The sequence below is a fragment of the Moschus berezovskii genome, chromosome 14 (assembly GCF_049115385.1).
Source record: "Moschus berezovskii isolate FMDL1 chromosome 14, NW_MosBer_1.0, whole genome shotgun sequence".
NCBI classification, from domain to species: Eukaryota; Metazoa; Chordata; class Mammalia; order Artiodactyla; family Moschidae; genus Moschus; species Moschus berezovskii.
The window spans coordinates 69,255,517-69,399,695 of NC_142473.1; the positions used below are offsets into that span (position 1 = coordinate 69,255,517).

At 43.7% G+C, this 144,179-nt stretch overlaps 2 protein-coding genes and 1 long non-coding RNA gene across 6 annotated transcripts; 2 read left to right on the top strand and 1 right to left on the bottom strand.

Moving 5' to 3' along the window:
* The first annotated feature begins 23,566 nt into the window (after positions 1-23,566).
* CAT (catalase) lies at positions 23,567-60,569 on the top strand. The gene is made up of 13 exons (XM_055423821.2): positions 23,567-23,737; positions 36,840-37,011; positions 38,262-38,372; positions 39,372-39,502; positions 40,043-40,147; positions 40,737-40,862; positions 45,467-45,658; positions 46,122-46,274; positions 50,395-50,533; positions 53,100-53,230; positions 56,647-56,754; positions 58,479-58,562; positions 59,856-60,569. Exons 1-13 carry the CDS (start codon positions 23,672-23,674, stop codon positions 59,919-59,921), a joined length of 1,584 nt encoding a protein of 527 aa, XP_055279796.2. The 5' UTR covers positions 23,567-23,671; the 3' UTR covers positions 59,922-60,569.
* A 1,458-nt stretch (positions 60,570-62,027) lies between these two features.
* On the top strand, positions 62,028-67,373 carry LOC148775656 (uncharacterized). Its single transcript, XR_016039006.1, has 2 exons — positions 62,028-65,322; positions 66,967-67,373. It is a non-coding gene; the product is annotated as an uncharacterized LOC148775656 (long non-coding RNA).
* ELF5 (E74 like ETS transcription factor 5) lies at positions 66,083-113,839 on the bottom strand. 4 transcript variants are annotated; one of them, XM_055423822.2, is made up of 7 exons: positions 113,521-113,839; positions 91,922-92,046; positions 80,131-80,364; positions 76,303-76,353; positions 69,248-69,310; positions 68,110-68,305; positions 66,083-67,467 (listed from the first exon to the last, which is right to left on the bottom strand). In XM_055423822.2, the coding sequence occupies exons 1-7, from the start codon at positions 113,574-113,576 to the stop codon at positions 67,371-67,373; spliced, it is 822 nt and encodes a 273-aa protein (XP_055279797.1). In that variant the 5' UTR covers positions 113,577-113,839; the 3' UTR covers positions 66,083-67,370. The 4 variants fall into 4 exon arrangements, with proteins under 4 accessions (XP_055279797.1, XP_055279799.1, XP_055279798.1 ...); XM_055423824.2 differs by lacking the exon at positions 113,521-113,839 and adding an exon at positions 99,217-99,335; XM_055423823.2 differs by lacking the exon at positions 113,521-113,839 and adding an exon at positions 96,777-96,927.
* Positions 113,840-144,179: the final 30,340 nt, after the last annotated feature.

A 144,179-nucleotide genomic window follows, 5' to 3' on the forward strand; every position in this document is an offset into this window, starting at 1 on the left:
GTTTCAAATTTCATTTCTAATTTTTGGGGGAGTATTAAAATGCTGTTGATTTTTCTGTATGGACTTTGTATCCTAGGAACCTTGCTAAGATCTCCTACTGCCCTAATAATGTACAAATAGGTTCTTTTGGATTTTTTCCGTTATTGTATAATCTGAAAATGACATTTTTCCCCTTCTTTTTTCAATTGCTGTATCTTGTATTTCCTTTCTTCCTTTATTGCACAATCTAGGGCCTCCAGCACACCCAACAAAGTTAAGCAGAGGCTGTGATAGGAAATGTCTTTGTCTTTGCAACCTCCAGGGGAAAGATTTAACTGATTCACCCAGTTTGCCTTCTTTGCCGTCTTTTCCCCAATACCTTTTATCTAAATATGGAAGATTTCTTCCATTCCTATTTTAAAGCATTCCTTATTATTATTTTTAAAAAAATCATCAATGGATATTCAATTTATCAAGTCCCCCCTTTAGTTGCATCCATGAAAATGATCTTATGCCTTTCCCTCCTCTCTAATTCATTTATATGGTGTGTGTATGCTAAGTTGCTTCCGTTGTCCTGACTCTCTGAGACACTGTGGACTGTAGCCCACCAGGCTCCTCTGTCCTTGGGGTTTTCCGGGCAAGAACACTGGAGTGAGTTGCTGTGCCCTTCTCCAGGGGATCTTCCTGACCCAGGGATTGAACCTGTGTCTCTTATGTCTCCTGCATTGGCAGGCAGGTTCTTTACGACTAGTGCCATCTGGGTGAGTTTCCAGTCTATTTCCTAATACAAATATCTTAAAATATGTATCTCTGGGTGTATCAGTTTAGGCTCTTTTGATTGCAAAAGTAACGTAAGCCAACAATGAGCCGAACTCATTGTTTAATTCAATGATAATTTTAGCACAGGTGAATTTAGGCATCCACTTCTGTCATTAGGCCTTTGTTTCTTGCTGTCACTGTGTCTGCTTTCCCCTGTATTGGCTCCCTTACTTCCCATGCCCCACCCTCTTATCTGAGGCAAGACAATTGCCAAAAGCTACAAGGTGTCTTCTTCAAGCTTAAGACCTAGCAGAATAAGGTTAGGCTTCTTTCTTTCAACTTTCCCAGCAAAACTGTCATTATACGTGACTGAATCATGTTCCCATCCCTAAAGCCATTACTAAGCCAGTGGAATGCCTGGCTTGCTTAGGTTTTAGTCATGAGTCCAATCCTGCAGCTGGGATGATATTAAGTTATCCTGAAGCATGTGGATGGCGGCTAGGGCAGGATATAGGGGATTCCTCAGAGGAAAACCGGATGGCTACCAGAATTAGCATAAAAGGATGTCTCCTTCAATAACCTAGATCTTTACTGCTACCGGTACCCTGCTACATCTTAATTTGATGATCTTATTTGGCTTATGTAATTTATTAAGTGCTAGGCATCATGTAAGTGCTACAGATAAATTGCTCCTATAATTCTCACAGCAAACCTAGAAGACAGTACAAATATTACATTTGTAAAGTGTAGCCCAAGTGACACAGGTGAAGGGACAGAGCTGAGATTGGAACTCAAATATATTTATCTCCAGGTCTGGGTTTGTTATATTCCTCAACACTGTTTCTCTGATCATCTAACTCTAAATTATAACGATATTGAAGTGGCGAATCTAGTTTTCTAGATGTAAGACACTTTACCTCGTTTCTACAGAACTTTGAAACATTATGCATGAATAATGTCTTGTAATTTAACATACCCCAGAGGAATATACAAGTGGAATGTTACACAATTCATCACATAGGATGTACATCAACAAGAAAGCTAAATGAAACATGGACTAGTACTAGCTTGACTCGTTGCGTGGCATGGGGCCATTTCTGAATTTAGGTTGCTTGTGCATCAGCTGCCTAATCCCAGAGTTTCACGTTAAGGAAGTTGAAACGTTAAGGAAGTTGAAACGTTAAGGAAGTTGTCTGGCTGGTAATCATGGCATAATGAGGATACAAGGTCCCCGAGGTCACATAAAATGTTCTTGTGCTTTCCATGCTGCTGCATAAAACGCTAAACGTTGGAGCGTCTAGTGCCTTGTGGACACCCATGGGTGGGATCCCTGTGTGTCCCAACGTGACCCACCTTCTCTAGTCCCTGGAGTCACCTTCTGCAGAGATGCTTTGACAGCCATTATAATTGGAGAATGAAGTTCTGCTGCTGTCCAGTTATCAGCACACTGCTTCTCTCATCAAAATAGTCTTACATTAAAAGAAGCTGGGCTCCAATTAAAATAGACTACACGTCGTTCTGCTATATTTCCTATCTCCAACTCATTGCTTCTGTTATTCTCTATACCTAGAATGATGGGAAACTGGGTTAGTTTAGGTTTGCTAGAGCAAACTTTGCAAGTGCATAGTTTTTCGTTTTGTGGTGTTGGTCTTTTTACTTTTTTTTGACCACTGAGCTGTGGAATCAAACCAGCCCTGAAATAGGCCCTGCTTATTTATGGGCCTTCCTGTTATTATGTGACTGTTTCCTTTTATTATTTAGACTAGTTAACATGTATTTTCTGTCACATATTTGCAGCTGAATATATCCTAACAGATATATTAAGATGTTCTAAGAAACTCCAATACTTTGGCCACCTCATGTGAAGAGTTGACTCACCAGAAAAGATTCTGATGCTGGGAGGATTGGGGGCGGGAGGAGAAGGGGACGACAGAGAATGAGGTGGCTGGATGGCATCACCGACTCGATGGACATGAGTTTGAGTGAACTCCGGGAGTTGGTGATGGACAGGGAGGCCTGGCGTGCTGTGGTTCATGGGGTCGCAGAGAGTTGGACAAGACTGAGTGACTGAACTGAACTGAACTGAAGGTGAGAATTTAAGAATTTCATCTCTCTGTGCTTCAGCTCTATCATCAGTAAAATTAATGGACTGGAATATGTCAGAGGTCATTTAATCTATTTTTAGCAGTGAAATCCATTTTTCAAGCAAAGTCTTGCATGGAACATATAAATATACAAAATACATTTTAAGAAATCAAGAAATGAGCTCCTCATTCAGTAATTCTCATTACTGGTGGCAAATATTTCATTGTGCAACCTTTTATTTCCTTGGAGCACAATTTAAAACCCACTAGTGTAGATAACAGAATATCTGTAATCTCTTATGTATTAAAATATGAAATATGTAAGCATATATTAAATAGCTGACATCTCTTGCTCTTACTCCATGCCAGGGATTGGGCTGAGGGTATTTTTTTTTCTCCTGAGGGCTTTTTTAATGCATGGTTTTCTTTTAAAGTCATAAATTCATGAAGTCGATATTTGTATTTACTAAACAGAATAATAATACCTACCTCAAGGGATTCTTGGGAAATTAAAAGAAGATCCTAGAAAGCTGAGTGGGTGATTGAGACATCCTGCAATTTCCTTTCATTGAATTTGAACCTGGGAAGAGGTACCCCTGAAAACGTTACCTAGCCTTGGACTTTCTGATTCCAAGTCAGGAAATTCCCCCTTTCTGTTTAAGTGACCTTAACTGATATACTTTCTTTTTGAAGTTTAGTTTCAGTATTCTCACCAGTAAAAATGAGATTTGATGTATAGTTTCCTCTTTCATGCTTTGTGATATGTTGCTTCTTCCAGTGACAGAAAATAATATCAAGAGCAGTACTGTAAGAGGAAAAATAAAGAATGCATTCAGAGGTGCCCCAGAATGTGTGCTGAAGCCTAGAGTCAAATTAAAGAGGAGTCACAGAGAGGCTTAATGGTTTCCCCGGGTCACAGAAGCTGTTAGTCTAGAGTTAAGACTAAAATCTAAATCTAGAGCTGAGACCCGGAGAGCTCCAATTCCTGGGTCAAAGCACTTTATACTTCATGCTGCCCCTAACCAAACTGGCTGATCTTGGTCTCTAATAACACAGAATTTAGCCAGCAGGAAAGAAAATCTGAGGGCTATTAAAAGCAAGTGTGTTCTGTATATGAACTTTGCTGCACACCTGAAACTAAGCAACACTGTGACTCAACTATTTTCCAATATAAACTAATCTTTTTAAGTCAGAAAAAGCAAGTATGTTCTGAATTTGACTGGTCAGGACTTCCTATGGCCTTGTGAAGAAAAGAATATTAGCACCGTGATTTTCTGTGTTTATAGAAGTGTGACTGTAATTTTGTACTCTGACTGTAACCCTTCACGTTGAAAGTTATTTGGTAATATAAAATATATACTGAAATATATTTGGTAATTCTCTCTAGCTTTTGCCATTTCTCTGTTAGCTGGAAAACTAAAAATGATGCAATACTCTCAATGTTTTAGATATTATTTAATTCGCTGAGTGGTCACTGGCTTCTCTTATACTTCAGCAGGTGAAATAAGCTGGCTAAGGTCTTGCCTTTTTCACACGTTCTCTAAGGTTCTTGTAAGTTTTCTGGGAATGAGGTCCCCATCTTTTTAATGAGGACAGCCTTATCATATTGTGATAACTTGCAAGCATTTAAATGTAACCCAGATGTTACCTCAAGCCTCCCAAGGCCCCTCCTTGCCAAGATGGGCACTTTTCTTTCTGATGAAATTTCCATCGCGCTGGATCCAGCTCCTGCACCACTCTTGTTTTGGTTTGAGGCCTGTGCCTTTGCAGGAACCTGCCCCTAACATTTGCAAAGCCCAGGGCAGGGCAGAAATAATAAGAAAAGCTCACACGGCAGTTGTCTAAATATTTAACGAACTATTAAATACTAAACTATGAAGTCAGATACAATCCTCCTACTTTGACAAATATGTCTTCATAACCACATAGAAGGCCAGATTGCACTTTCTTCATTTATTTTGGCTGTGCCGGGTCTTTGTGGCTGCACGCAGGCTTTCTCTAGTTGCAGCGAGCAGGGGCTGCTTTTCGTTGCAGAGCAGGGGCTTCTCAGTGTGGTGGCATCTCTTGTTGCGAGCACAGGCTCTAGGCGCACGAGCTTCAGCAGTTGTAGCACTCTGGCTCAGTAGTCGCGGCTGGGGGACCTCCAGAGTGTGGGCTCAGGAGTTGTGGGACACAGGCTTAACTGCTCTGCGGCATGTGGAATCTTCCTAGACCAGGTATCGAACTCATGTCCCTTGCATTGGCAGGCAGATTCTTATCCACTTATTCTTCCCCATCAGGGAAGTCTCAGGTTGCCATTTAGAATTGCAACTTAGAATTCTTGGACTTCTGATTCACCCCTGGAATTTTGCAGTGTGGGGAGAGATGAACCCTGCCAACTGAATCCCTCTGCTCCCTGTCCATTCTCCAATTTTCTTTTTCCTGTGCCTCCTCCTCCACTATCTCCTACCATGAAAATGTTTCATGTGTAGCCATGGACATTCCAGCATGTCTAAGTTCTGTGTGCTGGCCCTCAAATAACAACTCTGTGGGGCAAACCATAGTCCTATTGGCATGCATAGCAGCAAGATGGGCTATCATTAGGAGGATGGACCCAGTGATAAAGCTTGTGCAGGTCCTAAGCGTGGGCTGGGGTCCTTTGGGTAGGGTACCAGAGCATGGTCTGGGAAGGCGGAGGGTGTGGTCCTCAGATCACCTGCATCAATATTACCTAGAAGCTTGTTGGAACTGTAGAATCTCAGCCTTACTTGAAAACCTAACAAACCCCGTTTGGGGTTGCATTCACATGGCAGTGGGATTAGCTCTGCTTTAGAAGGGGGCTTGGAGTCTGAAGTTGGATCCCTCTGGCCCAAGTTTAAGGAGAATACTGCCTTTTGCTGTTACTTCTCTCTTGGTTATGACCCTGGCATGTGACTCAGTCATGTTTTTCTTGATTCCTATTATCCCCCATGAGAAAAAAAATGTTATTTGTGGAATCAAATGTATGATGAGATTTTGGAGAAAGGGGCAAGGAGGATTATGCACCAGTGCTATCCAAGCCTATAACAAAACGGAATCAGATTACCTTGTTCTTCCAAATTTCCTTGGTGATTTCTAGGTCTCTTCCCTTCTGACCTCCACATCACTGGATCTCAACAGCTTAAAATCCCTTTTGCTTTACCATGCAGCTCACTCTCCTGCCCCCAAACTCAGATTCAGGATCCCTTTACTTGGTTAAGGACTCGATGATATTTTTGCTAAACCCTGGACTTAATTTCCCTGTCACTGTCTGCAAGGGGGGGGATGGTATAAAGATAGAACCATTTGTATTTTATAATTCATGGATATACGTTATGCCTCCCCCAAAACAATCTTACAGATGAAAGAGGACAGTTAAGTTCTTAAATACTAATTGTATTACTAGGTAAGGCTAAGTAATTGTTGTTGTCTAGTCACTGAGTTGTGTCTGATTCTTTTGAGACCCAATGGGCTTGTGTAGCCCACCAGGCTCCTCTGTCTGTGGGATTTCCCAGGCAAGAATACTGGAGTGGGTTGCCATTTCCTTCTCCAGGGGATCTTCCCAACCCGGGGATCAAACCCATTACTCCTGCATTGACAAGTGGATTCTTTCCCAGTGAGACACCTGGGGAGCCCAAGGCTGAGTAGACTTCTTCATATTGACCGTATCTTCATATCTTGCAATTGTTTTTTCATGCAATCATTCATCACTAAAGGTTCACCTAATTGCTAAAATCTCCTCTTTTTATTGGTGAAATAGTCACCTTTTAAATCTCAATATGTATACGGTTTCCTGCTATCATCCTTAATTTTCATTGCATTTCTAGATATACTATTTTTAAATGCCATTGGTATAAATGGTTTCTTCTCTTACTTCAGAACCAAATGACTCTTAGTTTTCAAGACAAGTTAAAGAGGAACAGAAAGAACCTGTGGAGGAAATGGTGATCTCTGTTTTCTCATGGAATGAATAGCATCGATCAGTATTGTTTCTTGGTTCCATGGGTGAGATGTCTAAGGACAGAGAACTTCGGGGGACATGTTTTATTCTATATAAAATTATCCTTTGCTCTCCAAATGAACTCAGTTTCTGGGTTCAGAGAGTCTGGTGAATGAATTTGGATAACAAGGGGAACCTTGTATGTTATAGCTCTGAAACCAAAAGGTCTACATAGCCAACTGTGACTTTAGCTATTAAAATCTATACTATTTCTAAGTCATTTGGCAGTCCAGACTCAACGCTGATTTAACTCCTGAGAGCAAAGCTCTGATTAGCGCCATATCCATGGCATCTGGTTAAGAATTTTCAGAGTTTCTTACATTTAAATTAAGCAATCAGAAAAGACACAAAGTTACTAGAGCAAAGGAATTACATCAGGTTAAGGGGAAAATGAACTTTATTTTAAACAAATGCAGCAGTGAAAGACATTACATAGTAATCGAAAAATGACTATTTTATGAAAATGTTAAAAGAGTTTCCTGGAGAGAGCTATGCTCTGTAGAGGACTCAATTTTACTTTTAGAAAACCATTCCCTTGTCAATAAAGCTTCAGGACAACTCTTGTTGCTCCTAATGCTGATCCACTAGAGCCATTAAAGGGCTTCCCAGGTGGTGTTGGTGGTACAGAGCCCTCCTGCCAATGCAGGAGGTGTAAGAGATGCAGTTTCGACCTCTGGGTTGGGAAGATCCCTTGGGGGAAGGCGTGACAAGCCCTCCATTATTCTTACTTGGAGAATTCCATGGACAGAGGAGCCTGGCAGACTATAGTCCATGGGGTTGCAAAGACTCAGATATGACTGAAGCAACTTAGCACTCAGCAGAGCCATTAAACTTTCTCCTACATAGAAACTCTAGAGCTGCAACTGTCTTGATATATCAAATAATGTTCTAATAGTTTTTCAGTTGGAATTATCATAGCAGAATAGAAGTATGGTCTTATAATTGGTAATAAACTCTCGGTACAAGTGAAGGAGAGTTGTCATTTGACATGAGGACACACCAATCCAGGGGCAAATCCATGTATGCCAAGACTTTGAAGGTTATGATGATTATAAATGTGAACACAAATGCTTGCACTGAAATATCACTGCATGATTTGATGATGGGGCTTCTGGCAGGCTACCCCGAATTGTCACTTTGGCAGGAGGATGATTTCCAGTCAAAAACAATCAAGGCTCAATAGACTGAGGAAGAGCTTTTTATCCCTTCCTCTACTGCGTTAGAGAATTTAGATAGGTGGCTTGTACCAGAGAGAGAGAGAGACATTAGCAACACTAACTTATTTCATTGGGAGGCTTATCTGCATGATTCAACTAACATTTGTCTACCAAACATTTGCTCTTCTTATCTTTCTGTGAATTGCCTTCCTTCCCTTTCAAGTGCCAGACCCCCACACTCCTCTCCTTAGCTCAAGGATGGCCTATAAGCCTCTATTCCCGGACTGCTGGGGAAGAGTCTCATATTTGGGGTGTTCTTCTATGTATGAAATTAAATCTGTTCTGTTCATCTGTTTTAAGTCAGTAGAATAGCCAAAGAACCTAAGAAGGATCTAAATCTATCTAAACCCAGAAGCTATCTAAAATATGCTTCTATTACATCTTAAATATTATCTTGAAAATAAAAAAATTTTTTTCAAAGTTCTCGAAGAAGATGTTCAGCCCTCTAAAAACAGGTTCACAGACTCTCAGGGTCTGTTCGAGAAACACTGAAATACTAGGGCAGAGCTCTGCACTCACATGCTTCCTCAGTGCTCTCTCTTTTACTGTGGGGCCTTGGGAAAAATGGCCCAACCTGTCTGACGCACTTCCTTAATTTTGAAATTGAGAACAACACATGTCTCATGGGGCTGTTGGGAGAATTAAACATAGCTATGGTGGGCTGCAGTCCATGGGGTCGCTAAGAGTCGGACACGACTGAGCGACTTCACTTTAACGCATTGGAGAAGGAAATGGCAACCCACTCCTGTGTTCTTGCCTGGAGAATCCCAGGGACGGGGGAGCCTGTTGGGGTAACATCTATGGGGTCGCACAGAGTCGGACACGACTGAAGCAACTTAGCAGCAGCAGCAGCATGCCACACCTGGAACAGTGATACAGCAGTAATGCCGGGGTAATTTTTTTTTTTTTGCCATACCATGTGGCATGTAGAATCTTTTTTTTCCCTCAGCTGTCAAGATTTTTTTAAAATTTTAATTGGAGGCTAATTACTTTACAATATTGTATTGGTTTTGCCATACATTGACATGAATCTGCCCCGGGTGTACATGTGTTCCCCTTCTTGAACCCCCCTCCCACCTCCCTCCTCCCCATATCCTCCCTCCAGGTCATCCCCATGCACCAGCCCTGAGCATCCTGTATCATGCGTTGAACCTGAACTGGTGATTCATTTCACATATGATAATACACATGTTTCAATGCCATTCTCCCAAATCATCCCACCCTCACCCTCTCCCACAGAGTCCAAAAGACTGTTCTATACATCTGAGTCTCTTTTGCTGTCTTGCATACAGGGTTGTCATTACCATCTTTTTAAATTTCATATATATGCGTTAGTATACTGTATTGGTGTTTTTCTTTCTGGCTTACTTCACTCTGTATAATAGGCTCCAGTTTCATCCACCTCATTAGAACTGATTCAAATGTATTCTTTTTAATGGCTGAGTAATACTCCATTGTGTATATGTACCACAGCTTTCTTATCCATTCATCAGCAGATGGACATCTAGGTTGCTTCCATGTCCTGGCTATTATAAACAGTGCTGCGAAGAACATTGGGGTACACGTGTCTCTTTCAATTCTGGTTTCCTCAGTGTGTATGCCCAGAAGTGGGACTGCTGGGTCGTATGGCAGTTCTATTTCCGGTTTTTTAAGGAATCTCCACACTGTTCTCCATAGTGGCTCTACTAGTTTGCATTCCCACCAACAGTGTAAGAGGGTTCCCTTTTCTCCACACCCTCTCCAGCATTTATTGCTTGTAGACTTTTGGATAGCAGCCATTCTGACTGCTGTGAAATGGTACCTCATTGTGGTTTTGATTTGCATTTCTCTGATAATGAGTGATGTTGAGCATCTTTTCATGTGTTTGTTAGCCATCTGTATGTCCTCTTTGGAGAAATGTCTGTTTAGTTCTTTGGCCCATTTTTTGATTGGGTCATTTATTTTTTTGGAATTGAGCTTCAGGAGTTGCTTGTACATTTTTGAGATTAATTCTTTGTCAGTTGTTTCATTTGCTATTATTTTCTCCCATTCTGAAGGCTGTCTTTTCACCTTGCTTATAGTTTCCTTTGTTGTGCAGAAGCTTTTAATTTTAATTAGGTTCCATTTGTTTATTTTTGCTTTTATTTCCAATATTCTGGGAGGTGGGTCACGGAGGATCCTGCTGTGATTTATGTTGGAGAGTGTTTTGCCTATGTTCTCCTGCGCTGGGAAAGGTTGGGGGCGGGAGGAGAAGGGGACGACCGAGAATGAGATGGCTGGATGGCATCACCGACTCTGTGGACATGAGTTTGAGTGAACTCCGGGAGTTGGTGATGGACAGGGAGGCCTGGAGTGCTGTGATTCATGGGGTCGCGGAGAGTCGGACACGACTGAGCAACTGAACTGAACTGAAGGAGTTTTATAGTTTCTGGTCTTAAATTTAGATCTTTAATCCATTTTGAGTTAATTTTTGTGTATGGTGTTAGAAAGTGTTCTAGTTTCATTCTTTTGCAAGTGGTTGACCAGTTTTTCCAGCACCACTTATTAAAGAGATTGTCTTTTCTCCATCGTGTATTCTTGCTTCCTTTGTCAAAGATAAGGAAGGTGTCCATAGGTGTGTGGATTTATCTCTGGGCTTTCTATTTTGTTCCATTGATCTATGTGTCTGTCTTTGTGCCAGTACCATACTATCTTGATGACTGTGGCTTTGTAGTAGAGCCTGAAGTCCAGCAGGTTGATTCCTCCAGTTCCATTCTTCTTTCTCAAGATTGCTTTGGCTATTCGAGGTATTTTGTATTTCCATACAAATTGTGAAATTATTTGCTCTAGCTCTGTGAAAAATAGTGTTGGTAGCTTAATAGGGATTGCATTGAATCTATAGATTACTTTGGGCAGTGTACTCATTTTCACTATATTGATTCTTCTGATCCATGAACACGGTATATTTTTCCATCTATTAGTGTCCTCTTTGATTTCTTTCACCATTGTTTTATAGTTTTCTATATATAGGTCTTTTGTTTCTTTAGGTAGACATATTCCTAAGTATTTTATTCTTTTCGTTGCAATGGTGAATAGAATTGTTTCCTTAATTTCTCTATTTTCTCATTATTAGTGTATAGGAATGCAAGGGATTTCTGTGTGTTGATTTTATATCCTGCAACTTTACTATATTCATTGATTAGCTCTAGTAATTTTCTGGTGGAGTCTTTAGGGTTTTCTGTGTAGAGGATCACGTCATCTGCAAACAGTGAGAGTTTTACTTCTTCTTTTCCAATTTGGGTTCCTTTTATTTCTTTTTCTGCTCTGATTGGCCAAAACATCCAAAACTATGTTGAACAATAGTGGTGAGAGTGGGCACCCTTGTCTTGTTCCTGACTTTAGGGGAAATGCTTTCAATTTTTCACCATTGAGGATAATGTTTGCTGTGGGTTTGTCATATATAGCTTTTATTATGTTGAGGTATGTTCTTTCTATTCCTGCTTTCTGGAGGGTTTTTATCAAAAATGGATGTTGACTTTTGTCAAAGGCTTTCTCTACATCTATTGAGATAATCATATGGCTTTTATTTTTCAATTTGTTAATGTGGTGTATTACATGGATTGATTTGCAGATATTGAAGAATCCTTGCATTCCTGGGATAAAGCCCATTTGGTCATGATGTATGATCTTTTTAATGTGTTGTTGGACTCTAACTGCTAGAATTTTGTTAAGGATTTTTGCATCTATGTTCATCAGTGATATTAGCCTGTAGTTTTCTTTTTTTGTGGCATCTTTGTCAGGTTTTGGTATTAGGGTGATGGTGGCCTCATAGAATGAGTTTGGAAGTTTACCTTCCTCGCAATTTTCTGGAAGAGTTTTAGTAGGATAGGTGTTAGCTCTTCTCTACATTTTTGGTAGAATTCAGCTGTGAAACCGTCTGGACCTAGGCTTTTGTTTGCTGGAAGATTTCTAATTACAGTTTCAATTTCCGTGCTTGTGATGGGTCTGTTAAGGTTTTCTATTTCTTCCTGGTTCAGTTTTGGAAAGTTGTACTTTTCTAAGAATTTGTCCATTTCTTCCAAGTTGTCCATTTTATTGGCATGTAATTGCTGATAGTAGTCTCTTATGATCCTTTGTATTTCTGTGTTGTCTGTTGTGATCTCTCCATTTTCATTTCTAATTTTATTTATTTGATTTTTCTCCCTTTGTTTCTTGATGTGTCTGGTTAGTGGTTTGTCAATTTTATTTATCCTCTCAAAGAACCAACCTTTGGCTTTGTCGATTTTTGCTATGGTCTCTTTTGTTTCTTTTGCATTTATTTCTGCCCTAGTTTTTAAGACTTCTTTCCTTCTACTAACCCTGGGGTTCTTCATTTTTTCCTTTTCTAGTTGCTTTAGGCGTCTGTTCTGTTCCATCGCTCAGTCGTGTCCAACTCTATGCGACCCCGTGGACTGTAGCCTACCAGGCTTCTCCATCCATGGGATTCTCCTGGCAAGAATACTGGAGTGGGTTACCGTTTCCTTCTCCAGGGGATCTTCCCGACCCAGGGATCAAACCTGGGTCTCCCACATTGGAGGCAGACGCTTTAACCTCTGAGCCACCAGGGAAGCTTTAGGTGTACAGTTAGGTTATTTAGTTGACTTTTTTCTTGTTTCTTGAGGTATGCCTGTATTGCTATGAACCTTCCCCTTAGCACTGCTTTTACAGTGTCCCAGAGGTTTTGGGTTGTTGTGTTTTCATTTTCATTCATTTCTATGCATATTTTGATTTCTTTTTTGATTTCTCCTATGATTTGTTCGTTATTCAGCAGCGTGTTGTTCAGCCTCCATATGTTGTAATTTTTAATAGTTTTTCTCCTGTAACCGAGATCTAATCTTACTGCATTGTGGTCAGAAAAGATGCTTGGAATGATTTCAATTTTTTTGAATTTACCAAGGCTAGATTTATGACCCAGGATGTGATCTATCCTGGAGAAGGTTCCGTGTGTGCTTGAGAAGAAGGTGAAATTCATTGTTTTGGGGTGAGATGTCTTATAGATATCAATTAGGTCTAACTGGTCTATTGTATCATTTAAAGTCTGTGGCATGTAGAATCTTCCCCAATCAGGGATAGAACCTACACCTCCTGCAGTGGAAGCGAGGAGCCAAAACCACCAGACCACCAGGGAAGTCCAACACATGGGATTTATCATAAAGAGAATACAGTCAGATCAGGCTTTGTACTTCTGGTTCATGTGACTTTGGGCAAGTGACAGAAGTAGACTTCGTTCTCCTTATCCCTGACTGAGGAGGGTTACCGGTCTCCTCCCTAACTGGCTTGACAGCCTGCAGAAGTAACGCAGGCGCTGTGATCCTGCTGGATCCCTTCACTCTTCACTTGTTTCCTGTCTCCCCACTTCTCTCTCTTTGCTCCCTCCAACCCCTTTACCCCTGCAAAATATACTTTCTGAGTGTTGCCTGAATTCCATATGAGCATTCAGTACTTTGTATTGATTGTGTTTCCCCTTCTTTTTTAAAGGTATTTTTTTGAGTGATAACTAGAACATTAACTACTTGACAGTTTTCTCATGAACAGCTGTCAACCACTCTAACTGGTACACTAAGCTGAAGGACACTGAACCCACTGGGTGCCCGAAAGAAGAAGAAAGAAACAGGAAACTTTATTCTGCCTTTACACTTCTAAATATATTGACATTTCACAACTTTTCCTTAGTCTCAATTCAGTTCAGTTCAGTCGCTCAGTCATGTCCGACTCTTTGTGACCCCATGAATCACAGCACGCCTAGCATATTTTAAAAAATCACTATTACATACTTTCTTGTAAGTCACTTTGTAAACCAGTTATCTCTGTAAGTTTGAATGTTTTAACACAATAAAGTATTCATGAATTACTTGTTTAATTGAAAATACATCTTAAAAAAAATCACTATTACAAAAGTTATGCTATATCTTTTTGGAAATCTGAAATGCCAACTTGAACAGTACCTGTTTATGAAAGGTAAATGTTGATGGGACTTTTCTGAAACACATAAAATAATAGAAATCAATGCCATTATTTAATATTTATCATTTTAAATCTATCATCTATCAAGGTTATATGTGAAATTCTTCTCATGTGATCAGTTTTCTGTTGAACTTTGGTTTTAAAAACAGAGACTGTTTCATGAAAGACAAATTTATGCGACAACTGTACTCTAGCATTTGGCAAATACACAGAACAAACAACATACTGCTTTTGCAATAAGGCCAGGAATCGATGGCCTTTGATTGCCTGTGTGTGATTCTAAAATATGGAACTAGACTTTTTTTGTGTGTGGGGAAGTGGGAAGAAAAGTAAACATCACCAAAAAGGAAAACTCTGGAGTGCATAGAGCTGGGTTCCAGTCATTTCTAGCTAGTTTTGAACACCGGATACACAGATATAATAATCCATGAGGACCTCAGTTATTTATTTTTTCCAGCCTGTTGAGGTATAATTGGCAAATAACGATTGCATATATGTAGGGTGTACACTGCTGCTGCTGCTGCTAAGTCACTTCAGTCGTGTCTGACTCTGTGTGACCCCATAGACGGAAGCCCACCAGGCTCCCCCATCCCTGGGATTCTCCAGGCAAGAACACTGGAGTGGGTTGCCATTTCCTTCTCGAATGTGTGAAAGTGAAAGTGAAGTCGCTCAGTCGTGTCCGACCCTTAGCGACCCCACAGACTGCAGCCTACCAGGCTCTTCCATCCATGGGATTCTCCAGGCAAGAGCACTGGAGTGGCTTGCCATTGCCTTCTCCTAGGGTGTACACAGTGCTGATTTAATATAATTTAATCACTGCAGATGCTGATTGCAGCCATGAAATTAAAAGACGCTTACTCCTTGGAAGGAAAGTTATGACCAACCTTGATAGTATATTAAAAAGCAGAGACATTACTTTGCCAACAAAGGTCCATCTAGTCAAGGCTATGGTTTATCCCGTGGTCATGTATGGATATGAGAGTTGGACTGTGAAGAAAGCTGAGCGCCGAAGAATTGATGCTTTTGAACTGTGGTGTTGGAGAAGACTCTTGAGAGTCCCTTGTACTGCAAGGAGATACAACCAAGTCCATTCTAAAGGAGATCAGTCCTGGGTGTTCATTGGAAGGACTGATGCTAAAGCTGAAACTGCAATACTTTGGCCACCTCATGCAACGGGTTGACTCACTAGAAAAGACTCTGATGCTGGGAAAGGTTGGGGGCGGGAGGAGAAGGGGACGACAGAGAATGAGATGGCTGGATGGCATCACCGACTCTGTGGACATGAGTTTGAGTGAACTCTGGGAGTTGGTGATGGACAGGGAGGCCTGACGTGCTGTGATTCATGGGGTCGTGGAGAGTCGGACACGACTGAGCGACTGAACTGAACTGAACTGAATGTACGTGTATGTTGTGAAATGAGCACCACACTCAAGCTAATCACATCACCTCACATAGTTGCCATTTCTCAAGCGTGATGAGAATACTGAAGATCTACTCTTTTAGCAAATTTCAAGTGTATTAACAGTATCTATGGGGTCACACAGAGTCGGACACGACTGAAGTGACTTAGCAGCAGCAGCAACAGTATTATTAACTGTCATCACAATGCATATTAGCTCTCCAGAATTTAATCATCTTATAACGAAGTTTGTACCCTTTGACCAATATTTCCTCATCTCCTCCACCCCCAGCCCCTGGCAACCCCATGCTATGTTCTGGTTCTACGAGTTTGACTTTTTCAGATGGCACATGTCAGTGAGATCGTACAGTTTTTGTCTTTCTATGTCTGACTCATTTCATTTAGCGTAGTGTCCCCTAGGTTCATCCTTGTTGTTGGAAACAGCAGGATTTCCCTTTGTGTGTGTGTATGCATGTGTGTTTATAAAGAGCTGATAATATTCCATTGCGTGTGTGTGTGCACCACATTTTATCTACTCATCTGTCGACAGATATTTAGGTAATTTCAATATCTCAACTGTAGTAAGTAATGCTATAATAAATGTGAGACTGCAGATATCTCTTGGCGATACTAATTTCAGTTCCTTTGGATGTATACCTAGAAGTGGGATTGCTGAATAATATGAGAGTTCTAGTTTTAATATTTTGAGGAACCTCCATATTGTTTTCCATAATGGCTATGCCGACTTACATTCCCACTAATAGTGTACAGGGGTTCCCTTTTCTCTACATCCTCTCCAACGTGTACAATCTCCTCTCTTTTTGATAGCCATTTTTAAAGGTATTAAGTGATATCTCTTTGTGGTTTTGATGTTCACTTCCCTGATGATTAGGGATGTGGAGTACCTCTTTATATTGTTGTTGTTTAGTCACTAAGTCCTGTCTGACTCTTTCATCCACATGGAGCCTGCAAGGCTCCTCTGTCCATGGAATTTCTCAGGCAAGAATACTGGAGTGGGTTGTCGTTTCCTTCTCCAGGGGATCTTCCTGACCCAGGGATTGATCCCCAGTCTCCTGCATTGGCAGGTGGATTCTTTACCACTGAGCCACCAGGGAAGCCATCTCTTTGTATACCTGTTTGTATTTGTAGGTTTTCTCTGGGGAAAAAAAAATGTCTATTCAGGTCCTTTGCCCATTTTTAAATTGGCTTATTTGGTTTTTGTTTGTTTTTTTGCTATTGAGTCGTAGTATTCCTTATGCATTTTGGATTTTAACCCCTTATTTTTAAATTGCTAATTTGTAGAGGTTGGATAATTCCTTCCTTTCAGAACAGTTGATTAACTAATTCCTGAAACTGTGATCTTGCTAACTTGAGAAAGATTAGAAGATAGGTCCATAGGACAGGGACCATGATAATTTATAGACTATTGAACCCCAGAGCCTGTGTAGGTTTTATTGATACCCAATAAAAACCTGTTGAGTGTTAAACAGCTGAGGGCTTAGCAGCAGGCAGATTTCGATTTTCAATTCAGAGCTAGCTCTACTGACCGTTCTTAAGCTATAAATCTAAAAGTTAATAATTGGTGCACATTTGGGGGAACCACAAAGGGAACTAAATTCTGCAGTGACAGCTTTCACTGATGTAAGGGATGAGGATTTTAATATTCCAGCCTACCATCTACAGGTTAGATCATTTTATGACTTATACCGAAAGCTCCATACCTTAAACAAAAGTCTTTTCTCAATGGAACAGATGCCTATTGTATTAAAGTTTCTCCTCCTAACTGACTTCCTCAGTGCATTCTGATACTCTTTCTTCCTCCTTCCTCCTGGCTCCTACTACCATCACCACCTGCATGTCAGTGGCAGTTTCGGGGGGGTGTCCAGATATAAGACCAAGGCCCAGGAAGAATTAAGGAAAGGCAGGGATGTGTCCTTGGTGCACACTACTCTCAGGCTGACAAAGTGCAGCCTCAGCCCCACCCCCCAGGGAGCCAGTTTAACTGGATGTTCTATCATAAAGCCGCCCAATGGGCAGGTCATGCTCCAGAAAGGGTGGGGAGAGTTACAAAAGCCAACTCTGCCCTTAGTTCAGCTCAGCCAGTAAGCAGTGGAGGGATTGTTTTTCCTAAACTCAGTTCTCAAAAATATGAGAACTTCTGCCATCAGTGTTTAATAATACTGTTTTGTCCACAGTTTTCTGTTTCCGAGCTTGAAGCACTTGTGTCAAGTATCTTTGAGGTTGGTCACATGCTTGCAGTTCTTTCAGTTCCCAGCCAATGGAGGTTGGAAACCATTGCTGTAATTTTCCCAGGAAGTTACCTCATAATCACGCCCTATCTTAAATGATGTTTGGCAGCATTGAGAGTTCCAATGTGCATACTGTTTTATCAAAAAGTAAGTCATAATTAGACATATTATAATTTTTTTTCCTTCTTTATTTTTCTGGTATGTGCCTTCAGAAGTGAGGTTCAACACCATGGAACTTGGCTTCCATGAGTATTACCATGGAGCTTACTGACATCTCATTAGCTATCTTCTGAAGTGACTCGAAGACAGCTATTATTTCTTTTCATAAACAAGCCACAAATTGATGAATCTTGATATTAGTAATAGTCTTGGTTTTTCTATTTGGATGTTTCACTTTGTAGACATGGAAACCATATTCTAAAAAAGTTAAATACTGATTTACTGCAGACCACATTGCTAGGAGATGTCAGAAATAAAACCCAAGGATTTTGATTTCTAAATAAGAGTCCATTTTTCTTTACCAGTGATTCTCAATATGTGGTCCAGAAATTTCTCTCCTGGGTGTAGAGGGGAGTATTCCAAAAGTTGCATTATCTGATATTGCATCAGACGGCATGTGAAAGCAGATATGAGAATCTACTTGTCTTCTATGCCAGACATTAAAGGATCTGCAAAAATGTAAAACATATTCTAATTTTTTGAAAATATGGTTATTTTTTTACAATACGTCATTTATGTTAACATATATTGGGCTTATTGTTTTTATTTTAAAATAATATTTAAAGATTTAAAATTTATCAGTTACAATTTCTAATCATATACACATATATATTTCCAATATTAACAAAAGAAAGCTCTTTGGAGTCCTCAATAATTTTTAAATGGGTGCTAAGGTCAAAAGCTGGACACCATACTGGTTGATAAATATTGAGCAATACAGGACTATAATATCTCCAGAAAGTGTCCTTTTCTTTTTTTTCAGAAAGTGTCCTTTAAAATGAATCACACTGAAGTTAGCCAGACAAAGATATATATCATATGATATTGTTTATATGTGGAATTTAAAACAAAATGATTCCAATGAATTTATTTACAAAACAGAAGTAGACTCACATGGAAAACAAACAGATGGCTACCAAAGGGGAAAAGGGAAAGGAATGGGGAGGGATAAATTAGAAGTTTGGGATTAATATTCATACACTAATATATATAAAACAGACAACCAATAAAGACCTACTATATAGCACAGGGAACTATACTCAATATTTTGTAATAACCTATAAGGGAAAAGAACCTGAAAAAGAATATATATATATATATATATATATATATATATATATGTAAAGGACTTCCCTGGTGGCTCAGATGGTAAGGAGTCTGCCTGCAACTCGGAAGACCCGGGTCCGATCCCTGGGTGGGGACGATCTCTTGGAGAAGGAAATGACAACTCACTCCAGTATTCTTGCCTGGAAAATGCCATGGATGGAGGAACCTGGCAGGCTACAGTCCATGGGGTCACAAAGAGTCAGACACGACTGAGCAACATCACTCACATATATATAAATTATGTACATTACTTTTCTGGACACCTGAAAGTAGCACAGCATTGTAAATCAACTGTACTTGAGTAAAAAATAAATTTAAAAATGAAATAAGATACAATGCATCACACTGTTTTGTTTTTTATGAGTTGTATCAGTCAGAATCCCTGCAAAAAAACAGCGCAATCTGAAGGGACAATTGTGGGAATTTTCATGAAAGGACTATATAAAAAGGGGGAAGCATCTGTGACTGCAGGTAGGCTGTGTGTCCTTCTTGCGTCTGAAGAGGCAAAGAAAAAGAGTGGTTTCTGGAACCAATTATACCTATAGCTGTAAGACACGGCTGTTTCCAGCGAATCAAGGAATCATGGCAGGGTAGGCAGGCAGTGAGCTTACTAAGAGTGGATTCCAATTTTGTGGGATTCGAAGCTTATATGTATAATTTGCACTGTCTCTTTAAAGAAAAGAACGCATACTTAGGTACAAAAATCAGCCTTTATCGACAATGGTTAAAAAAAAATCACAACTTACAAACTTGAATAATCAAAAAACTACCATAAAAACATTACAAAATTCCCCCAAAACAGCATAATACTTTATTAGCAGCCTGAGATATCTCTAAAATACTTTTTTTTTTTCCATTTTGACTGCATACTTTTTGATCACCAAAAGAGGTAAAAATTTTCAATAGAGAGAATAGAAAGGCAATTCAATCTTCCTTCTATCATAGTTTATCAAAATTTGTGTTTGTTATAGTTTAGAAAACTTCTATTTTGACTTTATACCTTATCACTGGTAATGTTATTTAAAATTGAAGAATTATAGGGTATTCCCTGGTGATCCAGTAGTTAGGACTTCACATTTTCACTGCCGCAGCCTGGGTTCAATCCCTGGTCAGGGAACTAAGATCCTGAAAGCCATGCAGCAAGGCCAAAAAAAAAAAAATCTTAGCTTAGTGGAGAGAGGAGAACAGGTAAGGCAGTGGTGGGAGATAAAACCGAGTGACAAGACAACAAAATGCTGGAGTTTGATAGGGGAGGTGAGAAAAGAGGGTCAGATGTTGGTAAGAGGCTGAGCATGGGTTTTTGTGCATTAGAAAGAAGAATTAAAGGCTCAGTGATGCTCACCAGACAGAGGAAAGGCTACAGAGATACTCGGTATCAGAGTCAGACATAACTCTGCCACTCTCTAGCTTGCGAAACTTTATGAACAATAACTAACTACACACGGAAGAGACTGCAAGTCAATTGTATTCCACTAAACTCAATTAAATAATCCCCAACTCAATGTCTCCTTAGCAGGATGTCAAAAATAACCACAGTCACTCCAATGGCACTTGATAAGAAAGGTAATGTGGTGAAGGGGAATTTGGAATCGAAAAGATGATGGTTATATTCAATTGTGGTTAAATAGTTCACTCATTTTATGAAGACTCATAAAAATGCACATAAGCATTTTATGAGGACTCCTCCCAAAAGTTTGGAAGGAACACATGTAGGTAAGGAACTCTAAATTTAAGCTTCACTAACTTTGTGGTAAATCCAGCTTTGGAGCTAATGTAACAAATAACTTAGTCCCTCTTTTCTCCTGGTGGCTCAGAGGTTAAAGCGTCTGCCTGCAATGCGGGAGACCTGGGTTCAATCCCTGGGTCAGGAAGATCTCCTGGAGAAGGAAATGCAACCCACTCCAGTATTCTTGCCTGGAAAATCCCATTGATGGAGGAGCCTGGTGGGCTACAGTCCACGGGGTCGCAAAGAGTCGGACAAGACTGAGCGACTTCACTCACTCACTCACTCCGCCTAAGCTCTGATCACATGCCAGCCCACCATTGGCTGAACTCAATAAGAAGGCAGGGGCCAAGCAGATGATAAAAGTCAAGATTCCTGGAGTACAGATTAGAATCAAAAAGGATGGAGAGTAAATCTGGAGTAGCAAACAAACAAACAAACAAACAAAACGCCTGTTTTTCAAGAGAAGCAGATAAACAAAATGATGACCTGGAGAGAGATTGCATTTGATCCAATTCCCAGTGAAAACGAGAAAGAATCAAAAGTCCTACCACTTTAAGACATTGTGTAGGTTTGATCCCTGGTTGGGGAACTAAGGCCATGTGGTGCAGCCAAAAGAAAAAAAGGAAGAAAGGTCCTACCACTAAGCAGCTGAGGCCCAGGAAACAAAGTGTCTTTAAAATAAAATAAGGAGACACATAAATCAGCAGGTACAGGAGATGATATTTACATAGACCCACTGGAGGAATCACATACATCATTCTATAAATCATGTACATAAATACTTGAAAGTTCTCTATGGGCACTATGTTTTCTTTTCTTCCTTCAGTTCACTTCAGTTCAGTCGCTCGGTCGTGTCTGACTCTTTGTGACCCCATGAATCACAGCACACCAGGCCTCCCTGTCCATCACCAGCTCCCGGAGTTCACTCAAACTCATGTCCACAGAGTCAGTGATCCAGTCATCTCATTCTCTGTCGTCCCCTTCTCCTCCTGTCCCCAATCTCTCCCAGCATCAGGGTCTTTTAATAGATCCAATGATCATAATGTGACTTGGCAAAAAATTTCTGGTATCCCTCCCTAGTTCCTTCTACTTAATTTAAGCTTGAAAGACTTATTCTCATGCAAATAATGGTATAGATAGTGGTTAGATTTCCAGTTCTAACCACAAAAATCCTTTTTTTTTCATACAAATGTGACTGAACTAGACTCCCAAGAGTATGCGAATATTTCTAAGACCAAGCTCAAGCATAAAAAGTGATATGAACCAGAAGTAAAAGAAAAGAATGGCAGCCTATCTGGAATAAGGCACTCCTGACCACAAGAGGATGGAAATGACTAGGGGAGGGAAGATCCGAAGAACAAATGTGATGCCCTATGAGTGGGAGGTTCACACAGCAGAAGAATGATCTGTAATGTGGCCTTAGGATGAGAAGTTGTAGGAGTACACATCTCTGTTGAGGTCTAGGAGGACCATTTTCCCCCAGCTTTACTATGCCAAGTCTCAGACTTTGTAGACAATCTCTCTGGCTGGGTATAACCAAGTCTCTTTTCACACTTTATCTAATTAAAATGTCTTGACAAGAGTAAAACACCAATTGAAGATATTTTCATAGAATAAGCCATTTTTGCACTGTTGAACTCTTGAGCAATTTTCTTCTGGAATATCACCAAATATATTGTTATTTCACTTATTCAAATGCATTGCTCAAACACCTCAAAAATTAGTCACACTGACTTATGGAAGACATTTTCTAAACTCTAAGGCAGCATTTCTGTTAATAAATAGTGGGTTTGGACATCTTATTTAACTTAGTTAGTTATTCTACATCAGGAGTAAGCCAACCTTTTCATGCTTGTTTATACTCTGTCATGGTGGGGAGACTTCATTGACCTTTATATTCTTTTTATTGTGAAGATTCAGTGGTAGAGTTTGGCAACCATCAGCAATGTCCAACACATACCAGACACTCAAAAAAGGGGATCTTTTAAACCAAAAAGGGAATCTAAAGGACTGAGTTTTTGTCCTATGTATTTTAGACTATTAAGATTTAGAACTTGCAAATATTTCGCTTTTCTGTGCTTTTTATTTTTTAAAATCTTTTTATGTTATATAGGAGTAAAGCCAACCAAAAATGTGATAGTTTAAGGTGGACAGCAAAGAGTTTCAGCCACACATACACACCTATCCATTCTCCCCCAGATTACCGGCTCATCCAGACTGCCACATAACATTGACCAGAGTTCCCTGGGCTATACAGCAGATCCTTGTTGGTTAACCATTTTAAATGTATATGTGTCATGGTATAGCAGCGTATACATGTCATCTCTAATCTTTGACAAAGAAAAAATTATGCGACATTTGAGAGTGTGATCACTGGTCACACTTAAATGTAGAATCAGTGTTTGCATTTATTCCAAATTCCACCAATCCTTTCAGTTGTAAACAAAATTATTAACATCAGAGCATGACAAAACTTCATTTTGCACAGAGGAACTCAACCCTGGATTTCTTTCTCTCTCTTTTTTAAGAGCTGAGAGCATGTTAACAGAGTTCAAAGCCCCACCCAGCAGGGCCTAAGCGTTCCCTCAAAAAAACTGACAGTCCACCAACCGCCACCTCCCAGGGCACCCTGAAGGATATTGATAAGCCGAGGAGACAGTCACATCCGGGTATGCGAGGTCCAACCCTAAATTGTTAATCTGGGGTTTGGGGGTCGAAGGTGAGGAGGTGCCGTTCCTTTTCCTATCTCTCCCCAGCCTCTCCTCCCCCGGAGTCCCTGCTCCTCAGCCCCGCCCCCATTTGGCTTCCAATCCCATTCCGCCTGGAGCTCAGGCGGCCAATCAGGTGGCGGTCCTGCAGAGGGGGCGGGACGAGGGGAGCTGAGTGGCGGAGTCTGAGGTCGCCTATTTCAGCTGCGGCGCTGGGGACGCGTGAGCCGAGCCCACCTGCAGATCTGCGGCGCCACTCGGACACCATGGCGGACAACCGGGATCCAGCCAGCGACCAGATGAAACACTGGAAGGAGCAGAGGGCCGCGCAGGTACACCCTGCGCTCCCCCGAGCCGGCCCTGCGGTCCGCGTAGGAAGCTGGGTGTCCTCGAGTAACGGCCCCTGCTGCCCCAGCGCGGAGGTTCCGGGGAGGGAGGGCTGTACCACCGATCACGGCGGGGCTAGGGGTGTGCGTGTGCTTCCTTTCGGTCTGGTTGGACTGTTACATTCGCGGGCGGGAGGGGAGAGGGTTCTGGGCCCGGGGGGAGCGGTCCTGCAGGATTTGTGGTAGGCTGCAGGTCGTGGGTGGTTGGCTTACAGTTTTGCGCCTTTGCCAGCTGGGACAGAGGTCGCAGTGAGGCAGCAGTGAAGGCTTATGGGGAAAGAGGCAGAGAGCTGCAGCTGCAAGAAACGAAGTAATGGGGGAAGTGGGAGCAGGCTCTAGCTTTGTCCTCGCTCAAACAATAGCTGCCAGCTTTCGTGTTTGGGGTGGGGGGTGTCTTGTGGGCAGGGAACGTGTTTTATCATCTCCATGTCCCCAGCACTGAACATAAAGCATTGTTTGTGTGTTAGTTGCTCAGTCGTGTCCGACTCTGTAACCACACTGCTCTGTCCATGGAATTATCCAGGCAAGAACGCTGGAGTGGGTTGCCGTTCCCTTCTCCAGGGGATATTCTCGACCCAGGGGTGGAACCCAGGTCTCCCATATTGCAGGCAGATTCTTTACCATCTGGGCCACCAGGGAAGCACACATACAGCATTAAACAGCTAAATAAAAAGATTTGCACACCCATGATTTCTTTTGCACTTAAAAACATCGTCTAGCATTTTAGAGCTAGAAGTGACCTTAGTGATTAATTAATGCATTTATTTACACCTACGCTTTGAGTGCCAGCACGTGCTAGGCACAGCGCTGGGGCAAGTGGAACAAATTCCAGTGAGGCCGAAAGCTCGAAGTCAAGTTTGGGAGACAAGACAGGTAAATAGATGGTTACCTTCCAACGTGGCCAGGGCACTAATATAGGTTATCTGCTGAGTGTAAAGGGAGTGACTGACCCTGTTGGCAGGCTTCTCAAAGCAGGTGACATCTGATCAAGAACTTTACAGCTGAGTAGGAATTCAGCCCTGTAGTGGTTGACCAGTCATTCCTGGCCTGTACCCCAAGGATGCAGAGCATTAAAGGGCATCTCTGAGCAGGTTGGGTGGGATGGGAGCACTTCTGTTTTGAGTCTTCTTTTGTCAAATTGGCCTAGAGAGTCTTTGGAACTTGCCCAGTTCCCATGGCGGCTGGTTAATGGCAGAGAGAGGACTAGAGTCATGCTTTCCTGATCTTGTCTAGTGTTCTTTCTTCTTTTTAAAATTTATTTATTTTTAATTGGAGGCTAATTGCTTTACGATATTGTGTTGGTTTCTACCATACATCAACATGAATCAGCCATAGGCAAACATATGTCCCTTCCCTCTTGAACCTCCCTCCCACCTCATGCCACCCGTCTAGGTAGTGACAGAGTACCCGGTGAGTGCTCTTCCTTAAAACCGGGTTAGTGTTCGTGAACTAGTATTAAAGCTGAGTGCTCATGGATTGCCTTGTAGTTCCCTGTTTGTGAGAAGGCTGCCATTTTCTTTAGAGGGCCTGGAAAATCTCTTTTCTCATTTTGTTCCTTATTATGTGCTACTAGGGTATTTGGCTTTTCGTGAGTTCTTAGTCAAAGTGAACCAGAGAGACTTAGGACAAGTGGCTAGTCAGTGGCAGAGTCAAGGTTAGAACTCTGCTTCCTAGAGCCAGTACTCTACTCTGTATACCCCGTGGTTGCTGCATCTTGGTTCACATGGAGGCTTTCATGAATACTCGGTGAATTGGAAAAATATGGGCAAATGAGTTTCTTATAAAACAAAATTCATTCTTTTGAAAGGACTCCCTTGAGACTAGCTTGCCTTGTCACTGTTTGGGAGAATTGTTAACTGTTGTTAAATCATTAAGATCTTGTTGGTGACTTGCCCTACATGGTCACCTATGTGAGAAACAGCTGGTCTGCAAAGCGCATCTATAATCTGGGGACTCCTAGTTGAAATACTTGTGTCTCCTCTGCCCATGCATCTCAGTACACTGTTTACACTGTCCTGATTGGCAGTCACATTGGTGTCTTGTTTTTCCTTACTTGAGCTGCTCTGAGTGAAAACTGCTTATTTTTATGAGGAGACTGCCCACTTCCCAAAGGAATTTTGCATCTGTCACATACTCTTTGTAATTTTCCAATGCTTTCTTTGGAAAATTTTCAAACATTCAGAAAAGTGAGAAAAATTGTGTAGTGTATGCCTATATACCCACCACATTGTAAAAAATTTCTTTTAACATGTTATTCCATATCTGTCTGTCCCTTCATATATCCCTTAACCTATGTTTTGGAGGGGCACTTCAGAGTATGTTGTAGACATCAGTAGACTTGATGCAAATTACCAGAATTCATTATTTATGTTTTTAAAGCAAAACTTGTATACAAAAATATACAAATATGAAGTGCACCAATCTGTGCCTTTTGATAAATACAAACACCTGCAAATCCGGTTCTTTTATCAAGATGTGGAAGATTCTCATCACCCTGGAATGTTCCCTCATGCTGTTTTCTGTCTTTCCCTGCTACTCCTGCAGTCCTGCTCCAGACAACCACTGATGATTTTGCTTTTTAACCGTTGATTTAGGTACTTTTTGTGTAACACTGCTTTCATTCAGCAAATATGTTTTAAGATTAAAAAAAGAGTTTTCGGATTCATTCCTGTCATTGCATGTATTGCTGAGTAGCAGTAGTCCATTGTCTGATTTCAGCACTGTGTGCTTATCCTGTTGTTGGGCACCTAGACTATTCCCAGTGTGTGGCTGTTATGAATTAAGTCTCTATAAAGAGTCTTATACAAGTCTTTCTGTGCACATATCCTTTTATTTCTCTTAAAAAACGCCTGTGAATAGAATTGCTGAGTAAGTGAATAAGGTAAGGGAATGTCTTATGAGAAACTCCTAAGCCTGATGTGGTTTACCATTTTATACTTCTGTCAACAGTGTTTGAGAGTTACATTGGTCCACATCCTGCCATCCTTTGGGATTGTCATTCTTTTAAGTTTAGCCTTTCTGGTGAATAAGAAGTGATATTTGCATTGCCCTGATGACCAGTGATGCATCTTTTCATGTGCATATTTGACCATTGGTATACGGTATTTCTTCCCTGGTGGCTCAGATGCTAAAGAATCTGCCTGGAATGCAGGAGATCTGGGTTCGATACTTGAGTCAGGAAGATCCCCTGGAGGAAGAAAGGGCAACCCACTCCAGTATTCTTGCCTGGAGAATTCATGGGCAGAGGAGTCTAGCGGGTTACAGTCCATGGGATCAGAAAGAGTCAGACATGACTAACACACACATATGTATTTCTTTAATGGATTTGTTCAGATCTTTTCTCTTTTAAAACATTGGATTGTTTGTTTTACTATCCTTGATTCATAGCCCATGTCTTAAGTACAGTCACGCATGGGCTCCATGCTGTAATAATACATCCCAACGTGTATAATGGCATAAACATATTAGAAGTTTATTTCTGTCTTACATGATTAGCCAAAATGGTTTGAGGTTGAAGAAGGAGGTAGTGAGTCCTCGGCAGCCCACAGGTACCCAAGGCTGCAGGCTGCAGGAGGCTGCTCCTGGGTCAACACATGGATTCTTAATGTCGCCCTCTACATCACTGTCTAGTCACAGACGATTAAGAGTGTGGAGGAGAGTATGTGGGAGGTTTAGATGCCAGGCTGGAAGTGGTGTATGTCACTTCTGCCTGCATTCCTTTGTCTAGAATCCTGTCACATGGCTGTACCCGCTGTCAGCGAGGCTGGGTGACAGTCTCCCTCTGCACCCAGGTCGCCAACCCTTCTACATTGTGTCCAAACATACTTTCCATGTGGTGACAATCTCTCTAGCCATTTTCTTCTGATGTGGTGATGGGCAGACAGGCATAATCTCTTTCACAAGGGTATGTTGGACTTTTCAAATATTCTTTCTGTTAGAAATTTATGACAGTAAAGTGTAGTATTTATTATTTTTTTTTCCAAATCTTCATTTGCTTGGCAAGTGCTTTTTAAAAAAATAAGTGGGCAGTTCTGCATCAGTATCTTGCCTTCCACCGCCCACTTTGTTTATATTTGTTCTGGACTGTGAGTGCTTTAAGTTGCAGAACTGCTGATGGAGGGCACCCTGCCATCTCCTCCCTCAAAAACCAGATGCTGAATGTCGTGCTGGGTGTCTCCTCCTTTGGAACAGAGGTCAGCCAGCATGAAAACAATTTATGGGGCGTCTCTCCTTGTGGGCATGTTTCATTGCTGACAAGTGAATTGGGACCTTTGTGAAATTTAATAGGCGAGTGACAAATCAAATACGTTCATAGGTATGACTTGGATCTTCCTAAAAATCTTTATTTTTCTTTGTCTCAAAGTAGGTTTAGGGAAGGGAGGTGTTTCTCCAGGTATTTCCAGTCCCTCTGAATGGAACTTGATGGAAACTTTGTTTATTGCTTAGAATGCCATTGTCTCTTCCTGTGGGAAACTTAAGGTAATTAGTAGCCTCTGATCCCTTAAAAACTGGAGAATTTGAGCATTTCTAGCCTTTCCTTTTTAAACAGTTCCTTATTACTTGGAAGAGAAGTTGGGTTTTAGACCATCCATTCCTGTCAGTGAGTCATAAGACAGAACCTTTGAGGGTTTATGTATTTTTTTTTAGGGTAAACTTGGTAATAGCTGCACTGACGTAACATTGCCAACATTCAGGGGGCTGGAGAACAGGTGACTGAATAACTTCTTTTGCACATGTGTTTTCATTTCTTGTGGAAACCACCTTTTTTGTTCATTTTCTTTCTAGTACTGTGACTGCTGTAGTTTCTTCTGCTAAGAGTAAAGGAATCTTTTACTTAGTGGATCAGTCATCCTTCATTTTTTGAGCCTTTCTCTCCTCTTACTCCCTACTTTTTTTTTTGAAAAATTAAAGGACTAGAGCAATACTCAGTGCAGTCTCAGTAGCTATTCCGTGTATTTTCAAGGCTTTATTCTCAGTAGGATTATTCTGATTGTTTGCTGATTATTGAAAACCAGTAGCAGTGTATTTTGACCATATCTGGAAACATAGACAACTCACCAAGGAGAAAAGAAAACAATGTGAGCAGCTACTGGGACATGTTTCCTCTTGTACAAAATAATACAAAAGAACCTTGCTTGAAAAGTAAACATTTCCCATTAGGGTGAGGGAAGAGGTGTGTTCAATCAGTCTGTGCTTAGCGGTCCAACCATGTGACCTTGAAGTCTGACATTTATCTTCCTTGTAAAAGGCAACCCCCCCCCCCGAATAAATACTGTCCACTAGAATCTAAAAAATAAATGATACAAATGAACTTATTTACAAAACAGTAATAGACTCAGAGACATAGAAAACAAATTATGGTTAACAAAGGGGAAAGTGGTGGGGGAGGGATAAATAGGGAGTTTGGGATTACATATCACACTACTATAAATAAAACAGATAACCAACAAGAACCTACTGTACAGCATAAGGGAACTATACACAATATCTTGTAATAATGATTAATGGAAAGGAATCTAAAATATCTATCAGGATTACTTTGCTATATACCTGAAACTAACACAACACTGTAAATCAGCTGTGTTTTAATAAATTTTGTTTAAAAAAAAAAACAGCTGATAGAGCTCATCCAGACCTACTTAAAAAAAAAAAGTGATTACTGATAAAGGTGGATTAATATCTACAAAAAGAACAAAAAAACTACCCACTAGTTGTCTTCCCTGGGATCCTTGGAATCATTTTTTAATTTTCTTCAGGCATTTGCTCCCTCTGCCCTCACAGGGTTCACTTTGACACCAATGGCCTTGTTTGTGAAAGTTGCTCAGTCTTGTCTGACTCTTTGTGACTCCATGGTCTGTCTATGGAATTCTCCTGGCAAGAATACTAGAGTAGGCTGCCATTCCCCTCTCCAGGGGATCTTCCTAACCCAAGGATCGAACCCAGGTCTCCTGAATTGCAGGTAGATTCTTTACCATCTGAGCTACCAGGGAAGGGCAGTTCTTTGCTTGCCTGTGAGATCTTATTGTTCCTTGCCCAGTGCATTGTTGTCAGCCTAAGGCCATATTCCATAGCAGTTAGCACAGTGTTGAGAAGCCTATTGTCACTCTCACTACGTATACTTTAGTATACTTTGTTTGGTACCAACAGGGCCCATTTGGTTCTTAATGAAGAACACATTTTGATTTTTTCTTACATTTATTGGATTTAATTTTTTTCCATTATATATTATTCAATTTTTTATTGAATGGCACTTCTAGAGGTGGATGGTATAGAATAACTTAGACAATGAGTAAAATAGGACAAGAACTCATTCTTCCCTCTTGCACTTAGAATGACCAACAGTTCTTGACTTATACTGAGGCACCTGGTGGCTTAATCATGGTGAAGTCAGCTTACAAGATGAAGTATATCCTGGTGATGAAGTCACCACTTGGAGCCCAGAAAGCATAGTTTTTAGTCTTTAAGGCAGTCAGAAACGTTTCCCAGTGTTGTCAGTTCACCGATTTTTGTGTTAGAGAACCCCCTCAGTGTGATGTGGTATTGAGGTGAGTCACTCTCTAATCCTTCCGATGTTTTAAGACAGAAAAAGCACATCCTATTGAATTCAGAATTTAAGAGTAAATGACCTGCATGGAAGTTAGGATTCTCCATGTTTTCTAGTGACAATAAGCCCTCTCTGGGCAGGAACCTGTGGCTCAGTAAAAAATCTGCCTGCAATGCAGGAGACATGGGTTCGATCCGTGGGTTGGGAAGATCCCCTGGAGAAGGGAATGGCAGCCCACTCCAGTGTTCTTGGAAAATTCCATGAACAGCCTGATGGGCTGCAGTCTGCAGGGTTGCAAGAATCGGAGATGACTTAGTGACTAAATCACCACCAGGAAGAAGCCAGCGTTAATCACCTGGTCTGCTGTATATTTTGAGTACGGTGCTGAACTTGCCTGTTCTTTGTCTTGACCGAATGTGTTGATGTAGGAAGAGTGTTTAACACAAAGCCTGCCCAGGGTAACCACTAGTGCATGATGCAGCCCTCTACTTCTGTCCCTTGTTTCAGCTTCTCCCATGCTTCTTTTCTACAACATTGGTCTTTGATTCTTCATGGAAAAACAAAAAAACGAAAAACAACCCACACTTTATATTGTGGAAAATTTCAAACCAGAGCTGAACAGAAAAGATGGTATAATGAAGCTCCAAGCTTTTGTCTGTCAGCTTCAATAATGAATTTTTGTCCCACCGACTCTCCCCCCTAACAAGCTCCCTTACGGAACAGCAGAACAGTCATGTGGGTTGCCATGACTTGCTGGAGGAATTAGGCTTGTGTGGCTCCACTGGGAGAGGACTCTTGGAAGCTTCTGCTGGTTTCCTCTGACTTAAGGAGCCTTTTCTCCTTGCTTATTTTGTTTCGTGTCTAAATGCCGTAGTAAATTATGACCTGAGGATGGCTAGATGCTGAGTTCTGTGAGTTCTAGAGAATCACCCAGGGGAGGTCTTGAGGATCCCTGACATTGTCTATCTCTCTCTCTTTTTTTTTTTTTAACACTTTGTTCAAATCTAGATGCAAATAAGATTCACACACGGCATTGATTGATATGTCTCTTAAGTCCATCTATCTTTTCCTTAGGGTACTTTTAAACGAAGTTTACAGTGGTTTAGTGAATCAGTGAGGGGTCAAGCTTTACAATCAAACAGGGTTCAACTTGAGGCTTGACCGCTGGGCAGGTTACTTCACCTCCCTCCCCGTTCATTTCCCATATTGAAAATGGGATAATAATTCTCCTTACCTTGCAGTATTGCTGTGAGAATTAATTTATGTAAAACATGTGTGTAAACTAACATGTCAGTTACCCAGCCTGTAGAATATGTGCAGGAGACGTAACCTGTGCTGTTCTGAGAGGCGCTGTGGTGTGTGCTTTAGATTTGGGTGCTTGAGCCAGTCTGCTTGGGTTCAAACTCTGCTTCTGCCCCGTTTTAGGTGGGTAGCCTTGAGCCGCTTGTATAACTTGTCCACGCCTCAGTTTCCTCTTCTGTATAGTGGAGATTTTCACAGTCCTTACCTTGGAGAGGTGGACTAGATGTGATAACCTGAGTAGAGTAAGGAACAGTGCCTGCAGAGCAAGCTGATATTTGTTGTTCTGAAGCTTGAGTGTGTCCAGTAAGGCCTTTCACCCCTAAACAGAGAGAGGCAAAGAAAGAAACAGGGGGATGACAGGAGATGCAGGCATCATCTTCATTATAAGCTGAGGCCTAACTGGAGAATGTGGCTTAGGAGTTTTGGCAAAGAGGGCCTGCTGAGACTGTTCCCCTGATTTGAATTCATTTACGCCTTGTGTTTAGGCAACTCTGGAGACTACCAGAGGAGTGGATGCTGCCTGTGGCCACTGGCTTCCAAAGGGAAGAGCGTGGGGCCCTGTGTAGGCCTGGGTCCCTTTCCCAAACTGCCCCACAAGGGGAAGTCTCCCCACTTCCTTGCATCAGGGTAGGAGGCCTGGAACACCACCGCACTGTCATTCCAACTCCCCCCACCAAGAAACTTGAGGACCAAGGCAGTCTTTGGTTTTCTGAACGGGGTGCATTGTAGGCAGTGATTTGCTAGAAAATGCTAGGTATATTCTTTACTGATCTCTGAGAATATAAAGCTGACATTATGACTCTATTGGGATTGAAAGCTGGGGACAGTTTGTATGACCCCTCTTTTTCAATTAAAAAAAAGAAGCCTACAATAGTTAGTGAGTTCTTGGAAATTCTGTGAGCAGAGGGCACTTACCAGGGACAACGATGTTGACAAAGTATTTCACCAGAGAAAGCCATCTTGACCCCTCCCAGGAAAATTTCTTCATCCCTGTCTTAGTTTGAGCCAAAAAATACAAACAGAAAAGCCAAAGTGGAATTTCACTTTAACCTTGAGCCTCTCTAATCATGGTGCTAGCCTTTAAACCAAGCCAAAGTACTTCTTGCTGATTGCTGCAGCAGTTTTTATGACAAGGTTGTTTAACAGTTTTTCATCAGAATTTGAAGTTACAGGACTTCCATGGTGGTCCAGTGGTTAGGAATCCACCTGCCAAGACAGGGGATGTGGCTTCCATCCTTCATCTGGGAAGATTCTACATGCGACAAGGCAAATAAGCCTGTGTGCCACAACTCCTGAAGTCTGAATACCTAGAGAAAGGTCTAGGCACCTCAAGAACCTAAATCAATGAGAATCTTACGTACCACCACTAGAGAGTAGCCCCCACTTGACACAACTTAAGAAAGGCCCTGCACAGCAGTGAAAACCCAGCATCACCTAAAATAAAAATAAATAAAAAAAGAATTTGGAGCTATAAGTTCAGAAATTTTCCTTTTGTTTTTTTGGAGGGAAGGTGCAGGGAGAGGCATAGACTATTGTTACCTCCTCCTCCTTTTTAGAAATAATCTTCCTTGGCCATTTCATAGCGGTCCATAGTTTAATTCTTTCCTGTTGAATCCTCAGCCTTGGTTGTGCACTTGTGGCAGGGCTCTAGATGCAGAAAGAGTATACTCTCGAGAGAAAAAAACCATAAAGTGCGAAGACAATGAGATTATCTGTTCTGTGGGGCACAGGAAGATGCCCTTGGCCCAGCTTGTGGGGGGCCGTGGGTGGGGCAGGAAGAGTGGTCCAGGAGAAGCATGTACAATTGTCATGAGGAATTGGCAGCCAGAAAGATGTTAAACACATCAACAGGTCCTGATGCTGCTTTCCCAGAGCGGGAGCTCCTAGAATTATCTAGCAACAGAAGAGCTCTTCTGTCCTTAAAAAAATTCTAGTTCTAAAGTGATCTTGCAATTAGTTAAACAAAACAGGCCCTTCCCCGGCAGTCCAGGGGTTAAGACTTCTCACTTCTGATGCAGGGGGCACAGGTTCGGTCCCTGTTGGGGAACTGAGATGTCACGGGGAGCGGCCAAAAAATTAAAATAACAAAACCCCTATAACCAGCAAGTTGGCAGACACATCTTTGCCCTTCCACACTTTTGTGTGTGCTGCCACACAGAAATCTGCATAGAGTTAAATGCTCTGAGCATGTGGCATCGACCACTAAACAAGTAATGACATTCATCTCACTGGTTGTTGGGAGGCTTGAATGAAGACAGCTAGAACAAAAAAGCCTTTTATGTGGCAAGTGCTCGAGAAGTGGTAGTTACAAAGGGAAATGAGGAACTCGGTACAGTTCCATCAGCTGTACTGATTCTGTGTGTTTGTCCTTTCTGCTTAGCTTTGGACCAGTGGTAACCACCCTCCATCATATCCCTAGAGAAAGCCCAGAACTTGCATCACGGGACGTTGTTTCTTTTGTTTGATGCTTGTGAAAAACGGGCACGGGCTACAGGGTGTGGTTATTATGGTTTTACTGGCACTCACTGTCCTCAGGAGCCCTCTGTTTACCCTCCTCCGAGTGGGCAGACCTCTACCCTTGTGTGTGCAGGTCACAGGGATACATCCTGCCAGGCTCTGTGGTCTGTGGGGACCGGGAGGGCAGGGACCATGGCTGGTGCGTGAGTGACTTGAAATGAGTCACCTGAGGGGCCCTTGTGCTAAATCCACTGCCCCACCGCCCCGCCCCTACCATCCAGCCTGCAGAGGGGTCCGCTGTGGGGCTGTTGAACTTCTAATGGGACCCAGGTGCAGTGTGGCTGCTTTTTACGTCCTTGACCAACAGACAAGCTCCCAGTCATTCTTCCCTCCTGCCCTGTCTTTCCCGGCCTCTGGCTGCAGTCCGCTGACCCGCTGCTCTCATCACCACTGCCAGACGGTTGCTGCCTCTGCTATTGGTAGGCTTTTCATTTTGTCTCTCTTCTTCCTTTACCACTCCCCTCCCCTGTCATCACCTCTGCCTTTCTCAGCACGTGCAGGGAGTGGCTTCATCTGACTGTACTCATCTGAACAAGTACCATCTTCCAGGTCTTGGGGTTCTGGGACATTTTTGTCATTGCTTGTATCCCAGGAGGGCTGGTTTTCACTGCTTTCTACTTCACGTTCAGTTCAGTTCAGTCGCTCAGCCATGTTTGCGGCCCCACAGACTGCAGCACGCCAGGCCTCCCTGTCCATCACCAACTCCCGGAGTTTACCCCAACTCATGTCCATTGAGTCCGTGATGCCATCCAACCACCTCATCCTTTGTCCTCCCCTTCTCCTCCTGCCTTCAATTGAGTCCGTGATGCCATCCAACCACCTCATCCTTTGTCCTCCCCTTCTCCTCCTGCCTTCAATCTTTCCCAGCGTCAGGTTCAAAATTATTCTAAATGTTTTAGAATGCTGGAAGTTTGATTTAAACAAAAATCAAAACAAATTGTATCTATTTTGGGGTTAATTGCAGTGCTCACTGCATGGAACTGGCTTTTTTTCAGAAATGACTCTTAAAGTTTTGCTTTTGATGTCCGTTTCCCAGCTCCACCTTCACTTACTTTATTAGTAAAGCTTCGTTGCGTTAACTCTGTTCATTCTCACCATCTCAGTGAGTATACTCTGTCCTTCTTTTCATCTAGTGAATACTCTTTGTCTTTGTTTAAATTCAGTATCTCCCTAAACACCGCCTGAAGTCAGGGGTCTTTTCCTCCCCGATCTTTGACCATGACCTCCATTCTATCTTGCTGACTGTTGAACCTTTTCCTGCCACACTTATTTTAAAGACAAATTGCATATCCATTGGCTTTGAAAGGTGTTCAAAGAGGATAGTTGATCTATTAGACCAGGGAATTAGAAGAGATGCTGAATGTTACTGACCTACAAACCCAGGTTTCATTTCTCGGGGGGATGGATGTCATGGAGGAGATTCCTACATTGGGTGGGCAGGAGGCCCAGTGATGGCAGCATTCCAGCATTGCCACACTAAGATTCCATGACTCATTGTCACGAGGCGAGACCATCTCGTTCTTTAGTCCTTCAGCTCGCTCATCCCCTCATCCAGCTGGCCCTGTATCTGCCTCTTCTGGGCGTAGTTTTTATTCTTGACTTTATCACCCTGACCTGGTCTTGAGGAGGAGGCTTGTGATGTGGTCTATTAGTTTCTCAGCAGCAGCGCCTTCCTGTATTAGGGATGCAAATGACCCCCCTGACCTGTTTCCCGTTCCTTTCACCGAGCTTGGCGTTCTGTCACATACTCTTCTCCTTTATGGGAAGTCCCCCCCACCACTGGCCCACCTCCCCTGCCATTTTAATTTTTTTGCAGATGAAAAGTTGACTGACTTGCTAGTAGCCAGGGGAGGACTGGGGAAGGTTGTGGGAGAGGCAGTTGGCTGCTGTCATAGGTAGAATGTGACCACGGAGCAAGATGAAGCTGCCCAGGATCACGTGAGGCTTAAAAATGCTGCTCCCATCCTAGAGAAGGGACAGCTGAAGGGCTCCTGATATAATAGAAATGGGAAAATTGGGTGGATCTGATTTTTAGTTACAGTAAAACAACCTATCTCATCTCATAGACATTTGGCATCTTTAGAGAATTAATAGTGTAATCCATCTTACCAGTAACTGTTTATTTTCGGTGATGACAAAAGCTGGTGACGTTTTTGGAATTGAGAAGAGATGCTGCAAATGGCTGGTACATATTGCTTGAGAGAAACGTACTGCACTGTACAGGGTAACTTGCCTTGACATGTCTGGTGGTCAGGAAGTATTTGGAAAATCTGTGTAAAGCAGGTGGAGGCATAGCTTCCCTGGGGACCATCTCTCATTATGAGTTTGGACATTCAGTGTTAAACGCATATGATATATAATCCCTTTTAGGGGGATTTCTACCTGGGGTTTCCTGTGTGGAGCCTGGTGGCTATACCTAGAACAGAGGGGGAGCAAGTTGGTGAGTTATCTAGATATCGTCCTGCTCCTGAGAGCAGATTTCTTAGCATTTCTTAGGATTTCTGAGACCCAATTATAAATTTCAGGAAACTGCATATTTTGTAACATTTCAGTACTTTTCCAACAGGAAATTTAAAAAGTTTGAGTAGAAGATGTAAAAATGCAAAATGATGCGCCCTGTGACAGTGGAAACGGAGGGTGTGATGGCATTGACTCTCTTGCACTCTTCCCCTCACATATATTTAGAAACCTGATGTCCTGACCACTGGAGCTGGTAATCCAGTAGGAGACAAACTCAATCTTCTTACGGTAGGGCCCAGAGGGCCGCTGCTTGTCCAGGATGTGGTTTTCACTGATGAAATGGCTCACTTTGACCGGGAGAGAATTCCTGAGAGAGTCGTGCACGCCAAAGGAGCAGGTGAGAGCTGTGTTCATTTGCTGTGAAAGGACTGTTTCATAACACCTGGGTTAAAAATTACTTCTCAAAGGATCAGAGTTCCTTTAAGAGAAATGCCAAATTTCCATTCCTTGGAGAAAGGCAAAAATGTCCATCAATAAAGGAGTCAGTAATTAAATGATGGTTATTTCCTTGGATTGAACCTTCCATGTGAAATACTTAATTTTGCTAAAAATAAAGGTAATCTTCCTTTTATTCCGTTATGCAGTTTAGTAAAAATGAAAAATATGGAAATACAGACATACTGTAATTATAACTGGGTTAAGACGGTGCACTTAACGGGATAAATGCTGGAATTAACTGTGCAAAGTCAATGACAGTTGTGTGAATGTGCTGTAGTGATTTTTGTAGTGATTTTTCCTTTTTGTCCAAAACTTCTGTAAAACATTTATCTTGCTTTTATTACAGAAACAAAAGATATAGATGGTATTTAAAAGAAAGCTAAAAACTCAAAAGGAGGGACTTCCCTGGCAGTCCAGTAGTTAGGACTCCAGGCTTCCAATGTAGGAGGTCTGGGTTCCGTCCCTGGCTGGGGAGCCAAGATCTCACAGTCTGCATGGCACAGCCGATAAATAAATAAATTACTTAAATATTGTGAATCTAAAAAAAAAAAACCTCAATAGAAAAAGAAAGCTAAATAGAAAGGAAGAAGTTTTGTTGGACTCCCGTTTAAGGCTTCCCAATTTCTTTATTTCCTGTTGTATCTTCCCCACCTTTTTTTGTGGGGCTTTTCCGTCATGCCTTTGATATCTGTTCAGGTTGTTGTTTGGCTGTGTGGCGAGCTTCCTAAGTGCTCAGCCTTTCCGTGTGTTTTCTCCTCCTCTCTTCCCTGTTCTTTCTCTCCTAGATCCTGCTTGTACCTGAAGGGCCTCTCAGACCCTGTGTTCTTCTGGCAACCCTGACTGGTTCCTCTGGCTCCTCTCCTCTTTGGCTCTGGCTCTGTAGCTCTCAGCTTAGCCCTGAGTGATGCTGCTGCTGCTGCTAAGTCGCTTCAGTCGTGTCCGACTCTGTGTGACCCCATAGATGGCAGCAGGGCTTTGCATTTTGCTCTCATCGTTTTATGTTTGGTTATCTCCCCTTCTCCCATCATTGGAAGCTCCCAGAAGGCTGGTGCTAAATCACTGGTTTTTCTTGTCACCCAGATACCTATTGCGGGCCTGGTGACCTGAGTGACAGTCTTGTGATGCCGATTTCTGATTCTTTCTCCTTAGGGGCTTTTGGCTACTTTGAGGTCACACATGACATTACCAGATACTCCAAGGCGAAGGTGTTTGAGCATATTGGAAAGAGGACGCCCATTGCAGTTCGCTTCTCCACTGTTGGTAAGTTGGTCTGTTTCCATTACTGGTGTTGCTTGACTCAACCCTATATTTTATCTGAGGCATTTGTAGCTTAGTTTCCAGAAAAAACTTACTAGACAATAGGAAACAAGCACTTCTCCAAAGTATAGCAACATTTTACAGTAGAAAAAATATTTTAAGACATGTAGAAAGTTACTTAATATTCTGTTTGTTGAGAGGTCTTAGGAAATCATACTTATACAGAGCTCACACCTGCAACTCTGTGACATTTGGAAAGAGTTTTTCCTATGAGTGATTGCCTCAAACAGAATATGAAGTGGTAGTCTTACACAATAGCCATGAGACCGACTGCCCTTTATTGAGGGTTAACTCTGTGCCATCCATGGATAGTGTTATACTGATCCTGCTTATGATCTGTAGATGTATTAATGCTTTTCATGGTGGGGTTATTTCTGTTTTTGAGAGAGTGATTTTTCTCATGTTACAGAGCTAGTCAGAGTTAGAGCTATCAAATTGCATCTCAGCACACCACAGTGCCTGATTAGTTCTGCCTCTGCATTAGTCTCTGTGTGTGCATTTTTATAATCCTGTGAAATGCAAAAGGAAATGAAATTAAGGATAAAAATTTTTGTCTTGACTCATTTTCTTAATATTAACCTCATCATTTTGACAACTCACTTATTCTCTTTGTTCACTGCCTTAATCTTCATAATTATTCTCTTCCCTTATTTTACTTCAATTTTTAATTACCTGTTTGAACAAAGCTATCTTATTACATTAAATGGATAATATTTTCAGCTCTCATTATATATACTTTCTTATTTCTCTCAGCTAATTTCTTTGTCTACTTTTTCAGTCTAAGTTAGCTGGTGGGTAGTAGAAATAATAACCCAGGCACTTAAATACCTAATGTACTTCTAGAAGTTGGGAAGGGTAGATCCCAGTGTTTTTATGACTTGAGGCTTCCTGGATGCAGAGTACTATAGTGGAGGCTTCATTTTCCCCATTTGAATCTTTTAGCTGGAGAATCGGGCTCAGCTGACACAGTGCGTGACCCTCGTGGCTTTGCAGTGAAATTTTACACAGAAGATGGTAATTGGGATCTTGTTGGAAATAACACCCCCATTTTCTTCATCAGGGATGCTCTATTGGTAAGTGATGAATTATTTCTCACTCTGCAGACATTTGTTGATTTAAATTGATTTCAAATACTCTGTGTAAATTGGCATTTGAGGAAAAGCCCTGGGAAAAGCAGAAAGAAGAGAACATGGATTGGGATTGGCTGGATTGCCTTTTACATTTTTTTCTGTATTTAGTATCTTTTTATAAGGTCAGATTACAACAATTATCATAAGTCTTAGTTTGGCATTTTGGGGTTCACTGACTTGATGGGAATGATCCAGTTTTCCTTATAGCACTTGGAAAATGAATAAAAAGAGGCAGTCTGCTCAAAAACGTGTAGAGGGTAAATTTCATTTTAGGGTTTTGCAGCTTAAAATTTTAAAATTGTATTGTTCAAAATGATCATCTGTAAACCTAACGATAGGCCATATATGAGACGCCATAGGCCTGGCGTGCTGCGGTTCATGGGGTCGCAAAGAGTCGGACACGACTGAGTGACTGAACTGAACTGAAGACACCGTAATTCCTGTAAACTTAATTTTTGGATTTTTTCCTCTTTTTCCGTTTAGTTTCCGTCCTTTATCCACAGTCAGAAGAGAAACCCTCAAACACACCTGAAGGATCCGGACATGGTCTGGGACTTCTGGAGCCTGCGTCCTGAGTCTCTGCATCAGGTGGGAATGCCTCTTTTTTTCACTATGTTACCTGATAAGGAACTGTTAATTATGCCTCATATAGTTTTCTCCAGTTTTGGATATTTTATTGGAGTTGATTTTTGACTTTCTTTCGGGGAGCCTTCCTCAGATTTCTTGGTCCTTGAAGAGTTTTATAATGACGATTTTATTCATCTTTCCCCATTCATGGACCTTACATGATACTAAAACCATTATTAATTGATATTTAACAGTATTAAGGATTAAAGTTTCTTGTAGGAAGTCAAATTCTTTGTATTAGGGAAATGGAGGGAAAGTAGTACCAAACAATTTTCTGTTAAATTAGAATGTGAACAAGTTAGGCTAGTTTTCAGATTTGTTTTAGCTTTTCTTTATAGAATTTTGAGTCAGGACATTAGTGATTTATGTGTAATCTTTCTGCTTTAAAATTCTTCTGTTTGATATTTTTTTCAAATGGCAATCTTTCCTGTGAGCACTTGGCTAGTATGTTCCATGTCATTAAGAAATTTTTCTGGAAACTTAGGACTGTCTTAAAAATATGTTTTGATTTAAGTTGAACAATTTGACCCTTGATTTTTCTGTTCCTTAGGTTTCCTTCCTGTTCAGTGACCGAGGGATTCCAGATGGACACAGGCACATGAATGGATATGGATCGCATACTTTCAAACTGGTTAATGCAAATGGAGAGGCAGTTTATTGCAAATTCCATTATAAGGTACAGGTCACCTTTGGCGAAGGGGGTGGAAGGCTCCTATCACCCACGTCTCCTTACTTCTCCTGAGGATTGGGCAAGGATCAAGGCCTGGCCTTCTCCACCTTTCCCTTACCTCCACCCCCAGGAATGACAAGTATCGATGTGGTTGATTAGGACTGTGATTATCTTATTGGCCACTGCCTGAGTAAGCACTCAGGCTGCCCAGTTAGAACAAAGTAGTCTCTCTTTGGTCTCTTCATGTGGCTGAGGGTCAGAGCTCACAGCTGCTATCAATAGTCAAGCTTTTTCTTTCTGGACCCTGGGAGCTCTGCCATAAATATTTGGGCAAGTGCTCATTTTGTGCTGGCTCTCTAGTTTAACATTTCTGGTGCTGGCAGGTGCATATTGATATATATTTTTTTCCCCTGGAGAAGGAAGATCTAAGGTTTTAGATCAAAGATAAAGAGATAATAGAGGCCTCCCAGCTAGGTAAAAGGAAATTCCTACCTGGTTTAGCCTAGAGTTCTTTGTTGGAGTTTAGAGTCAGGTATTAACAAATAGTCAAGTGTTACGTTTTTGATTTGCCTTTCCTAGCCCTGAGTACACTGTTCTGAGTACAGATACTTTTGGGGTCCAGGAGGGCTTTAAGACAGAATTGGGACATTCTTGTTTGTAATAGCAATCTCCTTCTCATTTTCAACATCTGATGCTATCTTTCCAAAAAATATTTCTCCTCACTTTTAAATTCATCCATCTATTTTTTTAAGGATTTATTATGAACACCACACATTAAAAAATCAGTTATAAATTTCAGGAAACAAAAATTGTTTTTTTCTTTCATAATTGAGATTCTTATTGGTTGTTTTGAGGATCAGTATACAGACATTTCAATTTGTACACAATTGTAACATATGTACCAAAGATCTAAAAAAATCATGTAGTTGTGATTCTTTTCTAAATATTTCAGTGATTTTCTAGCTTAAAATTTGGAGGCAAATTTTCCTTAACGGGATATCAAGTACCAATATCTTCAAATGTTAATATGCTATTATATCATAAATCCCACTAATTCACAGTTAAATATCATATATACTACATACTTGAATTTTCAGTCATTCATAGCGTGTTAACAAAGTTACTAGGAAAACTGGACTTCCACAACCAAAGATGTTACAGGGTGCATAAGATTACAGGGTGCATAGCATGTTAACAAAGTTACTAGGAAAACTGGACTTCCACAACCAAAGATGTTACAGGGTACATAAGATTCTGACAAGGAGAGCCAACGTCAAGGAGTGGTTTGCTTTATTTAGGGAATAACTCTACAAAAAACAACATAGGAGAAGTGATTTAAAGTGTTCAAGACATTTAAGTGCGCAGCTAACTCCAAAGTGCTATATAATAGGCTTTGTATTATAGGATGAAAAGCTGTCTCCATTTACGGAGTTGTTAAACTGACACCCAAGACAATCAAAGCCTCCCATGTTCAGTACCCCCCTATTTTCTGGTCATACCAAAAAATACCCAACCAGCAAATGATCTTTTTTTTTTAAAGCATTTACACTTAAAAAATTGGATGAGGTGGGATACTTTCCTTATTTTTTTTTTTTAAATATTTATTTCTTTGGCCGTGCTGGGACTTTGTTGTGGTACGTGGGCCCATGAGCTGTGGCAGATGGACTTGGTTGCCCCACAGCACGTGGGATCTTAGTTCCCCGATCAGGGACTGAACCCACGTCCCCTGCATTGCGAGGTGGATTTTTAATTACTGGACCACCAGGGAAGTCCTAAGGTTCCCTCCTTCTTAAAACTGTTTCTTAAGCTACTGAGAAACTTGGACTTACCAAATAGTTGATTGAAAAAACACCCCTCTAGATTGTACAAGAAGGGAGACAGGGACCACTGATAGTGCCAGGTGTGTGGTATTGATCAGACTTGACTTCTCTCTCTCCTGCTTCATCAGAGGCTGGGCTCGCCTCGTCTTTCAGTGTCTCCGTTTTCTGTAGGTAAGTCATCTTTAGTCTCTTGGTTAGCCACTTTGTCCTGTTTTCCTTTTGCTCCTCCCCGTTAGCCTTTTGTTGGCACGTTTTTGTCTGAAGATTTATCCTTTTCTGCTGCCTTTTGGGACTTTATTTCCACTTTTGCAGGAGCAGGTTTAGCTGACAGCCTTGCAGATTTCTTCTTGGGCTCCTCATTCTCCCCACCCCTCCCCAACTTCTGAGCTGATCTTCCTCATGGCAGCAGTGGGAGCTGGGGAGGTATGCTGGGCCACCTGCCTGCTGCTGCTCCTCCAGCCCAAAATTTGTTTTTTTTTTTTTTTTAATTTCCTTTCAATCAGATCAGATCACTTACTTTTGGGGAGTATTTTGAGAATCTTTTAATTGAGGTGTTTTCATGGGTTCTCTTATGACTTTGGCATTGGTTAGAATAAGTAATATTGCCAGAGAACTTAGAAGGTTATTTAAAAAACCTCTGGTTGCTTAAGAATTTGTTTCCAGATACTGCTGCTAAAATAAGCAGAGACAGAAATGGACTCATGACATATTCAGGCTCCCACTTAATGATATCCCAAGGACCTATTTTCTACTGTCCTATTTTAACCATTATCTGAACAACTTAGGTGGGTATATCAAACAGGAAAATTGTTACCCCTGTTTATATTTATGACTTGGATCTATAATCTTTGGCAAGGAACGGTTACAGGAAACAGTTGACCCACTGGCTTGTAATTGCCAAAAGAAGAAGTGTAGTGTCACTTAGAGCAAGACTAAGTGATTGTATCTGGGACAGCTAGTGTGGTCGTGGCTTTGCAGTTGGAACAATCTGAACTCCCATCTTCCCTCTTCTAGATAATTATCTCTTGGCACGTTATTAAAGGTTCTCTGAGCTCCAGTTTAGTCATGGTGAAATTGGGTAGTAGTGCCAGCTGTCAGTGGCCCTGGAAAGACTGGGTTGCTTACAGGCCTGTTCAGCCAAGGGCTCTGAGGTAGCATGGGATCTAATAGATTCATCGATTTGGATTATTCTGACCTAAGGTCATGCTTTTCTAAACCCAGGGGATTCAGTTAAAATCAGAAAGGTATTGCAGTAATATTGTACAATTTAGTGTATTAGCTGGGTGATCTGCAGATGGTGACTTACTTATTCTAATTCTGAAGATCTAACAGGCTGAAAAAAATCTTGCCACTGGCTAGAGAGAGCTGGGATTTCCGTGGTAGACATCAATCAGCCTTCTAGTGGTGACTTCTGAGAAGGAAATATTTACGTGGTGTCTGACTTATTGGGGCTCTTTCAAAATAAGATAGAGGTGGGAACTCTCTTGAAAAGCAGGATGGGATGATAATAGGAGCTCTGGTGAAAGTGACTTAACATCTTTGGGTTTTAATGGCTTGTTTGAAAGTCAGAATATTAATACTATTGGGTTGACCAAAAAGTTCAGTTGGGTTCATCTTATGGAAAAACTTGAATGAACTTTATGGCCACCCATAAAGTACTTTTGGTTGCTCATAGTTGGTGAACTGCTTGAGTGGCTATACTGAATTTCTTTTCAGCTATATAAACTGTGATTCTGTGATTTCTTTTAAAAAAATTAAAAAAGGAAGAGAGTTGGGGTGGAGGGATACTAGCTGAGCACAATCTCAGTAGTTGATTTGAGATATTATAAGACAGGGAATTTAAAAAAATTACTTCATGCAAAAAAAGGGGGAAAGTCCTTTAATTTTATTAACCATTTGCTTACTTTTAAAATATATTTTGATTTTTTTTTTCTGATCTGAAATAGCATGAGTATAAACATTCAAATAGTAGCCACTCTGGAAAACAGTTTTGAGATTCCTCAAGAAATTAAACATAGAATTACCATATGACCCAACAACTCTATTTTACAATATGCACTCAGAGAAATCCATTGACTTGAACACTTGAAAATGGTTAAAATGATAAATTAAATGTTGTGTATGCTGCTGCTGCTGCTGCTAAGTCACTTCAGTCGTGTCCAACTCTGTGTGACCCCATAGACAGCAGCCCACCAGGCTCCTCTGTCCCTGGGATTCTCCAGGCAAGAACACTGGAGTGGGTTGCCATTTCCTTCTCCAATGTGTGAAAGTGAAAAGTGAAAGTGAAGTCGCTCAGTCGTGTCCGACCCTCAGCAACCCCACGGACTGCAGCCTACCAGGCTCCTCCATCCATGGGATTTTCTAGGCAAGAGTACTGGAGTGGGTTGCCATTGCCTTCTCCGTGTTGTGTATACTTTATAGCAAAAATTGTCTTGGCTTTTCTGAAGACAGTAATGTAGCATTTTCTATATGAGCGAAAAATTGAAAGTGAACTATATGTCAACAATTTAAAAAATTCAAATAATGTGGAATACATAAAGGGAAAGAAAGACTAATTTTAATATAAAATGTGTAGACAGATTCCCTGGACATTGAAAAGAATCAGGATAAGCAAATAGAATTTCTTACTGATAAATTCATATTTGTGGCAGATTTGAAGAGAGGAGTTACTGTTACAAGGAAAATCCAGTCTTTGGATAGTGTCACTCATAATCCCTCAATGAATTACTGATTGAAGTTTGATAACTTTGCCAATAAGTTTCAGTTTGAGCTTCTTTGTTTCTCCTGTAGACTGATCAGGGCATCAAAAACCTTTCTGTTGAAGATGCAGCAAGACTTGCCCACGAAGATCCTGACTATGGCCTCCGGGATCTTTTCAATGCCATTGCCACAGGCAACTACCCCTCCTGGACTTTATACATCCAGGTCATGACATTTAGTGAGGCAGAAACTTTTCCATTTAATCCATTTGATCTTACCAAGGTGAGTCAGTTAATAACTAAATTGTTTTCTTTTTAAAGTATCTTCACACCTAATTTAAAAAATTTGTAGTCAAGCATTTATAAGTTGTGTACAAAACAGTTGGAGCCACCTAAGAGTTTCCTAGCCTGTGAATGAGGGCTCACCAGCATCTCCCTTCCAGTTACTGTTTGATAACTTTACTGAGTTCATCTGGGTGGCCTGATACATTGTTATTAGCAGGGAACAAATTTTGATGAGATGATGTACTTTTGCCCAGGGAAAATACCAATATTTACTCCCGTTTACTGTTGCAAAAGATTCAACCAATGCACTCACCTTAAGTTCTTACCATTTTATTAGATTCAAAAATGTTATTTTCACTTACTATCATTGGCTCCATTGTATTTGAAAGCTGTATTTTTATGAGTACTTTAATTTCCTTCTGTTGGTTGTCTGGTAATTGTGAATATGACATTATTTTTAGGTTTGGCCTCACAACGACTACCCTCTTATTCCAGTTGGTAAACTGGTCTTAAACCGGAACCCAGTTAATTACTTTGCTGAGGTTGAACAGTTGGCTTTTGACCCAAGCAACATGCCACCCGGCATCGAGCCCAGCCCTGACAAAATGCTTCAGGTAAACCTAGTTGATCGAGAGGTTCTGAGGCAGGAGTGTGTGTACATGCCTGTGTGCCCTTGCAGTGTAGTTTGGCTTGATCTTTATATGAAGAATTAACTAGGACATCACTTAAACTTTGGTCTGGGTCTTTAGTCCCTGTGGGACTGGATGAGACATCCTTAAATGAGCGTTACAGGATGAAACAAATTTCATAGTGAGTCCCTCACTTTGATATTTAGGCTCTTAATTTATAAGAAGTTATAGTAGAAATTCCTTAGGTATTTGTGGAATATTCTTTTTCAATCTCTAATCAAGGATGGGGAATGCCATTAATTGATTATAACATTTGATCAGCATAACTGTATTCATTTTCTCTTTCATGTAAAGAGAAAGTGATGGCACGTGTAAAAAGAGACCCAGAGATGATTTTGACAAGCCTGGTTTATGTTTCCATTGATTAAAGGCAGTGGGTTTTACTGTTTGTTTTGGTAATGTTCCTACTGCTGCTGGTGCTAAGTCGCTTCAGTTGTGTCCGACTCTGTGCGACCCCATAGACGGCAGCCCACCAGGCTCCCTGGTCCCTGGGACTCTCCAGGCAAGAACACTGGAGTGGGTTGCCATTTCCTTCTCCAATGCATGAAAGGAAAAACGAAAGTGAAGTCGCTCAGTCGAGTCCACCTCTTAGCGACCCCGTGGACTGCAGCCTACCAGGCTCCTCCGTCCCTGGGATTTTCCAGGCGAGAGTACTAGAGTGGGGTGCCATCGCCTTCTCCGGTAATGTTCCTAGGCATTCAGTATTTTTTCACCTCTTTCCAGTATGTTTTTTCAAGAGTGCAAAGAGTGAAAAATTCTTATCTGGATCAGGAATTAATGGGGAAATAACTGGCTTAATAATTATTGAGTAAATCAGTCTTTTGTGTTCTTAGACTATGATCATGGTACAAAGGTTAAAGTTTTTACCCCAGATCAGACCACAGTGACTGACGGCTCTTTCTTATGTAAGTGTCCATTTCCAGTTCAGGTGTTACTGTCCATGGAGGTGAACTAAGTTTCCTTTGTTTTTTAAAAATAATAATTTTTTTGTTTTGACATTGGGAACCTTTTATAGAAAATAAATTTATATTAATTTTTAATTTAATTTGACTGCTGTGAGTTGAATACCTGTCTACTGATAGACTGTTATGGCTGCTATAATAGGAGGCCATACAGCAGGGAAGAACTGTTGTACTTAGTTAGCCTTTTAATGACCATTGAGGAATTGTCCAGGGATTTTTGGGAGATTGATCCTGGGTGTTCATTGGAAGGACTGATGCTAAAACTGAAACTGCAATACTTTGGCCACCTCATGAGACAAGTTGACTCACTGGAAAAGAGTCTGGTGCTGGGAAAGGTTGAGGGCGGGAGGAGAAGGGGATGACCGAGAATGAGATGGCTGGATGGCATCACCGACTCTGTGGACATGAGTTTGAGTGAACTCCGGGAGTTAGTGATGGACAGGGAAGCCTGGCGTGGTGTGATTCATGGGGTCGCGGAGAGTCAGATACTACTGAGCGACTGAACTGAACTGAACTGAAGTAATAGAATCTGCATGGGGCCTTAGGACGAGTCTTTGGCAGGAATATTTAGGGTGACGTTGGAAGGATGGCTTGGAAAAGGAGAGCCAGTGGGGAGGGCTTGGAAACTACTCTGATGGGAACTAACACATGACCAGGTGGTATAGTAGTTGTACAGTAATGGACAGTGTTTTCAGTTGCCTTTCAACAATTATTGTTGAAAGGCAACACATTACTAAATTTTAAAACTTTGGGATACAAAGTGTAAACCGGACCATGGTGAGAAGCACTCAGTAGTATAACGTGACTCCCAGAGACTGTCCCCTGAGTGCTTGGTGATGCAGGGGCAGCCCTTGTTCACTCCCATGTGTCACAGTTTATCAGGAGTGGAGAAGTTGACTGCTGGAGTGGGAGAGCTTTGCTCTGTTTTCTCACCCCAGCCCAGGAAGGAACTTGGGCACAGGGCCCTGGGTAAGGCCTTCATTCAAGTTAGGGTCAGGGTGTGGCCTGGCTGTGTGCATTTCTCAGCCTTAACTTAGACGGTCTCTACCTGCAGGTGGGATTTGGATGCCTTATGAAACACAAGGTGACACAAAACCAGAATAATATGATGGGGCTATATCCAGGAGCTGCTGCTGGCTCAGCTGTATCTTCTGTCCTGTTGGTATAGTTAGAGCACAGCTTAGTCCGTTTTGGGCAGAAGGCGGCAACCAGCATCCAAACTATAAGTGCTTTTGTTCATGGTTGCATGGCCAGTCATCTGAATATTACTCTATTTTTAATATTTTTCAAGATTTTTTTTGATGTGGACCATTTTTAAAGTCTTTATTGAATTTGTTACAGTATTGCTTCTGTGTTGTGTTTTGGTTTTTTTGGTTGAGAGGCATATGGGATCTTACTAGCTCCCCGACCAGGGATCGAACCTGCACCCTCTGCATTGGAAGGTGAAATCTTAACCACTGGACTGCTGGGGAAGTCCCTGAATATTACTTTAGATTCATGATTATGGGAGGTAGAGTCACTCAGCCAAGAGCAGATTATGGACAGAACAGCAAGACTGGACTAAGCCTGTTGGCCTGAGTGATTTGGTACAGAATAATCACATCAGTGGCCCTATTCAACTTGATTTGTGTTTTGGCTGGCCCATAGAATTAGTGATATAAGAATATTCTTTCAGGCTTCCCTGGTGGCTCAGATGGTAAAAAATCTGCCTGTAATGCGGGAGGACCTAGGTTCGAGGCCTGGGTTGGGAAGATCCCCTGGAGAAGGGAATGGGTACCCACTCCAGTTTTCTTGCCTGGAGAATTCTATGGACAGAGGAGCCTGGTAGGCTACAGTCTATGGGATTGCGAAGAGTCAGACATGACTGAAGTGACTTAGCACGCATGCACGCATGAATATTCTTTCAGATTCAAGGCCAATAATAAAGTCAATTAAAGAAAACTGCTTGTGAGTAGAGCTTTGAATAATGAGAATATTTAAATAATTGGCTACTAAGATTTATATGGAGTTAATCATCAAGGTTGTTTCAACACTAATTGAAAGGAATTGCACAACCTCCTGCCTTGGTAAATATGTGATTTAATTTAATCTTGATTCAGGGCCTTGTGTCATTATAAGGCCATCATCCTATACCATGGCTTTCTTTGTTAATATCTAAAAGTCTCACAGCTCGAAGTGTATCTAACATAAACCAGGCTGCAACACAAAAGGTGTTTTTTTTAAATAATTTCCTGTACAGTTGGTTTTGTAGAAATCTGCTTCTTTTTATTAAGAGCAAATGGTTGACCCCTCCCCTGGAGTGAGAGAGTGGGGAGGAATGGAATTAGTTCATGACTCCAGTTAGTCGGGTTCTAGCAAGTTTATTTTGCAATGTAATGTGTCCTTGGAAACAATAAATCATTTTTATTTATTTTTTTTATATTTTGGCTGTACCACTTACCATGTAGGATCCTAGTTCCCCAACCAGGGGTCACACCTGTCCCCCTTGCATTGGAGTCTTAACCCCTGGGTTGCCAGGAAAGTCCTAGGAATAAGAAATAATTCAAGCCTGGGCACTAACTTGTTGTTTGAGGAAAAATGGAGTTATGATCTAAAAGAGATGTGAAGATTTGTGGCTCTTTGGCTGCACGATGTGGAAGATTAAGTTAGGGAGCACTCATTTGGTGAGAGAGAAGAACCCTTGGTCTTTACTGGGTGGACAGTCAGGGCTCTGTGTTCGATGCTTGCCAGGGAAATTCATGGGCTGTTTCTCTTTTGTCTCTTACTGCACATTGTCAGGAGCAGGCAATGGCACCCCACTCCAGTACTCTTGCCTGGAAAATCTCATGGACGGAGGAGCCTGGTAGGCTGCAGTCCATGGGGTCGCTAAGAGTCGGATATGACTGAGTGACTTCACTTTCACTTTTCACTTTCATGCATTGGAGAAGGAAATGGCAACCCACTCCAGTGTTCTTGCCTGGAGAATCCCAGGGACGGGGGAGCCTGGTGGGCTGCCGTCTATGGGGTCACACAGAGTTGGACACGACTGAAGTGACTTAGCAGCAGCAGCACATTGTCAACGTCTGTTCCCTTTATAACTGCAGGGCCGCCTTTTCGCCTATCCTGACACTCACCGCCACCGCCTGGGACCCAACTATCTCCAGATACCTGTGAACTGTCCCTACCGTGCTCGAGTGGCCAACTACCAGCGCGACGGCCCCATGTGCATGATGGACAATCAGGGTAAGCCTCAGAAGGTGGCTCACTCTGAGGGTGCCAGGGGGCACTGCTGGGCAGAGGTTTGGGGCACCCTGTCAGCCCAGGGGTTTTCAGGGTGCCCCAGGGACCTCCTCCTCTGTGGAAGCCCCACGTGACTGCTTGTGTCCACCACGTATCTCTTGCCCAGCAATGAAGGTTTCAGCTGCCTGAGGACTCTCCATACTTTTATTTATATGTTTTATTGAGAGTTCCCACCTCAGATTTTACTTGCTGTCCATCTGACAGTGAAAGGCAGGGAGAAAGATCTTTCACACTGGCTGCTGCAGGATATCATCCAACTTAGGGAGCAGGTTTTTTTTTTTTTTTTTTTAATTAATTTTATTACTGATATTGATTTTGCTGTATTTCTTGCCGGGCTCTTCTGTGAATATTTGTTACACATTTAAGATTAGATTATATATATATAATTTTGTGCCTTGCATTTAGTTCCTATTATTATCATTAAGCCTGTTCCAATTATTCGACAAGTTAATATGTTCACTAACTGAGTTTGTTGGGTGGCTGCAGTATTTCTGCTCTCTGAGGCTTGACGTGTTGGTATATAATTGCCCCAAGTAATCGGTACTTCTCTATCTGTCGTCTGTGTATTTATCCTAAAGTGATTTTTTTTCATTAATATTCCTTGATTCTTTTGTTGTTGAGACTGGCTGTATTAAGTGAAAGTTGCGCAGCCGTGTCCGACTCTTTGCAGCCCCGTGGACTATGCAGTCCATGGAATTCTCCAGGCCAGAATACTGGAGTGGGTAGCTTTTCCCTTCTCCAGGGGAATCTTCCGAACCCAGGGATTGAATCCAGGTGTCCCGCATGACAGGTGGATTCTTTACCAGCTGAATCACAAGGGAAGCCCGAGAATACTGGAATATCCCTTTTCCAGTGGATCTCCCTGACCCAGGAATCGAACTGGGGTCTCCTGCATTACAGGCAGATTCTTTACCAACTGAGCTGTCAGGGAAGCCTGGCTGTATTAAAGTCGTTCATATATATTTTGGGATGTCATTAATAAGTAATTGCTTTGTGTTTACCATTATTGTTTACTATTATAGTGGCGTATGTGTGAAAAAACTACTTTGACACCCTTTTTGCCTAATTTTAAAAGTAGAACGTTTGACCTGTCCCCTTGCAGTTCGATGAAAAAGCTAATCTTTCCCGGTAGTCAGTGACTTGAGGACAGCTCCAACTTTGAGTAAAGGTCAGAGCTTATTCGGAAATAAAATTTTAAAGTTACTCAAACTGGCACATTTCAAAGAGCTAATTCTTAGAATAGAATATCACTGTGATGGCTCATTATTGGAGAACTTTGCTTTTCACGCGGATGTGGCTGAACTGGAATGAATTTTTTGGGCTGGTAACTGGACTCCATGGGAGTATGGTGCTGCTGTCTTCCTACGAGCTTTTGGTTCCTTTGTCAGTGTGATGTACAGTGTGATGTATCCACCCAGGATTGTCTATTCCAGCAGAGACCTGGGTAAAATTGTAAACCCACACTGCTTTGTTCAAACTACTTGTACTGTTTTTTCAAGCCATCCTTTCTGTTTCGGCAGCGTGTACTCAGATAACACAAGCTTCTGTTTACATCAGCTGAAGCAGAGTATAGTTGGGAAAATAAACATGCCAAAAGGAAAAAAAAAAAGCCTCAAAATTTATTCTGAAAGTCTTAACACATGTTTTGATTGCATTTGTCTTTATTTTTCCTAAGTCCAGAGAAATCAGTGGTGACAGAAATATCAAAGTTAAAAAAACATTTTAAAAATGTATCTGTGGAGAGAAGCAAAAGTGAAGCTGTTGGGTTGGTTGGCCAAAAAGTTAATTTGGGTTTTTCTGTAAGATGTTATGGAGAACCCAAACGAACTTTTTCGGCCAGCCCATTAGAATTAAATAAAGCCGTAGTCAATGAAGGAAAGAAACCCCAAACATCTTAAACACCTTTAAGAAATAGTGAAGTAGAGTCCTGTGTTGGGAATCTAGTATGTGCTGGAATGGAAAAGTCAAAAATTCCAGATTCCGGATCCAGCACTGACCTGAAGCAGTCAGTGAGCATCTCAGGGCTCAGTCCGTGTGTCGGTGACTGAAGGAGCAGAGCTAGAACTTTGAGCTCCCAGGAATCCCATGATTCCATGTTTGAACTGCGCCCAGGCCCAATTGAAACCCTCCAATTTGAAATGTGTCTTTGGGTGTCATCTTCTATGGGGGCCAAACCAAACTTATATAAATATATTTGTCCTGGTAAGCATTAGAAGATTGTAGAGATGGGACCATCTGAGTGTTCAAAACGGAACTTGAGATCTCTCCTATAAGATGCAGAGGGAGACAGACATGCGAGCAGATGACAGAATTCTCTAAGAATCTGGGTGCTGTTTATAGCTAAATATGGGGAGTCAAAGATAATATGTGCATGGCATGTGCACACGCGCGTGTGCACACACACATATATATAATTGTCACTTGAATTTATTTCTTATTTTGTTGACTATTTGTAGACTTACTTCATTATTCATCTCCCCAAGTGAATGTATGTGGTTTTCCTTTAAAGGTGGGGCTCCAAATTACTATCCCAATAGCTTTAGTGCTCCGGAGCATCAGCCTTCTGCCCTGGAACATAGGACCCGCTTTTCTGGGGATGTACAGCGCTTCAACAGCACCAGCGAAGACAATGTCACTCAGGTAATGGCTCCTTTGTCTGCCGTGAGAGTCGCTTGGTCATTCTTCTCAATGTCTGCATATATTCCCCTTTTAAAGTGTCTGATATGTCTCAAATTGAATTCAAGGGCAACATCTTTATTCATAACTCAGTTCCCACATTGGATGGAGTTGAAAATAGAGTCTCAGATTATCTCTTTGTTTTTCACATGCAAATATCCAGCATTCAGTACTAAATTATCAGGCATACCCAACACTTAAAACCTTATATCTGAAAAATCCAGAGGGAGAAAAAAACAAAACAAAATTGGCAATAGAAGCAAACCTACTAGAGATCCAGATAGTGAAATTGTCAGATACAGGTTTTAAAATAACTGCAAATAATACTTTTAGGAAAATAGAAAAGGGATGACAACATGGAGCGTTATTAAGAACTTTAATCTATAAAAAAAGAAGTGAGAGAACATCTCTAGCAGTCCAGTAGTTAAGACTGCATTTCTACCGCAGGGGGTGTAGGTTCGATCCCTGGTTGGGTAACTAAGGTCCCTCAAGCTGTGCAGTGCGGCCAATACAATAAAATAAATTTTAAAAAATGGAATGGACTTACTGAACTGGAAAATGAACAACTAAAGTTAAGCATTTAGTAAATGAGCTTAAAAGGTGATTAAACATAAGTGAAGAGAGGATTACTGAACTGGCAGGCAGAGCAGTAGATGTTATCAAGACTCACTCATGAAGAGAGAAAAAAAGAACTTCCCTTCATTATGAGAAACCATTTAGAGAGCGCAAGCCACAGTTTGCTTTCCTCTAAATAACAAACGACACACATACTGTCCATATAAAGAGCTCCCACACAGCAGTAAGAAAGAGTCAGACAAATGAATATGAAAAAAATGGGCAAAAGACTTGAATAGGCACTTCATAAAGGAAGTATCCAAATGACTGGAAAACGTGCGGAAAGGTCATTTATTTCACTAGTCATCAGGTATATATAAAGTAAAACTGAAAAGAGGCACCACCACAAATGCATAGGAATGACGAGACTTAAAAAGACTGTGTCCCAAGTATTTGTAAAATGAGAAACAGCTCTCACATAAGTGTAAATTGGTTCAGGTGCTTTGGAGACCTGGTTGTCAGTATCCACTGAAGCTAAACATGTCCGTGTCTTTTGACCTAGCAAGTGCACTCTTAAACATAGATTCCAAATAGAATTGTGTATATATGAGCAGCAGAAGACAGGTACAACGGTTTCTTCACATCATCCAAGCATTCATCAACGAAAGCTTGGATAAATAAACCGTAGTATATTCCCCACGGTGTACAGCAATGAAAACTAATGAAGAATTCCAACAAGCAGTAACACAGATGAATCTCACAAACATGGAACTGAACAACAGAACGAGAATAGAGACCACATGATTCCATTTGTGTACATTTCCAGGAGAAGTAAAGAAAAACATTTATAATAATAGAAGTAAAAACAACTGGGGGGTGAGTTGGAGAAAGGGGACTGGGAGGAGGGGTATGGTAGGGGCATTTCTGAGATGTGAGTGATGTTTCTTGAGCTGGGTGGTTGTGACATATCAGTGTCCCCTGAAAAATCACAGTGAACTTCACACTTAGGTTTGGTACCCTTACTGCAGACATATTACACTTAAAAAGAAAAAATAGTCATTCTCTCACTTTGTATAGGCTATTAAAAATGTCACTTTTTCGTTAATAGGAATTTGGTCCTGTTCTTAAAGGTCTGTGGTTCACGCGTTGGAGTGGGTAGATTAGCTCAGCATCCTTATCTGGTTATAAAATGGGACAGGTGTCCCATTTGTGGCGTCCATGCCCTCCTGTAGTGAGCAGCCGAGCTGTGTATGATTGGTGGTTGTTAGCCAGGCAGGTGCTGTGCTGTGCTTAGTCGCTCAGTCGTGTCCGACTCTGCGACCCCATGGGCTACAGCCCGCCAGGCTCCTTTGCCCATGGGATTCTCCAGGCAGGAATACTGGAGTGGGTTGCCATTTGTTACTCCAGGGGATCTTCTCAGCCCAGGGATTGAACCCGGGTCTCCCGTGTTGCAGGCAGATTCTTTACTGTCTGAGCCACTAGAGTTTATGATATGGCCATTCAGACCAGAGTGGAGTGATACCTCATTGTAGTTTTGATTTGTATTTTTCTAATAATTAGCAATGTTCAGCATTTTTTTCATGTCTGTTGGCCATCTGTATCTTCTTTAAAGAAATGTCTATTTAGATCTTCCCACATGCAGTACTTTGATTGGATTATGTTAATACCTAAAAGTCTAAAGATTTTTAAACTTTAATATCAGATTTAAAGTTTGCTCAATTTTTAAAAATAGTATTATATTCTGATATTTGGTAACTTACTTATAAAAACTGTAGAGTTTTGATATTTTATAAATTTGCTACCTTGGGTAATTTGATGTTTTACAACTGAGCGACTTCACTTTCATGCATTGGAGAAGGAAATGGCAACCCACTCCAGTGTTCTTGCCTGGAGAATCCTGGGGACGGGGGTGCCTGCTGGGCTGCTGTCTATGCGGTCGCACAGAGTCGGCCGTGACTGACGCGACTCAGCAGCAGCAGCAGCAGAACAGTACGTAGAATAGTGTCTGGTGCATTATCGGTGTGTGAGTAATAAATATTTGCTCAATGAATGAATGAATGAAATATTGAATAGAGTCGGAGCAATAACTGAGAAATGGCTGATTTCAGAAATAAGCAGAGCCTGTTAGGACTCATATACATATGACTTTGCTCTTATTTTTTAATTTTAACCTTTTGATATTCATTTTAGAAGTAAACTCAGTACTGTAAGCAAAATGTCACTATTAACATCTGTCTTCTCTAAGAAATCTTGGCTTCTGAGTAGCTAAGAGCCTAATTAGTGAGTTGGGGTGCATCCTCTTCGGTTCTGGGTGAACTGAACAAAGGTTGTATGTGCTAAGCTTGCATTTGATGGCAGCACATTCTGCACTTGTCAGTATTAAGGTGTGGTGGCATTTTTAATTGTAGGCTACATTGCCTTTTATTTATAAGAGATTTATAAGCAGTGACCACAAAAGACATTATTAAAAAGAAGTTATGAGCTATTAGCTTCCTTTTTTTTTTTTTCCTTGCTTATGCCCCCGCGGTATGTGGGCTCTCAGTTCCCTGATCAGGGATTGAACCCATGCCTCCCACATTGGAAGCGTGGAGTCTTAACCACTGGACAGTCAGGGAAGTCCCCTGTTATCTTCCTGTTTGACTTAAAAATTGAAGAACTCAACATGTGATAGTTTCATCTATAATATTAAATTATTCTTAAATTGCAAAGCCTTTTTTCATAGTAGTGAGAAATCTTGCATCTTCATTTCAAAAGCGGGGTTTGGGTCAGTTTTGTTCGTGATAGAATAGTTATCTGATTCCCTGCCCTCTGTTTTCAATGAGCAGGTGCGGGATTTCTATTTGAAAGTTCTGAATGAGGAGCAGAGGAAACGCCTGTGTGAGAACATTGCGGGCCATCTGAAAGACGCACAGCTTTTTATCCAGAAGAAAGCGGTGAGTGATACTTTGTGCGCCAAACAGTGACACCTGCTGGCAGGAGGGGAGAGTGCAGCTGTGGGAGAAAAACCTTCAAAAGAAGTGTCATTTCTTTTACTTGAGTTAAGCAAACTTAAAAAATAATTAGTATGAATTCCCAATCAACCTCTGATTCTTTCCTTTCTATGGCTTACCTCCAGTAGATGCACCATATCCATTAATCCTTTAGTCTTTGTCCAGTGTGTAATAATTTAGTTTAGGGCAAATCGTCTCCTAATGCTATTCAGTCGGACTGTAGCCAAGTTCCATGTTAAGAGAGTAATGTCCAGTATCAAAATGTGGGTCCTGCCACAATTTTGCTTAGACTTTAGATGATAAGATTACGTCTTTGTGGTTTGAAGTCTGCCTGACTACTCGATGTTAAGATACCCAACCTGCCTTCAGAAGCAACTAGAAACATGCTGTTTTCTGGGGTAAAAACTAAGCTGCTTCCAAAGCTCAGGCTGACCTTTTGAGCAGAGGTGTCCCAGGGCATTTCTGATGGTAGCTCGTTGTGCTGTGTGCTCACTGTCGGTTTCCTGGCTGCTGTGGGGTCAGCCTTTCATAAATTTAGGAACTGCTGCCCTTCCCTTGTCTCTTGGCTGCTGCTTCTCTGTACATAAGGGCAGCTGTCTGGGGTATGTTCTAAGGTCTGGAGATATGTACCTTGCAGGCTGGGCGCTTTCTCTGAAGGCAGAGCTCTATAAACCGTGTTTGATGAGTGTGTGTATGAAAGATAACCCTTTGATTCCCTGGACACTAGTACTTCTTGCTGTCTCACTGAGGCAGAGGGCCTGACAGTTGCTTTGTGAGATAGGTGGGGTGGGTTTTTTCTCATCTTTCTTAGAAGAATGAGTAAGACTGTTTGTAAGCAGAGAATTGGGCTCAAACTCTTGGCCTTCTCCTCTCACGTATGCTAAAGCTGCCTGACCTCCGTGGGTTCTTGATGTCCTATCTCCTGCTGTCTGCTGGGGATCAGCCCCTGGTCAGGAATTCCGTCTTGAAGTGTGCAGAGTTGCCCGGCACAGGCCAGTGTTTGTACACCTCACTTTATTGGTGTATAATTGCTCTGCCATGTTGTGTTAGTTTCTGCTGTACAACAGAGCACATCAAGTATATGGATACATATATCCCCTCCTTCCTGGGCCCCCCAACGCAACCCTGCCCCCATCCTACCCATCCAGGTCACCACTGAGCACTGAGCTGAGCTCCTCCTGCTGGACCGTAGCTTCCTGCCAGCTGTCTGTTTTATACATGGTGTATCCAGCTAACTTTAAAATCAGGCAGTGTCGGGGCCCGTTTCTTCATACAAATCACTGGCACTTGTTGCATTCCTCTGAGGTCAGCTCTTTAAGTGTAGCTCACCTCCTAATGCATTTTTCTCACAATACTCTGCAAGGTAGATTTAATCGACTCATTTGTTTCTGTGGGAGTGGATATTGAACCTTATGAGGTAGATTTGATTGTCTCACCTATTCCATGAGGAGTGGGTGTTGAAGCTCAGGCGAATGACTTATCCAGGGTTGCTCAGGCAGTATACATCCAGGGCCTAAGTCCTGCTCCGTGTTGTTAATTGCTGTGTGGCTCTGCCTCCTGTGGACGTGTCCCTCCTCCCCTCTGGAGTAAATCCCATGAAGCAGATACTAGGGACTGGTGTGGCAGGGGGCTAGGGTGATGTTCACATGGTTTTCATTTGGTTTCAGGTTAAGAACTTCAGTGATGTCCATCCTGACTATGGCTCCCGCATCCAGGCTCTTTTGGACAAATACAATGAGGAGAAACCTAAGGTGAGCGCAGAGCAGCCCAGCTGGGGCAGAGGATGTGTGGCGTGGATAGGCAAGTTGGGTTTTCTCTGACAGTGATTCTCCTTAGGGACAGCTGTTCAGTGCAGCTGTTCACAATCTCAATTGAGATATAAAGAACTCACCTGGAAAGCGCAACCTCTTCATTTAAGCCCTGGGCCATATAAGACTCTGGGGGGGGGGTGTGTGTGGGGTGTGTGTGTGTGTGTGTGTGTGTGTGTGTAGACTCTGGTGTGTGTGTTTTGTGTGTAGACTGGTGTGTGTTTTTGTGTGTGTGTAGACTCTGGTGTGTGTGTTTTGTGTGTAGTGTGTGTGTGTGTGTAGACTCTGGTGTGTGTGTGTGTATGTAGACTCTGGTGTGTGTGTTTTTGTGTGTGTGTAGACACTGGTGTATGTGTGTGTATTTGTGTGTGTAGTGTGTGTGTGTGTGTGTGTAGACTCTGGTGTGTGTGTGTGTATGTAGACTCTGGTGTGTGTGTATGTAGACTCTGGTGTGTGTGTTTTGTGTGTAGACTGGTGTGTGTTTTTGTGTGTGTGTAGACGCTGGTGTATGTGTGTGTATTTGTGTGTGTAGTGTGTGTATTTGTGTGTAGTGTGTGTGTGTGTGTGTGTGTAGACTCTGGTGTATGTGTGTGTATGTAGACTGGTGTGTGTGTTTTGTGTGTATACTGGTGTGTATTTTTGTGTGTGTGTAGACGCTGGTGTATGTGTGTGTATTTGTGTGTGTAGACTCTGGTGTGTGTGTGTGTGTTTTGTGTGTGTAAAGACTCTGTTGTGTGTGTGTAGACTCTGGTGTGTGTGTGTGTGTTTTGTGTAAAGACTGTTGTGTGTGTGTGTGTTTGTGTGTGTATAGACGCTGGTGTGTGTGTTTGTGTGTGTGTGTGTAGATTCTGGGGTGTTTGTGTGTGTGTACTCTGTTGTGTGTGTGTGTAGACTCTGTGTGTGTGTGTGTGTGTGTGTGTGAAGACTCCTGTGTGTGTGTGTGTGTGTGTGACATCCGACTCTTTGCAACCCCACCAGGCTCCTCTGTCTATGGGATTCTCCAGGCAAGGATACTGGAGTGGGTTTTCATCCCCTCCTCTGCAGGGGCTATAGTCCATAGAGTAGCAAAGAATTGGACACAACTGAAGCAACTTAGCACATACACTTACAAGACAATCTAAGGTAGACAAATTCTGCGTTGTTATTTTCATTTGAGCACAGATGAAAGCAGAAATAAGCACTGAGTCTCTGCCCGAGTGAGTTCATTAACCTGCTGGTCTTGCCCTTTTGAAACAGAACGCAGTTCACACCTATGTGCAGCATGCGTCTCACTTGTCTGCAAAGGAGAAAGCTAACCTCTGAGGGTCGGAGGCCCTGACCCTGCACCACGGTGCCGTCTGCCTCTGAAGCAAAGCATGGTGTTCGCACCTGTACCCACTGATCACTGGATGGAAGATTCTCCTTTGCTAGACATGCAAATGCAAGTTTGTGTCTATAAAATGATAATCCAGATTGCTATAGCAAATGATGTAATAATGGCTTTTAACCCTACTTTCCTGTGGGTGAATGAAGGTTAGGACTTAATAGTCATTTAAAAGAAATACGTATTTGCTTTTGACAGCTGATTATTCACTTAAAATGACTAGAATGAAAGTTTCTAGCAGAAATATGATTTTATTTGACAAGAAAAAGTCTTGGTGACATTAATGTTTACATATCATCTCATGGCCTATTTTATAAAAATATGACTGTAATTATATAAGAAGAAAAGATAAAGATAATTTACTGAGAAATTTTAATTTTTCTAAGTTTCCATGAGGAAGAACACATTGCTGTCTTTTGAAAATAATTTCAGCACCATCATGGCTTGATGTTTATTCCTGCTTTGAATTAATCAGATTTTTTAAAACTTGGAATTACATTTATCCTAATACAGCACTGATTTTGCAGTAGACTGATTTGTAATTGCTTTTGTTTTTTCAATAAAATAATCTGTAAATAAAAATAGAAGACTGGTGTTTGATTTCTTTAGTCTTCATATGTAACTTGAAATGTCTTAAGATTCTTAATCTGAATATCATGTTATTAGATTGTTGTTGTTTAGTTGCTTAGTCACACACACACACACAAACACACACCAGTCTTCACACACACACACATCTTCACACACACACACACACACCAGTCTACACACACACAAAACACACACAACAGAGTCTACACACACACACCAGAGTACACACACACACACACACACACAACAGAGTCTACACACATACACCCCAGAGTCTACACACACACACAAACACACACACTAGAGTCTGTACACACACACACACACACAACAGTCTTCACACACAAAAAACACACACACACACACACCAGAGTCTACACACACACAACAGTCTTCACACACACAAAACACACACACAAACCCCAAGTCTACACACATACAAATACACACACATATACCCACGAGTCTACACACAAACACACACACCCCCCAGAATCTAATAATTTTAGTTAACATTTGTCATCTCATATAGATACAACACTAAAGAAATAGAAAAAAATTTTTTTTCTCATGAGAAGAGCTCTTAGGATTTACTCTCAACAGCTTTCATATATAACATACAGTAGTGTTAATGGTCGGAGAAGGCAATGGCAAGCCACTCCAGTATTCTTGCCTAGAAAATCCCATGGATGGAGGAGCCTGGTAGGCTGCAGTCCTTGGGGTCGCTAGGAGTCGGACACGACTGAGCGACTTTACTTTCACTTCTCACTTTCACACATTGGAGAAGGAAATGGCAACCCACTCCAGTGTTCTTGCCTGGAGAATCCCGGGGACGGGGGAGCCTGGTGGGCTTCTGTCTGTGGGGTCACACAGAGTCGGACACGACTGAAGCGACTTAGCAGCAGCAGCAGTGTTAATGATATTTATTGATCCCTTTATTCTGCTCCCTTTTATTGAAAAAATGTCTTTTAAGAACTGCCTTTACTTGCTGTCTTCACTCTCTCTGTCTTTTCTTGAACCTACAAGCAGACTGCCCTTGTCAAGGTTACCAGTGACTTCCATGCCACTAAAATCCAGTCGTCCCATCTAGGAGTCCCACTTCTGGGTATAGCCCCAAAAGGGGTGGAAGCAGAGACTTGAAGAGATGTGTACCATGTGAGGCATTATTCATCAGGGTCAAATGGTGAAACAACCTCAGGGTTCATTAATCAGTGAATGGGTAAACAAGATGTATATCCAGATCATGGAATATTATTCAGCCTTAAGAAGGAAGGAAATTCTGATACAGGCTGCAGCGTGACTGAATCTTGAAGACACACTAGTGAAGTAATCTGATACAGATGGACAAGTATGGTATGATTCCACTTATAGGAGGCGCCTAGAATAGTCAAATACACAAAGACAGGAAATAGAATGGTGGTTGCCAAGGGCTGGGGGAGAGGGGAGTGGGGAATTCTTATTTAATAGGTATAGAGTTTCATTTGGAAGATGAACAAGTTCTGGAGGTGGATGGTGGTGATGGTAACATAACAGCATGAATATATTTGCCACTGAACTGTATACTGAAAAGCAGTTTAAAAATGGTACATTTTATGTATGTTTTGCCACACACACAGGTACACACACAGGCCCAAATTCCATTCTCATCCTTAACTTACGTGGCCTCTTGGCAGTGTTTGACACAGTTGATCATTGACACTTTCTTTAAAAGAAATCAGCTGTTTTTTGGTGATAGACTTCACATACCATGAAATCCATCCATTTAAAGTGTATGATTCAATGGTTTTTAGCATACACATGGAGTTGTGCAGTCAACACCACAATAAATTTCAGAACATCTCTGTCACCCCCTAAAAATCTGTACTCATTAGCGGTCAGGCACCATCACCCCCAACTTAATCCTGCCCAGTAACCCTCGGCCATTATGGATCTGTCTATATATTTGCCTACATTGCACATTTTATCTAAATGGAATCATAACAACACGTGATCTTCAGTGACTGGCTTCTTTCACTTAGTATAATGTTATCAAGATTCTTACATGTTTTATCATGTATCTGTACTTCATTGCCTTCTGTTGCTAAATAATATCCCGTTGTATGGATAAACTGTTTTAGTGATCCATTCATCGGTTGACAGACATTTGGGTGGTTTACACTTTTTTGGCTACTGTGAATAATGCCGCTATGAACATTTGTGTGTGTGTTTTTGTGTGGACATGTCTTTTCGTTTCTCACATTCTTACCTTCTTGAAAGACATTTTTACTTACCTTCTGGCGCACCACTCTCTAAAAATCTACTGGTATTTTAAAATCTGTTACTTACTGTTCTAAAAGGAGGGTTGGTCTGGACTGGACCTAGGGAAACACTGAAGAATCATCGTGTTGCTTTCAAATTCAATGTCAGAATTTTAGTTTAAAGCACATTAATTTTTTCCCTTCCCCAGGTAAAAGGGTATGACTCTAATTTGTAATCCCTGCTACAGAAATAAGTTTTCAAAATTTCTTAGCACTTGCTTTTCTGAAAGAAAAATAATGGGCAAGCTTCTTGGCCATTTCTTTGCCTCTTAGTTCATGATAGAGGCAAAGGGCCAGATTCTATTTTAAATGATCTTACAGGGCACACTGAAGGCTTTAAAGTCCTCATCAGAGCTTTTAAAGATGTGAAAGGTTAATAGATGTGAACTCAAAAAGTTCTGTATACTTTTGAATTTTTGAGAATTTTAATCACTCACATGTAGAAAGCTCTTCTGTGGTCTTTTTTTTTTACGAAGGAAATATTTATTCTATCATTTGGCTGTTTGATAAGTGATTTTTGCGTTGTCATTTTAATTTTTGTTGTTTTGCTTATTGTTTGTTTAAACGTGGTATTTTAAATAATCCTTGTATTTTCTGATCTGGAATGAATTACATTATGAAAATCTATGTTTAAGTAAAACATTTTAAGGAGTATAGTGGATTGAATGATGGTCCCTAAAATAATATATCCATATCCTAACCTCTGGAACCTGTGAAGGTGACTTTATTTGGAGAAAAGGTTTTTGCAAATATCTCCAGATGAGATCTGGCTTCCCAGGTGGCATAGCGTAAAGAATCTGCCTACCAATGCAGGAGACAGACTCCTCTTATGTGGGTTCAATTCCTGGGTCGGGAAGATCCCTTGGAGAAGGAAATGGCAATGCACTCCATTATTCTTGCCTCGAGAATCCCATGGACAGAGGAGCCTGGTGGGCTACTGTCCATGGGGTCACAAAGAGTCAGACGTGACTGAGCACGCATGCATGGCATGGCCAGGTGAGATCATCCTGGACTGGGTCCTAAACTCCAAGGTCAGCTTTTAAGAGACCAAAGGAGAGGAGAATGGGCAACTCCTATGTAGATGGAGGCAGAGATTGCGTTTTTACAGCCACAAGTGAAGGAACCCCTGGAGATCCTAGAAGCTGGAAGGGGCAAGGAAGGGGTCTTCCTTAGAGCTTATGGAGGGTGTGTGGCCCTGCCGATGCCTTAATTTTGGACTCATCCCCCAGAATTGTTAGAGAATGAGTTTCTGTAGTTTTAAGTCACCAAATTTGGTAACTTCTTTTGGGCAGCCTTGGAAACTCATACAGAGACAGAGCTAGTTTAATGGTTTTACAGAAGAACTTTTTGAGTAGCAGAGGGATTTGTTTTTTTTGTTCTTTGAATTGCCTGATGCCCACCTCTGGTTGGGGGAGAGCATCTCTTAGGTGGTGAGTGTGTAGTCCACCACTGCCTGCCCGGCCCCCGCCTCAGTCCCTGCCATTCCCCAGAGCTGCTTGGTTCTGTTTTTTCACTGCCAAGCTGGAAAGCTCCCAGCTCCCCTCCTGTTAGATAATTGCTAATATCCTGGACAGTCTCTTCTTTCAACTAGACTGTGAGCTTTGATCCAGTACATCAACCTGGTACTTCCCTCTTCACCTGGCTTGGACAGGGGTCCCAATTTCAAAATGTAAAACCATTCTGGTTATATGAAAAAAAAAAGTGAATTGGTGCAGCCATCATGGAAAACAGTATGGAGCTTCTCAAAAAAAAAAAAAAAACCTACCATGTGACCTAGCAGTTCCATTCCTACATATATATCTGAAAAAGACAAAAACACTGGTTCGAAAAGATGCATGCACCTCAGTGTTCAAAGCAGCACTGTTCACAATTGCCAACATATGGAAGCAACCTAAGCGTCCAGTGACAGAAGTTGGGATAAAGATGTGGTGCATATATACAATGGAATATTACTCAGCCATAAAAAGAATGAAATTTTGCCCTTGGCAGCAAAATGGATGGCCCTGGAGAGCATCATGCTCAGTGAAATAAGTCAGAGAATGACAAATACTGTATGATATCACTTACTTGTGGAATCTAAATAATACAACCAACTAGTGAATATAAGAAGCAGCAGACTTACGGACCGAGAGAACAGACTAGTGGTTGCTAGTGGGGGAGGGGGCAAAATAGAGGAGTGGGAAGCACGAACTGTTGGGGGTAAAGTAGGGTACAAGGGTGTATTGTTCAATGTGGGGAATACAGTCAGCATTTTGTAATAACTGTAAGTGGAGTGTAACCTTTAAAAGTCATAGTAAAAAAATAAACAACCACCTCAAACTAAACAGGGAACCAACAAAGTTCAAGGTATGAGGCAGCATGAAGTGACCAAATGCTCTTCCACCCAGGTCCAGGAAATGACCGCCACAGCACTGAACACCAGTGATGCCAGATCTGACTTAAAAAGAAATTGGTAATCTGGATTTGCCTATACATTTCCTGATTTTCAAATAAGGCAGCTAATTCACAGTAAGAAACAAAATACCACCTCAAACACAAGCAACAAAAATGAGTGTATGCAAACCAAACAAAAACATACCTGTAGGCCCCATTGGTCCATGCATTCCATCTTGTGAGAACTCTGTCTTCAGAAGGAAAGGTGGTGGGGTAGATCACTCCCCTATATCTCTTACATCTTTGGGGCTCTCTAGGAATCTCCATCTCCTAAGTAGTAGGAAATATTAATAGAAGGGTCATCAAAGGTCCATATAGTCAAAGTTATGGTTTTTCCAGTAGACATGTATGGATGTGAGAGTTGAACCGTTGAACCATAAAGAAGGCTGAGTGCCCGAGAATTGATGCTTTCGAACTGTGGTGCTGGAAAAGACTCTTGTGAGTCCCTTGAACAGCAAGATCAAACCAGTCAATCCTAAAGGAAATCAACCTTGGATATTCATTGGATGGACTGATGCTGAAGCTGAAACTCCAATACTTTGGCCACCTGATGCGAATAGTCAACTCATTAGAAAAGACTGATGCTGGGAAAGATTGAGGGCAAGAGGAGAAGGGCATGACAGAGGATGAGATGATTGGATGGTCTCACCAACTCAGTGGCTATCTCAGTGGACAGGGAAGCCTGGCGTGCTGCAGTTCATGGGGTCATAAAGAGCTGAACACAACTGAGCAATGTTTGCTGAGCCAGCCTTGCTAAACTGAACAATCCAGAGACAGTGTAACGTTAAATATTTTATTCACATTGTTTATAAACTGTATCCACCTGGGAAACACATGAATCAAAAAAATAGATTATTTTACAGTCATTCACATTTTTTAAAAACAAGTTACTTTTTTCAACGTGAAACTCTAAGATGGAGGCCCTTGGTCCATCTTGCAGTTCAGTGCCTCGTCACATGAAGCTTCCTGCACTGGGGAAGGGGTCCTGGGGGCAGTCCACCTAGCTGGAGTCAGTAATGGCTCACCGGCCAGTGACTGGTGAGAAAACGTCAGTGCAGACGTGTAGAACATTCACTGGTGTAAATCCACCGTCACTATTTTTGTCAAGGAAATACGCATTTTAGAGCTTGCGTACCCATCAGGTAGGAAAACAAAACGAGAGACTCATAGTTTAATTGACTATTACAGAGCCGTCAGGAAATTCCTGGCTCTATAAAGGTTTAATGTCTTGCCCACAGACAGAATCAGTGAATTATGATTTTATTGTGTTGACAGCTTGAACCATAGAAACAGTAGTGGTTTGGAAATTGATGCAAGCATCTGTTGATTGATTAACTCTTTGCACATCTGATGCTCCCTACCCTGGAGAAAAGGGGGAATAAATTCAGCAAGAATTAAGAATGTGCCTAATTTTAAGTGTGTTAGCCCAGATAGATGGCCATGGGGGTTTTGCTGAGCAGCTAAAAAGATATTCTGGTTAAAGTTTACTATGCTAAATCCAATTATGTATCAGCTTGATGTCTTAGCTCCTTTACTAATTAAGAAACTTTACTATGAAATTTGACTTTAACGATTTAAAATCTTATCACATCTTATCACATCTCACCCCTCCTACTATGTTAACTACAAACTAATCACTTTATTTATTTTTTTGCTTTGTGAGCTGCCACAGTTACCTATGTGAAAACTTTGGAGCCTTTGGAGTGGGAGCACCAGAGGAGCCTCGAAATGGCAGAACTGGATCCTTTTTCTCTGAGCAGCGCTGAAGGCACTGGGCGTGGTGGTTCCGCAGCTCTTCACGAGGAAAGTGATGTTTGATCAGGGCACCACAAAAGCTCATTCCCTCCTCCCCTTGGGTTAAATAAAAAAGAACTGCTTAAAGGTTGTGGCCATTACCCCCAAATAGACAACAACAACTCTGAATCCAAACGTAAGCTGAGATGTGAAGAAATTTTATCAGCACGTTGGCAGGTGTTTTGTTTTTTTTTAAAGGACTTTTCAACGTCTATTGCAATCTATTGTTTGAAAAGACAGAAATCCATTAAATGAGCTGGACGATGGAGCAGATCATAGCTTGTCTTCCTGCCACCCATGTGCATTTTTTCCAAATTTATACACTAATCTTCGGTCAACCCGTTCCAAAATTCCGGTTTTGTAGTAGTACCTGCGAAGAGAGCAGAAGAGAAACACAGGGAGGGTTCACACCGCGGGAAAGCAACAGAGCACAAGCATGCCCCTCATTCCTCTCAGGTGACGAGGCCAGTCTTTGGTTACCCTGGTATTTTCACACCCTCTTATCAACTTACACTTAAACCTTTCCCAGACATCTTGAAGACTGAACCTCACCACATGCAGTTCAAAATGTGTGTGTGTGTGTGATGGCCTCAGAGTGATCCACCGGGAACACTGCCAAGAATGGCAAGGATGGCGTGTCAGTTTACAAACCCTAATCTCACCTGAAACTAAGACCCAAAGTGTAGTCTCATGACCTTTTGGTTATCAAGTAAAAAGAGGTGTGTAATTTTCTATGTGTGAGCTGTTACTTCAGTCGTGTCTGACTCTTCTGCAACCCTGTGGGCTGTAGCCCACAGGCTCCTCTGTCCATGGGACTCTCCAGGCAACAATACCGGGATGGGTTGCCACGCCCTCCTCCAGCGGATCTTCCCGACTGACCCCAGGATCGAACCCGAATCTCTTACGTCCCCTACATTGGCAAGCGGGTTCTTTACCACTAGCGCCACCTGGGAAGCCCAGTTTTCTACGGCTGACCATTTTATATAACTGTGCCGGCCGGCTGTTCACTCACCTCAGAGCTCTGCTCAGCTTTTCATATGTCATTCTGTCATTTTTCTTCCTTTGTCCCCACATTTTCGCCAGGGCTTCTGATTTAACCACCCGAAAAATACCTTGTTCCCTGTCTTCCCATTCCAGAATGCCGCAGTTTTCCTCAGGAGATAGAAGCAGGTCTCGCACAAATTCCCATAGATGAGAACTCTGGAGGCCTTTAGAGAAGCAAAAAAAAAAAGTGAAAAATCAAAAAATTTTGAGTCATACAACTTCTTATGAAACCATGAGAATTGCTCCTTCATGGAGTTATGTCCCAAAGTTATGACCGAACACTCTACTTGGAGCCTTACTGAGCTGTGAAATGTTCTCTTCTGCTAAAACAATTACAAAACACCCACAGAGACACCAAATTTACGGCAACCAGCGACACTAGTTCATGAAGCTTCCCTGCTCTATGGAACTCCCGACCAATTCTTATGGAATTAATGACATGACAGTCGAATGATGCTTTCACTGTTCTTTCTGACAAGCAGTATGGTTCTACTGAGGCCCCATAGCTACAACCATCTGGCTGGACTAATCCTACAGTTGTGTTTTTCATGAAAAACTGGTATTTCTCTTGTTCCATTGTATCATTGTTAAAAGTGACTCTGGAGCCTGGGTTTGGGTCCTGAATTCACCTCTTCTTGCTCTGTAACCAGACCTCTCTAGTTATTGTCTTTCTCATATGAGTTAGTAAGAGTACCTATCGCATAGCACAGGTTAGAGTATCATGATTTAATACGTGTTAAATGGTTAGACCCAAGCCCAGCAGGATTGACCCTGTAGATGTGTCTCAGTGCTGGGAAAGCTAACAGAATTGCTGTTATGGAGTACCTTTGAGAGAAGGATCCACAGTAGACCAGGAGGAAAAAAACCCTTGTTTAGAAATTCAATCTGGCTAAAACATTTACTTACTTTAATTCTATTACCATTTCCAAGGGAAAAGAGAAATTTGATCACACTTATAAAAGTAATCATCAGTTTCTCTGCTGTGTTGTTTGGGAACTAACTAGTCCTGCTCAAACACTGGGTCTCAAAGCTCATTGAAGTAGATGATGTTGTCTCATGAATGGTTTCAAGAAATTAGCAACAACAGATGACGTCAGCACGCTTACCTGTTCGACTATGACTGTCTTGACTTTTGATGCCACTTGTCTTCAAGCAACTGGAATCAGCATCTGCAACAGAGTGATTTATAGCTGCAGGAAGAAATCTAGAGGCCGACCTCAAGTCACAGCGAATGAACAGCTATAAACTGGACACCTTCGTGGTAGGAGACAGCTGGTGCTGGCTGTTCTGGGGATAATTAGTAGGCTTCAGGAGAATTTGTATTCAACACTGGGGCCCAACTGTGTGTCAGATTCCAGGCTCTGAGCTGGAAACAGAAAGTGAACGAGGCAGCCTCTTGCTCAGGCAGAGGCTGAGGACCACAAGGCAAGGAAAATACAAGTGAAACACAAATCGCCTCTGTTGTAAGTGTTATGAAGGAAGGAGGCATTAGACAGAGAATGGAGGCAGGTGAAAGCACCTGCTGCATCTAGATGGGGTGGCCAGGGCGGATCTCCTAGCGAGAACACATTCATGCCAATGTCAGGAGGTGGGAGAGGGTTTCAGAGGGAAGGACCAGTGGTGCAAAGCCAAGGGGACCATGGGGTGCTAGGGATGGTGGGAGGTGTTGCTTCAGGGGCAGCTAGCTGTTGACAAATCACGTGGGCATCTGGTAAGGGCAAGGGATTTTATTCAACAAGTGAAGACTTAGGACTTTGACAAGATCCACACTTGAAGATCCCTCCGGCTAGTGTGTGGAGAACAGACCAGAAGGGACACAGAGAAAAGCAAAGAGACTAAAGCTTATGAAGAGCAGAAAGCGAAGCATGAAATCAATGCAGGGTTAGATTAGAACTCAGGCTGTAGCAGTCTGAGACAGGGGTATAGTTTCATAATTATGTAACAGCCTAAATGGGAAAAGAATTTGAAAAAGAAGAGATACCTGAATAGGTATAACTGAATCACTTTGCTGAACACGACACTGTTTATCAACTATACTCCAATATAAAATAAAAAATCTGGCCTTCCATTTGGAAGCCACAGCTAAATGTCCACAGAGGCTTCGAGCAGGGGGTGGTCCTTCTCCTGTCAACAGGTAGGGTCTGCGGTTCCCACACCTCCAATATGGACCGTGAATGGAGCCCAGAATTCACGCCCTGAGACTCCCAAGGCTGGCAGGAAGATGTCACAGACCAGGTCACGGCTGGGTCCAGTGGCCAGTCCTGCACGTGGAGTCTTGGAGGGGGATGCTCCACCCCTACCCTCCCCCCTCCCAGCCCCACCTCCCTTTTCCACCCCTCCCCTCCCCCTCCTCAAACGCAGGATGTGGAAGCCTTGCATGGTGTGCAAGCCTCCCATGCGGAGCTCTGCCCAAATTGCCTGTTTGCGTGTAAATAATAAATGCTGTTTGAGTCGCAAAAATAAAAAATTAAAGAAAAAACAGTGTATATGATTAAAATCTAAAAGGTGGCAGCAGACCACTCCTCCCCCCATCCCCACATCACCTTCCTCCCTCCACTCCAGCCACAGTGGCCTCCCAGCTCCTTCTGAAACTCACAGGCACCTCCTGCCTTGGGGCACTTGCTCCCTTGGCCCCGAGTGCTCTTCCCTGGGGTGTCCACGGGCTCATGCTCTCACCTCCATCTTTGCTCAAAGTCACCGTTTCAGGGAGGCCCTCTCTGACTGCCTGAGCCAAAAGTGCACACACTCACCCTCCTCAACACTCCACGTCCTAGTTCTATTTCTTGCCGCCGTATATGTCGCCATGGAACTTATTATGTATCTATTTTGTTCACTGGCTGACTCTCCCCACTAGAGGGCAGGGATTTGTGTTCCCATGTTTATCCCCAGAACCTAGCACAGTGCGGGGCATACAGTAGGTGCTCAATAAATGCTATGGTGCAGCCATGTACTGTACTGCACTATTCTCACCATCCCTGCTATAGGGAGGCGATGCAATAACTCCTGAATGACAAAATAAGTATTTTGTCCCGGGAGGGAATGGTGTCCCGTGCACCACACCACTGCCCAGGGTTGCAAGTCTCCGTGCCCAAGGGTCTTGTCACTCCGTGGGGTGACAGCCTGCAGTGGTGCCCTGTGGTCTCCCGGGCAGAGGCTGCCATGTTAGTCAGGCCTTTCACACCCAGACCTCCACCTGGTTCTCCAGGTTTATCTCTTGCTGCTCCTCAACTCCTTCCCTCCTCTTGGGTCAGATGGTCCCAGTAGGACTTGACTTTCTCCTGCCTCAGGGCCTTTGCACAGGCTCCCTGCCTCCCACTTCCACTCAACCGACTCCGTTCTCACAGAACTCTTCAGGAAGTCTTCTTGGAACCCATCCTTCTCTGTCCCACAGCACCTGTGCATCCCTCAGTGCCCAGCACTGGTCCCGCTATCCCTCTACTGTAAAGGTCCACCTCGACTGTTGATCACCTGAACTGACAGCTGATATTCATGGAAAGTGGAAAGTGTTAGTCGCTCAGTCGTGTCTGACTCTTTGTGACCCCGTGAACTGAAGCCTGCTAGGTTCCTCTGTCTATGGGGTTCGCCAGACAAGAATATTGGAGTTGGTTTCCATTCCCTTCTCTAGGGGATCTTCCTGACCCAGGGATCAAACCTGGGTGTCTGCATTGCAAGCAGATGATCAGATCAGATCAGATCAGTTGCTCAGTCGTGTCCAACTCTCCGCAACCCCATGAATCACAGCACGCCAGGCCTCCCTGTCCATCACCAACTCCCGGAGTACACTCAAACTCATGTCCACAGAGTCGGTGATGCCATCCAGCCATCTCATTCTCCGTCGTCCCCTTCTCCTCCCGCCCCCAACCTTTCCCAGCATCAGAGTCTTTTCCAGTGAGTCAACTCGTCGCATGAGGTGGCCAAAGTATTGCAGTTTCAGCTTTAGCATCAGTCCCTCCAATGAACATCCAGGACTGATCTCCTTTAGAATGGACTGGTTGGATCTCCTTGCAGTATAAGGGACTCTCAAGAGTCTTCTCCAACACCACAGTTTAAAAGCATCGATTCTTCGGCGATCAGCCTTCTTCACAGTCCAACTCTCACATCCATACATGACCATGGGAAAAACCATTGCCTTGACTAGACGGACCTTGGTTGGCAAAGTAATGTCTCTGCTTTTTAATATACCATCAAGGTTGGTCATAACTTTCCTTCCAAGGAGTCAGCGTCTTTTAATTTCATGGCTGCAATCAGCAAGCAGATGAGTGCTTACTAAATGCAAAGTGCTTGGTGAGGGCTTCACAGACAGTATCTCATTTCATCTTTGCCAAAACCCCTTGAGGTATTATTGCTTTTTCCCTTTACTGCGGAGCAACTGAAGCCCGGAGAGTTTAAGGGTTTCACCCAGAGAGGTGGAGCCAGGACTTGGACCTAAAGCAGTTCCAAATGCGGGTGTTCGCTACTGCTTCAGCGTGTCTCTTGTGGCAAGTATCTGTTCAATGGATACTTAATGAATAGTCATTCAAGTTTGTTGAATGTCTGCTATGGCCAGGTGGTCACCCAATCTCACCCACCCTTACGATGCATGTTTCTTACTGTTCCCCACTTTACACATCAGAAGACAGAGGTGTCTCACTGGAGGTCTCTCACACACAGGCTCCTGAGGGACCATACGAAACAGGTCCCAGCCTCTCCTCTCAGGGGACTTAGACCCAAGAGGGAGGGAACAGCCAGTGAACCCATATTGGTGATAAACGCGGTGGGGGAAGTACTAGTGTGAAAGGATCGAGGTGGTGGTGAGGGGCTGAGCGACACTGCGATCATAACAAGAGCCAACAGAGAAAGCTCTTGGATAAGAAGACAGCTGAGCAGGACAGAGCAAGCCCTGGAGACGTCTGGGGAGCCTGCCTAACGGCGGATCTGAGATCACGTCTAATTTTCTGGCATCGGAGCCCTCAGCTCAAGTAACTGTAGCGCATGGTTCACTGGAACGAACAATGACATGAACGTGTGACTTCAGTGTTCAGGGTCCCTTCGGCCTCCCCTCTGCTATTTCCTGCGTTACAGCCTAGGATTGTATCACTGTGGGAAAACAGGCCCGAGGGCACAGGCCAAACCACAACGAGCGCTCAGGAGAGATCAGCTGACAGTGGAGATGCTGCCAGGTGGAGAGAGGTGAACGGAGGTGAGCAGGGCTGACGGTCAGCAGATCAAGACGGAGAAAGGGTTTCTCCCTCCTCTCAGATCCGGTGCCATGCTCTGCTGTGTCGCCTGCAGAGCAGACCTGGCTTTTGTTTTAATTTAATCTTTCAGGAAGAGAGGAAACAAATGGAGTGGTCAAGTTAAACAAAGGTGAACTATTAACTGGGGACTGGACAACAGCTTTCACTGAAAGGCCCAAATGGCAAAAACAGGTGGAAGAGAGTCACCCTTTTAATTCTTAAGATTTCTCCCATGTGCTTTGGACGGAAGCTATGTGGCTGGATGGGATGGACACAGGACTGATCAGCAAGAGGCGGGGTGGGTGGGACGGCAGGCGTTTCCACCTGTGGGTCTTGCCAGAGATACAGTCCTGTTCTATCCATTCCTACTTCTCAGCGGTGGATTTGACGGTCGTCAAGGGTGAGCTAGGCTGGAGGCCCCGCTTGGCTGGGGGTGGGGCTGGGGGTGGAGATAAAGGAGCTGAAGCCATCACTGGGTAGGCACGTTGAGGGAAGTTCCCACGTCCAAAGCTCCCCAAGGTTGCAGTGGTGGCAGCAGCACGGTGAACCCTGTCCCACCCCAAGCTTCTCTGCAGAGGTCTGCAGCATCTGAGGGTTGCTCTCCCTGCCTCACACTGACCTTTATCTTGAATGTGTCCTTGCAGCGGGGCTGTGCCTGACATGGGCCAATGGGAACAGGGCCCAGGCTCTCTGTTGTCTGTGGGACTTGGAGAGGATTGATTGCCTTGAAACTGGAGACTGGTAAAGTGTGGCCGAAGGATATGTTCCCTGTCGTTGATGGAAATCACGCTCACTGTCCTCCAGAAGCTGGGATAGAGACTGGAGGGGCAGTGTCTACACTGAGTTTGTCATGCACACATCCCCAGGAGGCCAGCAGTCCAGTCACAGAGCCTGCATCTCGGGCCAACGCAGGAGGTGCCCGGCAGCAAGGCTGGGCCTGCAGGCTTGGCTCACTGGCTCTTCTGAGGCGGGGGTGGGGCAGGGCGGGGGAGAGGAGAGAACCGTGGAGAAGGGCTGGGGTGCATCCCTTGGGCCCCTTCTGATGGTTTCTTAGCTTGTTGGGTGTAAGTCAAAAATCCCTTGTTCTCTGAATCACTGTGGTGCTGGGCCCAGACCCAGAGGAATCCTGAGTCCTAGGTCTCAACTGAGTGGACAGCAGAGTAGGCACGAGGGTCCGGGGGCACGCATGCGTGCATGTGTGTGCACCTGTGGGCATGTGGTGCGGAGCGCAGCGTGTAAGAGCATAGACCTTGAGGAGATGAGTTGGAATCTCAGTTCTGCAATGACTTGGGACTTGTGAGTTCCCGCACCGCCAGTTTCCTCAGCAGCAAATGGGGATAACTCTACTACCTCGTGAAGTTATTCATTGGTAGAGATGTGGATGGACCAAGAGACCATCATACAGAGTGAAGTAGGTTGGAAAGAGGAAAACAAATATCATATATTAACACATACATGTAGAATCTAGAAAACTAGTATAGATGATCTTATTTGCAAAACAGAAACAGAGACACAGATGCAGAGATCAAACATATGGACACCAAAGGAGGAAAGCGGGGGACGGGATGAACTGGGCGATTGGGATTCACATATATACAGTATTGATACTAAGTATAAAATAAATAACTAACGAGAAGCTATTGTATAGCTCAGGAAACCCTACTCAGTGCTCTGTGGTGACCTAAATGGGAAGGAAATAAAAAATAAAAGAGGGGATCTATGTTTACATATAGAGGATTCACTTTGTGGTACAGTGGAAACTAACATGGCACTGTAAAGCTACTATACTCCAATAAACATTAAAAAATAAAAATAAATAGTGAAGTTACAATGAGGATTGTGGTGTTGGAGAAGACTCTTGAGAGTCTCTTGGACTGCAATGAGATCCAACCAGTCAGTCCTAAAGGAAGTCAGTCCTGAATATTCGTTGGAAGGACTGATGCTGAAGCTGAAACTCCAGTACTTTGGCCACCTGATGGGAAGAACTGACTCACCGGAAAGACCCTGATGCTGGGAAAGATTGAAGGCGGGAGGAGAAGGGGACAACAGAGGATGAGATGGTTGGGTGTCATCACCGACCTGATGGACATGAGTTTGAGCAAGCACTGGGAGTTGGTGATGGACAGGGAAGCCTGGCGTGCTGCAGTCCGTGGGGCTGCAAAGAGTCGGACACGACTGAGACTGAACTGAACCAAAATAACAACGGACATAGGATATTTGGCCTGGCAGCACGCTGGGCATGGAGTAAGGGTTTCACAAACGGCCACCATAGCTATTAATTTAATCTCACAGTTTTTGAAGATGGATGGGAACATTGCTTGAAGCCCCCAGATGGATGGCACTTTGTCCTGGTTGGTCAGGCCCCCAGGCCAGGACCTTTGCGTGGGTCTCAGTAACCAGGAGCAATCATCATCATCAGCTTTAAAAAATGAAAGTTCCAAAGTTCCCTTTCCTAAACCTTCTCCATCTGCAGAAGTGAAACCATGAGGGTTAGTTTTCAGAGTCAACAAGGCCATTTGAGATCCTCCATTGCCTTATAATTATAAATGTGATCTGCTTAATGAGCTCCGATTTTTAGACATTATCAACCACAAGGACTCTAACGGTTGGTAATTTGTAATTATGATTTTTTACTGCTAACGGGTACCAATATTTGGAGCAACGAGGCTGCCGGCATAGGTTAGGCACTTTATATGCACTGTTACTTGAACTCATCATGACCCAGCGAGGGTCTGACCATTTTACAGACAAAGAAATTGAGTCTGGGGGAGGATAAAGAAGCCACAGACCCGAGCCCCATGCTCTCCCGCCATGCTGCTCCTGCTGTCTTTGCTTAGTCTCCCACTGTTTCAGGTTATCAGCCTTTGAGTGGAGTCCTACAAGAACCCTCAAGCCCGCGGGCACTGCAACACCCACGGCGCTGCAGCGTGAACTTGGTTACTCACAGTCTTTGAGGGTGGCCTTGGTCTCGTCAGGATCATTGAAAAAGGAGTAACCTGGGAAAGAAAAAGAAATCCATTAACCATGGCATACAACTCTGGTTTCTCTGGCCAGGCCAGAAGGGGAGGTGCTGGGGAGAAGGGGAGTGATTTTATCCTCTGTGGGGTAGTTTTACTTCAGAAGGAAACTTGGAGACCACCTGGCCCTTATAGGGCCACCCTGAAGCCAGTCCTGAGAGATACAACCTCCTTGTTGGTGTTTTTTTGGCCGCTGCACAGCTTATGTGCTCTTAGTTCACCAACCAGGGATCAAACCAGGGCCCTGGCAATGAAAGCGCCGAGTCCTAACTACTGGACCACCAGGGAATCCCCCAAACTCTTTGTTTTCAAAGGTCACCCCGGGAGAGCCCCGGGTCAGGGCTCCCAGAAGCTTCTAGAATTTTTTGAGTGGCTATTGGGAGCGATTCCTGGCTCGGGGTCGGGAGGGCTGAGCTCTGCACTGGTCTGAGTCATTGACCCTTGTGCAGACTTGCCAGTCACCCAGCCTCCAGGCTTGTGTTCCTTCCCAGCAACATGTGACAAAACCACCCTGACCACCCAGCTGGCTCTATGATCTGGATGTGACCTCTAATCCCCCAGGGATTTGAACACTTTGTGACATGTTGGTCTAGAATGGACACGAGAATGGACACAGGAGGCCTTAAGAAACCTGATGTGAGGATTCAAAGAGGGGTCTGGAGACTGGTGTTCTCCTCTGAAGGGTGGGGTGGGTTGGGGCTGGATCAGGACTTTCAGATCATGTTTTCACACAGCACCACAGGCCGGAGAATGTCCATTGTCTAACGTGGCGTCCAACGTGAGGGCCGGTTTCCTTTTACTGAGAAGATGGGAACAGGGCATAGCTGTGACTGCTGACTCCTAGGGCCGCTGGTTCTCGGAATGACTGGTTCTGGTCAGCCATACACTGTCCCTTCTTCCCAAGGACAGGCGGGGTTGCCGGGGGATCTTCCTCTCCTGCTCTGGGGAGCCGCCTCCTTCCTCCTCCCTTCCCGCCAACCCCGTGCTCAGGGACCAGGGTCCCTCTGATTCTGGGCCCTTCAATCCCACTGCAGAACCTGTGGAGCCAGACCACACACTGGGCATAGAGACCCCCTTTGACGCCTCTCCCTGCCAAAACTTGATCGGTGTCCTTTTCTGTCAGAGCCCTAATCTATGGGGTCATATAAGGCCTACCCCGGCCTTCTTAGGTGGTGCTAGAGGTAAGGAACCTGCCTGCCAATGCAGGAGACATGAGATGTGAGTTCGAAACCTGGGTCGGGAAGATGCCCTGGTGGAGAGCATGCAACCCACTCCTGAATTCTTGCCTGGAGAATCCCATGGACAGAGGAACCTGGCAGGCTACAGTCTACAGGGCTGCACAGAGTCAGACATGACTGAAGTGACTTAGCACGCATATACGCATGCAAGGCCTAACCTAAGTAATAACCAGTTTAACATATAACTTACAGTCCAAACAGGGACTCTTTTGAGAATGAAAAACAGGATAACAGGTGAAGACACTATGTCCTGGGCAGATTGGGACACTGGAAACTTTGGTCACAGTACCTGCATTTCAATACACTTTACACATTCCCATCCAAGGAACATTAAATAGAGATCTGAGAACTGAGCAGGCTGATGGAGTAATCTCACTGCTCAACACGATAACCGCCCTGGCCTGCAGACTGCCTGAAAGTCCATCATTAGGGGTGGCTTTGCGGCTCCTAGGATCCTTTAGAATAAGAAGAGGCAACTTGTGACCTGTTTAAAAACCAGCTGGTTTTTCACTTATCCATTTTGCACAGACCTTGAGGTGATGGGACCAGGGACAGGTACGTTTTGATGTAACAAATTGCCTGGAACAGAAGGGCCCTAGAGGGGAGATCCCAGCACAGGACCTGCAGGGGCCTGAAGACAAATGTGATTGACTTGACCTTTGACTGAGGCTGGCAGTGCCAAGCTGCATCTTCTCCTAGATGGCCTACTCTTCTCTGTGGTCCCAGCATTCTTGTGCAAGGCTGTTCCCTTGGAAGGGTTCCGAATGGAGCCTACCATCTCCCTGAGCCTCTGTGATTTGCTCAGACTTGCCTTGTTTCCTGGAAGACCTACTCTGTGCAGACCACTGATCCTGGTAGGTCACTGACACTGGCAATAGTTAAGTACAGACTGGAAATCAAGGGACAACAGGTCTGTTTGTTCCTTCCTTTCCCTAAAGAGGCCATGGTTTCTAGGGCAGAAGCCAAGCAGTGCCTGAGGGCCCCCGTCCTGGGCTTTTGTGCCCTTAGGCACTCATGATGGGGGAGATCAAGGTGGGGGCAAAAATCTTAGAGCTGGAAGGTCCTCTTTGGGTTTCTGCCCAAATAGGAATCCTTGCCACAGCACCTCCATCAAGCAAGGGACCATTAGGTTGCTTGATTACCTCAAGTGATGGGGAGCTTTCTACCTATGATAACTTTGAAACAGCCTTTTTTTAATTTGATTTTTTTTTTAAACACCAAAAACATTTTGTATTGGAGTATAACCGATTAACAATGTTGTTATAGTTTCAGGTGAACAGTGAAGGAACTTGACCATAAATGAAACAAAAGAAGGTGCTTTTAGAAATGTCTTCTTAAATTGAGCTGAAATATGTTGCCTTTATTTATTAAATTATTTTTTCTTCTTGGTTATATTCATTATGCCAAAAGCAGGTGCCATTCACTGTATTTGCTTCCTTATCTGCTTATGCCAGGTAATGTTTCACTGAATCCTGTCAAGAAGACTGAGGATGTGTGTATCATTACCCCACCCTACAGGTGAGACAATGGAGATTCACAGAGGTTTAACCATGTGCCAGAGGTCCTGTGGCTCTGATGTATCAGAGCCAGAGTAGGAACAAAGGTCTTTCTGATCTCGCAGGCCTTGCTTTGTACTGACTTTCCATGAATCAGCCTTGTTTTCTGTGTGACCCTGGAGAAGTTACTTAACCACCTGGGTCCTCAGTCCCTTTATCTGTGATATGGGGAAACAGAATTATATGTTCTCAAAAAGCCTTTCCAGATTTAAAAAACCTGTCCATATACAGTCTACTCTTTCAGGGCATGTGTGTGCACACTAAGTCTCTTCAGCTGTGTCTGACTCTGTGCAGCCCCATGGACTGTAGCCCACCAGGCTCCTCTCTCCATGGGATTCTCCAGGCAAGAATACTGGAGTGGGTTGCATGCCCTCCTCCAGGGGATCTTCCTGACCCAGGGATCAAGCTAGGGTCTCCCTCATTGCAGGCAGATTCTTTGTCAACTGAGCTGGCAGGGAAGACCCCCTTTCAGGGCATGTTATGTGTTAAATAAAGATACTGGCGCCACCTTGTGGCCAATTGATCCTTGACCATTAGGAATGTGATGAAATTGCAATTAGTTGAGCCTCCCTGGAAACAGGGAAGGTAAAGAGTCTAGTTAATTTTCTTCTGCAGCTTAATGAAAGGTCAAGCCGAAGTCTCTTTCTGTCCACTTTTCATGGCTACCAATCTTTATGAACATAATATTTTGTATCAGCCTGGTTCCTGGGCAATCCCTGAAGATGTTTTAGTTTTCTTTTTCTTTTTTTTAAATGGTACTCACTCTGCTTTACCTCCAATCTCTGATTCTAGCATGCTAGAACTTTTAGGTATGGAAAGGTCTGGTTAGTAGAGAATCTGGGTCAAGAGTTGCAGTTAATAAAATATCGCCACGTGAGTCCTATGGTGGGGCAGGACCTCAGAGGTCATTTGGTCCCAATCCCGAGCCCCTATCCTTGAGGCCCTGCGTTCTGGACACTGACCTTGTGAGCGGATGCTCTGGAGGATAAAGTACAGATACTCCCCGCAGACACCGGCCGCCTCCATGAACTCCTCCTGTGTCATGCCGCACAGCTGCAGGCCACTGATGTTGAAATGGCAGAAAGAGATGCAGTTGGCGTCCAGCTTGTACTGGTCGCAGCAGAACTGGAGCCATTCCCAGACGTGGCGCTTCGTCCAATACTCGGGGTGGACGGATGTCCAGTAGGAGTCGCAAGCTGCACCAGGAAGAGACAAGTGAGGATGAGAGCCGGGAGAGGATTAGAAGCCCCCCGAAGGAGGCTCTGGTTTTGTTAACATCCTCATCCTCTGTCCACTGTGTCAATGGGGCCTCCAGTCCTGGGGTGTTTTTCTGGGACCCTAGTAACCCTCTATCCTGCAGTGAAAACCAGAGGCATCCTGTGTGTAGATGTCTTGGCAGAAGAGGGAATGAGAGGGGTGAGAAACCTGATCATGGCTTGGTAGTAGCTTGAGGGGGGGTCACTATGGCATAAGGAAAGAAAAAGACCCTTCAGGTATTTGGTTTCAGACAACAGACATCAAGAGTACAGACTTTAGAGCCTGACAAGCCTGGGCTTTAATCCTGGTTCCATGGCTTTCTACTTGGGCAAGGTCCACAGATATTTAAACCTCAGTTTCCTTATCTGCAAAATGGGGATAATATGCTCCACACACAGGGCTGTTCTGGAGTTTGTGGTTAATGTATATAGACTACATGGCACATAGAAAATTATCGATCAATATTCATTAAATACCTGTGGTGTGCCAGGCACCATCTGAAGCTGATTTGATTCCCTCTGCTTTTATGGACAGCTGCCCCACACTGGCTACTGGTTTGTGTGTTGTCTCTGGCCATCTTGGGTTGCTGAGATGTTGCTCAAGTGTTTGGCAGACCATGGATCACCAGAGCAGGCTTCTCTAGGGGATGGGGGAGGTGGAAGTGCTGGTTGTATTGCCGTTCATATGTTTTGGTGGTGTTTTGAGGAATTTCTATCCCCAGGCCAGATCCCCTTCACTCCTTCATTGAAGCCACCTATGCCCCCGGACAGAAGTGGGCACCATCCTGTCCAAGAGGCTGAGAGGTGGCTGTGCCTGACCCAGGGGCAGAGACGGGTGCTCAACAGACTGTCCCAATGCCAGGAGAAACTAAAAGGTTGATAGATCAGGTGTGGAAGAGGCGAGGGACCAGGTCTTTGGTCAGGCACTTTGACAAATCTTGCAATTACCATGGCACTCATTCAATCATTTGTTCATTCATTCAGAAAGCTTCAGTTTTCTCACCAGTAAAATGGGGATAATGATAGCCCCTACATCATAGGGTTGTTCTGTGGATTAAATGAGTTAATATATATATAAGTACTTAGAAAACAGTCTTGAAGATTTTTAGTGCTGTTATTAAGATTATCATTAAGCACCTTTACTGACAAAGGTTCATATAGTCAAAGCAATGGTGGTTATCCAGTAGTCATGTACAGATGTGAGAGTTGGACCATAAAGAAGGCTGAGCACCAAAGAATTGATATTTTTGAACTGTGGTGCTGGAGAAAACTCTTGAGAGTCCCTTGAACAGCAAGGAGATCAAACCGGTCAATCCTAAAGGAAATCAACCCTGAATATTCATTGGCAGGACTGATGCTGAAGCTGAAACTCCAATACTTTGGTTACCTGATGTAAATAGCCGACTCATTGGAAAAGACCCTGATGCTGGGAAAGAGTGAGGGCAGGAGCAGAAGACAGGTGACAGAGAATGAGCTGGTTGGATGGCATCATCGACTCAATGGACAAGAGTTTGAGCTAACTCCAGGGGACGGTGAAGGACAGGGAGGCCTGGCGTGCTGCAGTCCATGGGGTTGCCAAGAAATGGACACGATTTAGCTACTTAACAACAACAAAGATTACCAGTGAACACCTCCTATGTGTGAAACCACAAATTGTGAGCTAAGGATTCACGGTGAATAGGAGGTTTGGTTCCTGTCCCCCAGGAGGAACCCGAGGTTCACAGAGGGCCTGCTGAAGGTCCCACAGCCAGTGGTGGGCAGAGTTGGGATATGACCCCCAGTCTGAGCTTGAAAGCCAGTGCTCTTCCCATTCTATCATGCTGGTGTTCTGAGGTCAGTACAGAGAAGAGATGAAATATGGAAGGAGAATCGGACTCCAGCAGAGAGCCAGAGAGGAGAGCGCTGAGGAGAAAGGAGCAGGCAGAGCCAGGAAGAGGTGACTGGCTCAGGCTGTGTGGGTGACAGAGTGTCTCTCATGAGTTAGACCCCACGGTAAATGGCAGCGAGGCTGCTATGATTCTCCCTTTAACTGCTGCATTTGCTGCCATGATCCCCAAATGAACTGTGGCAATTCTAATATCTGGCAGGAGGTGGCTTCTCTGCCCCTAAGCACCCATCTGTGTTGGTCAGGCTGCTATGTGCCCTGACCTACACCAGCTTTGCTTCCTCAAATCCTCCCACGTGGGTAATAGGAAGAAACTGAGGCTCCCTCCAACTCAGAGCCCTTCCAGAAATCTCTTTTCCTACCATGAAGTGGATTGAGGTCAAACTTGAACATTAGGTTTGTTATAGACTCCGGTCCTTGGACTCTTTAATCATTAGAAATTGATAAGAGACCAGACCAGGAATTCAGGCAAGGCTTTCTTATGACTTGCGCTGCAGTACGAGGGAACGAGAACAAGAAACAGGTGTCCCTGCTAGATGCAGGAGGAGGGTATACCTGGTCTCTTAAGTAGGGTTAGGGAGGGAGCGCATTGTGGGTCAGGCTGGAGGGGTGGTTTAGGTGGTCTGCCCGTCCCCTTGGAGGAGCTGAGCCCAGGGATCACGCACGGTGCCTCAGAAGTGGTGTTTGGGTTTTGGCCTTTTTGTATTTTATTATCATTTAGGGCTTTCCTGGTGGCTCAGGCAGTAAAGCATCTGCCTGCAATGCAGGAGACACGGCTTTGATCCCTGGGTTGGGAAGATTCCCTGGAGAAAGGAATGGCTACCCACTCATTTTCTTGCCTAAAAAATTCCATGGCCAGAGGAGCCTGGTGGGCTTGGGCTGCAGCAGGGGGTCATAAAGAGTCAGACAGGATTGAACAACTTTCACTTCCAGCCATTTGCCCCAAGTATGCATGCCTGCAGTTATTTTTAGTCTCTTAATAGTTTTTTTTTTTTTGTATTTTATGTTCCAGATGTTTGTCTGCGTGTAAGCACTACAGCAAAAGATCCCAGATCTTAGGTTTATTTAAATTTAAGTTTTTAATCAGAGTTGAAATCTGGCCAGGATGGCAGAGGCTGATGTTGCTGGATGAAGAGGGACCCCTATCAGTCGTGGGGTGGGGCTCCAGGGGCTCCTCGGAAAATCTGGCGGCCTTTTCCCATCTGGCCTGTGTATCCATGTGCTGAGTTCTGGCTGGAGTAAACCTGGGGCCTCTACCTCCCTGGTATTCCCAGGAGAGACTTTTATGAACCTTGCAATTCTTCCGCCCCAGTCCTGAGCTGAACCCCGCCGGGGGGTACCTATCTGGGCGCTGCCCTTGGAGGACACACTTTCTTTCTTTCCATGGAACGTGCTCGCCAAGTCTCCAGGCCCCTCCCCGCTCCTCACCTCCACCCCCGGGTTATTTTCTTTGGCTCTGGGAGATGGCCGTGGCCGAGTTGTTTCTGGAGGCCAGCGAGGCCTGCAGGATTCAGAGAAATGTCCTGCACACCGGGAAGGCATCGCTGGCTCCACCTCCTGCCCCGGGCTCTGGCTGCTCGAAGCTCCCCGCAGAGCAGGCTTTGTGCGCGGCTCCTCCCTGAGGGAGGCCAGGGCTGGCCGACTAGGCGGCTCTCCACGCCGCCTGAGAGCCTCCCACGGCCCCCAGAGTGCAGAGAGACGTGGCTGCTCTCAGCCCTGTGGAGGGTGAGGAGCCAACATGGGGGGAAGCCTTTGGCTTGTGAGGTGTTCGCGCCATCCTGTCCTCACAGCCCTGAGGAAGGCCTGCGTCCTCCTCCTCACTGTGTCCGTCCCCACCCCGCCTCAGCATCGCCTCTGGCCCCAGGCCCTTCTGGTCACTTAGGATGGCATCAACCTGTCTTCTACCCTGCTCACCCTCAAGAGCACAGCTCACTGCCCCTCTGAGGGAGGCCAGCCCTCCTCACCCCGACTCAGGAGTCCTCCTGTCACCTCCCTCCCCATTCCCCCAGGGGGGCGGGACCAGCTCTGCTTTGTTCAACCTGAGTCTGGTGGGCTGGGAGCTGGCCTAGCCCCCTGTGGGTGCTTGGGGAGTGAAATGACCAGCCTGGGGCCCGATAGCTATTGTCGGGCCTTCACAGGGAGGAAACTGAAGGCCTAGGATGTTAGGTGACTCTACTAAGGCCGCATGGCTGGTCAGTAACCATGGGGTCAGCAGCCGTGGGGGTTAGGCCCCCACTAACTCTTCCATCTTTGCACGCAGGAAGTTTGCATCATATTTGCCTCCCTCTTCTTGGTTGACAGGGATCAAACTGGACACACAGGCTAAACAATTTGGATGAAGGTATATACATAGAAGGGGCTTCCCAGGTGGTGCCATGGTCAAGAATCTGCCTGTCGATACAGGAGAAGCAAGAGATGCGGGTTTGATCCCCGGGGTGGGGAAGATCCCCTGGAGTAGGAAATGGCAACTCCCTCCAGTATTCTTGCCTGGAAAATTCCATGGACAGAGGAGCCTGGTGGGCTACAGTCCATGGAGTCTCAAAGAGTCAGACACAACTGAGTGACTGAGCATGCATGCACATATAAAAATATAATTAAATTAAAATATATGTACATAGTTTATATAAATACTTAGAGTACAATGCATGTATGTATATTTATATATTTTATGTTTCACAATATATTTATATATATAATACACATATGTAACCTAGGTTTGAAAAATCAGAGGAAGGATAGAGAGACTGATGATAACACTGTTTGAATGACACGAAGACCATTTTACTACTTGGAGGAAATGAACTCAGAGAAAATAAAAGACAGGGAATTCACCCAGAGAATATATTATCTTCAACAGGTTGTACTGTCTGGAAATGTAAAGTGTTTTCCTCAACATGTCTACCATTCACAAAATAATCTAGACTTTATAGAGAAACTGTGCCATGAGGCACTTCTGCTTATGTTTACAGTTGGGGACAGATGACATCCTATGTCTGGTAGACTTAATCCAAAGGTCCCCAGGCCATGGTTACACAGCAGGCTTGGCCAGCTCCTTTGAAGTTGAAACTAGGTCAGGACACCTGTTTAAAGGGTTAGCTGCACTGGGAAGAAGAATTATGGGGCTAAAGGGAGTTTTCAGCAATTCTGGGGTGATGTTCTCAGAGACGATGCTATAACCTGGGATGCATTCAAATTCAGAGAGAGGGCTTAAGCTTTTAGAGCTGGGCTAGTGCACTCCGATTGGAGAAGGCAATGGCAAGCCACTCCAGTACTCTTGCCTAGAAAATCCCATGGACAGAGGAGCCTGGTGGGCTACAGTCCATGGGGTCGCTACTAGTCGGACAAGACTGAGTGACTTCACTTTCACTTTTCACTTTCACACATTGGGAAAGGAAATGGCAACCCACTCCAGTGTTCTTGCCTGGAGAATCCCAGGGATGGCGGAGCCTGGTGGGCTGCCATCTACGGGGTCGCACAGAGTCGGACACGACTAAAGTGACTTAGCAGCAGCAACAGCAGCAGTGCACTCAGATGCCCACAGGGTCAGCAGGTGATGCCCACGCCTGAAAGTGGCCCCCGATGGGGACAGTGAGAATGGGCAAGTTCATAACCAAGTGGACAGTTGTGGCCCAGCTCTGCTAGTTGGCTGTTGCCAGGCAGGAAGTTAGGTCCTGTGTTGCCAGGTCCAGATTGTTATGTGAAATCTCACAATTTTTAAGTGCTGACTTATTTAGTCTTTAAAAACCACTCCGAGGGGCAGTTAAAACTCTTCCACAGGCTGGCTCCCTCCTGGTGATCACTTTTGAGGGAGAACTTGACAAGCTTCAGGACAGTTATCTCCTTCCAGACTATTGTTTAGAGTGGGCATGCTAAGGGTTTATTTATTTTTATTGAAGTATAGTTGATTTACAATGCTATGTTAATCTATGAAAGTGAGAGTGTTAGTTGCTCATTGTGTCCAACTCTTCCTGATCCCGTGGTCTATAACCTCTGTTCATGGAATTCTCCAGGCAAGAATACTGGAGTGGGTTGCCATTCCCTTCGCCAGGGGATCTTCCTGACCCAGGGATCGAACCCAGGTCTCCCTCATTGCAGGCAGATTCTTTACCATCAGCACTAGGGAAGCCCAAAGTGACTCAGTTTTGCATATATACACATTCTTTTAAAAATATTCTTTTCCATCTTGGTTTACCCCAGGAGATTGGACATAGTTCCTTGAGCATACAGGACCATCTTGTTGTTTATCCATTCTAAATGTAATGGTTTGGGGAGGGAGAGGGATGGACTGGGAACTTGGGGTTGGTAGAAGCAGAATTTTTATTTTTTATTTTTAGCTGAATAGTATTTTCTTCAAATTGAAATTTATCTGGAAAAAAGCAGTGCTGCTCTGCTGGGAGTTAAGGGGAAGGTACTAGATGGCTTCCCCTCCTTAACACCAGAAGGCTCCTTGAAAAATTACTGTTCTGGAGCTTGTTATTTGAATTCTCCCTTAAAGCTGAAAGTGTGTGTGATCTCACACTTAGGGGGCCTGCCTCCTAGAACTCGTTAGCAAAACGGGAATAATAGGATCTACCTCTCCATGCTGTTACAAAGATTAAGTGAATCAATGCATGCAAAGTGCTTGGAACAGGACAGGCGGAGAGAAAGTGCTCATTCACTACCATTAATGTTAAATATTAACATGTACTTATTCATATTGGGGTCACTCCATACCGCTATGTTAATTGCATTTCCTCCACTTGTTAGCTGTGCAATCCTAGTAAAGTTTCCTAACCTCTCTGGACCTCAGCTTCATTCATCTGTAAAACAGGAATACTAATAGTGTCTATCTTTTAGGAAGATTGCTGTGAAATGGAAGAGAAATGATGCATGGGCTAACAGAAACTTAGCCCAGTGATCTGGATGACAATTCAGATCAACAATTCCCTGTGTCACTTGTAATTAGTTATTATTTGGGGATGACATTTGTTCTCAGGGAAATGAAGCTGTCTCCACCAGGGCCTCAGTCTAACTGAGGGACACACAGAACAAAGGAACCCAAGGACTCAGTGAGAGGGAGGCAGACAGTCTGGGTCAGAGGAGACCTGAGTTAGCCAGCCTGGACTGTAATTAGCATGATTTATTAGCATCGGAAACTGGGAAAGTCTTTTGGCTGGAGCAGTACTGAAGAGGGCCAGTGAATGGACTAGGTAGCATAGGACACCGTCAATTGTGGTTTGTCACTGAAAGGAAGGACTTTTACGAGGAGGGACCTGAAATGATATATGGCTTTCAGGTTTCCCTCCAGAGTTGGTCTAGCCCCATCCAATAGTCTTTCTTGACTTTCCTTCTAAGCCTGTGGAGTGATTTAGACCATGAGATGGAAAAAAAAAAAGAACCTGGAGCAGTGTAAGAGACTGGTTGGGGAAGAGATGAGAAGGCTGGCTGGGTATCATCCAAAAGCCGAGGCCATGAGCATGTGGTTAGAAAGGAGAGAGAGCACCAGGCCCTAAGCGGTCCCAGGCCGCAGCTGCCCAAAGGCTCAGCCGTGTGCGGGAGAGGCTGGGGGCGGCCAATAGTGAGGCCTGTCCTTGGGAGTGTACTGGGGAGTAACCGCCGCCACGGGGCTCACCTTAGGCTTTCTGATGACTTTATATTTCATTATTTGGTTTTGATTTAGAAATTCCTAGACTCTCTTTGCCTCTGATATCAAACATCTCTACCTGCAATAGGAATCTTACTTAAGAAAAGCCCCCCTGGAACCCAGATACCTCTCTCTCTCTGAGTATCTGGATGTTAATACCCAAGATCAGCATTTTGTATCTTAAAAAAAATTTTTTTTTCCCGTCAAATAAAATCTTGTGTTTGCGCTCAGTCGCTTCAGTTGTATCTGACTGCTTGCAGCCCCGTAGACTGTAGCCTGCCAGGCTCCTCTGTCTATGGGATTTCCCAGGGCAAGAATACTGGAATGGGTTTCCATGCCCTTATCCAGGGGATCTTGCCAACACAGGGACTGAACCAGAGTCTGCTGCACCTTCTGCACTGCAGGTGGATTCTTTACTGCTGTGTCACCAGGGAAGCTGTAAAATCTCCTATAGCTAGCATATTTATTGAGCACTTAGTACGTGCCAGTTACTCTGCTACACTCTTGAGTTTTCTCATCCCATCCTCAATCATCCCATCCTAGATCATGTAGCCTATTTTACAAAGTCAATGAAGAAAGAAAGGCAGAGAACGGTGAAAGCCCTTCTGGAGGTCACACAACGAGTAAGTGGCCGAGCAAGGTGAAAAGTGAAAGTGAAAATCACTCAGTTGTGTCTGGCTCTTTGCGACCCTATGGACTATACAGTCCGTGGAATTCCCCAGGCCAGAATACTGGAGTGGGTAGCCGTTCCCTTCTTCAGGGGATCTTCCCATCCCAGAGATCGAACCCAGGTCTCCCACATTGCAGGCAGATTCTTTACCAGCTGAGCCACAAGGGAAGCCCCAAGGAGGAGGTTGTTTAGGTGTAACCCAGCTCCTGCAGCCAAGGCTTGGTAACCACTATACTGCACTGTCTTTGGAATCAAAGTGAGAGTTGGGGTGGAGAAGGGGACCTAAAGCTTGTCCGTCTCAGCTGTCACTCCACGTCCCCAAGGGACCTCCCAAGAACCCCTAGGACTGCCCCATTCTAGAAAGCTCTGCTGCGAAGTATAAGCAAGAGCCCAAAGCCAAGGTGTGCTGTACATTGGCCTGGCTACCTTGGCCATCAGGGGAGGGGGGTGTGGGTGTGTGGAGGGTCAGGATAGAGTTCCAGAAAGTAGGGGTGAGTCAGGTTATTCCATGACTTGTCAGATGCTTGGCTACTGGAACTCGACTGGAGAAATCATCTCTTAAAAACATCACCTGCTAGTGAAATACACACAGCTCCCCACTATCCACTTTGGATAAAATTTTCCAGTATCTGTAATTCTTTATTTTAAAAGAGCTAAAGGGAAGGTCAGGGTGAACTCATGACATTCTGGAGCATTTTGCAATCTGTGACCGTCCACTCGCCAGCCTGCAGGGCAGCCTCTAAGTGCTGGGTTTAAGAGAGGCCAGGTCCTGAGCTCTTAACACACGGAGTGTTCAGGTTTGGCTGCCTCTGCTAGAGCCATTTAAGAGGCAGTAAACAGCTGGTTTTCCCGACCATGTTGCTTATTCCTCCCTGCTCTTTTTGTTCGTAGACATCATTTATCCAGCAGGCATACCATTTCTCTCTCCTTTTCTCTCCTTTTTGTCTCAAAGTGTCTTAAGCTGCCAACAATTCTGATTGGATAGGTTGAGATGGAGACCTGTGTCGCTTTTGTTCAATATGAAAAGTGAGGTGAGGAGAGAGAAAACTGTTTTTCCATGTGGTGTCTTGGCTGCAGTGACGACCTACCAAGTGCCCAGCACTTTGCTAAACACATTACATGTGGAATCTCAGTCAATCCTCCCAACATCGGCAGGCAGATGCTATTTTAGCATAGGAAAACATATCTCAGAGATTTTAGGGAAACCTGGCCAAGGTCATGGGGCCGGTCAATGCCAGTACCAGCCCCGTGACCTTGGACCCAAACAGGAAGCTGCCATTTGGACAACCCTGACTTCAAGCTGGAAGAGGTGGGCAAGGACTTCGGAAGAGATGCCCACTAAGGTGGCAAGTTGGCAGAGCAGTGTCTGGAGAAGAACTTGGCTATCTCCTGATACATCCCTCTCAGAAGGTTTTTGCAGACACTCAGACCCATGTGTCACCTCCTGGGAGACAAAAAGACAGAAGGCCCTGCAGGGCATTCCTCCCACCAGTGGGACCCAGGAAGCCTGGTCCTCACTTGGGACTGTTTCACACACAAACTTGACCTTTATAAGCTTAGAAACACTCAGCTCCTTCTGAAATCCAGAGTGCGAGAGGGCAAGCCCCAAACCTGGCCCCTCCCTTGGTAATGGCTGGAAGCTGGCCCACTCTTGGTCATGCCTGGCTCCAAAGTCTGAGCTCTTGACAACTACAGAAGCTCCTGGAACACTGCATGGGGGAGGCACCCGAGGCTACCTTCTCCCATCCCACTCTGACAGGAAGAGGGGGCTCCCGGGATGGCAGGGTTGGGTTATGTGTGGGTGGGGCTGAGCTCCAGCATCACGGGACACACAGGGAAGAGATGAGGACTTGGAAACCTCTGTTTTCCTCCTTCAAATTTAGCTTCTTGACCAAAAACAGGGTGGGAGGGTAGAGAGAGATTGAATACATTTCTCATTGTCTTTTTGGGAACAAGGCGCTCTTTAGGCTTGAAGGAGAACTGTCCTGGGCAGCTGGATGAATCGGGTCCCCATGCCATGATCTGGGCCCTGGTAAGAGTGAACCATGTCACAGGCACATGTGTGTCACGTGCAGGGTTAGGGGAGGGTGTGGGATGGATCTGTGTAAACATATGTCTCAGGTCTGTCTGTGCAGCGCTGGTTTCTGGCCTGGAGGCAGGGACTCCTTGAGGGGGGTATTTCACAGTGTCCTCGAGACTCACCCTCTCCTGGAGGCCACCTGCTTTCTGACCCCGAGCGTGAGCCCCGCTGGGCCGGAACACACAAGGTCAAGGCTGGGTGGTGAGGCCTGGGGGCTGGATCGGTGCTTGCGTCACCCCCACCGCAGGGCGTGCACCTGCTGTGCTAGCAGTCAGCCAGGCCTGCCGCGATGTGCAGTCACCTGGCACCTAGGGACAGAGGCCCTCAGAGGGTTTCTGGGGCAAAGCTCAGCTGGCCTCGCTTTGGCTTATGCCCTGCACAAGGCCCGGTGCTTCCTTCTTAGGTGGAGAGAACTGGACTAGGAGAGGAGGAAGTGTGGGAAGGGCGGCCTGGGGGGACAATGAGGGGACCCCTGTGTACTGAGCACTTCCTTGGTTGCCAGGTTATATATTTCACAGTTTGGCTCTCTTGATCCTTATAGAACTCATCATCCCTGCTCTAGCAATAAGGAAATAAAAGTTCAGAGAATAGCTATAATATTAATACCGATAACCACAGCATTACATCATATATAAGATGACCATGTAGGATAGTTAAAGGCACAGAGCTCAAGTCAATGTGTATGAGACTTAGTTAACTGTTTGACCTTGGGTGGGTCACAAAAACCTCTCTGTGCCTCAATTTCTCCATCTATAAAATGGGAATAATAATTACTAATTTCTCTTAGGGTTTCTGTAAGGATGAAATGGGTGTTTGGCACAGGGTCTGGGGCACGGCTAGTAAGTATTTAAGCAAATGTTGGCTAAAGCCAGGATGCTCCAGCAATCACAGTGTACTTACTAGGCTTCGGCCTAAGGGTTTCTACTATTTTGTTTAAATATAATTGCTCCAGGAGATTGGTGTTATATCATTTTGACCCATTAGCAAAATAAGGCTCAGAGAGGTTAGTGGAGTTTCCCAAGGCCACAGAGCCAAGAAGAGGTTGCAGTGAGGATTCCAGGACTTTCTTCTGTGCAGAAGTGGCTCTTCCTCCTGCCCCAGCCTTGGCAACCCTCTGTCCTGAATGCTGGTGAGAGCTGGCCTTTTCAGGCCATCTTGGCCTTGCTACCCACTTGAGGCCAGTGCCACCTCCTGCCCCAGCCTGTCCCAGCTCAGCTGGGCTTCTCCAGTCATACACACCTGTCTGATGCTCAAAGGCAGGGTAATACTCTTCATTGCTGAACAGGTCAGTCCACGACATCAGGGGGTCGCAGAAGGACGTGTTGGGCAGGAAGGTGCTGTGTGTTACTGAGTCCAACATCACCCTGTAATAGCAGAAGAGGCTGTGAGGAGGCGGCAAGCCACACTGCAGGAGACCCCAGCAGGGCAACACTTGTTTTTGTTTTGACTGTATCACTGGCATAAGGGATCTTAGTTCCCTACCTGGGGATTGAACCCATGCCCCATGTAGTAGAAGCATAGAGTACTAACCACTGGACTCCCAGGGAAGTCCCTACACTTGGCTTTTAATTATGTCAGTCAACACAAACATGCAGCCTCCCAGGAGCCAGGCACTCCTCTAAGTGCCTTCCACGGTGACATTATTTAATTCTTGCCACATCCTGTGAGGTTTGTGTGTACATCCCCATTTTATAGATGAGAAAAACTGAGGCAGAGAAGTTGAGACAATTGCCCAGGTATCAAGGCCAGTAAGTGGCAAAGCTGGGATCTGAGGATGAAGGTTTTAATTGTGCAATAATGCCTCGTTCTTTACTTTTCCTGTTCTCTTTCACCTGGCCCGTGAACTCTGGGTTATAATGTCTAAATAATATACTTCTGAAAACAGGGAAAGAATTATTATAAGTGAATATGCCCACATACACTAATCCACAATTCTGAAATCTGAAAGCTCTGAAACTGAAAGTATATTTGTGTGTGTTTGGTGCCAACTTATTTCCCAGGAAAAACAATCCTGAATTGAGTATTATAAAACTTTTATATATAATTATATCTATACTTCTATATACGTATGTAAACTAAACCATACATTTATTGAACATATATAACTATAGTATGCCATACAGTTTTATACCTATAGCTATAGTTTCATTTGTTCTACTTGATGAATATTCATATGATACACCGCAGAAAATATTGATGCATTTAAGCAGTCCAAGCAGGCAGTATCTTGAGAGGAGTAATCTGTGCTTTTCAGTATACACGCTGGGTTGCTTTCTGATACTTGAAGAATTCTGAATTCTGCAGCACGTCCCACCCCAGGGTTTTGGATAAGAAAGTGGGGACTTGTCACCCCTGTGACACACTTGCTTCACTGAGTGCCCTGGGCTGAGCAGTTTATTATTTGTGGTGTCCCCAGAACAACCACTCTGAGTCAGGGTCTGGTAGGCGTTCTGTCTTATAGATGAGGGATGGGAGCTCTGAGATTCCAGATGACACACCCCATACCACCCAGGTGGCAGGTGATGGAGTTTGAGTGACAACTCAGCTTGGTCTATTTAAGAAGTCATGATCCTAGTTGCTGTGCACGTCAGCGAGTGGGAAGCTTCGGGAAAAGATGTCTGATTGAGGTTGGCGAGGGGATGGAAATGAAGGGGCAAGCATTCTCGCCCACACTAGTCTCCTCTTTCCAGTTTTCCTTTGTTGTTTTCCATATTCCCACAATGCAGAGAGAAAAAAAAGAATTCATTCTTGGTGAATTAGAAAAACCTGTTCACCCAAATTCTCTGATTATTATTGCAATAATATTGATGAGATACTTGGTTCTATCCCTTCAGCAAAGAGGACAGGGCAGCTCAAGATCACACAGCTGGGAAGTGGCAAAGCAAAGACTAGATTCCAGGTCTTGGGTTATTAAGTGCATGGAATTTTAAGATGGTGAAGAACTTATAAATCACCTAGTCCAGTGTTTGCCAAACTTTAGTTATTCGCCTGCCCCATGATAATTTATTTATTTAAAAAAATCACCTCCCTTATTGTTTAACATAACTGCATTTAGTTAAAAGGAAAACTTTATATCACTACTATAAATGGAAAGCCAGTATTCACTTAATATACATAAAAATAAAGACATAAGCATTGAAATAAAAATTAGTCATCCACGCATCACCTAGATCAGAGGGTCTAGGCACAACCTACAGGTATAGTCTAGTCCACCACCTGTTTTTGAATGGCTCACAGATTAAAATGATTTTACATTTTTAAATGGTTACATATTAAATGGTTATATAATATGTTCATAATGCACTTGATTTTGCCGTTAGGCCTGCAAATCCTGAAATATTAACTATCTGGTGCTTTAAGAAAATGTCTGCTACCCCTGACTGGATTTATATCACGTATCATGAGTGGTCTGGCATGTTGGAAATTACTGTCAGTCCAATCTTTTCCCACATCCAGACATTTTACAGTTATGAAAATTAAGGCCCAAGAAATCTGTGTAGCTTTGTCAAAGTCACACACCCTACAGTGTGGGGAATTAAGTCTTTTCCAATTTTCAGCCCATCTGCTTTCCTTTCTACAAACACTCACAGCCTCATCTGCTCACAGACCCATCCCAGGCTCACTACCAGGACAATCCGGATCTCGATCAGGGTCAGGGACTGTGATTCCAGAACAAGAGATCAATTCTTTGGGAATGTTTGCAAATCTGTCATGATCATCACTATCAGATATGCACGAGAACTCTGCTCCAGACAGAGAAATAACTGAATTCATATTCTCACGTGTAGGCACCTTCTCTGGGCATCAGTGGAAAGCTGCCAGACCTCACTAGGAAGTCTCCTTCCTGATGCCCGGAGAGGGTTAACGTGCCCAGCAGATTATCATGTTCCTGGATCTCCCCCTGGGAGCCGTATCAAACAGAGGTCAAGGCTGCCTGGGTCTGGACTCTGATTTTCCCACAGATTGACTGGTTTTATATCCCTGAGCAGGTTGGCTGGATGAGGAGGGATGGGGGTGGGAGGTTATGAGGGAGGAAGAGGCTTGGTGGGAGCCCAAAGCCTTTTCTGCTTTCTGGACTTGACCCCAGAAAAGTTCTCCTAAGTGACGGTTCAAGGTAAAAATACCCGCTACCCCTCTGGGTCGGAGGCTCAGAAAATCAGAGAAGAGGGTGGCAGACCTCTGACATGACCTTCACGGGTGGGCTTGGAGAAAGGAGAGGTGGCCTCCACATGGAGAACAGTTCCCAGGTCTCCGGTGTTAATTAGAAATCCTCCAGATATAGGATGCAACAGTAGGAACATGCTGCTTCGTCTCTGCCTGACAAAGCTCTCAAAAGTCATTCGGTAAATTGAATTTAATTGCAGAAAAATTAGGAATCTCTATGACCTGTACAATGTTTACCTCTTAGAAGGATTTCTTTTTTTTCTCTTTGCACCAGCCTACTCGCTGGCACTGTGATCTCTTCAGGGCTGTACTCGGTGATGTCTGTATCTGATTCCCTTTGGGGGTTCCTTCTATGGCAAATTATATCTATTAAGTTTTCTTAAAGGGCTGTTTCTGGTATACAACGTGCTGTTTTTCTTCTGTAATTATTTTTTGCTTTGTGGAAAAGTGTGTTTTATAAAAGGCAGCAGCTTTTCTTTTTTCTATTGCAGTGGGAGGAAGGGATATTGTTAACTCTTGGACTCTCCATAAAAGACCTTGTCCACTTAAGCAGCAGGCCCTAGGTGTGAAAGTTCAGGAATAATGGCTGCTTTGTATTCAGCAGCCCAGCTACTTAGGCCTTCTACAGTCCTTGCAATACCTGAACATTTTAGCTCTTCAGATTTCTTTAATGTAGGTGGAAGAGGGTGGTGGGCAACAACAGCTTTTGGGTTCCCTCTTCTCAGGGAGGACATTGAGGCCCAGTGATATATAGTTTTAGGCCTGAAGTTAGAATGTGTATTCCCACGGTGGGGACAGTGACCACAGAGGGAAAAAATTGGTAAAAAAAATTGGTCTGGAGGATCAAAAAAATCTTAGCTATCATTATCCTTTATGACTCTTCAAAGCCCACAGTACATAAATGATGAATGGTAAATCTGTGATATTAACATTTCATGGAGGGGGTAAGATGAAGAAACAATGGTCTAGGGGACTTCCCTGGTGGTTCAGTGATTAAGATTTCACCTCCCAATGCAGGGGAGAGTGGGTTCAATCCCTGGCTGGGGAGCTAAGACCCACATGTGGCCAAAAAACCAAAACATAAAACAGAAGCAATATTGCAACGAATTCAATAAAGACTTTTAAAAATTCTCCACCTTAAAAAATTCTTGAAAAAAAAAAGAGAAATGATTGAAAAAGGGGGTGATAATGGAAAAAAAAAAGGTTGAGAAGCATTGGGTTAGACTTAGAGTCAGCAGCAGGACAAGTAGGGGAAGCCTAGGGAGGGTCCTAGGCCTGCTGTTGTAACCCCACATTTTTGTTTTTTAAGAGGCAGGCTGACTTGTCCTCACAGAAGGAGCATTGTCATGATTCTGCCTCTTGCTTTTCTCGGAGCCTCAATACTTCATCGGCGGCATGAACACAACACTGAGATGGACTCTAACACATACCCTAGCTGCGTGATTGTCTTCAGGAACCCACCCAATTTGGCTGACACAGCCACACACATGCACATATGATGGCTATAGCTGGATATTGCGGTCAAGTACTCTCACCAAATTGGAGTACAATTCAATCATACAGAGACGAAACTTACAGCTCTAAAAAATTCCCCTGATTTTCTCTTCTTTTCCTCCCATACCCACTTTCAGCTGTTACCTCTAGACATTCTTTGCCTGGGTTAGCCAGACCCCTTAAGTATTCTGAACCCTCACTCATTGCCCATCTACAGACCCGTGGTGATGGAAGTGTCTCCCCAAAGCACAGTCAGTATTTTAGCTGCCTAGTAGGTAGGAAAGAATCAAGCACTTTCAGCACAAGAGGGGAGAATCAAATGGGTTCTCTTCTGTGCTCGAGAAAGGCTGGCTGGACCTTTGGGAATGGCATGGACGCTCAGGTCCCTGGTGCCTCCAGGGGCTTCCTAGCCCTTCTGAGAGTTTGGCTCACTCACCAAGGGTGCATTGGGAGGGTCCACGCAGTCAGAGAGACAGGCCTGTGGGCTTCTCGCCCTCACACGAGTCAGAGGGGGCAGTCACAGGTGTGGTGTCCATGGCACCTCTGTTCAGCCTTCCAGAGAGAGTGGAAGGCGCAAACCACCCAGCCTTGGCCAGTCTGCCAGACGAGGAAAATTCCTTCCTGACCCTGGCAGAGATCATCAACTTCACTCCGGGCATGTGACCAATAATTCACCCAATTAAGCACCTACACATTGGCTGTTTATGCACCAAAGCATCACTGCACAGAATGGACTGTGAAGGTGTAAACCATGGAAAAGGGAGCTCAGGAGGGCCTTCCCTGATCCCACCATCGGGGCCATCTTGCTGGGAAGAATAATGCTTTTCCTCCTCTAAAGTCCCAGTGATACCCAATGCCCACCAGGTCCCGAGCCCTACAGACAAGGCAGGGTCCACTTCCTACCTTTTGGACCTCCCTCAGCAGAGACACATGGAGGAAAACCCATTGGTTGAACTATTTCAGTGCTTTCTGCTAAAGGATTGTGGGTTGGGTGCTTGAGTGTTTGCTCTTCTGGGAAAAACCAGAGCAGCTATGAGACTGCTTTGCTGATATCTTGCCAAGTGATTCCTCATCTTCCTTTGGCTTGTATCAGAAGTTTGCTAGTTTGTTCGTTTTTTAGTTGTTTTTCTAGAGGTGCTGCAAAGACTCCTAGGAGTTGTGCTGAATAGTTTACCATGAGCTCCCATGCAAGGCTCACTGGGTTTGGGTTAAACCATGTGTGTGTGCTCAGTCGCTTCAGTCGTGTCCAAACTCTGCCATGCTCTGTACTGGAGCCTGCCAAGCTTCTCTGTCTATGAGATTCTCCAGGCAAGAATACTGCAGTGGGCTTCCATGCCCTGCTCCAGGGGATCTTCCCAACTTGGGGATGGAACCTGCATCTTCTGCAGCTCCTGCGTTGCAGGTGGATTCTTTACCCACTGAGCTACCTGGGAAGCTGGATTAAATCCATTGGGATTTAAATCCTACCTCTGCCACCCACAAAGAAAGGGATGTGGGACACATTTCTTACTACTCAGCCTGCTGAAATTTTATTTTTTATTCTTTATTTTTGTTTCATATAAGGTGTATTGTGTCAAAATCCATGACCCTCTTTGAGCTCATCTCTCAAATAGAGATTTTAACATACAATACTCAGGATAACCCAAGGATTTAATAAAATTAGGTAATATATGTAGATTAGTGGGCATAACATGTATGTCCATTACTGTCCCAGCAGGGGATGGAGGAATCAATTGTCATCAGTATTCTAAAAGGTTGCTACTTGGGTGACTTCTGAGAAAAGCAGACAACCAATCTGTGAAAGGATTGAACCCAGGTCTCCCACATTGCAGGCGGATGCTTTACCATCTGAGCCACCAGGAAGCCCATTCTAAAAGGTTGCTACTTAGGTGACTTCTGAGAAAAGCAGACAACCAATCTGTGAAAACTCTTACCAAGAACACCTTGAATCACCAAAACACCCTCTCACAGAGGACACGAGGACAAAAGAATTAAGCTTTCACTCAGAAGGGCAAACAACCTCTTCCCCTGTCTCCCTGAATCACTTTACCTTGCTAGGCTTCAGTTTCCTCCTCTGTAAAGATAATTAGGGATCATCGTCCCTAATGATCTCTGACAGCCTTTCCAGTTTGTAAAATTCTCAGCACATCAGAATGAATGTGGGTCCTCAGCTCCCGCGGGAGAAGGGAGCATGTGCTACACCAGTCTGCCAGCAGGGGGCGAAGGCTCAAGAACCTCACATGGTGCAGAGTTTTAGAACAGGTCTGAGAATACAGTGGAAAAACCCTAACCATTGCTTTTCTGGAAGCATTCTATACTGAGGAGGTTTGAGAGTGCAGAACGGCTTTCCTTTAAGCTATTATGTTTGGACAGCCTCCTGAAAAATTCCCCAAACTGTAATAAGGCAACTATTTTTTTTTTTTTCTGTTTTAAGGGGGTTCGCCATAAGCAGGCCAATGGGAAAAGGAGGCACTCAGGCAGGAGGAGGTGGGCTTTTCTTGAAGCTGAATATTTTTTGGTGTAAAATCCAGCTTCCCTTCCTCAGGTTAGCTTGAAGAAGGGTAGAGAATGGCGTGCCCGTACACATTCTCTCTCAGTGAGTTCCCCTTGGTTTAATCAAGTGACCCAGAGAGGGCAGGGGCTGCCATGAAGGAGTTGGGTGGCTACACAGCCTGAGGAAGCAAAAACGTTTCTCTCAGGCCAGCAGTTAAATCCCAGTCAAACAGCTCCGGGGAGGTACTGTGGCTGATGGACGTGGCAGGAGGCCTGGCCATCTGGAGCTGGGGACAGACCCACAGACCCGGGCCCCCCACCAGAGCCACCAAGCCCTGACGCCCCTTACGATTTATCCAAAAGAGCAAAGAAAAGGTGCTTACGTGAGGACGGCAGTGCTGGGTCCAAAGGGGAGGTTTTCAAGGCAAGAGAAGGCAGGCACTCCCAGCACCGGTGTACGGTGAAAATAAAGGCACCTGTAGCCTTGTGATATAAGTAACACCTACAGACAGGTCCGTTTGGTTTTTCAGGTTTATGCACAACCCCTTTGATGACGGTGACATACAGTGTGACACGGCTCCTTGGAGGGGGAACGGTTCTCACACACAGAAAGTTTACCTTTATCCTGCTTTTGTGCCCAGCTCACCCCCCACCCCTGTTCCCCCACTCCCCACCCGGGGAGTCAGTAAACAAACAGAATTCTCGCCTCTGGGAGCTTTGCTGAATCCTGCGTTTGCTGGGAACTCTCCTTTGGGCAAGCTGGAGGGGAAACAGGAATCTAGCCACGGTACCCATCTATGCAGCCCTCCCCCCCTCCCAGCAGTAAGGTGGAAGGGTAGGATAGGGCAGTGGTTAAGAACAGACTCTTCAGCTAGATGATTTTTTTTTTTTTTTTGCAGTTAGATGACTGAATTCAAATCTAGGTGCAACATTTTCTAGTTGTGTCACTTTGAACCACTTAACTAGTTAGCTAATAACTTTAGTCGCTCTAATGCAAATAACAGGACCTACCCTCATATGAGGTTTTGTGAGTGAAGGACTGTGTGAGCTCTTTGTTTTGTTCTGATTATAGTGTTTTCTTTGACAGAGCACATTAATCAGAAAGCCCTTCTCCACCATTTCCTCTAAACTCATGCCTTCCTAGCAGATTGAAGGGAACAGCCAGTTTGTAGAACCAATGTTGGGGCCTAGTTTCTACTTTTTCACCCAAAGCATAACCAGCCATCGGATACATTAACTTACTCAACTTCTAACCTCTTGGGGCATAAGGTGCCATGTGGTGGTTTTCTCTCTTACCTTCCACTTTATAGATGGAGAAAAGAAGAGGTGTAGGGGCTCAATCAGGTGACCACAGCTACGAGGCTGGGGTCTGACTTGGATGCCAGCTCTCAGGTGTCTTTGTGAGAATTACCTGCATCCCGATAAGAGCAGAAACTGGACCCAACTTAGGCTAAAAACAGAAGTCCCTGGTCACCTGCAGGACAGCACTGACGGCCCCCTGCCTTTTTGCCCTGTGCTTCCAGCTCTCCTGGGCAGCCAAGACCTATGTCCAAACTGCAGACTCTAAGCTTTAGAGTGAAAGCAGGGACTGGTTTGTTAGGTTTTCTTGGGAACACCAGGCACGGGTGCAAACACAGAGACAAACACACATACAGTCTGGGGAAACAAAAGGCAGTTCATTAGAGGACTCAAGTGTCATCATGGAAACATTGTTGAAGGAAGATAAGAGGATTGCTGAGGATTCTGACTTGCTGTGTAACCTCAGGCAAGTCAGGTAGCTTCTCTGGGCTTCATATCCCCTGATGGTAAAAGGAGGAGGCTGGGTTAGAATAGCAATTTTCAAACTGTGCTCTGAGGAACCCTGGGGTTCCTTGGAGCTCTCATAAGAGCTGCTGGGGGTGGGGGGTGGGTGAGAGAATGGGATCAGAGTGGGTTAGGCTCCAGGCGGCTCCTCCCTGATTCAGTAAGAGCATCTCGGCTTTTATATCAATCTTCAGGATAAGATTTCTCTTGAACAAAAGAATCCTCACTTGAAAAGGGTTTGCAGAGAATGGGATTAGGTGGTCATTGAGATTCCTTTAAGCTTTAAAATTCTGTGATTTGCCTCTTTCTGCCCTGTGTCTAGGGGATCTGGTTGGTCATACACACTGTTTCCCACTGTTGGGTACTTTCCCATCTTGTCACTAGTCTCAGAAAGTCTTCTTATGTTTATATCTGCACACATATGTTCTTCTTAGTGGAGAGAGTTTCATGGGAAATGTCATATGATGATATTGTTTTTAGAAAAGAGTCTTTGGAGAAGTTACATTTGTTTCTGTGCTGTCTTGGCTCAGCTATTTCAGAGTGAAAAGTTTCTGGCAGTAAACGTGTATGACAGCAAACTGTTTGTCTCCTGGCCCTGAGTGTGTAACACAGCATATCTGGGCGCCAGTGTGGGAAATTACAGGCTTCTGGGCTAGTGAATAAAAGGGGTGATTAAGATAAAACCAAAATAAAAGAGGAATTTGACTCTAATTAAATCTAACTATCACATTGAACCTAAATTTGATTGGAGTGGAGATCTTGAATGATATCAAACACTAAGCTCATAAAACCTATATTTGAATGTCAGAGGAGGACCCAAGGAATGAGGCGTTTTAGACTTTCCAGCCCATCGTCCCTCTGCTGTCTCAACACCATAGCTATACAGGTAGCATGAATTAGGCTTACAAGAGCCACAGAGGGACTAAGCCTGAATTCTATTTTTTTAAAAGATTTTTTGATGTGGATCATTTTTAAAGTTTTTTTTTTTTAATTGAAATTGCTATAATATTGCTTCTGTTTTATGTTTTGGAGTTTTGGCCATGAGGCATGTGGAATTTTAGTTCCTTGGTCAGGGATTGAACCCATGCCTCCTGCATTGGAAGGTGAAGTCTTAACCACTGGACCACCAGCGAAATTCCTAAACCCAGATTCTGCAGAGAGACTTTATAGGTTTAAATCTTGACTTTGCCATTTTCTGGCTGAGTGAGTCTGGGAAACTTCCTTAAATTCCTTATATTCGAGTTCCCTCATGTGTAAAGTGGTGGGAAAAGAATGCATCCCTTGTAGGGTGTTGGGTGAATTAAATGAATTAAAAGCTGAGAAGAGGTGAGAGCCCTAGAATGAGCTCTGTTATCTACGAGCTGTGTGTGCGTGTGTTCAGTCGTGTCTGACTCTTTGCCACCCTAAGGACTGTAGCCCACTAGGCTCCTCTCTGTCCAAGGGATTCTCCAGGCAGGAATACTGGAGTGGGTTGCCATGCTCTCCTCCAGTGGATCTTCACGACCCATGGATAGAATTCATGTCTCCTGTGTCTCCTGCATTGCAGGCACTCTTTACCTCTGAGCCACCACGGAAGACCCTATCTACATGCTGGCCTGTTACATTTGTTAAAGTAATAAAACAAAGAGGCTGTTTGGCTGTGGTGCCTTTAATGCCCGGTTAGCCTACACAAGCAAACTGATTTGTTTGAGAGTTCAATCAGCCAAAGTTGATTGTAAATGCACTCAGGTCCGAGAAAAGTAAATTCAAAACCACCGATCACAGACAACCAACTAGGATTTCCCAGATAAAGCAATTGCTTAAGCTAAAGCCAATCAAATAATTTCCTTGCTTTCTTCCATGTCTGCACTATGAAAGCCATTCCCGGGACTTCCCTGGCAGTCCAGTGGTTAAAACAGGGTGCTTCCACTGCAGGGGGCACAGGTTGGATTCCTGGTCGGGGAACTAAGATCCCTCATGCCACATGGTGTGACCAGAAAATAGAAGAAAAAAAAAGTCACTCCCCTGGCTCTTGTTGATGAGTGCTCCTAAACTCCTAATCACTTGCAGTTTGGTGATGCTGGATTGGAATTGATGTTTGCTCAAATAGACACTTGATAACTTTAATGTGCCTTATCTTTTAATACATTCACTACTGTAAATTCTCATAACTCTCTGATGAGGATGCTACTTATTATCCCCATTTTACAGATAAAGGAACGGAGGCATAGAGAAGTGAAGTAACTTGCCCACGGTCACGCAGCTAGTAAGACGCAGAGCAGTATTTTCTGCCTCCAGAGCCCATCCTCTTAACCAGCATGCTAACTGGTCCCTGGGCGCTTCTGGGGTGGTTGAGGGAGGACAGGAGGAGGGAATCTACCACATGCCAAGAATTGTTCTAGAACCGCTCACCTGTTGTCCTGTGGTTATTTTTCACTGTAATCCTGGGAAGTAGCTATGACTACCTTCTTTTAAAGGATGAAGAATCAGAGTTGCCAGGCTTGTTGGGTGTCACCCAGCTGGGCAGTGGCCAAGCCTGGGTTGAACTCAAGGCTGCCCACGGTTAAAACCACAGTGTAGACACGAGAGTTCAAGTTGGACTCGGTGGGGGGGGGTCTGGTCTCAGAGGGGGTCCTTCCCTCTTGGTTGGTTTAAGATCCCTGAGTCTCATGACTGTTGCACGCACAGTCTGTCTCTCAGAGTAGAACAGAAATTCTGTTACCTCCTTGATTCTCTGGTGTCTAGAATGGTTCTTGGGACAAAGAAGACCCTCATCACATACCTGTATCATGGGAGTGAATTAAAAGGCAAGCCTCCTGACATAAGGCTGCAGGTTCCTACCCAGTTCCTTTCACTAGATGTAATGGGTTCCCTTCTTCTCCGAGACCCTGACTCTGGTTAACCTGAGCCAGCATTTCTTTAGCCATTTTTCTCTCCCTCAATCTGTCACCCTCATCACCCAAGGGGCAGCACGGGCTGAAAACAAAAGTGAGTTAAAAAATACATTTAGGTAAATTCAGAGATGAGGCCATTAGCAGGAACAGATTTTCAGGGTGAAGATAAAATATATGAGCTATGGATTAGGATCTCTGTCTCCATTATCTTAAAACCATTTTTTTTTTTAGAAAAGAATCTGTTGGAGAAATTACATTTTCTATGCTCTATTGGCTTAAATGTTTAAGAATGAAAAGTTTTGTTTGTGGATGTATGATAACAAGCTCCTGGCACCTGCCACCTGGGAACCATGAGATGAGGCCTCAGACTGCAAGGCTTCAGTTTCCTCATCTGCATACCTACTCTGATTCCTGGTACACATTAAGTTCTCACCGAATGGTGACGCCTATGGTCTATGGAGAGAAATGTAGATGTTGATTGAGATCACCCACCTTTGAGGATTACCACACCAAGTAGGATAATGTTGCCCTTCTGCAGTGAATAATCACAATCGCTACCATTTATCTGGCATTTACTAGTTGCCAGACATTGCCTAGGCATGCTCCATGTATTAAATCATTTAATATTTGCATCACTCCTGTGAGGAAGATACCATTATTATTATCTAAAATTTACTAATGAGGAAACAGGCATAGAAAGTTCAAGGGACTTGACAAATATCACACAGCTGGTAGAACATGAAGCAGGATTTGAGTCTAGGTATGTGGGAGAATCCCAAGAAGAGCCTGGTGGGCTACATACAGTCCATGGGGTCAGAAAGAGTCGGTCACAACTGAGTGACTTACCATGCACACACAGATGGCACTAGAGTCACAAGCTTCCCCATTAGGCTATCATTTGGTACCTCTGGAGGAGGCAGAATCTAAGTTGTGGAGACACAATTTTTTTTTTGTGGCTGTGCTGGGTCTTTACTGTGGTTTCTCTTGTTGCAGTACGCAGGCTTAGTTGCCCTGCAGTGTGTAGGATCTTAGTTGCCCTGCAGCGTGTGGGATCTTAGTTTCCTGACCAGTGATCGAACCTGCATCCTCTGCATTGGAAGGAGGACTGTTAACCACTGGACCACCAGGGAAGTCCTGATATCAATTTCTTAGGCATCTCAGGTTGCTGGGCTCAAAATCAAGGATAAGGATTATGGACCTATTATCCACGGAAACACCCAGGATGGACTTAAGCACAAATAGGTGCTGAAGCGACTCTTGTTGCTGGTTCTGCATTTGCTTTATTTCCTCTTTGGGCGTCTTCCCCCAGTCTCCTATATCCAGCTCATCCTTTAGCTATTCACGCTGTCCGTTCTCCTGGCCAAGAACCCCAACTCAGCAGAGAACAGCAGTGAGGTAGCTCCCTTGATAATCCTTCCATGGCTGTGAGCTTTGTGTGATTTCCATCACAGAAGGCATCGTGGAGGTTAAACAATAGCAAAGACAATGGCTGGCTGAAGCATAATGAAAATGAGGTTAGGTATACTGATTTTGTCATTTTAAGGTTGAATTATGGTAACGTTTATGAAACAGCAGACACAGTTGCATGACTGTAGTTTTGCTCTCCTCTCTCTCTGTAGAGATACTGGAGCGTGCTGAGTCGCTTTAGTCATGTCCGACCCTGTTCAACCCCATGGACTGTAGCCTGCCAGGCTCCTCTGTCCATGAGATTCTCCAGGCAAGAATACTGGAGTGGGTTGCCATGCCTTCCTCCCGGGGATGTTTCTGACCCAGGGATTGATCCTGCATCTCTTACCTCTCCTGCATTGGCAGGCAAGTTCTTTACTGCTAGTGCCACCTATGGAGAAGGCAATGGCAACCCACTCCAGTGCTCTTGCCTGGAAAATCCCACGGACAGAGGAGCCTGGTAGGCTGCAGTCCATGGGGTCGCGAAGAGTCGGACACAACTGAAGTGACTTAGCAGCAGCAGTGCCATCTAGCTCGGTGCTATGTTTTAGGTGAGCCCAGTTGAATCTGAAGTCATAATGGCTATACATTGAATGCATCCGACAGACCCAGCTAAGGGAAGCTTTCTCAAAGGAAGAATTCTTAAAGGGTATTTCTTTTGCTGTTTTCCTACCAGACATCAGTACCCTGGTGGGCATGAGCTTGCTTCCTAAGAGAATTGCTGGGGGCGACAATTCAAAGAATGGACGCCATTGACTCCTGTGGCCAGTTCATGATGTTGGTTGGAGGATGGTGTGGTGCTGCCATTGACTACTAGTGTTGAATGGACCAGTCCCTTCAGCTATGGCTCATTCACTTCGTTAATTCAGGAACCACATTAATGACAGGCTGTCATTCGATGATCCGTCAGTCAATCATTGAAGACTTAATCTTCCTACAGGTGAACTGACGCTGGCTAAATTTATCTGAACTTCAGTTTCCTCATCCGTCGGTAGGAATGACCACACATGTAGTTTGATATTGCGTGTCTTCACACTGATATCCATGTCTCTGCACTGAACTCTTCTGTCAGTTGTCATCAAAAGCGTGTCTATGGTCAAGGGACTGGGGCCGATGGTGGCTATGAGAGGCTGGCGTGAGGGGGGATGCTAGGGGAAATCTGTCGTGGATCCACGTAGATCTACTCTTATTAGTCAAGCAAATCTTATTTCTAAGATGCTGTTGATTATAATAGACAACACTGATTTAGGTAAACTTTGTGGGCAGAAAACATTATATTAAATGTATAGGTAAATGGTAAAGCTTATCCTGATTTCAGAAATGTTAAAATGTGAACTTGGTAAATATAGTAATTAAAAAATATATAATAGGCCCATATTTTCCGGAATATTAAAAAAAAAAAGCAAGATCTAATTGCATCCTTCAAGCAACAAACACTTTAGCAGAGAATTCAAAAAGAGACATTTAGAGTGAGTATAGAAGTACAAGTCTAATTTTGAGTTAGGGACTGTAGGACTTCAGGGAGGAGGAGGTCAATAAGGACTGAAACAGTCAGAAACCGCTTCTTGTGGGATATGGCATGTGAGTTGGGTTATGAAAAATTGGAATGACTTGCTAAAAATGGTTGCTCATTGTGTGCCAAGTACAACAACTATAGGAATTGGGCCTGTTATTATCCCCGTTTTACAGAAGGGGAAACTGAGGCTTAAAGAGCTACAGGCATTTGCCTAAGGTCATACAGCTAACAAGAAGTAGAGCCAGGGGCCCACTGCCTGATTCAGAGCTCGGGCCATGGCCCACCATGCTCTGTGGTGTCTGGGATGGCCCTTTCAAACAAGAGGAAAGTTGCAGGTGTGCAGAGAATGAGCATGGGATATAGCCCAGGAGCTCGTGGAAGGTTGGCTCAAGTCTAACACATGCCACCACATGGCAGTCCTGCAGGTACCTGGGACATCAACCACTATGAACTAGCAGGGGTCTCTGGCTAGTTGATGAGGGGTTTTGAGTTTGAGGAGGTCTCAGATCTTGTCTGCTCTTCAGGGTCAGATTTTTGCAGGTCAGCAATGATGCTTGGTCAACAACTTTGATTTTTCTCTTACTCTGTCCATGAGTTTTTCCAGGATTACACTATATTTCTTATGGAGGTTACTGCTGGGTTTTCTTCTTCCACTCATTTTAAACTAATATTGCTTTCTTAAGTTGTTTCCTTGCAGTCTTCTACTATCTCCCACAATTTAACTTGCCATTAAAAAGTATAAAGGTATGGACTGCACACTGAAATTTCCTGAGTTTGGTTTTGTTGGAGACTCACTTAGAGAAACAGTCTCAGCTGTAACACAGAATGGTGTAAGAACTCAGGCACTGTGCTTTTACAAAATTTCAGTCTTTCATTGTTATGAACTTTTCTGATTTATCACCTTATTCTAGAGTGTGTCATCATATGCTAACTGAAATCCAACAATTCTGGCACTTAAGAGTACTTATAAATCTGAGAGGTGAGCCTTCAAATTTGGGAAGCTGCCTGGCCTCACTGAGAGTTTCACATCAATGTTGACTGGTTTGTGCCTTGAACTTGCAAACCCGGGGAGGTTCCAATGAGGCATTTGTCACTCCCCAGAGTGTTTGTCTAGGGTCCACGTTTGGGGACGTCATCACTGAGCTGCTGGAGTTTAAGAGGAGACAATGTCTTCTTTCGTCCTGGACATCACTTGCCCTTATCTCTTTTCATGAAATGATGTTTTAATTCCTCTCAAAGTACGAAAGCAGGTAGGCAGGATTCAGTTCCATTGAGTCAATAGTTATCCTTTGGTTCCAAAGAACCAATATGAAATATGGGACTTGGCTGAACATTTTATTTCTTTTCCTTTCTTAATTTTTATTTTGTATTGGAGTATAGTTGATTTACAGTGCTATGTTAGTTTCTGGTGAACAGAAGAGTGATTCAGTTATATATACAGATATATCTACTCCTTTTCAATGCTTTCCCCCTTCAGGTTATTGCAGAATATTGAGTAGAGTTCCTTTTGCTATACTATAGTCCTTGTTGGTTATCTATTCTATACATAGTAGTGTGTATAGGTTAATCCCAAACTCCTAATTTATCTCCTGCTTTCCCTTTGTTAACCATAAGTTTGTTTTCTAAGTCTGTTTCTGCTTTGTAAATAAGTTCATTTGTATCATTCTTTTTAGATTCCCCATATAAGCAATATCATCTGGTATCTGTCATTCTCTGTCTGACTTACTTCACATGGTATGATAATCTCTAGGTCCATTCATGTTGCAGCAAATGGCATTATTCCTCTCCTTTATATGGCTGAGTAATATTCCACTGGGCTTCACTGGTGGCTCAGCAATAAAGAATCTGCCTGCTAATGTAGGAGACATGGGTTTGATCGGGGAGTTGGGAAGATCCTTTGGAGAAGAAAATGGCAACCCACTCTAGTATTCTTGCCTGGTAAATCCTGTGGACAAAGGAGCCTGGTGGGCTACAGTCAGACACACATCTCAGAGTCAGACAAGACTTAGTGACTAAACAACAACAATATTCCATTATATACATGTACCACATCTTCTTTATCCATTCCTTGGTTGATGGACATTTAGATTGCTCCATGTCTTGGCTATTGTAAATAGTGCTGCAATAAACACCGAGGTGGATGTATATTTCCGAATTATGTTTTTCTCTAGATATATGTCCAGGTGTGGAATTTCTGGATCATATCATAGCTCTATTTTTGGCTTTTAAAAGAACCTCCATACTGTTCTCCATGGTGACTGTGCCATTTAAATTCCCACCAAGAGTGTAGGAGTGTTCTCTTTTCTCCATACCCTCTCCAGCATTTATTGTTTGTGGACTTTTTGATGATGGCTATTCTGAATGAGAGCTTCCCTGGTAGCTCAGCTGGTAAAGAATCCACCTGCATGCTTGAGACCCCAGTTCGATTCCTGGGTTGGGAAGATCCTCTGGAGAAGGGATAGGCTACCCACTCAAGTATTCATGGGCTTCCCTGGTGGCTCAGATGGTAAAGAATTCACCTGCAATGAGGGAAACCTGGGTTCAGTCCCCAGGTTGGGAAGATCCCCTGGAGGAGAGCATGGCAACCCACTCCATTATTTTTGCCTGGAGAATCCCCATGGACAGAGGAGACAGGCAGGCTATAGTCCATGGAGTCACAAAGAGTTGGACATGACTGAGTGACTAATAACACACTTTTTGACTGGTGTGAGGTGATATCTCATTGTAGTTTTGATTTACTTTTCTCTAATAATTAGTGATGTTGAGAATCTTTTCACGTGCCTCTTGGCCATCTGCATGTCTTCTTTGGAGAAATGTCTATTTAGGTCTTCTTCCCATTATTTGCTAGGGTTGTTTGTTTTTTTGATATTGAGCTGCATGAGCTGTTTGTATATTTTGGAGATTAATCCCTTGTTGGCTGCATCATTTGCAAATATTTTCTCCCTATCTGTGGATTGTCTTTTCATTTTGTTTATGGTTTCCTTTGCTGTGCAAACTGGTTGAAAAGTTTTAAATAATATGATAACTAAACAGACAACTGTGGTGCTGCTAAAAGCAAAAGCCAGATAAGAAGGTAGCAAAGGAAAAACAAGAACAAGAAAGGGCACTAGGTTTTGAATCTGATCGATGTAGGTTCAAAGCTAGGTGCTATCACTCGGTAGTCAGTGATAAATATCTCCCTAAGGCACAGTTTCCTCATCTAAAAACCTGGATAAATAAATTGTTACTTCATAGAATTTTGGTAAGGATTAAATGAAATAATATAAAACAAGAAGTACTTAGCTCAATGCCTGGCATTTATTAAATACTCAATAAATGATGGCTATATTTCTTACTATATTATTATTTTTGCTGCTGCTGCTGTTGTTATTTAACTTAGCCAATCAATTTCCTAATCAGTAAAATGAGAATAATGTTAGCTATTCTCTAGATTAATTGAAATAATACAGGCGTGTGCACCTGGCACTTAGTTGATATTCATCCATCCATTTGTTCATTTTCAGTCTCTTACCTGGTATCTGTCAAAAGTGCACTAATCTTGGGAGTTAGGAGAAGGCCAGCATGTCTGGCCAACAATTATTAATTATCTTAAATAGAGCAATGCTTTTATAAGATGTTATAAGATATACTTTTATACTTACACTTTTTCATGCATCTTATGCTTTTATAAGATACTCATTCCCTGACCCAAACTTTTTTTGTCCTGACCTCCCAGGTAGCCTTCTGGGAACAAAGCAGCTCCAAGAATCCCAACAACTCACTTTACAGAGTGGCCAACAGTTCTGCCACCTGGCCATGGCCCGCTCTCCATCTTTCTGTACAAGCCCTGTGGGTGGGCTTTGGCAAGTTCACCTTCTGCTGTACCTAGGGGAGAATGGATGCCACCTGCCTTTATGGGAGGGGAAACAGGCGCCGGGTCTCTTTGATTTGGGGTTTGTATCCACCCCAGGCTGCAGCTGTCACTTTGAGTAAAGTTCAGGTGGCATTAAGGCAGATGGCAGGTTTTGCACAAGGCCATCTGAGGGAGGAAATAACCAACTGGGGTCAAGTGTTCCAGCCAAAGCAAGCGGTGAGTTGCACAATTGACCAGCAGACCATGGCTGTGCTAAGAGAGGCCGTCCAAGTATTCAAGGCTGTGAGTAGGCTGGGGGGAAGGGTGAAATTGACCAGGCTTGCTCTGGGCCTGGCCCACATGGGGATAGGTGCTCAGCCCTTGCTATAGCAGGGAACCTAGCCTTGAAGTGTTACCTTACACCCATCTGACCACTGATGTTTGTTATTGCTGTTTAGTTGCTAAGTCATATCCGCCTCTTTGCAGCCCCATGGATTGTAGCATGCCAGCCTCCTCTGTCCTTCACTATCTCACAGAGTTTGCTCAAATCCATGTCCATTGAGTCAATGACGCTATCTTACCATCTCATCCTCTACTGCCCCCTTTTCCTTTTGCCTTCAGTCTTTCCCAGCATCAGGGTCTTTTCCAATGAATTGGTTCTTCCATCAGGTGGCCAAAGTATTGGACCTTCAGTTTCAGTAACAGTCCTTCCAATGAATATTCAGGGTTGATTTCCTTTAGGAAACCACTGATGTTTAATCAAGTTTAAATCAGAATTGGAGACTTTCTGGAGGACCCATTTAGTACTGGGCCTTGAGGAGTTCATTTATCCTGACCAGAGGTAAGTAAAGTTGACTCCAGTCAGGCCACACAATATTCAGAAGGAGCAGTACTCTTTCAGGAGCCCTTGCAACTTACAAACTAGTTTAAGGTGATAGACGTTGAAGACAAGCCAAGATAGGTCTGGACGTAAGATTTGAAAATGTGGCAGACAGTGGCTAAAGAAGGCACTTGCAGGTAGAATTGGCAATTAGGAGCTCCAGGAAAGTGAAAGTCGCTCAGTCATGTCCGACTCTTTGCGACCCCATGGACTATACAGTCCATGGAATTCTCCAGGTCAGAATACTGGAGTGGGTAGCCCTTCCCTTCTCCAGGGGATCTTCCCAGCCCAGGGATCAAACCCAGGTCTCCTGCATTGCAGGTGGATTCTTTACCAACTGAGCCACAAGGGAAGCCCAAGAATACTGGAGTGGGTAGCCTAGCTCTTCTCCAGAGGATCTTCCTGATTCAGGAATCGAACTGGTGTCTCCCGCATTGCAGGCAGATTCTTTACAAACTGAGCCATCAGGGAAACCTGATAGCTATTGGATAGCTATCAGGAGCTCCAGAGATCTTAGCTAAATGGAAATACAGAAAGGTCTATTTTTTTTTGGAAAAAGAGTTATGACAGATTCAACACAGAGGGGAGAACAGGCAAAATTCTACCACTTGTACCCCCATCTGTCAAGTACAGTCTTAGACACAACTCCCAACCACAGCCCCTCTTATATCTTCCATGCTGTCCCCTAGACACCCTGTCCTCCCCAGCAACCTGCCACACACAGCACAGATCCTCCCACGCCATTCACAGCCATCAGATAAACACAGTCTCCTTAGGAAGCTGATTAATAAAACTGTTTTATCTATAATTACACTTGACTGATAATAATGTCCTCGGAGCCTGCATGGTTAGATTGGCTCAGATGGTAACATCCAGATTAGGACTGAACTCCCTTTGAACTCTGGACACACTGTTGGTCTCTCCAGCTCAGAGATTACAAATGCACTAGCTGGATTCGCCCCACAGAACTAGGAGGGTAAGTAGAATTCCAGATTGCCTTGGTTCCCTTTTCTCTCTGAGACTGTACAGATGATATCTCTGAGAACACATGGCCCAAAGTAGGAGGAAGGCCTGAATTCAATTACCTCCTCCAACTCACCACTGCATACTCTGGTGGCTCTACTTCCAAACCAATGTCAGTCTCAGGTTCCTTGGAGGAAGTGACTGTGAATGCTGTTTGGAGGACTGACACATGAAAATAAACAGTTTAATTCCTGGATCTTAGACTGTCGGGGATGGGCTCTACTGAGCCATAATTAACTCTTTAAAGTCTTCACGGTGTCCTGAAAATATCTGATTCTTTATGATGTAACGCTGAATGGAGGCAGCGAAGAGGCCTTTTAGGCTAATTACATGTTGGAATGAGGTTAATGACGTGCTGAATATTCTTTGCATGGCTCCTCTGACATTGACAAGCCATTTGGTAACACACTAGGGCTAAAGACACTGATGGCTTTTAAAGAAGGTGGGGGCTAGAAATCGAGCTAGACAGGCCCCTGATGTCACTCCTTAATTAGACTAGAATTAGTCTAGAAGGAACTAGACCCGGTGTGACCCCCACCCCATTTCCAAGAATTAAGAGACCTTGATTTTCAACTGGCATTCGATGTCATGGGCCTGGAGATGGAGACTGCCATCTGCTTGGGTCTCAGCTCTATCTTACACATTTTAGAGCAGCTGGATTTAGCTGAGGATGAAAGTAAGAACCTAATATCCAATGGGATGCTTTTCTGCTGAGCAGAAGGCATATCAGTATGAATAAGCAAGATGCGCATCAAAACGAACCACTGGATCACAGGAGAATGCCCAGCACACAGGAATGAGTCCTGATACCAGCCAAGTGAAGGGATTTAATTTATTATGATCCCATTCTGCAGATGCACACTGGCATTTCAAAATTACCCAGGAAGATCCAACAACCACTCCTCTTCCATCCTTCTACTCAGGGCCAGGCATTATTTTAGTCACCTGCAGAGCTGTTCCAAGTGACTGCAGCCTCGGATTAGGGGTGCCACGTGCTGCTTTTCTGACTCCCCAACATTTCCAATCTGGATGAAATTGGGTAAAAATGGATCTCACAGCTTAGACTAAAGAGCGAAAAGTAACTACAAAAGGTCAGCATGCTTCATAAGGATGCTTGTCCTACCCCCGAGGCATGGTGATAGAGTCTGGTTTGTAGGCTCAGTGGATATCTAGGAACCTCCGAGTTTTCTCAGCATCCCCCTTACCCCACTCTTGGTGAAAGGATTGGAGCAAGTCTAGCCCTGCCCACGGGCTGTTTCCTCTCCCATCAGGTGCCCCTTCCTCTCCCTGCACCCTCAGACACACAGCACCCACCTCTGCTCGCTTGTCCCGCCAGGCTGGGCCGGGCTCTGGTCCTCCGACGTGGTCATTGCTTGGCCCCGAGAAGGCCCCAGTTGGCTGGGCTTCTCAGCAGCAAGGATACCGCATGGCTGCTTCCAGGCCGGCGACACCCCCTCCGGGTGCCCCAGCCCCGAGCAGCCTCCCACGTGCAGCAGGGCCCCAGAATGGCAGCCGGCAGGTGGCCCTCCCACCTCCACAATGCCCAGGTGGGAGCCGGAGGTCAGGCGAGTCTCCTGTTTTGATGGGATTTACGAAGAGAGGCACCTGCTGCCTTGCCCGACGTGGCTGAGGTCTGAGCGAGCAGCAGGGCTGTGTCTGGGGAGGCGAGGCACGGCGTCTGGAGGAGGCACGAAGAAATGTGTCAGACAGAGCTCATCAGCTCCTCAGCACCTGGCCAAATAGTAATTACCAGCGCCCCGTGCCACCCAGGAGAGGGAGGGTGATATCTTTATCCCCATTTTATAGAAGGGTAAGTGGAGGCCCAAGGAGGTTACACAACTGCTTTTAGCCAGTCAGTCAGAGGCTAATCCTGGCCCTGAGGGGGGCTGACTCAGAGGTTGCCAACATGCCATGGCAACCGTGGGCCCCAACAGATGTGGGGTCTCTGTCCTTCTAGGCGGGGATCCCTTATCTCTGGCAGCTCTGTCTCCCTGCTCCTCCTGAACCCTAACCTGACTCTGCCTTCTATTCTGGCCCATTTGGCATTTGTATACAGCACAGTTCCTGCCCCCGACCCCATCCTCCCAGGGGAGCAATGGTATCCTGAAACACGTTGCAAAGAAAAATGTCTCCGGGCAGCTAACTCAGGACGGGTTACCGTCTATATTCCCTGCTTCAGATTCATGAAGCTTGCGAGGGTATATTAAAATCTCTGAGAATCTGTCTAGTAAAGAAACCTCTCAGATTTTGCTTAACCCAGTCTTTCTCAGATTGAGCAACTTTTTCTAGTAACACCTGTTAGGATACCCAGCTAGTGTTCCTCTAGACAGGTTGGGAAATTCTGAAGGAGACAGTCAACTCACCAAGAGAAGGGACTGCGCCTCTTTCCCTGGCGTGTTCCCTGCACCACCCACTCGTGGCAGGCTCAGGAAACTGGGCAGATTTGAGCAGTGCTAGCCGTTTTCCTAGTTCCTCAGGCGTGGAAGCCTGAAGTCATCTTTAACACTCATTCCTCAAAATCCTGCCCAAGGCTGGCCACCATGTCACACTGACTCCATATCACTGTGATGTTTCTCTCCTGTCTATCCCTCTTCCTTTATAGTCAGTGACAAATGACCCACCACTTCCACAGAGAGGACTTCCTGACCATCCTTTCTAACAAAGCACCTCCTGTCTGGGTGGCCAAGTTGCTCAACCCCAGGGGGCGCCCTCTCCACAGGCTACGACACCAGTGGTGCCTGCTGGAGTACGCACTAGGGCTGCCTTCACTCTTGATCCCCTTGCTTCATGTTAGTTTTCTTCACAGGACTTTCCAGTACTTACCGTTGCATTTACTTATATATTTATTTGTTTACTGATTATCTCCAGGATACCAGCTGGTGGTTGTGCAGGTGGCTCACTTCTCAAGAAGGCTGGGCTAGGCATTACCTTGTGCTTTTTTAAACTTTTATCATTCTTGAATCCACACCTAGCTTACAAAACCCCCTGCATGCAATAAACGAGAGGAGATAAACACACAGCCTGAGCTCTACCTTCTGAGTGTCCTGTGAGAGCCTGCATCTTCCCACAAAACTGCCTTTATTCAAGTTGTGTCCACCCAGAAAGGGATTCTGATTTATACAGAGATGCCACGTGGGCTCATCTCTTGGTCTCTTCCATAGCGTGATCTCCACGAATTGAGGGGCCATGAGTTTATTATCCAAACCATGGCAATTTTGAGAATAAACATGGCAATAATACTGAAGTGGGTTGCCCTTTCCTTCTGCAGGGGGTCTTCCTTGCCCAGGGATCAAACCTGGGTCTCCTGCATTGCAGGCAGATTCATTACCTGCAGGGAAGCCACCAGGAAAGCCCTGAATAAACATGGTACTATTTACTAATTGTATGGGGACAACAGACAAAAGTTGGGACCGTCCTGGACATACCAGAACATATGGGCACCCTGTCCAGGTAGGGTAGACTTTGTTTTGTTTATTGTTTTATGTTTGCTGTCTCGTGTCTGGCACATCCTATTTGTGGCATATGTTTGAGAGGATGATTCCTGCTATCATCCCCAAGTGAGGCTCCCTGTTTTAAGCCTCTCTCCTTTCCTAATCCATTCTACCACACTGATCCTCCTAAAATATCATTGCATATGCAGAAACTCCCATTCCAGCATCTCTAAAGCTTCCACAGCTCCATTTGCCAAATTGTCTTCACACTAACGTAAACACTAAATTCAGTATGCTGCATTTAATGAAAAAAATAAAGAAGAGAAAATAAGAGTGCTATGGGATAATACTTGGAGAATATTTGAATATCTACCAAGATATGGTGTGTGTGTGCCAAGTTGCTTCAGTCTTGTCTGACTCTATGCAATCATATGGACTGCAGCTTGCCAGGCTCCTCTGTCCATGGGATTCTCCAGCCAAGTGTACCGGAGTGGGTTGCTGTATCCTCCTCCAGGGGATCTTCCTGACCCAGGGATTGAAACCACATCTAATCTACTTGTATTGGCAGGTGGGTTCTTTACCACTAGCGCCACCTGGGAAGATACGGTATACGTCAAAGAAAGACTTGCAGAAAATAAACATACATGATCAACTTTGTTTAACCCAGTGATCCAAAAATGCATTCAATCTAGAATTCTTGTTTTGGGGACTTCTCTGGTGGTCCAGTGGTTAAGACTTCACCTTTCACTGCAGGGCATGCAGGTTCGATCCCTGGTCGGGGAGCTAAGATCCCACATGTGCTGGGGCCAAAAAGCCAAAGCATAAAACAGAAGAAATACTGTAATAAATTCAACAAAAACTTTAAAAATGGCCCAGGTCAAAAAATATTAAAATAAAATCCTGTTTTGACCTAATACTTTTGGTGGGATTAGATGAGAAACACTTTGGAATACTTTTCCATAGGCCCAAGTCCTTAGTTTGATATCCAAATGCAGTAACAATCAAACCCACATATTTCTGCATATGGAGCACCTGTAACTTCCCCTACAGGAAACCTTGGTTTATTTATTTATCCCGTAAATATTTTCTGAGCATCTACTGTGTGCCTGGCTCTCTTCTAGTGACTGGGAACAGCAAAGTGAATAAGCCAGGTCCCTGTCCTATAGGACTCATGGTCTGGAGGTCCATGAAGAAAAACAAATCTCTGTTTTCACCGGTCTGATCTGGAAAGACCTCACCCAGGAAGTGGCATTTAAGTTGAATGTCACCTGAATGACTTGGTATTAGCTAAGTGGGTTTGTTCTTCATTTCCAAAAGTACCCTATGTATACTTGTCTGTCCCTGAGCTCTTGATCACTTTCTTCTTGAAGATGGAATTTTTCTCTCCATGTTTTTTCACTTACCTAGATCCTATTTTTCCTTCGATGATTCCTTACAGTCTAATTTTCTACAGTAGACTTCTTGAAGCTCTCATGCATCTCCAACAACATCTAAGTTCCTCCAGCAAGTCAATCCATCACGTTTGGCCTTTAGCATGGGCTCCCTGGCATTGTCTTGTATCTCTTTTTCTTTGAGGCTTTCCTGAATTCATATCTAGATTGTAAGCCTTTGTGAACATTGCTGCTGCTGCTTCTAAGTCGCTTCAGTTGTGTCCGACTCTGTGCCACCATTAGGAAGTCAATAAATGTTTGTTGATGATAAAAATATATTCTCCAGCATGGACTAGATGAGGGATGAAAAATGGCTTTTATTTTGCATGCCAAATTGGACTAATGGCTATGACTGCCTGGGGAGTTGTGTTTAGAAGGATCCCGATGCAGTGTATAAAGAGTGCCACAACCTATCAGCAATGTTTTCTGTGTGTGTGTGGAGGGAGGGTGGTGGGAGGGTGCTTGGGGTGGTGGGGCAGAGCTTAGGCACAACTATTTACTATTCTTCTGCAGAGGTTCAATGTTATTAGCTCAAATGGGATTAAGTGGTGCATAGGACTAAAGGAGTTCTCAGGTACAAGTCTAGGTAATATATCCACTCTCAGGTGCCCAGTTTCTGTATGTGGATCTCGTCAGGGTTCGCTGTACCAGGAGGGAGAAGGGCAAAATGATAGGAGAGAGCCTTTCTGAACATGTCAGTCTCGGGCTCCATGTTGCTTTGGGGTGGCTGCAGAAAAGAAACTGTTATACGAGGGGATGGAAAGGGTGCAAGCTCTTCACTTGTTCAGCCTCTTAAGATGGAACTCAAGCCAAGAAAACTTGACTCCTCTCCTTCTGTACTGTACTATGGAGCTTTAGGAAGGTCTTAGTATCCTAGATTTAGAGGTACAACTATTTGAATATGGGTAAAGAAAGAAGGAAATAGCTTTTAATGGCATCTGAAAATTATAGTAAGAAAAAATAGCAAAGGAAAAAATAAAAGGAAAGAAGTCATCTACGATTTCTCATCCTGAATGAAGTTCCTACTCTGGGCTGTTTATTCACCCCTTCAACAATATTTACTTTGTGCCCATCATGAATCAGGCACTGGGTTCTGGGCTAGAGCAACGCATAAATTAGTGAGTGCGTTCAGTTCAGTTTAGTCACTGAGTTGTGTCCGTCTCTTTCTGCTCCTATGGACTGCAGCATGCCAGACTTCCCTGTCCATCACCAGCTCCTGGAGCTTGCTGAAACTCATGTCAATTGAGTCGGTGATGCCATCCAACCATCTCATCCTCTGTTGTCCCCTTCTCCTCCTGCCTTCAATCTTTCCCAGCATTAGGGTCTTTTCTAATGAGTGGGCTGTTCGCATTAGGTGGCCAGAGTATTAAGAGCTTCAGCTTCAGCATCAGTCCTTCCAATGAATAGTCAGAATTGATTTCCTTTTGGATTGACTGGTTTGATCTCTTTGCTGTCTGAGGGACTCTCAAGAGTCTTTTCTTCAGCACCAGTGTTTGAAAGCATCAATTCTTGGGCACTCAGCCTTTATGGTTCAACGGTTCAACTCATATCTGTACATATCTACTGGAAAAACCATAACTTTGACTATATGGACCTTTGATGACCCTTCTATTAGTATTTCCTACCACTTAGGAGATGGAGATTCCTAGAGAGCCCCAAAGATGTAAGAGATATAGGGGAGTGATCTACCCCACCACCTTTCCTTCTGAAAACAGAGTTCTCACACGATGGAGTGCATGGACATTGGGGCCTGCAGGTATGTTTTTGTTTGGTTTGCATACAAACACACATTTTTGTTGCTTGTGTTTGAGGTGGTGTTTTGTTTCTTACTGTGAATTAGTTGCCTTATATGAAAATCAGGAAATTTATAGGCAAATCCAGATCACCAATTTCTTTTTAAAAGTCACATCTGGCATCACTAATTTCTCAGTGCTGTGGCAGTAATTTCCTGGACGTGTGTGGAGAAGCGTTTGGTCACCACTTCATGCTGCCTCATACCTCGAACTTTGTTTGTACCCTGTTGTGTTTAGTTTGGGGTTTTTAAAAAATTTTTTAATGCAATTTTAAAAATTGTGTTAATTGACTGGTTTGATCTCCTTGCAGTCCAAGGGACTCTCAAGAGTCTTCTCTAACACCATGTATCTAAAAGGAAAACATAAGATTTCTTTCTATTGATTATAAAGTATAGTGTACTAGAAGGTAGCTCCTCCCAAATATGTCTACATTGTAATTCCTAGAAGCTGTGACTATTACGTTATTTGGTTAAGATTGAATAAAACATGATTCCGTTCAGGATCTTGACAGTAAGAGTTTATCCTGGATTGTCCGAGTGTGATCACATGTATCCTTATAAGAGAGAAGGCTTCTAGGGCCAGACACACAGAAGAGGTGAAGGCTAGGAGGTGGAGGGAGAGAGTGCGTTGATGTGAACTCAAAATGAGAAACATCAACAACCACTTGAAGCTGGAAGAAGCCTACCTTCAGGGAGCCTTTGGATGGAACGTGGTTCTGCGACAGCTGATTTCAGATTTCTGACCCTTGGAACTGTGAGAAAATAGATTGCTGTTGTGGTAAGCCAGGAAGCCTGTGGTCATTTGTCATGACAGGTCTAGGGACTAAATATAGAAAGTAATATGTATGCTTTGCAGAAAGTGCAGGCAAATCCATAAAAAGGAAATGTTATGGTAATTCCACAGTTAGATAATTCTGTAGTTAAGGGACACAAACACACACACACACGTGGATTATTCTGAACATCTTTTCATGTTTTATTGCTCTTTTTAAGTTGAAGTATCATTTATAACATTATGTCAGTTTCAGGTGTACAGCATAGTGATTCAATATTTTTATAGGCTGTACTCCATTTAAAGTTATTGCCAAGTATTGGGTAGGTCAAAATATTCGTTTGGGTTTTCTGTAAGATGATGGAAAAATCCAAGTGAACTTTTTGGCCAACCCATTAATAAGCTATTTCTCTGTACTGTTCAATGTATCTTCATTGACTATTTATTTTATACATAGTAGTTTGTGTCTCTTACTCCCATATCTCTAACTTGCTCCTCTGCCGCCCCTCTCCCCACTAATACCCGCTAGTTTCTTCTCTATGTGAGTCTGACTTGTTACATACAATCATTTTATTGTTTAGATTCTACATATAAATGATAGCAGAGTATTCATCTTTCTCGGTCTGGCTTACTTTGCTAAGCATAATACTAAGTCCATCCACATTGTTGCAAATGGCAGAATTTCATTTTTTAATGACAAATATTCTGTTGTGTGTGCATATCACATCTTATTATCCCTCCATCTGCTGATGAAAACTTAGGTTGCTTCCATATCTTGGTATTATAAATGGTGCTGCTATGAATATTAGAGTGAACATATCTTTATGAATTAGTGTTTTCACTTTCTTCAGATATATTTCTAGAAGTGGGATTGCTGCCTCATATGGTAGTTCTATTTTTTGTTTGTTGATAAACCTCCATACTGTTTTCCATAGTGACTGCACCAATTCACATTGCTACCAACAGTGTATAAGATTACTATATAAATATCTGTTGCTTTTCTATGCACTAATAATGAATTATCATAAAAAGAAGCAAGAAAACAATTCTATTTAAAATCACCTTAGAAAGAATAAAATACCTAGGAATAAACTTAACCAAGGAAATGAAAGACCTATACTCTGAAAAGTATAAAACATTGGTGAAGGAAATTGACAACGATCCAAAGAAATGGAAAAATATCTGTGTTCATGGATTAGAAGAATTAATACTGTTAAAATGTCCATACTACCTAAAGCAATCTATAGATTTAATGTAATTCCTATAAAAATACTCATGACACTATTCCCAGAATTAGAACAAGTAGTCCCCAAATGTATATGGAACCACAAAAGATCTGGAATTGCCAAAGCAATCTTGAGATAAAAGAAAAAAGCTGGAGGAATCACACTTTCTGACTTCAGACTATACTGCAAAGTACAGTAATTAAAACAGCATAGCTCTGGCACAAAAACAGACACACGAATCAAAGGAACAGAGTAGAGAGTCCAGAAATAAACCCACCCATTTGTGGTCAATTAGTCTATGACAAAGGAAGAAAGAATAAGCAATGGAGAAAATACAGTCTTTCAACAAGTGGTTCTTAGAAAAATGCACAGCTACATGTAAAGGAATGAACTGAGAACATCTTCTCATACTGTATATAAAAATAAACTCAAAATAAGACCTGAAACCATAAAACTCCTAAAAGAGAACATATGCAGAACACTCTTTGACATATATCGTAGCAATGATTTTTTTTTTTAGATCTGTCTCCTAAAGCCAAAGAAACAAATGCAGAAATAAACAGATGAGAACTAATTAAACTTACAAGCTTTTGCATATCTTTTTTTTTTTAGCATTATATTAATGACTTCCATCCTAGTCTGTCTAATGTGTGTGCTATAATTTATTTAACCAATATCCTCGTGTTCGATGTTTTGGTTATTTCTAGTTTTCCACTGCTACAAACGCCACTGCAGACCTTTTTGATGGTAGCAACTTGGACGGGGCACCTCTCCACCACCTGGAGTGAGCCTCCCAGAGCTGAGCCCGGGAACTGGTGACTGAGAGGTCACTGGTTGGGCTTGGGGTTGGGGCTGGGGATTTGGTGGAAGGGTGGTGGTGGGGCAGAACAGGCCAAACTTATCAGCACAAAGGAGGGACTTTAAAACCCATAACACTTTTCTTTTAAATGACTAGGATTAAGGAAAAATTTACGACCCAGCTGAGAAGAGCCAGAGAGTGTTTTCAACTTTGGATTCAGAGAAAGATAGATGACCAGGTGAACTTAGATTTATGGCTATGCAATAGTGTCGATTGGAGTAAACATTGTTTAAAGGCTGCCTGTTGCTTCAGCCCTGCCCCACCCAATGGGATGTAAAGCTAAACAAAACCATTTTCTGCATCCCTCCTCAAAAGGGCAATGGGTGATGATGAAGACTTCAGAATTTGGAGCCATCACCAAATGTGGCATAAGAAAGAATACATTTGTAATCAGGAGAAAAACTTGTGTGTGTGTGTCTTTTAATGCAGTCACTGTTTTGTACATTATTGTGTCTCCATGTTTCTATTTTGAGGAAAGGGACAAGAGATGGACTTGAAAATGGCCAGGGAATGAAATTCAGACACACGCTCCAACCATGAAACATGAAGATGAACCTTGAGGATATCATGCTAAGTGAAATCAGCTAGTCACAAAAGGACAAATACAGTAGGATTCTACTCATATGAGGTACCTAAAATTGTCAAATTCATAGAAACAGAAAGTAGAACAGTGGTGGCCAGGGGTGGTAAAGAGAGGTGTGAAGGAGGAATTGTTATTTAATGGATGCTGAGTTTCAGATTGGGAAGATGAAAAAGTTCTGGAGATGGATGGTGATAATAGTTGCACAACAATGTGAACAGGCTCAATACCACTGAGCTGTACACCTAAAATGGTCAAAATGGGAAACTTTATGTTATATATATTTTAAAAGAGCAAGCCGTGATGATGGGAAAGATTGAAAGCAAAAGGAGAAGGGGGTAGCAGAGGATGAGATGGTGAGATAGCATCACAGACTCAATGGACATGAGTTCATGGAGTCGCAGAGTCGGACACAACTTAGTGACTGAACAACAGGGGTAGCAGAGCCTGGATTTAAACCCAGGTCTGCCTAGATTTGGAACCCATGTGAGGCTTTTCTCTGGTTTACTGGCTTAGACTAAGGCTAGTTTCTGGGCAGTTTCTTCTACACTGTTCGTTCAGTGTGGCCGTCTGCAGCAACAGGAGGGCGGAGATTATTTGTTGGTTTTCTCTTATACTAAAATTCAGTGTTTTAAGATTTGTAGGGTCTCTTTTCCAACTTCTTAGAAGTTGTACAAGTCCAAGCCTGCCTGCCTTCATTGCTTTTCTAAGAACTCCTGACATCAAGACAGCTTGTATTTCGAGACATTGTATTACAATGATTTATTGACTTATCTGTCTTGTCTACCAGGTTCTAAACTCTCGGAGGGTGTGGACTTAGTCTGATTTATCTGTTTCCTGAGTGCCTAGCACTGTGCCTGACTCATAGGAGGGGCTTATTAAAATTTTGCTGAAAGAATGAAGTCAGACAGACCAATGAAAAAGCTTTAAAAAATGAACTCGTCAAGACTTATCTGGTTCATCAATGAAATGACCTGTGAGGGACAGTGCTCAGTTTAGATCCTCGCCCTGATATCCATCTCTATTTATCTGAGTGATAGAGATTAAGTCTTGGTAGGTGGGCTGGGCAAACAGAAATAAATATGATAAACTCCTATTGTTAAGGAGCTTAGAGTCTGAAAGGGTGGTGCAAAATTACACACAAATCCAGGGAATAGTGGTTACAAGGTAAACAGTGTTGAAGAGGGAAAAGATTTCTGGAGAAGGATGAGAAAAGAGACAGAATGGAGTTGTTCAGATCCCAAACCTTTGCATAGAGGTTGCCTTTACAGGTATATAACTCTGGCACATAATCCTCTAAGACTCAGTTTCCTCATGTAAAAAAGGGGGGGCTATTTTATGGGTTGAATTATGCCCACAAGGATGTTGAAGTCCTAGCCCCCAGTACCTATGAATGTGAACTTATTTGAAAACAACAACAACAACAACAAACCTTTGCTGATGATCAAGTTAAGATGAGGTTATAGTAGTGAGTCCTAAGCCAGTATGACTGATATTCTTATATAAAGGAGAAATTGGGGCACAAAGACAGACACATAGGGGAGAAGACAATGTGGAGACACAAGGAGAGTGTTACCTACATGCCAAGGAATACTGGGGCTACCACAGCCTAGGGGAGAGATGTGGGTCAGATTCTCCCTCGTAGCCCTCAGAAGAAACCAACTTAACATCTTGATTTTAGACCTCTAGTCTCCAGAACTGTGAGATAATACATTTCTGTTGTTTAAGCCACACAGTTTAGGGTACTTCGTTGTGGCAGCCCTATCAAACTAATATAGGGGCAATAATAGTGTTTTTCTCATGGAGATGTGAGGATTGGGGAGATAAAATAAGCAAAGTGATTACCATAGTACTTGGTATATAGTGTGGTGCTGGAGAAGACTGTGGTGTTGGAGAAGACTCTTGAGAGCCCCTTGGACTGCAAGGAGATCAAACCAGTTAATCCTAAAGGAAGTTAGTACTGAATATTCATTGGAAGGACTGATGTTGAAGCTGAAGCGCTAATACTTTGGCCACCTGCTGTGAAGAACTGACTACTTAGAAAAGATCCTGATGTTGGAAAAGATTGAAGGCAGGAGGAGAAGGGGATGACAGAGGATGAGATGATTGAATGGCATCACTGACTTCATGGACATGAGTTTGAGCAAGCTCTGGGAGCTGGTGATGGACAGGGAGGCCTGGTGTGGTGCAGTCCATGGGGTCACAAAGAGTCAGACACGACTGAGAAACTGAACTGAACTGACCTGAAGTGCTTGATAACTGTGGGTGGGGTGATCTCTCTTGAGCTGGTGAAATGACGTGAGGCCTTGCAGAGGTGGTGGCATTTGGATTCAGGCAGGCAAGCTCGGTAGAATGTGCACATTGGGAAAAGGTATAGGAAGAGTGGTCCATGAAAATGCCATTTGCAATGAAATCTTGGTCCCAGGAGGACACACACTCAGCCCTTATGTTCTTGCCTTTGGCCAGGCACAAGTGGTTGTTGGGTAATGTGGGGATTCTTGTTGTTTTTGCCTGGCCAGCATTTCTTTTCTCTTCCTTGGATAACAGCTACTCAGTTTTCCTTTGTTAAAGTCGCCCCTCCCTTGCTCCAATCATGGCTCTGCCCTTCCCCAGGCTGGAGGGGGGCAGGGGGTTGGTGGGCATATTTCCCAATCAGGGCCAATCAGAGTTTTCATTAGGCATAGGTATGGATCCTGAGGAAGGGAGGGTCTCTGTTCCTATGGGATGAGGAACAGTGATGACAGTACACTTCGTGCTTCTTGGGGGTCACTTTTCCTGACTACGTGGAAGAAGCCACATCTGGGGTGGGGAAGAAGGTAAGGTGTGAACAGGAATAAACCTGAGAGTTGGAAAGTGATGGAGCTGGATAGATGGATGGACAGAGAGAGAGCGATCTGAGGTAGGGAGACAGTGTTCGAATTCCAGGGTCTAGCGTTCCTGAATAATCCAGGTGCCCTTGGACCTTTAAGTTATGAAAACTGATACGTTTTATTTCTTACAGATTTTGCACTGGGGTGGATTATATGCATCTGGACAAGTCCTGACCTAGTCGCTGTTTTCAGGAGCCTGCCTTTGCCCAAGGGCAAGCGGCTCCCAGGTGAGAACACTTAGGAGGTTGGCAATGTGGTGGTCATGGGGAGGTGGTGTCTGGCACAGCCTCTGTCCTCTCAGAGGACAGGAAAGACTCCAGGGTAACCTTGCAGCAGGATTGGCTTCTGCCGGCCACTTTCTCTCAGATGTCTACACCGTGTGATGATTTGGGTCCTTTTTTGACCAAAATCTTCTCTGGGGACTAAGGCTAGCCCAGCAAAGAATTTCAAAGATTTTAGGAAGGCAGAGCCCTTCTCAAATTTATTGGCGAATTCCAGAGAGCTGAGTTGGAAGATCCCTAGAACCCTTTGGGACTCCCGTGAAGAGGTTCTGGATCCTTGACACCTTAAAGAGTGGAGGATGCCTTACAAAATCGGGGCCTGTCTTATTCTGTTTATCACTCTATTCCTAGCATCTGTGACCATGCCTTGACCATAATAGAGACTCTTTGACTATTCACTGGTTGACCAGATGAGTGAAAATAGGACATTACTTAGAAAATATTCTATATTTCTTATTATTTATAGGATACAAATGACATATTATTTCTTTGATTGAGGTATACACTTGGAACTTTGGAAAGCAAAGTATCAAATAAGTAGTGAGTCTAACATTGGTGTTGTGCTGGACTCCTCAAATTTTGATGTGCACACCAATTCCGTGCCCTGCAGACTGTATTTTTTTCCGATGACTCAACATGAAATCGCAGTACACATTCTCTTTTTATAATGCAACACTGACATTCTCCCGTAGAGACGTGGGCTCTATTTCTTTCCTATAGAGTCTAGGTGGAAGCATTACTATAGTGGAAGCAATTATTTAAAAAATATTTGATTTTGGAACTTGGCCAATAGGCTGAGAAGAGACTTAACATCAGGATCTTTCTTGAAGATATTGAAAATAATTTCTTTCTCCTAGATTTGAAGCAAGAGAGGTATAGACCTGGAGCTGCTAAGAGTCCATTATGTGATAGAAGACTGCTCAAGAGTGAAATCCTCACACAAGAAAGCAGAGCTGACCCACAGAGAAATCAAATCCTGATGACTGCTTGAGCCTCTGGATCCAGCCATGCCTGAACTCCCTTTAGAGATTTCAGTTAGACAAGCCAATAATTTCTTTTGTTTAAAAGCTACTTCATTTTGGGTTTCTGTTGTTTGTATCAGAGACTGATATTAGACATATGCATGACAGCACAGAGTTTACAGACCTAGTCTTTGAAAATTTGTCGTTACTATCAAAAACCAAGGATATTGGTTATCCTACTTCCCTAAGAATATCCTTGGCAGGAGGTGGGGGGGGGGTTAGAATTAATGGAGCACATCCAAAATGCCAATGCTTTGATGATCTAGGCACCTTCCTCAGGTATTTATGCCCCCTTCCCTTCATGACCCCTAAAAGCTTCCCAGGCTGTCCTGACTCAAGGATAAACACATACAGCTAGCTCTACTTAGCATCCCTTGCTGAGGGCAGGACTGAGTCAGTCCTGCCTTTCAGGGAAACCCCTTAGAGCTCCTGAGTGACTAATCTTGAACAGAGCCCCAGGTTTGCCTGGGAACTTCAGGGGAGTTGTTATGTGAGAAACTCTAGAACACACATGAATAACTAAGATGGGACTCAGTGCCAATTTGGAACGATTAAAGGATCCTGTGAAAACTGACCCTCTGGAGAGATGTATACGCTTCTATTGTATAATCCTCTAAATTCAAAGGGGCAGAGGAGTAGCCTCTTTTGATCTGAGCACCTGTGCACCCCCACTCTTGCCCCTTGGGTTCTTGGCATGAGCAAAACTCCTCTCATCATGGCGACCAGCCCCAGGCTTTTTTCTATCACCCTGGAAGTGCCTTCTTAAGAATTCCTCCCGAAATCTGGTTCTGGGCTGTGTTGATTACTTTTAGTATGTTTAGACCTGGGTCTGAACAGTAGGAATGGGTTGCCAGAAGGATCAAATTCTTATTTCAAGACAGATGACTCTTCTTTCTTTTAGTAGGAAGCTATGTTGTGGTCTTCCCTCCATACCTCTCCTAGTCGCTCAAATCCCCATCTCCTCCCAAGGCTGTGAAATGCTACCTCATCAGTGAATCCATCTCTGACCCTGCTTTCTCACTCAGGCCGGTGTGATTTCTACAGGTTTAAAGCTTTTGGAACACTCTTCATATACATTTAAGTTCATGAGTTTTCAGCACAGTGCCTGGCACAGGGCTCCTTAAGTATTTGGTGGGGATAGCAGATTTCAGAAGCAGCTTCTTCAGCCTCTATTTCTTGAAGACAGCCTTGCTCAGTGGGACATATTAGAATCCAGTGTGAGCCTGATGTATGAAGCAGGGCACCCGAAGCCGGTGCTCTGTGACAACCTGGATGGATCCGGTGGGGAGGGAAGAGGGAGGAGGGTTCAGGATGGAAGGGACACATGTATACCTATGGCTGATTCATATGTATTGCAGAAACCATCACAGTATTGTAATTATCCTCCAATTAAAATAAATTAATTAATTTAAAAAAGAAAAAAATTTAAAAAAATCCTATGGGCTTCAACAAATGGGAAGTTAGTGACCCACCTTGCTCCCCTCTGGAGAGCCAGGGGGCTAAACTCATGAGACAGGAGACCAAAACTGGTAATCTGCTCCTTTGCTTTCTAGCTGCGTGATCTTGGGCATGTAGCTGAACTTCTCATGACCCAACTCACCTTATTTGGGCAATAACGACGAGTCCAACTAGTCATAATCTTTTATGTAAAGATTAAATAAAATGAACCAGGTACAGCGTTTAGTACAGTACCTGCCACATGTTAGCTGTTATTAATATTATTATTCCATATAGTTCTGTTGAATATCTAATAGGAGACAGGCCAGAGTTTTAGATTCCAGCCTCTGACGTCACATGGAATTGACTTCTTGGTGACCTAAAGCAGTGTCAGGGTCTTACTGTGACCCGCTGTACTTTATTTTGGTCATTTTATTCATTCACTCAGCAGGTATTTCTCATTCATCTCTTACGTGTCTGCTCTTTTTAAGGTACAGCCCCCACACTTGCGTTGTGGGAATCAGGAGTAAGGTCAGGAACATACTTTGCAGTTTTGACTGAATTATGGACTAGCCTTCTAGAGTACTGATTTCTTTACTAACTTTTTTTTTTTTTTTTTGTCAGCTCCCGGCCCTGTGGTGGAGGACAAGAGATCTTTGCTTTACTTTAAGGGAATGCCAAGGGTGAAAATAATACCTCTGTTTCTGCAACAGAGGGGCTGTAAAGAAAGCTTTAGAGAGAAGTGTGTGGGTTCAGACAATGCTTTCTGGCTGGTAAGGAATGAAACCACAAGGATTAGGGGGCTACATTGCCCTTCCCCTACTTTTTTTTTTTTTTAAAAGGAACGAGCAAGGGACTTAACTCTTTATGTTCTGGGCTGAAGTTCAGTATTTAAAACAGTCTTTGGCAAGTGGTGACATAGTTTTCAGTAAGCACTTTTCTTGTGCTCCTTCAGGTACTGTGTTCAGAATACTGACTCTGGGTGAAGGGTCACTGGCTATATGCCACACTTTGCCCCACCATAGAGTCGGATTCTGTAATCAGAACTTTGCTCCTAAAATTCTTTTTGGCCCCAGTGATAAGCATCGTATAAAACTCTAGTAGGCTGTGGTTCAATATGCAGACAATTCTGTCTGAAACTGGTTCAAGGTTGATTGCATATAATTTTTTCTCTTTCAAATCTCAGGGCTTTGAGGGGTAGAAAAGACATTCTTTTTTGCAGGGTTGTCCATTGCATTACCAGTAAAAGCCAGTCACAACTTCCAGTTATTGCAACTATGGAAAATACCTATCCCGGTTTCCAAAACCTCCTAGGGGCGCTGCACCATCTTCTGTTGTGAACCACAGGATCAGGGAGCATGGAGGTCATCTTATTTGATGATAGTGTGAAGTTGAGCGTAGAACTTTCCCTACTAGGCTAAAAGCTCCGTGAAACCTAAACAAACCCATGGTAGGTTTTACTCTCTATTGTTTTCTGGTGCCTGTGACAGGGTTTGACCCTTACTGGATTCTCAAGAGTTATATGCACCCAGTTGATGGAAAGAGTGCTTAGTATAGCATTCATTTTGCGTAACTTAGTCAAACTGAAATGCAGAGGTTTTTTTTTTTTTTTCTTTTTATAAGTGAGGGGGATATTTAATTATTTAACAAAGAGTACTTGCACAAGTTCTGACCAATCAGAACTTACCCTGGAGAGTCTGGTGGCCCCCTTGCTAGGACAGCACCCTTTAGTTGCTGCTTCATGGGGCAGTCCAGGGGCTGCCAGGAATATGAGTCAGGGAAGCAGGAACAGTCGAGGACAGTGTCTCTTTGTCAAACAAATTTTAACAGCTAGAGAGGCAATACTAGAATATACGTTAGAAAAGTATCAGAGTGTCTATTGTGTAGAGTGTAGTATAAAGAACATTTTCAGGATTCCCTGGTAGCTATTCATTCATTGACCAAATATTGTGAAATTTCTTTACAAAAGGTTCTTCTCTGACTTCCAGCCTTTCACCACTTACTTTTTTTCCCTGAAGTCTCCCTTCCCTTTGCTCAGGGAACGTTTATATTGTTCAAGAAAAGAATGAGAAAGAACACTGGGATTCACCTCGCATGGCATGGTTGTAACTGAGACAGACGCCTGTTTCTCAGGAAGCTGGCCAAGGTTTACTACGCTAACTAACAATGTCTTCTAAGCCCCTTTGCTCTTCCCACTGAAGCTCTAGCCTTTTCTTCAGGTGAGCCCACTTGATTTCTAGTTTCCAGATGTCGGCTGAGCAAATGACCCAGTGGGAAGGAAGGGATGGTGAACGGCTGTTTGGATTCCAGGAGATCAGGAGACTCGGATTTTAGCCCCGTCTCTTTCCTTACCAGATGGGAAACAAAGAAAGAAAAGGCATGCACACGAGCATTGGGTATCTGTGGACATATCACTTAGCTCCCCCAGTTTCATCAACTATCAAATGAGGGCTCCGCCTTGGCTGCTCTCCTCCCAGCCTAGAATCCTTGACTCCCATCTGCTCTGACATCTCCAGGCATAGGTGGAAGGTTTGTGCCAGCCCACTGCTGGGGCTGCTGGTCACCTCTTCCCTCACCTGTGTAACGACCCCACTCACAGGAATCCTGGGATCCATCTACTCTGCCGTGCTTGGGCCACCAGCCCTGGACCTTAGCTCAGAGGGTCTCCCACATGGAACTACAGCCATAAGGCCTTTCCTCCTCCAGGTCCACCCCTCTCTCCTCCCCCACTCTCACTCCCTCAATCTTTCTCTCTCCTCCCATCTGCTTCCCTTCTTCAGACTCTCAGCCTTGCTTCTCCCTCAGCTCACCTTCAACTGCAAGGAAACCAAAATGCTGAGGCTTCCATGGGTGCAGTAGACTACTGCTTTCTTATGCTGGGTCCTTGGGAAGTTACTTAACCTCTCCTTGACTTGTTTTTTCATGTGTATATGTAATATTTGCTCCCACCATAGGGTTGTTGGGATAATTCGATGAGATTATAGGTGTGAAACACTACAGCAGGGTCTGGCCAGTGGGAGTTGCCCAGTGTTAGTATTTCTTTTTTTCCCCTGCAGCAAATTGACTTGGCTCATTGAATACATATGGGTGTGATAAAGTCAATTATTAATCTGCCTTGAGAAGTTCGCATTATCTTTCCTTCAAGCATTTAAAATATATGAGCAATTTACTCGCCAAGTTTTTTCCCCCTATTCAGCTGCTATTCTCATTGCTTCCTACAAACACATGCATGCTTCAGCCTGACCTGACTGAACTCTTTGGAGCTCCAAGAGTTGCTCGGTTTTCTCATCCTTCCTTATCTTTGCATTTGTTTACCATGCCCTCTCCTCAGTCTATTGTCTTTGCCTTTGCTGCTGGTTGACCTCTTTAAATAATAAACGTTTCAGGAATTGGTTCACATGCCACCTCCTCTGGGAAGACTTCCCTGACTGCTGCCACTCCCCAAGGCAGAGTGAAGTGCTTTTATGAGCTTTGTAGACATCATTGTCACAGGGCTTATACCATGCCAATATCATTATTTCTATTTACTTGTCTCTCTTTCAAAACAGGGAAGTCCTTGATGCCAGGGACTGTGCTTGTCCTCAGCATCCAGCGCAGTTTTTCAGTACCTAACACAGGCTTCAGTTCAGTTCAGTTCAGTTCATTCGCTTAGTCGTGTCCGACTCTTTGCACGCCAGGCCTCCCTGTCCATCACCAACTCCCGGAGTTCACTCAAACTCATGTCCATTGAGTTGGTGATGCCATCCAGCCATCTCATTCTCTGTCGTCCCCGTCTCCTCCCGCCCCCAATCCCTCCTAGCATCAGACTCTTTTCCAGTGAGTCAACTCATCGCATGAGGTGGCCAAAGTATTGGAGTTTCAGCCCTAGCATCAGTCCTTCCAATGAACACCCAGGATTGATCTCCTTTAGAATGGACCGGTTGGCTTTCCTTGCAGGCCAAGGGACTCTCAAGAGTGTTCTCCAGCACCACAGTTCAAAAGCATCAATTCTTTGGCGATCAGCTTTCTTCACAGTCCAACTCTCACATCCATACATGACCACAGGAAAAACCATAGCCTTGACTAGATGGACCTTGGTTGGCAAAGTAATGTCTCTGCTTTTTAATATGCTATCTAGGCTGGTCATAACTTTCCTTCCAAGGAGTAAGCGTCTTTTAATTTCCTGGCTGCAATCAGCATCTTCAGTGATTTTGGAGATGCAGTGATTTTGTCAAAATAAAGTCTGACACTGTTTCCACTCTTTCCCCATCTATTTCCCATGAAGTGATGGGACCAGATGCCATGATCTTCGTTTTCTGAATGTTGAGCTTCAAGCCAACCTTTTCACTCTCCTCTTTCACTTTCATCAAGAGGCCTTTGAGTTCCTCTTCACTTTCTGCCATAAGGGTGGTGTCATCTGCATATGTGAGGTTATTGATATTTCTCCTGGCAATCTTGATTCCAGCTTGTGCTTCTTCCAGCCCAGTGTTCCTCATGATGTACTCTGCATATAAGTTAAACACAGGCTTGTGTGTGTGTGTGTTCCGTCGCTCAGTCGTGTCCGACTCTTTGCGACCCCGTGGACTGTAGCCTACCAGGCTTCTCCATCCAAGGGATTCTCCAGGGAAGAATACTGGAGTGGGTTACCGTTTCCTTCTCCAGGGGATCTTCCCGACCCAGGGATCGAACCCGGGTCTCCCGCATTGGAGGCAGACGCTTTAACCTCTGAGCCACCAGGGAAGCCCATGTTAAATGAATGAAGAGGATGAGAAAAGATCTCACAAAAACTCACTAGAAAAGTAGCACAGTCACTGTACTAAAGATTATTTTACTACAAGGAAAACTTCTCTGTTCTTATTTCTTTCCAGTATATGTTCCTACTTTGGGCATGATTATAACAAGTTTGAGTTTTAGAAAATCCATAGCTGTTAGAACACATTAGGAGGAGTGAGGAAGAAGCTGTTGGAGATAAACATGTGAAAGGAGAAATGACACTTGACCCTCTTATGGTGATAGGAACAGGAAAAGTATAAAACACACAACTGGGTGCTCATAGATGCACTTGTTTGGAATGTGGGAAAGTAGTTAGACACAGAACATGTCACACAGGATAGTTACACTGTCCAACATTCAAAAGGAATGCCCTAAGTTATTGAAAGTTATAAGTTATATATAACTTATAAATAAGTTATATTATACTTTGCATATTCTACCTCAAAATACAAAGTTGGAACCTATTGATTGTGTTTTTAATGGTATAAACTTTAGCTACCTGGAAATGGTCTGGGACCATTCATTAAGCTGCTCCTTAAATATTTTATCACAGAAACTTCATTGCTCATCTGGAGGCAGTCCCGCAATCTCATAACTACTTTTGAATATGGGGGGTATCTTGCCAATAAACCACAGAACGTTAAATAAAAGATACCTTAGTATACTGCTTTTCAGACGCTTCTCTTTGGAGTTCTGGGGGTTCTTCAGTGTTCTCTCAAATATTGATGCTAGAATGGGGAAGTCAGAGCGACATTATCTTCATTGACCACCCTCAGCCCCTATTTTCTACGCAACAGGTTAGCTGTCGGGGTGGAATTTTGTTTGAAGAAAAGAGCCCTCTGAAAAATGTGAGGGTTTTCTTATGGCAAGTAAAATAGGTATCTGGATATAGATTCTTAGGAGGCAGTGACCGAGAGCCTCATTGGAGGGAGTTCAAGCCCTGGTCCTGGGCTTCATCTCTCTGTACCTCAGTTTACTCACTGGCAAAATGGGGATAATTGTAGTCATGTGTCAGTGGCCATTGTGAGAATGAAATTAGTTTAAAATATGTAAGGTACTTAGAAAACTGCTTCGGTTCAGTTCAGTTCAGTCGCTCAGTCGTGTCCGACTCTTTGCGACCCCATGAATCACAGCACGCCAGGCCTCCCTGTCCGTCACCAACTCCCGGAGTTCACTCAAACTCACCTCCATCGAGTCGGTGATGCCATCCAGCCATCTCATTCTCTGTTGTCCCCTTCTCCTCCCGCCCCCAATCCTTCCCAGCATCAGAGTCTTTTCCAGTGAGTCAACTCGTCGCATGAGGTGGCCAAAGTATTGCAGTTTCAGAAAACTGCTTCCATTCCATTCCGTTGCTCAGTCGTGTCCGACTCTTTGCGATCCCGTGGACTGTTGCCTACCAGGCTTCTCCATCCATGGGATTCTCCAGGCAAGAATACTGGAGTGGGTTACCATTTCCTTCTCCAGGGGATCTTCCCGACCCAGGGATCGAACCCGGGTCTCCCTCATTGGAGGCAGACACTTTAACCTCTGAGCCACCAGGGAAGCCCAGAAAACTGCTTAGCATATAGCAAATCTATCCAAGTATTTGCTGTCTTCTATAGAGGAAGCCCCTTGATCAGGCATGCCTTACGAGGGATGAGGCAAACCTTTGAAAGCCAGTTCTAGCTAAGCCTTGAAGAATAAGTTGGTGTTTGAGAGGGCCAGGGCATTTTAGTGGGGAGAGTAAGGCAAGGAGGGAGAGGTATTATGCATTCAGGCCCCTGGTCTGGACCTAACATAAAGGAAAGGCACCATAAGCAGAAAATGTGTTCTTATTCTTTGTTTTTTTTGACTATGCTGTGCAGCAGGTGGGATCTTAGCCCCCTGACCAGGGATTGAACTTGCACTGCTGGCTTTGGAAGCGTGAAGTCTTAACCACTGGACTGCCAGGGAAGTCCCAGCAAATGTGCTATTATTAATTAGTGTCTCAGATCAGCCAGCGTGGTCAGGATGTATGGGTGAGAGGGAGGTGACAGGGAAAAACTGGAATGTGGCCGTCTCCGTGGTGTAGACTTCCTAGCTTGTCCTTCTCGCTGATGCTGCTGCTGCTAAGTCGCTTCAGTCGTGTCCGACTCTCTGCGACCCCATAGACGGAAGCCCACCAGGCTCCCCCATCCTTATTCCTAGTAACATCTTTGGATCTGGATTTTAGAAAGATACTCTGGAAGTGCTGTGGAAGATAAAGAAATTAGAAGGATTTCTACCTTACCTTTCTAATAGAAAAGTAAAGTCAAAGGCTCTTTTAGAGATAAAATTCCCGGGGTGGGGCGTGATACTGGCAAGAGAGAGGGAGAGGTCGAAGATGATTCCAGTTTCCTGGTTTGGGTAACCGGGTGGATGATGCTGTTCATCAAGATAGGGGAGGCAGGAGGAGGAGCAGGTTTGGGTGGGGAAGGTAATGAGTTCACTTCTGGGACAGCTTGAAATTGAAGTGCCTAAGGGAATCAAGGTGGCGATACTCAGTAGCCACTTGGATGGCCGAGTCTGCAGCTCAGAATGATAGGGCAGGGCTCGAGGTACTGATTTGGAGTCACCAATTTATAAATGAGAGTTAAAACTTTGGGAGTGGCTGAGTTCACTCAGAGAAGGAACTTAAAGTGAGAGAAGAATAAGAATAGAATGCTGGGGCACATGGACCTCCGGGGGCCCACTGAGGAAGGGGTCAGCATGGAAGTCAAAAGTCTTCGGCTTCAGCAGACCAGCCTTCAGAGGGACCCTGCCCAGGACTTGGCTCGCCCTGATAATTTATCTGGAAAACATGACTGCTCTCAAAGGGCAAGAAGGGATTTATGGTCTTGGGATCAGTGTGCTTTGGAGTTGGAAAGAATCTCAGCGATTTTATGGTCCAGTGGACTTTTTTTTCCAGTGGGCAAACTTTTTCTTTTTTAGTTAAAGAAAACTTGTGCCAAATCCCAGTAGATGATACAGTGATAAACACAGAGCTACCATCACTGAAGCTGGGACTGGACGGCTTCTCTCAAGTGTCTTGGAGCAGTCCATGCACTCATTCATCCCACAAATATTTATTGGGCACCGAGTGTACAGCAGGCCCTGTGCTCAGCTCCAGATACAGCTGTGGACAAAACAGTTTCTGCCCCTGGGGCTCACTGGTTCTCAATTTTGGCTGTACTTTAAAACTACCCTGGGGAGCTTTGAAAAATTCCCAGTACCTGGGCAATGCTCTGTACCAATAAAACAAAAATCTCTTGGCAGCAGGACCAAGTATCAGTAGTTTTAAAACCAGGTGATTTCAACGTATGGTCACATTTGAGAACCATTGAGAACCATTGAGAACCAGCTGCATATAGACCGTCCAGGGCACTCAAGTCTTACCACTGAGCCAATATGGCAGAGCTTGGGGCCAGCGCTCTCCCCACAAATCATCTAGGACGGGCCAGGCATTAAGCTGGCCAAGGTGCAGTGAGGGAGCTGGGCCTGGGCCTCCGTGCTCGTTCTTCTCAACCACTGCTCTTTCCCCTCGTACACCAAGGTGGCCTCAGTGGGCTCCTTGCTGTGTGGCCCTGGGTGACCTTTCACCTGGCTGGTCACCCGGCTTTGATGTTAAGGAAAAATCTGGTGAATGATGGACATTGTTCCCTCTGTTCACCAGGCCTGTCTGTCTTCTTTCTCTGTGAAAAACCAGTTGAATTCTTTCTCTAAATGGGGTATTCTTCATTCAGAGGACACACAATGGGCTTCTTTCACTGGCAATTCAGTCTCTAGTAACAGAGACCGCCGGGCCTGCCAGCAGGCTCCTTGTGAAACCGGCAGGCACCTGGCTTCTGAACATGAACGTGTTCACTGACTGCTGGAGAAACACGGACCCCTCCTTGTGTGGGGCTCCCTGAGACCAACGGACCGCCCTCTCAGTGGCAGGAAGAGAGCTGTGAGCAAGCTTCCCAGCCTGTGTTGGCGTCTCCTGGAGTTGCTCTCCACAGGGGGCAGCCAAGCCCTTTGCTCTATGTGGCTGACTAAAAGCCTGAGTCTGAAGACCACCGTTTAAAGGTAGCTAGCTGTGTGACTTTGGGTTAGTGGCATAACCTCTCTCAGCCTTAGTTTCAGGCTGAAATAGGGATATAGGATTATTTTGAGGATGAAATAACATAACGAATGTAAAATGTGGGGTACCTGCCTGGATGTGCCAAGTGCTGGACTTCACCTCTTTGTGCAAAAATTAAAGCCGTTTTATTGAACCCAAATAGAATTAAATCAGCAAACTAGCTGTTGGAGATTTTTTTCTCTAGTTTACAATGAGGATACCAAAGCCCAGAGAAATGAAAAAATGTGTCCCATGTCACACAACTATCAAAGAAGCTAGATGGTAAGCCATCAATAGTGGGTTAGCTGTTTTACCAGATGTTGCTTAGTAATTCAGATGGGAGGAGAGAAAAGATGATCTGGAGAATAGGAAAGGCTTTTTGAGAAAAATTATTTTGGAGGTTGTATTCATAGCCATGCCATTTAAGCCAGAAGCTGTAGTTTTCTACAGGGAACAAGGGAAAAGGAACCAATTTTTGCTGGCACCAGCTATGTGCTAGGCACTGTGCAAATCCTCTTTGGGTACATTTGTGCATTATTTAGTTCCCAGGAATAATTTGCAAGGGAGGTCTTACGGGTTTTCATACCTATTTTGGAAGTGAGGATTCAGAAGCTCAGAGAAGTTAAGCAACATTCCCAGTGTCACGGAGTTAAGTGCTGAAGCTGAACTTTGAACCAAGATCTGTCGGGCTTGAGTGTGGAAGTGTTAGTCGCTCTGATGCTGCTGCTGCTAAGTCACTTCAGTCGTGTCCGACTTGTGTGACCCCATAGATGGACGCCCACCAGGCTCCCCCGTCCCTGGGATTCTCCAGGCAAGAACACTGGAGTGGGTTGCCATTTCCTTCTCCAATGTGTGAAAGTGAAAAGTGGAAGTTAGTCGCTCAGTCATATCCAACTCTTAAGTGACCCCATAGACTGCAGCCCGCCAGGCTCCTCTGTCTATGGAATTCTCCAGGCACTAATACTGGAGTGGATCGCCATTTCTTTCTCCAGGGGATCTTCCCAACCCAGGGATCGAACCTGGGTCTCCTGTGTTTCAGGCAGATTCTTTACCAGCTGAGCCACCAGGGAAGCCCAGCTTCAGAGGCAACTACTGTTTTACTTTTGCTTGAACCTTCCCGAATGTGTCCTGGTGACTCTGAGAAATAAGGTCATCCGTGTGTTTTCAGTTCATTCTTTCACTTCCTTGTGGATTTCATCCTTACTTCCTAGGTCCTGCAATAATGAGAAAGGGCGGTTTCCTAGGCACCATGTTGGGAGGAGAGTGGCACTGACATGATATTAACAATAATTACAACTAACATTATGTTCCAGGGGTTTAATAAGTTCCGGACACTGTTGCAAGAACTCACCAGACCTTATCTCATTTGATCCTCACTACACTCCTATATGGTTGACTTATTACGCTCCCTGTTTTGCAGATGGAAAACTGGCTCAGATCAGTTCAGCAACTTGCCTAGGGTCACACAGCTAGTCACTGTGGAGCTGGGATTTGAACTGTGCACTTGGGCCCAGTTACCACTTGGCAGAACTTTCTGGAAGCAGATGCTGTGGTCTTTGTGCCTCTTGACCTGACTTCTGATTGGCAGCCGCCTCGAGAAGTGTTTCAGTGGGGGGATGTTCTCTGGGAAATGCTTTCTCTTTACTTCATTTTGAGGAAACAGTCATTCCTGGTGGGTGGAGTTTCAGAGCGAATTTAAAACAGCTCTTACTTTTTTCTGCGTGTAGGCTTCCATGGACTTGATGTTTATTTAACTTGGCCCTGACTCGCCTACTCAGTTGGGCTCTCAGGTCTACCAAGCCCTGTCCTGCCCTCCTTCAATGAGGGGGGAGCTCTGTTTACAGGAAGTGGGTCTCCTGTGCTTTCTTGCCATGTTTCAGGCCACACCCTTCTCTGCAGGTCACCCCTGTGTCCCCAGACCTTGGATCCAGGTCCAAATCCTGTCTTAGGTGGCTGGTGAACCTTTGGGTTGTCTCCAGCCAACCAAGACCACCAGCCCACTCTGGCCTTGGGGAGGTTGGCCACAGAGGGTCAGCATTCTGGAACAGGGCTCCATGCTGCATCATAGTACAACTACGCACCTGGGGTTTCTATTTCAGGGAAGGGATACTCTGGAGTTTTCTTTAATTCAATCCTTTCACGTAAAAACTTTTTTTTTATTTAAAAAAAATTTTATTGAAGTATAGTTGATTTTCAATTTTGTGTTAGTTTCAGTTGTATAGCAAAGTAATTCAGTTATGCATACACACATATCTATTTTTTTTTAAGATTCATTACTCTTATAGGTTAATACAAAATAATGAGAATAGTTCCTTGTGCTATACGGTAAGCCCTTGCTTGCCTATCTTATACTACATAGGGGGTATATGTTAAGTCTAAGCTCCTAATTTGTCCCCACCCCACCTCCTGCTATCCTTGTTGGCAGCCTTAAGTGTGTTTTCTATGTCTATGAGTCTATTTCTGTTCTGCAAATAAGTTCACCTGTATCATTTTTAAGAGTCCATATATAAGCAATATCATGTGTTTGTTTTTCTCTGTTTGGCTTACTTCACTTAGTATGATAACCTTTAGGTCCATCCACTTTTACAAAGGTGCAAATATAGTAGCATTCTTTCTGTTCAGTAGTCTCTGCTTAAAAAATTACTACAATAAAAACTCTGCCTTAATACGAGCAGCAGTGATTTATTGAACACATACTGTGTGCCAAACACTTTACAAAAAGCATCTCATTTTAATCCTCTTAACAATTTTGAGAGGAAGGCGTGATTATCCTGTTTTTACGGTTGAGCAATCCGAGTGTGCAGAGATTAATCTGCTCAAAGGCACACAGTCAGAAGTGGCCAAGCTAGGATTTGAGCCCAGGTCACCCTGACACTGAAATTCTTAGACACTATCCATGTAACCTCCCACTTCTCTCCTTACCCACCTTTCCCTTTGTTTGTCCTGAAGCCTGAAAACTCTAGGATGGGTGAGAACTTGGACGATTTGTGTGACACGAGGAGTGAGGCTAATTGCTGTTTTCTCTGTGCCCACTGAGCGCCTGTGATCTCTTCAGTCTGAGACCGGGGGGTCTGGTGCAGCGTGTCTGGGGCAGAGTGTAAGCAGTATCAGTGAGTCACTTGTCTCTTGAAGCTTGACAGGAACAGCTCTGTCATGAGTGAATGTGTGTGTATACGCGTGTGTTCCGCCCTTACCTGCTCCTCCTGACAGATAGCTGGTCCTGTGCCTGAATTTGATTCATTTCTAGTGAAAAACAACCCCGACCTGAAGATAAGAATTCACTCAAGCAAGATTGGAGAGTGAGATAATGTGAAGTTTGCAATGAGTTCATTTTAACTGGTGACTTATTCCACCCAAGAGTTTTCATGTGTGAGAAATGGAGTCTGGATCTAGGGGTGTGTATGAGGGAGGCTGGAAAAGCAGCTGAGTTCTCCAGGAGAGCCCAGGCTCTGGGACAGGAGCAGAGGGTGGGATGCGGCTGCTAGGAGAGGTCTCTGGGTGCCATCCATTCTGTGGGGGACATATCTCTTGTTTGGCATCTAGCTTTTTTTGCCTTCCTTTCTTAGCCTGGCTCGTTCTCAGTCTTAATTCCCCAATGCAGGGCCAGATGCCTGCTTTCTTAATCTGCCCATGCTCCCCCTTTGCAACTGGATGGGTTATCATGACTTAGGCACTTTTGGTAAGACACCCCCACAGTAGACGTTGATCTTAAAGGGGATCATATGAGGAAGATGGCAGTGCCAGGGATCTGTTTTCAGGGGCAGCAATGGTTGGGGTCCTGGCAGAGTCACCTGTGGCCTGGTGTGTGGCCCAGTCAAGTGGTGGTGGTGGAGGTATCTCTGCAGAGGCAGGCTACAGTGGGCCTGGAGTGGTGTTCTTGTTCTTGGTGGCAGAGCTTCTACGTCTGATTCTCTGAGCCTCCCTCCAGGAGATTTGTGAGCTCCTCAATGTCCTTTTAATTTGCTAATGACCCAGGACATGGTCTCTCTTAGTATTTGTTCTGTGAGTGCTTGAATATGCATTCTGCTGTTGCTGGGTGTAGTGTTCTCTAAACGTTGGTTAGATTTCCTTGGTTAGTAGTGTTGTTGGGTTTGTTTATATTTTTGATATTCTGTCCACTTGTTCTATTAATTGTTGAGGGGGGTGGTGCTGATGTCTCCAACTACAATTGTGGATTTTTCTAGTTCTCCTTTCAAGTTTTATTGGTAATTTGCTTCACATATTTTGCATCTCTGTTGATTGGTACATACCCTTTAAGGACTGCTATGTCTTTCTTGTGAACTGACACTTTTAAAATCATTGTGCAATGTTCTTCACTGCCTCTGGTAATTTTCTTTGCTGAATTTACTTCATCAGATTTTAATATAGCCACCTGCTTTCTTTTGATTAAAGTTTGCCTGACATATCCTCTCCCATCTTTTTTGACTTTCAACCTACCTATATGACTGTATTTGAATTAAATATAGAGGTTAAACAAGAAAAATCATCAGAGTGGATTTTAAAACTATATGCTGCTGCATATAGTTGAGCCATGTTTTAAAATCCACTCTGATGATTTTTCTTGTTTAACCTCTATATTTAGATCATTTATACTTAGTGTAGTTTTGGGTATCATAATCTTTAAGTATACCAATTTGTTTCTTCTTTTCTGTTCTCTGTTTTCTGTTTATTTCTCTGTTTTATTTGCCTTCCTGGGTTATCTGAATATTTTTTTTAGAATTGCATTTTGACTTGCCTGTCATGTTTTCAATTATGTCTTTTTGATAGCTTATTTAGTGGCTGCTCTAGATATTATATTGTATGTACATAACATCACAGTCTACTGGTATTGACATTCATCAGTTCAAATGAAGCGCATCAACTTATCTCCCTGTAGGTCCCTTTACCCTCCCCTACTTATAATGAAATTGCCTTGTATATTTTCTTCAGATACATTTAGAACCACATCAGGTGTTATAATTTTGGCTTCCACCAGCAAACATAGTTTTAAAAAATGGAAGGGCAGAAGGACTGTTGTATTTAGCCCCCAGTTTTGCTCTCCCTGTGTTCTTCCTTCTTTTCTAAAGCCTCAGGATTCCTTCTTCTGTCATTTTCTTTCTGTTTAGAGAACACCTTTTAGCCATTAGTTTTGGATAGGTCTGCCAGTGACAGAGTCTCTTAACGTCCTTCATCTGAGAACGTCTTGATTTCTCATTCAGTCCTGAAGGATATTTCTGCTGGATTCTGACCGGACAGATCTTTCCTTTCCACACTTGAATAATGTGGTGCCACTCCCGTCTGGTGTCTACAGTTTCTGATGAGAAATCCACTATGATATAAATTGTTTTTCCTTTTATTGGCAGGGTGTTGTTTCTCTTTAGCTGCCTTAAATATTTTTAAATTTGCCTTTAGTTTTCAGAAGTTGAACTATGATATGACTGGAATGTCATTTTTGGGGTTTATTCTGGTTGGGGCTTGCTGCTTAGCTTCTTGAATCTGAGATTTGTCTTTTGCAAATTTGGGAGATTTTCAGTCACTATCTCTTTGAATGCTTTTCCAATCCTGCCCTTTTCTCCTCTGCTTCTGGGACTCCAAAGACAGGAATGTTAGATTTTTGTTCCACAGGCCCCTGCATCTCTATTTATTTTCTCATTCTCATCTGTTTTTTTCTGTTTTTCATGCTGGGTTATTTCTATCATTCTACAAGTTTACTGGTTCTTTTCTTTGTTTCCTCCACTCCACTGTTGAGCTTATCCACTGAGTTTTTAACTTCAGTTACTATATTTTTCAGTTCTGAAATTCCATTTGGTTCTTTTTAATATCTTCTATTTATTTGCTGAAACTTTCCAATTCTTTGATGGAACTTCATTTTTTCCCACTTATTTCAGACATGCCCACAATTTTACATTGAATTGTGTTAATGATATCTGCTTAAAGACCCTTGTCAGCTAATTCTAATGTCTCTATTATTTTGGTGCTGGCCTTTATTGATTGTACATTCAAGTTGAAATTTTCTTGGTTCTTTGGATGAAGAGTTATAGTCTTTTGAAACTGGACATTTTTGTTATAATGTTATGATACTCTGGGTCCTATTCACATGTTCTGTCTTACTGACATTTTTGGACTCTTCTCTGCTCGAGGAAAGGGGAGACGCTGCCCTGCTCCTGCCAGGGGGGAGTAGAAATCCAAGCCTCTGCTTGGCCTCTGTTGACACCTGAGTGGGGTAGGGATTTCCCATTATTAGGGTGGAGATGAGAGTTCTGGTTCCCCACTAGGCCTTCACTGATACCACCCTGGCTGGGAGGGGTAGGAATGCCTTGTTACTTCTTACCACCCATCCTCCACTGATGTCACAGTGAAGGGAGGTGACCTGATTATCTCTGTGTAGTGACAAAGTCCTGACTCTCCCCTAGGCCTTGTCTAATACCACCCCAGTTGGGAGGGGACAGGGCGGATTGATAATTGTAGGTGGAGGTAGAGGTTCATGCTCACCATGATGGCTTCGCTGACACCTACCTGGTGAGTCAGGTGCTTGTTACCATTTGGTAGGATGAAGACCCCAAATCCTTACTTGGGCTTCTCTGACACCATGTGGGCAGAAGTGTTGGGGACCCTCATTACAGCCTGATGAAGGTGTAAGTGTAGGTTCCTCATTTTTGCCTTTGCTGGCCTGGGTGTGAGTAGGCACCATTTTTCTTTTTTTGGTTATGTTAGACTGGAATAGAGCAGTTGTTGTCTAAAAGTTTTCTATCTTGCCATCCTTTCCTGGTTCTTGGCTACAAAGAATAGGCTTTTATTACAGCTTATATATGTCCCTGCTTATTTACATTTCTTGGTTATAGGTTTCTTCAGCTCCCATTCTCAGATATATGAGACAAAAAGAAAACTCAGAAAACTTACCACCATGTCATTCCTTAGTTCTCAGCCTGTCTGTCTTCCCTTCTCCAACTTTCAGAATTTTCTTATGATTATTATATACATAATGTCTGTGATTTTTATTTGTACTTAGTGGGAGGAATAAGAAGAAGTACATCAACTCTACCTTCCTAAAAGTGGAAGTCCCAATACCATTTAACAAATGCTCTTTTTGCTGAAACTGGCTCCAGTGGGCTCTGTTGTTTGCTGTGAAGAACCAGATTGGTGCCTTTTGAGAAGGGCGGGGCCACAGAAGATCTGTCCTCTGAAGGAAGCACACTGAACTTGTCAATAGTTTTTCAGAATTGGCAACTCTTTGTTTTTCCTGCAAGTAATTTTCCCTGTTTCCTTTAAACACATAGCTTATCTTCTGAATACAACCATTTTTTCCCCGTTACTTTCTTTTACTAAGTCAGTAATACTTGTTCTTCGTAGAAAATAAAGATAAGTAAAACAGCATCTCCCACCAGAATGTATATAATATATTAAAAATGAGATTATGCTGTCAATTTTGCTAGGTAATCTGTTTTTTCTTTCATTTAATCAGGT

Coding starts and splice junctions, on each gene's coding strand:
- CAT (XM_055423821.2), top strand. CDS start 23,672: ATGGCGGACAACCGGGATCCAGCCAGCGACCAGATGAAACACTGGAAG. Junction 46,275..50,394: donor GCCCTGACAAAATGCTTCAG/GTAAACCTAGTT, acceptor TTATAACTGCAG/GGCCGCCTTTTCGCCTATCC. Junction 56,755..58,478: donor TTTTTATCCAGAAGAAAGCG/GTGAGTGATACT, acceptor ATTTGGTTTCAG/GTTAAGAACTTCAGTGATGT.
- ELF5 (XM_055423822.2), bottom strand. CDS start 113,576: ATGACCACGTCGGAGGACCAGAGCCCGGCCCAGCCTGGCGGGACAAGC. Junction 80,365..91,921: donor TGCCTTTGAGCATCAGACAG/GTGTGTATGACT, acceptor TTCCTGGTGCAG/CTTGCGACTCCTACTGGACA. Junction 76,354..80,130: donor CCAGAGCATCCGCTCACAAG/GTCAGTGTCCAG, acceptor TTTCTTTCCCAG/GTTACTCCTTTTTCAATGAT.